The sequence below is a fragment of the Schistocerca serialis genome, chromosome 1 (assembly GCF_023864345.2).
Source record: "Schistocerca serialis cubense isolate TAMUIC-IGC-003099 chromosome 1, iqSchSeri2.2, whole genome shotgun sequence".
In the NCBI taxonomy this organism is placed as follows: Eukaryota; Metazoa; Arthropoda; class Insecta; order Orthoptera; family Acrididae; genus Schistocerca; species Schistocerca serialis.
This window is the reverse complement of record NC_064638.1, coordinates 846199407-846321302: the sequence shown is the minus strand read 5'-3', so window position 1 is coordinate 846321302 and position 121896 is coordinate 846199407. Positions and strand designations below refer to the sequence as shown.

Below are 121896 nucleotides of genomic sequence, written 5' to 3'. Positions count from 1 at the left end.
CCTTCATGTGTGATTATTCTTATAGATGGTTTGACAATTTCCAAGCTGCAGGGCGAAATTTATTGAGTTAGGAGCATGTATATAATTGAATTAAGAAAAATACAAACAAGTGTAAGTCTAGCTGTGGCAATGCTCTCGTCTACAAGACTAAAATCCCATCGTTCGAGTTGACCAACTCTTTGTTAAGGAATATTGTTGACAGGAGGGAAGGCTATACAAATTCCAGAAGCTGCAGTCTTTATTCAATATTCATCTATTTAAAATGTTGTTGCAGTGCTTTCCATTCACATGTGTTGGAATTTTGAAATAATGCCAGTGTTCAGATCTATCATCAATAGAGTAGTGTGCAAACCATTCTCTTCTTAGTGCAGCCTGCTTCGAATAATTATTGCTGTTAATGTTAATAATAATTATTGGTATTAATGAGAAATCATCACCACCTAAAACCGCATCTTGTAGCATGCCGAGTGTTCTCGATTGTAATGCACACAATATGATATGTAATTTCAGTTCTGGCGACAGTGGTTCATGCGTTGCAGTACCTTTACTCCTTATCGCATAATTAACTCTATTTAGAAGAAACATGAACAGTTCTGGTGAGATTATGAGATAATTAGAAGAACTTCTTGGGTCTTCCGTTATAAATTTCAGGAAGGATGATGAGCAATCGAGCTGACGTCTTTTCTTTATCCAGTCGCGAATCGAAACACGTTTCTTATTTTTTTCCTTATGCAGCGATTCCACGTACAAGCTTTAACTCTATCACAACTCGTGCGACGTGCAACTGCCAAAGTTTTCATTTCAGACACGACTCATGGGCTCCCAAAACGACGAGACTGAAGTGTATACTGGTTTTGCCGTGTCTGCAGTCATATATGAAACCACTTTCGTGCAACTCATTCCACGCAACGAGTGGCACAACCCAATGTCGTCGTGTAAACTAGGCTTAACCTTTATTTCACAGTTTCCCTTTTAGTATAATGAGGATGGACGTAGAAAGCATCCAAAATACCAAGATAATGTAAATCAGATTAATGACACAGGAGAAGTATGTGCTATACACCATGACCGTGTCACAATTAAATCAACAAAGACAGGGATTTTAAAGTTTGTAAAAGCTATGCTTTTAATATTGAAATTTTATTTTCTGTTACCTAGGTATCTGTGTATGCTTATCAATTTAGAATCAGTATATAGCTGTTACCTTATCACCCAATCAATCTCATGTTCCTACAAAGAGCAAAAGCGAGTTCTCTGAAAGTTTTTCTGCGATTTACTTAGTAGATCTGCAAAACACGTTTAACAAAGTTTACAGTATCTGGTTTGTTATTAATGTTGCTGTTTGTTGTCATCTGCATTTACAGATATATCAGATAATTTAAATATTTTATAACAAACTGCAAGTAAAACTAATGACAAATGTAATTACGAAGAAAGGCGTATTACGTGGCTCTTGAAATGTCGCCCTTTTTAACTGTCTCTTTGCCTAAGGTGTTGTGGGAATAAAATTCAAATGTGTCTCTGGATACAGCCAAACATTGTTAAAGCATGGCGAGTGTAGATATGAGTCTTGACGATATTATTCAAAAGAAAATAGTGAAAACCCCTTATGGGCGCGCAAGGCAAGTGTTTTCAGCGAAACCGTATGTGACGTGTATTTAATTTAATGAAGTTCATTAAAAAAGTTCGATTTTTAATGTTTCATATTATACTAAAACTCTTCAGTGCATTGTAAGTAGTGGTTATAAGGTGAAGTGTTTATGAGGTTTTTATTTTATAGGCTGAAAAGAAACCAGCAGAAAAATGAATCTTCGCGAAACGTTAAAAGAAATAATGCGCCTCGTAAGAGAGGGGGCATAACAAAAATCAGCGATGCTCGGTTGAAAATCATACAAAATAAACGACAGAAGTTGACAGATGCCCGAGATAAGTTGGCGGAAATTGCGAAGAAGAGTGATGCTAGAGAGAAACTGGAGAAACTTCGACTAAAACGGATGAAAGTGAGTTTAATATTGGTAGTTTCAAAATATAGTCATAGATTCGTCACTCTTTTGTTGTGACATTTGAAACCAAGTTTTGCTTCAGTTACGTCTAACAGACCGTCATTAATCCGTTGAATTAAAGATGTGTTCATAAACATTTTTGAGTAACTGTTGTCGGCTTCTGTGAGTCCCATGGTTTCGATGTCATTTTGAAATTATTACGTGATTCAGTTGCTTTGTTCACTCCCAGGACCGAAAATAATGTTAGTGACAGCTTATCTACCTATGAAATTATACCAATTACGTGTTTATTAAATAGAATTTTTTAGCTTGTAAATGCAGAAATTGGTGTGCTCTTTTTCACGAGAACAAATTTCGTCTCTTTAGACAAATTCTTATCCAATAATCCCGTGTTTGCTTGTTGTCGTTCCGTGTCTCGGCTTTGACTAGTCAAATAATTTATACCGGCAGTGGATAATAAACCAGTTACGTAGGTATGTAATTCATCATGGGCCATTTGCCAACAGTTGCAATATTTGTGAATGGGGTATAAATAATAGCGTAAGGGAGAGTAATAGATTTATGTAGGCCTAGGAAGAAGTAAGCTGTTAAGAACAGTATATTGATACACTTGTATTATTGCAACCCTGCTGCTTTAATAATTCAGTATGTTCCCCAAGTTAGTCTTCTCATCACTATACCTAACAGGGTACTACATTTATGCACAGGCAAACCTTAAGTTGGGCCAATTGAAGAACAGGATACAACTCTTAGGCATTGACCAGTGATTTCTTATTTTAATCATAGGTATTAGTTTATTCTTGAGGTGTAGATAGCAAATCGGTTATCTTCTGTGGCAAAGCATCATAATTGTAAATAAAAATAAATGTTTTACGAAAAGGTAGATATTGTTTGCTTTTTGTTGCTTGTGGTAACCTCAAATCACTTGTGTACACATGTTGAATTATAACTTTTTCTCATAATGAGTTGTTTCAGTTGCTGTTTCCTCTGCAGTTGATTCATATTCTGTATTATGTAGGTCAACTTACGAATGAGATACTAGTGACAGCGAAAGCAAAAACAGTGACACACAAAACACTGGCATCTTGTATCCCAGTTGAACTACAAAGGTCTCCTATTCGTCAGTTGACTTATGACCTGTATAGGTCAGCGGAAGTACAGGACATAAATTTTACATTTGTTGCTTTTCTGTCTTTGCCAGTATTGGTATCCTGTCCATCAAATGATCTATACACACCAACTGAAGAATAGGATACAAGGCCTATCTACTGCAAAAAAAAAAAAAAAAAAAAAAAAAGTGAAGGGGGGGGGGGGGGGGACTACATATGTAAAATTTGATTCGAAATATAGGCATATAAATTGTTTGTCAACAATGTTTTTTATCTGTACTACATTCCTTAACATTAGTCTGTCTTTGCAATGTATTGTGTGTGGTAACTTGTAACGTCATTTTCCAAAGCCTGTGTGTTGTATCCCATTCTACAGTATTCTCCTAATGTTATGTTTGGGAGTTGTGATCCAGGTTTTTGTTGGTTTCACTTTAGCTGAATGTCAGGTCTTCTTGGTGAAAACCATGTACAATGTTTCACTTCGTTTTTTACTATTTTAGAGTTGACTACTGTAGTATGTTGCAATTTACTGTTGTACTTTAACCCTTCACTCCCTTTCAGTTGGGTTGACCTATATCTTTTTCTAATTTTCCTAGGTGTTAATTTTGCTTCATTCAGTAATTATTTTTTACTTTACATTGTTGATGTATAATTTGTCTCTTGCTTCAAAATAATGTCTTCCTCCTTTCTTTCTCAGTCAGATCATATTGCAGAGAACAACATGGAACAATTCTAGAAATTCAACGGTAAAATGAAGCAGCATAAATACTACCTGCTCACATATGTTTGCACTTTTAATATGCACATGCTTATACATTATTAGTAAGAATCTTTAGTAACTGTACCACGAATTAACTGGGCATGCCCATAGGTATAACAGAACATTGTCAGTTCACTTGCTGTGCTCAAAAGTCAAAGTTTTAGATATTTTGTGATGAGGATCAGAAGTTTAGGTAAACTAAGAGGTTACATCTTTCATTAAATAGGTAAGCTGTAGTCCTGAGAATTGGTAAACTAATTGGATAGTTCAGATAGGTGAAAGAGTGCCATTATAGTTTGATAGAGTTCACTGCATGAGTGATTAAGAAATTTTATTGTATTGACAAAAAATTTGAGGCTTTTTCTGTACTAACTTTTTTGTGAGTTACAAATTTAGCTTACTAAAGTGGATGGTTTATTGAGATACTTGGAGGTGAAATTTGACCCAAAAAGTTTTCTTGATATTTAGGTAACTCTTGTGCTGGTATACATCAGAAATGCTACCACATATAGCTTTTGTTATCTGGGGCCCGCAGTGCAAAATATGTCTTCTAAGGACATAATTATTATTATGAATATAAGCCAGTTGCACTGCTCTTTAAATGGTTTTTATTTTATATATCATTCATAGTGAGCCCATTTTGGCATATTGCCATCATCTGGCGCTATGTAATATTGTTGCTGCCATGTACTGTCTGTTTTTGAAGTGTTAGTTTCTCCTTAGATGTACACTGGAGATATGTATTTGACTTTGTTTGTTTTCATGTAAGCTATTTTTCTCTTGACATCTTAATTTTGTTTTAGTATGTTTACAGGCATTCCAAAAGTATCAAAGACCTGTTTCTTAACTGTATGCTGATCTGTACTACTGCTAGGTTTTACTTCATTTCAGCAACAGATAAGTCTGACATTATGTTCTGGTATGTCATAAGTTCTTTTAACAGAAGTGTGTGAAATCAAATTTCAATTTCAAATTGTACTAATTGGCACACTAAGTGCTTATTCCAATTTCTTTTTTGTATTTCACTGAAATTAAACCTCAGGATTGTAATGGCAGATGGGGAAGGGCTTGTTCCTGGTGTGAAGACAATACTCTGTTAATTTATAAAACAGACAACACATGTGGCACTTGAGAATGTCCTTAGATTTTCTGCTGGCTGACTCCAACCACAACATCAATGACAGTTATTTTAATCAAAGTGTAAGTTCTATTGTTTTTGCTTTGTAAGAGCACCCTGAAATATATTTGAAGACTGAAGAAGTCTTTCATATTAAGAACTGTAGGGGTCCCTATTTGCTATTCGGAGAATGTGAGTGGCCTGCCTGGTCATCGGAACAGGCCAAATGAATAATGAGGTTTATTACAAAATTCTAGTCACATTAAAAAAAAAAAAACCTTGGCATCCAACAGTTGGTACTTCAGAAAGACAGTTGCAGATTTTGGAGTTTGAGAGAATGTGGAAAACAAAAATTGCAAAATTAGGTTTGAGTTCTGGCTGTGCCAGCTAGACATAAAAAAAGTGTGTTTCTATCTGATTCTGTAATGTATTTAGGAAATACAGAAGCGTCCGATTCCACCCGTCTTCTTTGACCCATAGCATCACAAATATGGCGGAAACGACCATACACTAGGACTCCAATATGGCGCCTATGACGTCATTACGTAAACATGACCACAAACATGAAAATACATTGAAAAACCCACACACACACACACACACACACACACACACGTCCCACAAGAAACCTAATGAAACTAATGGGACAAGTGTGGGAAATTGGGGGGTTTTGCATGGGGACAAAGTAAATATAAACAGGAAATTGGGGGGTTTTGCATGGGGACAAAGTAAATATAAACAAATTTAGGCACACACCACCATACAAAAAAAAAAAAAAAAAAAAAAAACCACGAAACTCCCCAAATTCCACTAAACATAATATCCTCTGGAATCGGCCACTTCCCTTGACCTATATAGCTCAACAGCAGCTCCCGATCCCACAAATTGGAATCAAACACTTCCCTTGACCTGCATAGGTCAACAGAAACTACCTATACCAAATCATAAAATCCAGAACTTTAATAAGCCTCATATCTTCACGACATACTGAACACTTAATGACTTCACCCAAAAATCCGAACAGTTGAAGTAATTTTATTAGAGACAGCGCACTGTCCCCCATCATCGCCGACAACCAAAAACTGTTGATCTTGTCAGTTGTATCCATACCTATGTAAGACATAAAAAGAAGCAATTTACCAAAATTCACACATGACAAACAGAAAAAAAATCTACAATAACGTCGAAATAACAGAACTAAAATCATCAACTCACTGAAAAATATTCCACTGAAAGCATAGTCCCAATACCACACACGTGCAATGCTATCACGTAAATGAGCCCCATACACCACATAACACGCTACCCATAAACACACCACCAGAGAGCACCACCGATCACATCAAAACGACACCTACAAACACGCCACTCTCACAAACTAAATTCTGCACCGTCGTGACGTCACACCACAAAGCCGACGGGTGGGATCGGACGCTTTGGTCAACCCATATTTTATTATTCTCTCCTCCAGAATGGAAGTTAACAGTCAGAAGCTTAAGAAACTTCTCCATATTTTATTATTCTCTCCTCCAGAATGGAAGTTAACAGTCAGAAGCTTAAGAAACTTCTACTAAGTATTTTGTATGATATGCTAGTTGCCTATTGTGTTGGGCCCCAAAAATATCATTTTCAGATTCTGTGTTCACAGATGAAAGTGAGTGTTACTTGTCACATAACCCAAACATACAAATTTATTTAGCAACCCAGTGTTAAGGATTTTTGTCTAATTTTGCAGGTATGTTCTTTTACTCTTCATATACAGCAGTTATCAGCCATCTTTCTAGTCAGTTGGGACTTTGAACTGGGGAGAGATTTGTGAAGAAGGCAAGCCAAGTGGGGAGCCAGGGTTAAAGAGGACTTATTGTAAATCCGAACTGGGGTTCCATCTGGAACTAATGACTGACTTGTTTTCAACTCCTTCACATGCTTCTGACTGCCAGAATTTCTATTTCAATGCCCAACTTATGGAATCCTTGCTACAGTCAAATGATGATACATGAGTGATTATGAAAGTGACAGATTCCACCCTTCTGCTTTGATCCATGACACCATCAATATGGTGGAAATGGCTATTCTAAGCATCTCCAATATGGCACCTATGATGTCACTACATACACACGGCAACAAAAACGAAAATACATATAAATAAGATAATAACATCTCCCTCAAAAAATACAATCAAACTAACGGGGCAGCCGTGGGAAATTGGGGGTTTTAGGGAGGGGACAAGTTGAATATAACAGTAAAAAAAAAAAAAAGACACCACGATCCACGCAAAATGACGAAAAGAAAGTTACGAAGATCTACAGAAATCGGACACTTCCTTTGACCTACATAGGTCAACCGCAGCTGACAATATCTAAACACCAATGCCTACAGCAAAAACTACAATAATTGAAATAGGTCATTTACCTTGACCTTTATAGTTAAACCATAACTATTGATATGAAAAACCCACCACCTACAACTATACGAAAAACAACCAAAACGTCAACACCTCAAAAATTAAAAAGTCAAACATCTCTACGTTAATTAAAACACATTCAGTACACGAAACGTTACAACTCGAGAAAAATACACACACAAAAAAAATTACTTACCGCCATCAAACACAAGAAGACGACACATACAAACACAACCAACTTGTAAACTCTGCACCAGAATGAAGTCACACACAACACCCTTATGTCATGGGTTAAAGCAGATGGGGTGGAATCAGATGCTTCCATTGACCCAAATTGTCCTGTGTCAACAATTCTTTTAAATGTGAATCTTAAAACTTCAGCTTTTCTTTTGCTGCCTTCTGTTGCAATATCAGTCCAGTTGACAAGTGATGAGATAGAAGTGTTCGATCCCCTTACTGATTTTTATGTAGGAGAATAATTTTCTTGGGTTCTCGGCAAGATCTTTTGTTGAGATGCGAGTGTGAATGTTGCGTACTTCACATATATGAATGTCTACTAACTTTTTCCTGGCAACATTTCCGCATTCTTTTTTGAACAAGAGTGCGACACTTGGCTTCCTCAGCATTTTCCAAATTCTGTTACTAAACCAAGGTGAATTTCCATAATATTGTCCTCAAGTGCATCGCCCTTGTATAGACCCTCTATATACTCCTTCCACCTTTCTGCTTTCCCTTCTTTGCTTAGAACTGGGTTTCCATCTGAGCTCTTGATGTTCATACAAGTGGTTCTCTTTTCTCCAAAGGTCTCTTTAATTTTCCTGTAGGCAGTATCTATCTTACCCCTAGTGAGATAAGCCTCTACATCCTTACATTTGTCCTCTAGCCATCCCTGCTTAGCCGTTTTGCACTTCCTGTTGATCTCATTTTTGAGACGTTTGTACTCCTTTTTGCCTGCTTCATTTACTGCATTTTTATATTTTCTCCTTTCATCAATTAAATTCAATATTTCTTATGTTACCCAAGGATTTCTACTAGCCCTCGTCTTTTTACCTACTTGATCGTCTGCTGCCTTCTCTACTTCATCCCTCAAAGCTACCCATTCTTCTTCTACTGTATTTCTTTCCCCCATTCCTGTCAATTGTTCCCTTATGCTCTCCCTGAAACTCTCTACAACCTCTGGTTTTTTCAGTTTATCCAGGTCCCATCTCCTTAAATTCCCACCTTTTTGCAGTTTCTTCAGTTTTAATCTACAGGTCATAACCAATAGATTGTGGTCAGAGTCCACATCTGCCCCTGGAAATGTCTTACAATTTAAAACCTGGTTCCTAAATCTCTGTCTTACCATTATATAATCTATCTGATATCTTTTAGTATCTCCAGGGTTCTTCCATGTATACAACCTTCTATCATGATTCTTAAACCAAGTGTTAGCTATGATTAAGTTGTGCTCTGTGCAACATTCTACCAGGTGGCTTCCTCTTTCATTTCTTAGCCCCAATCCATATTCACCTACTACGTTTCCTTCTCTCCCTTTTCCTACACTCGAATTCCAGTCACCCATGACTATTAAATTTTCGTCTCCCTTCACTATCTGAATAATTTCTTTTATTTCATCATACATTTCTTCAATTTCTTCATCTGCAGAGCTAGTTGGCATATAAACTTGTACTACTGTAGTAGGCATGGGCTTCGTGTCTATCTTGGCCACAATAATGCGTTCACTATGCTGTTTGTAGTAGCTTACCCGCATTCCTATTTTCCTATTCATTATTAAACCTACTCCTGCATTACCCCTATTTGACTTTGTGTTTATAACCCTGTAGTCACCTGACCAAAAGTCTTGTTCCTCCTGCCACCGAACTTCACTAATTCCCACTATATCTAACTTTAACCTATCCATTTCCCTTTTTAAATTTTCTAACCTACCTGCCCGATTAAGGGATCTGACATTCCACGCTCCGATCCGTAGAATGCCAGTTTTCTTTCTCCTGATAATGACGTTCTCTTGAGTAGTCCCCGCCCGGAGATCCGAATGGGGGACTATTTTACCTCCAGAATATTTTACCCAAGAGGGCACCATCCTCATTTAATCATACAGTAAAGCTGCATGTCCTCGGGAAAAATTACGGCTGTAGTTTCCCCTTGCTTTCAGCCGTTCGCAGTACCAGCACAGCAAGGCCGTTTTGGTTAATGTTAAAAGGCCAGATCAGTCAATCATCCAGACTGTTGCCCCTGCAACTACTGAAAAGGCTGCTGCTCCTCTTCAGGAACCACACGTTTGTCTGGCCTCTCAACAGATACCCCTCCGTTGTGGTTGTACCTACGGTACAGCTATCTGTATCGCTGAGGCACACAAGCCTCCCCACCAACGGCAAGGTCCATGGTTCATGGGGGGAGGTGTTTGTAACTAAAATGTCTAAAATAGTTACATAGCATATGGGTTGTCTAATAATTATTTGCTTGAGATAAGTTTGTAGAAAATGTGTCCCTGCCATCTGCTGTGAATCCGTTGATGTCCCAGTCTGTACTTGGCACATTAAAGTTGCCTCCAAATAATATAGCTTGATAGGGTTACTTGTGCAGTACTTGCCTTCAATGATTGAACTACCGCTAAGTCGAATCATCCAATGAATGTAGTTCCCTTAGCCTGGTTGTCTGGGTAATTTCACGGTCAGGCTCACTTTAGACCTCTAAAGACACAATATTTTTTGCATAATGCAGTGAACACCCTCATTCCCTTTTTGTGTCAGCTAACCTGTTTTTTCAATATACTTTCCATCCATTACTAAATAATCCAGACCTTTCTACTTCAGCTTCATCAGCATCTTCGTTCCAAGTATAATTTGAGTGCAACAGCATTCCAGAAGGATTAAGTCAAGAACTTCAGTGTATGCTTCGGCAGTTTACTGCTAAAATTCTGACTGTTGGTCAAACTATTGTCTAGCCTAAGAAACCCTTGTGTGTACTCCCCAAGTACTCAGCTACACGAGTAGCTGCTTCCTCTGTTTATTGCACCTGTGACATACCTGTTTACCAATACCTCTTCTTTTAGTTATAGTTTTGTTTGTCCCAGCTTCTTGAGATCTCCTGGTGAAGAGATACGATATAATACGCTCCGTAGTGATACAATGAAGTTACGTAACAGTTAGTGGTTTAACTTTTAAAAACTGCAAGTTTATTGGCATTTATAGAAAGAAAAAGATTCTTATGCAGTCATGTGTAACATGATGGGTGTGTAATGGGACTTACTGCATCACAAATCGTTCAGATAAATTAAGCTGCATTAAAGTATTGCTAGGCAACGCAATCAACGTTGTGATATGTGTCTCAATTAAAACTGGACCTCGATATTTTAAATAAACTTTCGGTTCATTTTGTCAAAATCGGTACTAGTCTCAAAATTAACTTCCAACTTAATGCATTAAGTCCAAGCGCATTTGTAACTATTGTACGTGATTTACATGGCAGCTCACTTATGCGCTGGTGTGTAATGTATTTTAAATCGAGCTCGCAAGTTTGTTTTCCCTAATGGGCTAAACAACTCTTTTGTAATAACTTGGTCTCGCGTAAAGTCTAACTGGAACTGGATTTGTGTCCATCTGAGTCAAAATCATAAAAAATAAAATTCACCGCACAGGTCAACGAACTGTACACGCACACTTTTGCACTCTAAGTGATAACTTGTCTTGGAGTAAAAGCCACACACAAATTCACACCTTGTTTTGCGTACAAAATCAAAACACCTTTATATTAAACAGATAAATTATGACATGCAATTATTAATTAAAAATTTCCGGTTTCTGAATAAACTTAAAAGATCTTGTGTTTCGTAATGGATAAATTTTATCACCTGAGAGGAGAAACTATTAGTTTGCTAAAATGGATTCAGATTACAGTCAACTCGTGTCTGGACAATGTAACGAATGGACACTTGCTTGGAATGAATGAAATACCTGTACTGAAAAATACTGTCCTTTGAGTGATTTACTGATCAAATTTGGTTACCCCTTGCATCGCTACGCTGCCCCCCAATCTGTAATGTCGCAATAAGACCGAAGACGTTACAGCATTCACTGGAGCGTGGTAGGATTGTGTACTGTGCTGTTATACCTTAGTCCAGGCATTCCAAGATTGATAACACAAGTTGTAACGTACACTTCACTTCAAATTTTACATGAGTAATTATAAATGGGGGCCTAACATAAATTGCCTGTTTAAATGAATCTCCAAAAGTCAATGAATTTGTTTGAATTTCACTTCCTGGCGCGATGCACTACACACACACACACACACACACACACACACACACACACAAAACACTTCACTATTTGGTGAGAAGCCCTTTCAACTGGCTGCACAAGGCAGGGATTGCAGCCAGTTCCGATAGAAAACGGATAGAACTGTGACCTCCACAGAGTCATATACGTAGCTATAGTCTGCTCGGTCATTTTCTTCTTTTTTGCTTTTCAAACGAGCTGCGTACAGTGTCGGGTTGAGTGACATATCAGCTGGTAACCTCATCGCTGCTTCTCCACTGTGCATCTTGCGCTTCTGTCTGGAGCAAGTGTTGTGTCTTCGTCTGATATTGTTTTGTCAACAGAAAAATGAAGTGAATGCACAATTCTTCCAGTTCTTCGACGAATGTGTTTCGTAATTTGTTTAATAAAGATTATTTCTCTGTAATTTGGGTTACAACATTTGTCGGTTTCACGGCTGAAGTTACTTATTGCAGGTTGGCAATATTCTAGTCGATGTGTGCATCGTGATGTACTACTGTGTTCAAAAGGTTTCACTAGTCAACCGTCAGGTGCTGATTTATTGTTATAAAAGCGCACTACAGAATTGATTGTGCATTTTTCCCTTATTGTGCAGATTTGCCTATTCGTCATAAATACTGTGAGTATTGTTTGCCAGTATTTGTTTTGGTGATATGTATGATGCGACTTACCGAACGAAAGCGCTGGCAGGTCGATACACACAAACATACACACAAAATTCAAGCTTTCGCAACAAACTGTTGCCTCATCAGGGAAGAGGGAAAGACGAAAGGATGGGGGTTTTAAGGGAGAGGGTAAGGAGTCATTCCAATCCTGGGAGCGGAAAGATTTACCTTGGGGGGGGGGGGGGGGGGGGGGGAAGGATGGGTATACACTCGTGCGCGCGCACACACTCGCGCACGCGCACACACACACACACACACACACACACACACACACACACACACACACACACACACACACAGACATTTGCAAAGGCAAAGAGTTTGGGCAGAGATGTCAAAGATGTTGTGGAATGACAGGTGAGGTATGAGTGGCGGCAACTTGAAATTAGTGGAGATTGAGACCTGGTGGGTAACGGGAAGAGAGGATATATTGAAGAGCAAGTTCCCATCTCCGGAGTTCGGATAGGTTGGTGTTGGTGGGAAGTATCCAGATAACCCGGACGGTGTAACACTGTGCCAAGATGTGCTGGCCGTGCACCAAGGCATGTTTAGCCACAGGGTGATCCTCATTACCAACAAACACTGTCTGCCTGTGTCCATTCATGCGAATGGACAGTTTGTTGCTGGTCATTCCCACATAGAATGCATCGCAGTGTAGGCAAGTCAGTTGGTAAATCACGTGGGTGCTTTCACACGTGGCTCTGCTTTTGATCGTGTACACCTTCCAGGTTACAGGACTGGAGTAGGTGGTGGTGGGAGGGTGCATGGGACAGGTTTTACACCGGGGACGGATACAAGGATAGGAGCCAGAGGGTAGGGAAGGTGGTTTGGGGATTTCATAGGGATGAACTAACAGGTTACGAAGGTTAGGTGGACGGCGGAAAGACACTCTTGGTGGAGTGGGGAGGATTTCATGAAGGATGGATCTCATTTCAGGGCAGGATTTGAGGAAGTCGTATCCCTGCTGGAGAGCCACATTCAGAGTCTGGTCCAGTCCTGGAAAGTATCCTGTCACAAGTGGGGCACTTTTGTGGTTCTTCTGTGGGGGATTCTGGGTTTGAGGGGATGAGGAAGTGGCTCTGGTTATTTGCTGCTGTACCAGGTCGGGAGGGTAGTTACGGGATGCGAAAGCTGTTGTCGGGTTGTTGGTGTAATGGTTCATTGCAGGAGCTGGTGAGGTACCCCTCTGGATTCGGTGATTTATCCTTTTGGCCCGACAGGCGCTGAAAATCGCAGTGTCACCTCAGTCATTGGCATTTAGTTCAGTGATGCAACTCATTTTCGAATGACTATTCAGGAATCGGCCCCAAGTGACCCAGCCATTTGGTACATGTGCTACAGACTGTCTCAGGGATCTGGATCTCTCCGGCATGAAAATACACACCCAGGGATGGAACGCACTGTCCAAAGTGATTTTAAGCTTAACACAGTACACAAAAAGTTGTACTCCAGATGTAGTTTTTACAACTTTGTTTTCGTTTATTTTAAGTATGTACCATAGTTTTATCATCATTTATACAGATGGGTCCCAGCAGGAGCATGCTCTTGGTTGTTTTGTGGTTCTCCCTGATATGGTTTTTAAAGTGCGTCTTCTAGAACAATGTACACATTATGATGCGGAATTATGTCATTCTGATGGCACTGGAGAAGGTTACCAGACATCACCGTACTAGTTCTCTTGTCTGTTCAAACTCTTAGTGCACTGTAAGCACTTCACCAAATGTATCCAGTAGACCCGCTGATTTAGCCCATCCATGACTACTTACAGCAGCTCCAATGCCCTGGCAAGGAGGTGATCTTTTGCTGGGTCCCTGGCCACGTTGGGATATAGGGTAATGACATGGCTGACAAAGCTGCCGAGGAAGCATGTTGGGATGGTGCTCGCCATCAGTGTCCCATCCCATTGCACGCCATTATCTCATTTTCTGACAGATGCATCATGCGTCAGTGGGAGACTGAATGGTTGCAGGTGTCAGACAACAAACTGTGGTTGCTCAAATCGACCACAAAGACTTGGCGGCTTCATGTCAGCCTCACCACTGGCAGGAGGTTTTGCTTACCCGACTGCGCATCGGTCCTTTCACACATGGCTTCCTACTCCGGTGGGAGGATCCACCAATCTGTGAAGTTTGTGGCGTGCCACTTTCAGTTCAGCGCATTGTGGCTGTGTGTGTCCTGTATACTGATATTAGGGCAGCCTTCGGTCTTGCTGGAGATCTGCCCACCATCCTTGCAGATACCAATACCAGTGTTAACAGAGTGGTGAAAATTTGTGAACTGTCAGGCCTCATCCCTAAACTAGTAGGGAAGGGCGGCAGACTTTAGTATGTTATAAACTGCTCCGCATGTGGCGACAGCCTTCGTCCCCACCCATGAGATTTCATGTTGACTTTTCGTCAGGGCGCTGATGACCATGATGTCTAGCGCCCCCTCAACCCAAATCTGTCATCATTCCTTATCCTTTCCAATAGGCCGAAGCTCGTGCCTTGCACCTGAAGTTAGTATATCCTTTTCGGGCCCCATGCTGTGGCGCCATATATTTTTACTGATGCTTCTTCTTTTAGTCATCTTCTTGTTTGTCCCGGATTCCTGAGATCTCTTGATGAAGAGAGACAATATAATAAGTTCCGTAGTGATACAGTGAAGTTACGCAACAGTTGGTGATTTAACTTTTAGAAACTGCAAGTTTATTAGCATTTATGGAAAGAAAAACTCTCATGCAGTCATGTGTAACATTGTGTGTGTAATTGGACTTGCTGCGTTGCGAATAGTTCAGATAAATTAATTAAGCTGCATTAAAGTGTTGCTAGGCAACATAATCAACATGGTAATGTGTGTCTCAATTAAAACTGGACCTCGATATTTTAAATAAACTTTCGGTCATTTTTGTCAAAATCGATACTTGTCCCTTGTCTCAAAATTAACTTTCAACTTAGTGCATTAAGTCCAAGTGCATTTGTAACTGTTGTATGTGTAGGACAGTTAGATTACGCACTGGCGTGTAACATATTTTAAATCGAGCCCGCAAGTTTATTTTCCCTAATGGGCCAAACGACTTTTCTGTAATAACTTGGTCTCACGTAAAGTCTAACTGGAACTGGATTTGTGTCCATCTGAGTCAAAATCATAAAAAATAAAATTCACCGCACAGGTCAACGAACTGTACACGCACACTTTTGCACTCTAAGTGATAACTCGTCTCGGAGTAAAAGCCACACACAAATTCACACTTTCACACTTTGTTTTGCATACAAAATCAAAACACCTTTATATTAAACAGATAAATTATGACATGCAATTACTAATTAAATATTTCCGGTTTCTGAATAAACTTAAAGATCTTGTGTTTCATAACGATAAATTTTATCACCTGAGAGAAACTATTAGTTTGCTAAAATGCATTCAGATTAGTCAACTCGTGTCTGGACAATGTCACGAATGGACACTTGCTTGGAATGAACGAAATACCTGTACTGAAAAATACCGTCCTTTGAGTGATTTACTGAGTTTTGCATTGCTACGCCTATTCTCCACCCCATAACGGAGTTCCAGAAGTCTGTAGCCAAGACAGTCACAGAATTGACAGAGGCTTTGGTTGACACTCTCCACTCAGGTTGAAAACCCGAGTACCTCCGTCAATTCTGGATTTGATACTACAAATTCTGAGCTCTGTTTGTACCTCACGAGTGAGGCCAACAGTATTTTAACACTTTTAGTGGCTGCCTGTATGAACTGAGGATGGTCTCAGATTTCAAGTGATAGGTGTTATTGGTGCCGACACGATAGGTGTCATTGATGCTGACATCAGGCTCAACTTGAAGATGACTACACTCTTCAATGTTCATAGCCGCAGGCTGCTGCACATCTCAGATGAATGCCTCCTTAATGCCTCTACCTCCTTTCAGACATGGCTTCCCTCCTCCTCCTCCCCCCCTCCCCCCCTCCCCTTGCTTCTCCCTCCCCCCCCCCCCCTCCTTTCCCTCCATGTACATATGCTGAGCATACATTGAACTCCGTTCAAACCTTGGATACTATTTCCCTAAAGGGTTCCAAGATCTGCCTAACACTAGAGCTCCTGATAAGTAGCAGATCCCTTCCCCAATGTGCCTTCTTGGACCTTGCTGAAGGAGCAGCCATGTGTCCGCTCACAGGGTGAATGAGTGAGGACAAATGACCAATCTCCATATTGACTCTCCATTTTGAGCAACGCAAATGCCTGACAACTTGCTGGTTTCCTCTGTGGTGAGTGTGGCTGCTCCAAGTTGGGTATGCTGGAAGGTGTCTAGGCAGTACATTGCGTGGAAAAAATAAATGACACACGAGTTTTCCCATCGAGTGTGTCAGTTTCCCTGCTGCCACAACACCCTGAGGTAGCAGTCTGCAGAAAGCTAATTGCAGATAACAACATCCTTGGCTGTTCCTGAACTGTGACCAACTCTTAAGTCTGCACGTGGAATGCACAGTCCCTGTCCGTCCTATTATTAAAATTAGCATGAAACCAATAGGTAAATAAAAATGACGAAAACTAACCTTGTCTGTTGCACAGGGATTTGCATTACCACACTTTATAAGAACACACAAGAAAGGTGGTACAAAAACACTGAGTCTGTCACTGACACCATTTCACTCCATGCTTTCAGACACAAACAACCGATATACTCTTCCTTTGGTTCTCGAATAGGGGATGGAACCTGACAGAGCTTTCCACAGTGATTGTTGGCTTTTCGAGCCAAACAAATGATAGCAGCGATACAGGCATCAAAACTCTACACTAGTTACTAAATGTGAGACTATGCCTCTTAAACACACAAATAGACAGGGACCCTGTTACTTCAAAAAATCATAAATTTTAAAATTTTGCAGAAAAATATTTTCTTTGTTCTGGATCTGCGCAAGATTTTCTTTGAAAAAACATTAAGGAAACTGTACGTACCTAGGGTAATATCGCAAATTATACAGGTCATGTCAACTCATGGTTATGAACTTCTCTGGAATAAATGTGTATTAGACATTTATATCAAAGTGGTAAGAAATAAAGTATTTTTGTTTTATTTTAATTTTTGTAAATGGTATGGCTATTTGACAAATGTATATTTTGTAAATAACTCTTAAAACAGTAGAAGGCAAAAACTGTAACTAATAAACTAAGAGTACTGGAGACCTGGCAGATGTTTCGCATTAAAGCTCCCTTGCAATGTGTTGAAATTTAGTTGACACCTGCACACTTACGGGCTTTGTTTAATTTACAATTTAAGATTAAAACACGGAATTAAAGTTATTTTTTTTTTCCTAATTTGGAAAGTCACAGAACGCTATGTTTTCTGTCATATTACCAGTTTCTACTGATATAATTATAAATAATATAAACAATATATTCTCTGCTCCAGCAGTTTGTATTACGGAAATATTTATTACTAAAAAATGTTATAAGTTCCATGTTTGAGTTTTTACAAATTATTTACTCAAAAAGCCCCATCTGAGTACTTACGAGAATTAAACAAAAAACGTTAGGTTAATATGTTCGTAGTCAGTGCAGAAACAGTGAACAATATTTTTCTGTGTAAAGTGTTAAAAAATTTTCAACATTCTGCATGTTTCGCATCACTGAATTTCTTGTGTAAAATATGCATGTTGACAACACTTCCCAGTGATCTGTTTATACCAGAAGAATGAGAACTTGCACATAAAACATTCTGCATTGAGTTTTGTAGTCGGCTTGAACTTTTTGTAAGAAAAGATGTCAGCGAGGAAATACAGTAGTGAAAGAGTGAAATATGTGAACTGTGAAAAAACAACAAGAAAGTGGTATTTCAGAAAAGTGAAAAATACTTCATAGTTGTTGGAAGTTTGTCAGAGGAATTGCAGTGATATTATGGTCCTCCAGTAATGGTATTGGCGTCACATCCATTGTGCAGGGATTACTACACTCACTACAAGAAAAAATTTAGTGACAACCCATGCGAACTACCACCAGCACCCGAATGTGAAACTGAAGAAGACAGTGCAGGTGTTTATATTTCTGGGAGTGATGCGTTGAAAGTTTGCATTTCTGCTGTAGCCCCTACTATATCTCCCCTTAAATGTCCAGGAAAAGTAAGAAGCACAAGAAGAGAACAGTTTGCGAAAAGAAAAGTGGTAGAAATTGAAACAACTTTTACACAAGCATCATCTTCAAAACTTTGTGAAGTGTGTAATATACACTGTTGGCCATTAAAATTGCTACACCAAGAAGAAATGCAGATGATAAACGGGTATTCATTGAACAAATATATTATACTGGAACTGACATGTGATTACATTTTCGCGCAATTTGGGTGCATAGAACCTGAGAAATCAGTACCCAGAACAACCACCTCTGGCCGTAATAACGGCCTTGATATGCCTGGGCATTGAGTCAAACAGAGCTTGGATGGCGTGTACAGGTACAGCTGCCCCTGCAGCTTCAACACGATACCACAGTTCATCAAGCCAGTTGCTCGGCTACCATTGACCAGATGTTTTCAATTGGTGAGAGATCTGGAGAATGTGGTGGCCAGGGCAGCAGTCGAACATTTTCTGTATCCAGGAAGGCCCGTACAGGACCTGCAACATGTGTTCGTGCATTATACTGCTGAAATGTAGGGTTTCACAGGGATCGAATGAAGGGTAGAGCCACGGGTCGTAACACATCTGAAATGTAACGTCCACTGTTCAAAGTACCATCAATGTGAACAAAAGGTGGCCGAGATGTGTAACCAATGGCACCCCATACCATAACCCCAGGCGATACGCCAGTACGGCAAAGACGAATACACACTTCAAACTGCGTTCACCGCGATGTCGCCGCTAACAGTCTTTGGACCTCGACCAACACAAGCAGCAATGTTGCGATACGATAAACCGCAATCATGATAGGCTACAATCCGACCTTTATCAAAGTCGGAAACGTGATAGTACGCGTTTCTCCTCCTTACACGAGGCATCACTACAACGTTTCACCAGGCAACGCCGGTCAACTGCTGTTTGTGTATGAGAAATCAGGTGGAAACTTTCCTCATGTCAGGACGTTGTAGGTGTCGCCACCGGCGCCAATGAAATTCAGTAGGAATTCAGTCAAGTCACAAATAAGTTGATCCCAGAGTGGTACATACATTGTGAGAATGCTTCTCTGCAAAATGCAGCCTGTTACTGTGCATGAAATGAAATGCAGAGACTACAGTTTGCAATCAAAGACTTTCTAGTAAGCCACTTCATTTCTGGTGTGTAAAACAATAAGTGGTGAGTGGGACAGATAATAAGTGTGTGTCTTGAGCTGCAAGATACAACCATCTCCTTTGACACCTCATGGTCTTGTTAATGATTTCAAATGACCATCATCAAAAGGTCAGTGTGCAGTTCCCATTTTTCAGATACTACTCTTGTTGGATCATCCTTGTATATGTGCAAATTCAGCTTGCTATAAAAGTTCAATGAGAAGCAGATGAAAAAACCAAACGAACTGTTTTCAAGAGTGCAGTGTTGATTGTTATATTGGAAGCTGTTTTTATTAATGGAAAGTCATGAAGTAAAATCATGACAGAAGAAAATAATAATATGTTAATAATTATCATGAAAACAAAAATGGTTGTATATATTCTATATCTCCTTATTGTTATAAAATGCTTTCAAACAAAATTATGAATTGTTTTCCAGCTCACTTATAGTGTTGTAAAGTAATTATTCATTTAGGAGAGGTCTGTAGAGTTTCAACAAATCACCAGAAAAGCAAAATATTGTAGTTTTGGAGAGGTATCATTAGGGATTTTTTTTCCAGCAAACTTTGAAATAGTGATGACATATTCACTCTGGACATTCATGATTTGAAATGAAATAGCACCATAGTGATTTGTTATGTTGATTTTCAACAAATATCAGGCATGAACATATGCATGGTGGCAAGTCAGTGGTTCAACACAGAAGCTGTTGATGGTTTTGTGACAGAACTGCTGTGAAATAGAGGACAATTGAATTGCAGAAAATTGTGTAACTAGGTGATCACAAAAATTTCAAGAACACTCGTAAATTGTGGCAACATTATTGAGATTTTGGTATATAGTTAAATTTTAAATTTGCATGTGATGGTGCTAGAGGACCTGTCAAGTCAAGGGATGCAAACACCCAAAAGGAAACAGAATTCTAACACTGATTTGTGCTCATTTGCCACCAAAACATGACAAACATTCATTATGGTGCAAAATATTGACTGTATAAACAGTAAAGTGGTATTCACTGGTCAATCTGTGCATTTACAGTAAAAGGTCATGGGTTGGTAACATTTTTGAAATATCATGTGATGCTCTGATTAACCTTTTTTTAGTAATAATGCTTTTTCCACAGGCCATTTAGGAGGTACACTCACTATTCACAATCAGCCTGTTCTCTATAAGCAGCCTGTTCTCTGAATCATGTTTTTGGATCAACAGTAAAATTTCTTGATTGTGCTTTTTTGATAATTTTATGCCCAATTTAAATTGTAGCAACATTGACAAATAATTTTTTTCACAGAATGCTAGCATATGATTCATTTGGTAACCAATTTGCAATTTGGGAATGTTACTTTAGCCACCTGCTTTGATAGTTGGACATCCGTTTTAAGCACCACAAAAACATAAATAGAAACAGAAACTGCATTGCCTGGCTACGCTTTCATGGTAATGGGAATATCATTTCCTTCAGAGTGAGTGTGGCAGTGCTAAAAGCCACTTTTGACCTGTGTAGAGTGTTCTGGGATCAGCATCAGACACTCTTAAAATGGTTTTGGCTGAATTTAACATGTTCGCTCAAAAGATCTGATCATTGTTTTAAGATACTCTATGTAATAGGATTTCTTTTCAATTAAACTATGTTTTACAATTATGAAATAGCAATTTGCTGAACTCAGAAAGCAATAGTTTCTTTTAGGAATATCTTCAATCATTTTGGGCTTGCTTTAAATATGCCAGAATGAAATCACAGTGTCTACTGGAGGAAAAACATGCTGTTTGTACTAGGCCTTCAGTGAACAGCCTTTTTGGGATAAGAGTTTAAAATTGCCTAAATATTGAGGAAAACCTTCAGGCACAATATTTGTCCACTCTTGAGAACGATCCAGTTCTGAGAACTAAATTTAACATCATCCACAAAGACTCTAATAGAGAAAAAATTTCCAAAAACGAATCTTTTGCAGTAATTACTTTGGGAGACAATTTTTCTTGAACTTACAGTGTTTTTCTAACAGATATGTTTATTAATTGGAGTACACCTACTGCAATCAATACTTAGCATTCTTCTATAGATCAAAAAGATTCTATAATCTTCTTGACTGAATAGTTCAGTGTCAACATTTTGCTTCCATACAAGACAAATAGCTTCAGAAAAGACTTCCTAACATTTAAATTGGTGACATTTAATACATTCATTTTTATAATTTTTTTATTTATTTTTTTCCTCTCCAGAAATGTGTTTGGATTACTGATCTACATTTTACATAATCTCTGCTTTGGCCAACATCAGGTAGTTCCCTGTCCAAATAACAAAACCTACCTGCTACTGTTAATGTGTATATCTTGATACTAATTCCCACAGCATCTCATTTAATTTGATTACTACCCATGATGTATATTTTTGTGTTGCTGTTCATAGTATAACCTGTTCTCAACATAATGCATTTCATTAAACTTATCTCCCACAAACCATGAACCTTGCCGTTGTGGGGACACTTGCGTGCTTCAGTGATACCGATAGCCGTACCGTAGGTGCAATCATAACGGAGGGTATAAGTTGAGAGGCCAGACAAATGTGTGGTTTCTGAAGGGGGGCAGCAGCCTTTTCAGTTGTTGCAGGGGCAGTTGTCTGGGTGATTGATGGAACTGGCCTTGTAACATCAACCAGAACAGAATCGCTGTGCTGATGCTGCGAATGGCTTAAAGTGAGGACAAGCTACAGCCGTAATTTTCCCAAGGGCATCCAGCTTTACTGTATGGTTAAATGATTATGACGTCCTTACGGGGAAAATGTTTCGGAGGTAAAATAGCCCCCCATTTGGATCTCCGGATGGGGACTACTCAGGAGGATGTCATTATCAGGACATTTTGCAGATCAGTGTGTGGATGGAATGTCAGATTCCTTAATGGGGCAGGTAGGTTAGAAAAATTAAAAAGGGAAATGGATAGATTGCAATCAGATATAGTGGAAATTAGTGAAGTTTGGTGGCAGGAGGCACAGGAATTCTGCTCAGGTGAATACAGGGTTATAAATACAAAATCAAATGAGGATAATGCAGTAGTAGGTTTAATAATGAATTAAAGAAAAAAAGGAATGCAGATAACTTATGATGAACTGCATTGTGAATGCATTATTGCAGCCAAGGTAGACACGAAACCCACACCTACCACAGCAGTACAAGTTTATATGCCAGCTAGCTCCACAGATTAAGAGATTGAAGACATGTATGATAAAAGAAATCATTCAAATAATTTAGGAAGACGAAAATTTAATTTGTGGGGAACTGGAACTCGATATAGGAAAAGGAATAGAAGGAAAAGTAGTTGGTGAATATGGACTGAGGGTAAGGAATGAAAGAGGAAGCTGCCTGGTGGAATTTTGCACAGAACATAACTTTATCATAGCTAACACTTTGTTTAAGAACATGAAAGGTGGTTTTATATGTGGAAGATGCCAGGAGACACTGGAAGGTTTCATATAGATTGTATAATGGTAACACAGAGATTTAGGAACCATGTTTCAAATTTTAAGAAATTTTCAGGGCCAGATGTGGAGTCAGACCACAATTTATTGGTGGTGATCTGTAGAGTAAAACTGAAGAAACTGCAAAAGAGAGAGAGAGAGGGGGGGGGGGGGGGGGGGGGGGGTGAGGAATCTGAGGAGATGGGACCTGGATAAACGGAAAGAACCAGAGGTTGTAGAGAGTTTCAGAGAGAGCATTAGGGATCCATTGACAAGAATGGGTGAAAGAAATATAGTAAAAGAAGAATGGGTAGACATCAAATAGTGAAGGCAGCAGTAGGTAAGATGAGGGCTAGTAGAAATCCATGGGTAACAAGAGAGAGATTGACTTTGATTGATGAAAGAAGAAAATATAAAAATGCAGTGAATGGAGTAGGCAAAAAATACAAACGTCTCAAGAATGGTATCAACAGGAAGTGCAAAATGGCTAAGCAAGGATGGTTACAGAACAAACGTAAGGATGTAGAAGCATATATTACCAGGGTAAAGATGGGATTCAGCCTACAGGAAAATTAAGGAGGCATTTGGAGAAAAGAGAACCACCTGTATGAATATCAAGAGCTCCAGTGGAAAACCAGGCCAAAGCAAAGAAGGGAAAGCAGAAAGGTGGAAGAGTATATATAGGGTCTATACAAGGGCGATGTACTTCAGGACAATATTATGGAAATGGAAGAGGATGTAGATGAAGATGAAATGGGAAATACGATACTGTATGCAGAATTTTGCAGAGCACTGAAAGACCTACACCGAAACAAGGCCCCGGGAGTAGACAAGGCTCCATTAGAACTAGTGACAACCTTAGGAGAGCCAGCCATGACAAAACTCTTCCATCGGGTGAGCAAAATGTAGGAGACAGGTGAAAAACACTCAGATTTCAAAAAGAATATAATAATTCTGAAGAAAGCGGGTGCTGATAGATGTGAAAATTACCAGACTATCAGCTTAATAAGTCACAGTTGCAAAATACTTACACAAATTCTTTATAGACGAATGGAGAAACTGGTAGAAGTCAACCTCCGTGAAGATCAGTTTTGATTCCACAGAAATTTTGGAACATGCAAGGCATTACTGGCTACGACTTGCCTTGGAAGATAGGTTAAGGAAAGGCAAACCTAGGTTCCTAGTGTTTCTAGACTAGAGAAAGCTATTGGTGATGTTGACTGGCATACTCTCCCAAATTCTGAAGGTGACAGGGGTAAAATCCAGGGAGTGAAAGACTATTTACAGAAACCAGATTGTGGACGTCCATCCCATCCCAGTACTCCATGTGCCCCCTTACTCAACAGGCTGCAGGATTTTACAGCGAGAAAGGAAAATCATGGAATACAAGACCCTGGACCGACTTACCTACTCTCAGGGCAAGAGGAAATTTGAGTGCCTACATCCTGTGACTGACCCTCTCTTATGCTGCCGCTATGAGAACAGTTGTAGCCCCATCAGTTCCGCGAGTTCCAGTCAGTTCTCAGAGCCAGAAGGCTACACCTGCCGCCATGATGGTGGAGGCACTTTCCCCCTCCTCCCCCCCCCCCCCCCCCCCCCATCTCCCTCATTGCTCCCACACCACCTACTTCAGGAGCACTGTCCCCAAACCATCAGGGACATCAGTCTCTCACTTCTCAGCCAGAGAATCGTAAGTCTCGTTCAGTTTCTCTGGCTAGGGAGGGGTCCCTAGGTTTCTCATAGTGGGAAAGATGACTCCCACTAATGGCTGATGTGCCCAAAAGTAGCTGGTCTTAGGGCTTCACGATCATCCTCAGTCCCAGAGACTGAATCAGTGAAGCCCTCCCAGCCAGAGAAACCCAAGGATCAGCAAGAGAAATCCAGAAAGAAGACCCCCAAGACCAAGGAAATTGTGGTGGCACCCACGCCACTGCTGCGTACAAGCTCTGCGTCGAAGAGGACGTGGTGAAGATTTTGGCATCCGCTGAGGACCTAGATCTCGCCAGACACTTGGACACAATGGTTATAGCCTGTTCAGGAAATAAGTCGGTGGTAGCAGGTGATCCTGAGCTGTAGACTGCCTCATTGAGTGTTTCATGCCTTCACAGTCTCACGATCACATCATCCTCCAGTGGAATTCTGGCAGTTTTTTCCACCACCTGGCAGAGCTCCTGCAACTGTTAAGCTTTACACTTGCTTTCTCCATTGCCCTCCAGGAAACCTGGTTCCCGGCAATGCGGACCCCTGCCCTTCGCAGCTACAGGGGATATTACAAGAATCATAGTGAATATAATAGTGTGTCAGGTGAAGTTTGCGTTTGTGACCTGAACTCTGTATGTAGTGAACCTATGCTCCTTCAAACTCCTCTTGAAGCTGTGGCTGTCAGGATACAGATGACACAGGAAATAACTGTCTGCAATGTGTATCTCCCCCCAGATAGTGCGGTTCCCCTGAACATATTGGCTGCACTGATTGATCAACTCCCTAAACCTTTCTTACTTCTGGGAGATTTTAACACCCATAGCCCCTTGTGGGGTAGCACCATGTTTACTGGGCATGGCAGAGATGTCGAAAATTTGTCCCAACTCGACCTCGGCCTCTGCTTCGTAAATACTGGGGCTGCCACACATTTCAGTGTGGCTCTTGGTAGTTGCTTGGCCATTGCTTTATCAATTTGCAGCCCAGGACTTCTCCCATCTGTCCACTGGAGAGCACATGACAACCTGTGTGGTAGTGACCACTTACCCATCTACCTGTCACTCCCTCGGTGTCACTTCCACGGATGCCTACCCACATGGGCTTTAAACAAGGCAGACTGGATAGCCTTCACTTCTGTTGTCACAGTTGAATCTCCTCCACATGGTGCCATCAATGTTGTGATTGAGCAGGTCACTACAACGATAATTTCTGTGGGGAAAATGCAATCCCTCATTTTTCAGGGTGCTCCCAGGGAAAGACAATCCCTTGGTGGTTGCTGGAAGTCACTGAGGCAATTAAAGAATGTCAGCGAGCTATTCAGCAACATAAGTGGCACCCTTCCCTAGAGCACCTAATACCCTTTAAGCGGCTCCGTGCCTGCGTTCACCAGCTTATAAAATGAAGAAAATAAGTGTTGGGAGAGGTACATGTTGACCATTAGGTGCCATACATCACTTTCCCAAGTCTGGATGAAGATCAGACATCTTTTTGGGTACTGGACCCCCAACAGATGTCCCCGGCATTAACATCAGTGGTGTACTGTCTACAGACGCAAACGCGATTGCTGAGCACTAAGCTCCAGCCTCTGCTTCGGAGAATCAGCGTCCTTGCACATTGCCCCGGCACAGCTCCTGGGCCGGATCAGGTCCACGGTCAGATGATTAAACATCTCTTGTCTGACTACAAGCGGTATTTCCTCATCATCTTCAACTGGATCTGGTGCGAAGGTGTCCTTTTCCATCGCAATGGCGGGAGAGCACCATCATTCTGATGCTAAAACCTGGTAAAAATTTACTTCCTGTGGACAGCTATAGGCCCATCAGCCTCACCAACGTTCTCTGTAAGCTGGAACGTATGATGTGTCAGTGGTTGGGTTGGGTCCTGGAGTCAGGTGGTGACTTCCACTAGGGTCGCTCTACCACATACAATCTTGCGTCCCTTGAGTCTGCCATCTGAACAGCCTTTTCTAGACGCCTACACCTGGGTTCCGTCTTTTTTGATTTATGAAAAGCATATGACATGACCTGGTGACGTCATATCCTTGCCACATTGTACGAGTGGCGTCTCCGGGGCCTGCTCTTGATTTTTATCCAGAACTTCCTGTCGTTCCATACTTTCCGTGTCCAAGTTGGTGCCTCCCATAGTTCTCCCCCGTTTTCAGGAGAATGGCATTATGCAGGGTTCTGTATTGAATGTATCTCTATTTTTGGTGACCATCAACGGCCTAGCAGCAGCTGTAGGGCCGTTGGTCTCCCCTTCTCTGTATATGAATGACTTCTGCATTTTGTATTGCTCCTCCAGTACGGAGTTGCTGAGCAGCACCTACAGGGAGCCATTTGCAAGGCGCAGTCATGGGCTCTAGCCCACGGCTTCCAGTTTTCAGCCGCAAAGTCGTGTGTCATGCACTTCTCTCAGCATTGTACCACCGTTCATCCGGAACCTGAACTATATCTTAATGACGATTCACTCACTGTAGTGGAGACGTATTGACTCTTAGGACTGGTTTTAGATGCCCAATTGACTTTGCCACCTCACTTTCGTCAGCTTAAGCGGGAGTGCTGGCAGCACCTCAGTGCTCTCCGCTGCCTGAGTAACACCAACTGGGGTGCAGATCGCTTTATGCTGCTGCAGCTCTACAGACCCCTTGTTCAATCCCGCCTTCACTATGGGAGTCTGGTTTACGGTTCGGTTGCGCCCTCAGTGTTGCGTTTACTCTATCCAGTGCACCACTGGGTTGTTCGCCTAGTGACAGGAGATTTTAGAACTAGTCTGGTGACCAGTGCTCTGGTGGAGGCTGGAGTCCCTCCATTGCGGATCCGACATGTGCAACTGCTTGCTAGGTATGTTGCACACATTTGTAATTCTCCTGAGCATCCAAATTACCGTCTCCTTTTCCCACATGCGTCAGTTCATCTCCCGCATCGGCGGCGCAGGTCAGGGCTCAAGATTGCGGTTTGCGTGCAATCCCTTCTCTCTGAACTGGAGTCCTTCCCTTTACCACCTCTACTTGAGGTTCATTCATGTACACCTCCGTGGTGTACACCTCGGCTGAAGCTTCACCTGGACCTTTTGCATGGCCCTAAGGACTGCGTTAACCCTGCCGTTCTCCGCTGTCACTTCCTCTCGGTTCTTGACATGTTCTGGTGCTCTGAAGTTGTTTACACCGACAGCTCGATGGCTGATAGTAACGTTGGCTTCGCCTATGTCCACAGAGGCCATATTGAACAGCATTCCTTGCCTGCTGGTTGCAGTATATTCACTACAGAGCCTGTGGCCATACCTCGTGCACTTCAGTACATCTGTTCCTGTTATGGTGTGTCATTTCTTCTCTGTTCCGACTCCCTGAACAGCTTACAAGCTATAGACCAGTGCTAACCTCGCCATCCTGTGGTAGCAAACATCCAGGAGTCCTTATCTGCCCTGGAACGGTCCAGTCGTTCAGTGGTGTTTGTGTGGACCCCAGGACAAGTTGGAATCCCAGCCAACAAACATGCTGACAGGCTGGCCAAACAGGCTGTGCGGAAACCGCTCCTGGAGATAGGCATCTCTGAAACTTACCTGCACTCTTGTCTTACACCGCAAGGTTTTTCAGCTTTGGGAGACAGCAAACTGCGTGTCATTAAAGAGACTGCGAATGTGTGGAAGTCTTCCGTGTGGGCTTCTCACTTTGTCGGCTCTGAATTAGCCATACGTGGCTCAAACATGGTTACCTCCTCAGTCGTGAGGACCCACCTCGGTGTCGCTGTGGCTCCCAAGTGACAGTTGTCCACCTCTTGCTGGACTGCCCACTTTTAGGCGCTCTGCGGCGGACTTTTAACTTTTCCAGCACCCTACCTTCGATGTTAGGTGACAATGCCTCTACAGCTGCTTTAGTTTTACATTTTATTCATGGGTTTTATCATTTGATCTGAGTTTTAGCGCATGTCCTTTGTCCCTCTCTGTCCTCTACCCTAGGGCTCTTAGGGTGGAGGTCTTAATGTGTTGCAGGGTGGCAGGCTTCTCCTTTTATTCTCAAGGTCAGCCAGCCATGGTAGTCTTTCTTGTTTCGTTTTTAATCTCTTCTCTCTGTTTCTTGTGTATCTCTGTGGTTTTCTTGTCGTGTTTTGTCCATTGTAGTGTTTGTTGTCCTCCTGTCATTCTTCTGGTTCTTCCTTTCTCCTGTTATTGTGCCATACGTCTTTTTCTTCTCTCCCTTGGGTAATTGTTTCACTGGGAACAAGAGACCGATGACTCGCAGTTTGTCCCCCCCCCCCCAGACACACACACACACACACACACACACACACACACACACACACACACACACAACCTTTTAAACCAACCAACCGTTACTGTAGTTTGTGCTAGCTGAAGAAGTTTGACGGAGTGGAATACATATTACTGTTATTGTTGGAATAGCAATAAACACAGCAAATGAGATCATTGTGCTGTCTTTCAAATTTTATCATTATTCACATACTTCCCAAGTCTATAAGACTACGTAATGTATCGGTGGATAAGTCATGTAGCCAATTCGCTTTTTGTAGTGGCAGATGGATATTATATCAATGAAATGGTCTTGAAGTGGCCATTAAGATCTTTTGGCATTGCTCCCCGCATGTTGACCCTTCATGGCTTCTTCATTTGGCATTTTGATGCCAGCAATTTGATATTTTACCCCTTTGTTGTGCCAGTGTGGTGCACTTGTCTAAGCCAAATTCCTTGTTGGTGTCATTGCTGAAGATTATGACTGTGTTTCAACTTAAGATTTTTCATTAAGCTGCTTCGGGTCATCTGTGTGCAGCAGATATATGGAACAGTAATAGTGATCTGTTGTTATTTCAGAGTGATATATGTACAGTACTTTCAAGGCAGAAACACAAATTAAATTCAAGATGAGAGTGGTCTTTTGTTTGCTTTTGGTAAAATTACTATGTGCATTATGTTTCACCAACTCTAAATTCTTTGAACATTGACAGATTTGGGTGTTGTGTTATGTTTCCTTGTTATAACTATCAAATGAGATTTTTAGGGGAAGTGTTTTAAAAGTAAACACTGGTGTGTATAGGAGGCACAGTCTTATTCTTTCAGTGGACAGCATGTTTTAGTAGATCATGCCAATATTCCAAGCAAGAAACATTTGTCTTTATAGTATTAATGCGTATAGCTCATAATGTTTTTGCTGTTAATGTGGTTGAGTTACATTTACTGTGTTATTTCATTTCACAAGCATTTTATACTTCCAGAAAAGTAAAAGAGAAACAGTGTGATAAACTGAAGCTAACAAAGAGTGTCGAATATTTGCCGGTAGGGCAAGTTTTGGTTTGGATTATACTTTATTACGCCATTGTAGTTCAGTGATTTTTGAAGAAAAAAAAATGAGGAACTGGGTCTGAAATGTTGTTGTTGCGGTGGTCTTCAGTCCTGAGACTGGTTTGATGCAGCTCTCCATGCTACTCTATCCTGTGCAAGCTTCTTCATCTCCCAGTACCTACTGCAACCACATCCTTCTGAATCTGCTTTGTGTATTCATCTCTTGGTCTCCCTCTATGATTTTTACCCTCCACGGTGCCCTCCAATGCTAAATTTGTGATCCCTCGATGCCTCAAAACATGTCCTACCAACCGATCCCTTCTTCTAGTCAAGTTGTGCCACAAACTTCTCTTCTCCCCCATCCTATTCAATACCTCCTCATTAGTTACGTGATCTACCCACCTTATCTTCAGCATTCTTCTGTAGCACCACATTTCGAAAGCTTCTATTCTCTTCTTGTCCAAACTAGTTATCGTTCATGTTTCACTTCCATACATGGCTACACTCCATACAAATAGTTTCAGAAACGACTTCCTGACACTTAAATCTATACTCAATGTTAACAAATTTCTCTTCTTGAGAAACGCTTTCCTTGCCATTGCCAGTCTACATTTTATATCCTCTCTACTTCGACCATCATCGGTTATTTTACTCCCTAAATAGCAAAACTCTTTTACTACTTTAAGAGTCTCATTTCCTAATCTAATTCCCTCAGCATCACCCGACTTAATTCGACTACATTCCATTATCCTCGTTTTGCTTTTGTTGATGTTCATCTTATATCCTCCTTTCAAGACACTGTCCATTCCATTCAACTGCTCTTCAAAGTCCTTTGCTGTCTCTGACAGAATTACAATGTCATCAGCGAACCTCAAAGTTTTTACTTCTTCTCCATGAATTTTAATACCTACTCCGAATTTTTCTTTTGTTTCCTTTACTGCGTGCTCAATATACAGATTGAATAACATCGGGGAAAGGCTACAACCCTGTCTCACTCCTTTCCCAACCACTGCTTCCCTTTCATGCCCCTCTACTCTTGTAACTGCCATCTGGTTTCTGTGCAAATTGTAAATAGCCTTTCGCTCCCTGTATTTTACCCCTGCCACCTTCAGAATTTGAAAGAGAGTATTCCAGTTAACATTGTCAAAAGCTTTCTCTAAGTCTACAAATGCTAGAAACGTAGGTTTGCCTTTCCTTAATCTTTCTTCTGAGATAAGTCATAGGGTCAGTATTGCCTCACGTGTTCCAACATTTCTGCGGAATCCAAACTGATCTTCCCCGAGGTCGGCTTCTACCAGTTTTTCCATTTGTCTGTAAAGAATTCGCGTTAGTATTTTGCAGCTGTGACTTATTAAACTGATAGTTCGGTAATTTTCACATCTGTCAACACCTGCTTTCTTTGGGATTGGAATTATTATATTCTTCTTGAAGTCTGAGGGTATTTCGCCTGTCTCATACATCGTGCTCACCAGATGGTAGAGTTTTGTCATGACTGGCCCTCCCGAGGCCATCAGTAGTTCTAATGGAATGTTGTCTACTCCCGGGGCCTTGTTTCGACTCAGGTCTTTCAGTGCACTGTCAAACTCTTCACGCAGAATCTTATCTCCCATTTCGTCTTCATCTACATCCTGTTTCATTTCCATAATATTGTCCTCAAGTACATCGCCCTTGTATAAACCCTCTATATACTCCTTCCACCTTTCTGCCTTCCCTTCTTTGCTTAGAACTGGGTTTCCATCTGAGCTCTTGATATTCATACAAGTGGTTCTCTTTTCACCAAAGGTCTCCTTAATTTTCCTGTAGGCAGTATCTATCTTACCCCTAGTGAGATAAGCCTCTGCATCCTTACATTTGTCCTCTAGCCATCCCTCCTTAGCCATTTTGCACTTCCTGTCTACCTCATTTTTGAGACGTTTGTATTCCTTTTTGCCTGCTTCATTTACTGCATTTTTATATTTTCTCCTTTCATCAATTAAATTCAATATTTCTTCTGTTACCCAAGGATTTCTACTAGCCCTCGTCATTTTACCTACTTGATCGTCTGCTGCCTTCACTACTTCATCCCTCAGAGCTACCCATTCTTCTTCTACTGTATTTCTTTCCCCCATTCCTGTCAATTGTTCCCTTATGCTCTCCCTGAAACTCTGTACAACCTCTGGTTTTGTCAGTTTATCCGGGTCCCATCTCCTTAAATTCCCACCTTTTTGCAGTTTCTTCAGTTTCAATCTGCAGTTCATAACCAATAGATTGTGGTCAGAATCCACATCTGCCCCAGGAAATGTCTTACAATTTAAAACCTGGTTCCTAAATCTCTGTCTTACCATTATATAATCTATCTGATACTTTTTAGTATCTCCAGGATTCTTCCAGGTATACAACCTTCTTTTATGATTCTTGAACCAAGTGTTAGCTATGATTAAGTTATGCTCTGTGCAAAATTCTACAAGGCGGCTTCCTCTCTCATTCCTTCCCCCCAATCCATATTCACCTACTATGTCTCCTTCTCTCCCTTTTCTGACGAATTCCAGTCACCCATGACTATTAAATTTTCGTCTCCCTTCACTACCTGAATAATTTCTTTTATCTTGAGCTAGTTGGCATATAAACTTGTACTACTGTAGTAGGCATGGGCTTCGTGTCTATCTTGGCCACAATAATGCGTTCACTATGCTGTTTGTAGTAGCTTACCCGCATTCCTATTTTCCTATTCATTATTAAACCTACTCCTGCATTACCCCTATTTGACTTTGTGTTTATAACCCTGTAGTCACCTGACCAAAAGTCTTGTTCCTCCTGCCACCGAACTTCACTAATTCCCACTATATCTAACTTTAACCTATCCATTTCCCTTTTTAAATTTTCTAACCTACCTGCCCGATTAAGGGATCTGACATTCCACGCTCCGATCCGTAGAATGCCAGTTTTCTTTCTCCTGATAATGACGTTCTCTTGAGTAGTCCCCGCCCGGAGATCCGAATGGGGGACTATTTTACCTCCAGAATATTTTACCCAAGAGGGCACCATCCTCATTTAATCATACAGTAAAGCTGCATGTCCTCGGGAAAAATTACGGCTGTAGTTTCCCCTTGCTTTCAGCCGTTCGCAGTACCAGCACAGCAAGGCCGTTTTGGTTAATGTTAAAAGGCCAGATCAGTCAATCATCCAGACTGTTGCCCCTGCAACTACTGAAAAGGCTGCTGCTCCTCTTCAGGAACCACACGTTTGTCTGACCTCTCAACAGATACCCCTCCGTTGTGGTTGCACCTACGGTACGGCCATCTGTATTGCTGAGGCACGCAAGCCTCCCCACCAACGGCAAGGTCCATGGTTCATGGGGGGGGGGGTCTGAAATATTCTGTTGTAATTAGAAGGAACATTTCTGTTTCTGGTATATTACTACCCATGTAACCTGTGTTTTTCTACTGCAAGACGATGCAGGCACAAATCCTACTGTTGACCATCCCTGAAGTATTTTTCAGGAGTTTCACATTCAACCTTCAGGTAAATGCTGGTACTCTACCCATGCAACATGTCCACTGCCAGTTACCTGTTCGTATGTTTCCAGGAAAAAAGTGAATGTGAATTCAGAAACAGAGGTACCAGGATCATTATTTTGTGAAAGTGATTCTTTGTGTTTTAAGTGTAATTTTGGAAATAAGTTGTCAGTTTGCAGTGAGTCAAGTGTAAGTAATGCAGTGGGCATTGTAAATTAGTCGAACTGTCGTTTCCACCAAAATCTTATAATTTGGTTGATCCATACACTCAGGTCCACGTTAACATGGATTATTGGGCTCTTGGTGTATTGTGTTAATGTGATAGTGTTTACTGTAGCAGTAAAAATATTTAAATAGTATATTGATCATAATTTTGTGTCTGATTTTTGTATGTGAGCTCTTTCTCCCTGTAGGGCAGACCAGGCTCCCAAGTTAATGCCAACATTACAAGAAGAACAAATCGCAATGGGCAGGTAACGTTGAGCACAAACAAAAATAGAGAAAGCTGGCCAAGAAATAAAGACAACATACTTCCAAATTCCAGAGGTTTTAGAAGTTCTGCACCAGCTCTTATGGATATGGATATAGATTTCAATGATGAACATGGTGAGCATAAGTATCTTTTCAACATAACATTGCACTCTGAGGGGATTTTAGCCAAATTTTCTTGGTTAGTCAGACTTTTAGCTACTTTTAACAATTCTGTGGCTCTGTAGAAAGTAGTGGAACGACCACTGGAACTAGTTGACATTTTATAAAGCAACACACATCATATAGTGGAGATGCTGTGTCATAGATAGGCACAATGAAAACACTTGTCAGAAAGTAAGCTTTCAGCCAACAAGGCCAGACTGGACTCAGAGCCAGAGACTGTGGTCGTGTGTGTGTTGTTTATTTCCAATCAAGGCCCCTTTGGTTGAAAGCTTACTTTCTGACAGTCTTTTTGTTGTACTTGTCTGTGACTCAGCAATTGTTCTTTTCATAATATTGTCATATTCCATCTTGTATTTCCCATTGTTTAACATTTCTCATGAGTGACAAATAATTTACAGTAATTTGATGTGATGCTATATGCGTATCTGCATTTGTGCCAAGTCTGTTGCACCTTTGTCCCATTGGTGGAGTTGTTTTTGTTGAATGTAATTGTGGGCTGCTCTACAGCCTGTAGTAGGAGATGGAAGGAAGGGTGTACATGAAAATTTTGTGTTTCGGTGGCTACTTTGCTCAGTGGAAAGAGGAAAAAACCAGTATGGTGACAAAACTACATTTTAATACTTTCCAGCAGTCTCTCATTAAAAACAAAGTAATGCACATACAGTAATTTGCTGGAAAGTGGCTCAAAATAGAAAGCCTATATGCACACAAGTTTTACAGTTGTGACAATGGAAATTCTAATTTGCACTTCATCATTAGAGCACTCATACTAATACAGTCACTCTGAAGCTGCACAGCTTTACATGTCACCCTCATTTCAGGTACACATTTGAAGAAAGTCTGTTGACAGTTTTGGTTGTAAACTACAGTTCATGAATGTGAATGTGTTAATTTCTAAGATGGTTAAGAGCTAAAAATTCACTAAACATTAAATACTTTCTTCCATTCTTATTATTTTTCTGTCTATAATTCCACTCAAATTTTGCCCTTACAAGGAATTCTTGGAATTGTCTAGACACTTTATTTTTCAAAGGCATATTGAAACACAAAGATAGAGATTCATTGATTTCAGTCTTGGAAAATGGTTTCTGATGTATAATGGTTTTGTACAGAAACAAAACATGTATCTTTTCTATTAATTGATACATATAATTTATTGTGCTGTGAGAAAATACAGTATCAGCATCTAAAAATTTTCAGAGTAAAGTATGTAAAACATAAGAATTGCAGGAACGTGTATAAATGCAGACAGCGTTCAGTGGTTCTTTGTACTGTGGATGCAGTATAAATGTCACTGTTCTAAAGAAGGTAGGCATGTCAGTTAGGCAAAGTGCATTGTTTCCTCTGTACTACTTCTCTTATATCTTTTTTTCATATTAACTTAGATTAATCAGTATCTGAAAACTCCATGACATTAAGCACATCAAACTTTATAGGCAGGTGTGGAAACTCAACAAATCATGTCTTTTGTAGCAAACTTAAGAATATATTGTATTGATTTGGGTTCTTTATTAATTTTGCAGGTTTGTATTTGCATCTTGATGCGGAGGATGAGACATGTAGAATGATTAAATCACTTTTGTTGTTAAAAATACTTCTGACTTAGACAGTTACCACTCATTTCTGTTGCAAAGGCCTCACATTGTATTCTCTGAAAATACAGTTTTGAGTATATTTCATACTAATTGTTTTTGCTTTAGGCTGCTAGAGTTTCAACATTTCATTTTTAGTTAAAGTAAAATTCTGGTTATACACTTTATATTAAACTGTCTCAGATCATTTTTCTTGGTCGACAGATTATGGAATTCTTGCTACGTACAGTAACTGTTATGTATACGAGGGCTGTTCAGAAAGTAAAGTGACTTTTCAAATGGCCTGGGAAATGTATATTAGATTATAGATCTTTTATTTTTATATATATATATATATATATATATACGATCAAAGGCAGAGCCACGTGTGAAAGCACCCACGTGATTTACCAACTGACCTGCCTACACTGTGAAGCGTTCTATGTGGGAATGACCAGCAACAAACTGTCCATTCGCATGAATGGACACAGGCAGACAGTGTTTGTTGGTAATGAGGATCACCCTGTGGCTAAACATGCCTTGGTGCACGGCCAGCACATCTTGGCACAGTGTTACACCGTCCGGGTTATCTGGATACTTCCCACTAACACCAACCTGTCAGAACTCCGGAGATGGGAACTTGCCCTTCAGCATATCCTTTCTTCTCGCTATCCGCCAGGCCTCAATCTCCGCTAATTTCTAATTTCAATTTGCCGCCGCTCATACCCCACCTGTCTTTCAACTTCATCATTGCCTCTGTACATCCGCCCCGACTGACATCTCTGCCCAAACTCTTTGCCTTTACAAATGTCTGCTTGTGTCTGTGTATGTGTGGATGGATATGTGTGTGTGTGCGAGTGTATACCTGTCCTTTTTTCCCCCTAAGGTAAGTCTTTCCGCTCCCGGGATTGGAATGACTCCTTACCCTCTCCCTTAAAACCCATATCCTTTTGTCTTTCCTTCTCCTTCCCTCTTTCCTGACGAGGCAACCATTGGTTGCGAAAGCTAGAATTTTGTGTGTATGTTTGTGTTTGTTTGTGTGTCTATCGACCTGCCAGCGCTTTTGTTTGGTAAGTTTCATCATCTTTCTTTTTTGATATATATATATATATATATATATATATATATATATATATAGGTGCACATGTCCCGAACTTATGTTTACAGTTTAAAATGTACAGCATACTACATTTGTTTTTGACAGATAGAAAGGTTACACCTGTTTCAGTGTGCTCGGTGATTTTAGATTATTATAAAAATGGAGCAAAAAATTTGCATCAAATTTTGTGTGAAAGATGGAATCGAGTGCTCTAAAACACTTGAAAAGTTGAAAGTGGCATATGGTGAGCTGCTCTAAGGAGGAAACAGAGAGAGAGTGAGTGAGTTTACAAGTGGTAAAAGGTCTTCTAAGATGGCAGAGAAGATGCCAATGGCAAACCTGCTCCAGATGCCCCAGCACATCACCAACAGATTATAGTGTCGAAGGTGTGAAGAAAATTGTTTATGAAAAATAGTCAGATTACCATAAAAGAAGTTGCTGAGGATGTTGGCATACCGGTCAGCTTGCGTCATGCAATTTTTTCTGATGTTGTGGGCAAGAGATGTGTCATTGAAGTTCATTCAGAAACTTCTCAATTTTGATCAGAACAACTGTCACATGAGCATCACTCAGGAGCTCTTGAATGATGTCAATGATGGCCCTGATTTGCTCAAAAGGGTCATTACTGGTGACGAAACATGGGTTTACAGTTATGACATCAAAACCAAAGCGCAGTAATCCCAATGGAAGCATCCTGGAAAGAGCCAAGACTGAAGCAAGCCTGTCAAGGTCGATCAAATGTCAGTCTTGCTCAGTTTTTTCCATTTACTGTGGCATCATGAATTTTTGCCTTAAGATCGTACAGCCAATAAGGAGTATTAACTTCACATTATGCGCCGTATACGAGAAGCAATACGCAAAAAAGTCTGGGATTGTGGAAAAGCAAATCGTGGCTTTTGCATCACAACGATGCACCTGCTCATTCATCGTTACTTGTGAGAGATTTTTCAGCCAAAAACAACATGACAATAATGCCTCAGCCACCATATTCACTGTATTTGGCCCCCTGCGACTTTTTTGTGTTTCCAAAACTGAAGAAACCTATGAGAGGATGAAGATTTTCAACGATTGAAGAAATAAAAACTGCATCGCTGGAAGTACTCAAAGCTGTACCAAAAGGTGCTTATGAGAAGTGCTTCAAGTATTGGAAAAAGTGTTGGCACAAGTGTATTGTATCTGAGGGGCATTACTTTGAAGGAGACAACATGAATATTGATGAATAAATAAATATTTTTTCATAAAAGTATAGTCACCTTACTTTTTGAACACACCTCGTAAATCAGAGTTAATACAATGTCTGTGCAAGCTGTACGTGGTGTGTTAAAAAATTTAATTTTTTATTTTGTAAAGAATTTTATTTGTTCTTCTAAATCACTGTTACACCTTAAGAATAGTCGCCATTAAATATTACACACTTAAAACCGTGTGTTCTCTAATCCCTAAAGCAATTACGGAACTCTTTGACATAGTTTGCATCTCTCTGAGATACCTGTTTTTTTAATCTCGTCTGTGCTTGTGGAATGACAGCCCTTTAGCTGGGGCAAGTTTTTCTGCTGGTTTTCTTACTACAGCAAATTATCTTTGAGTGAATTGGTAAAGGAGTTGACTAGATGGGGAAATGTAATCAAACTTAAAGTTACTCTTGCTCTTTGAAATCTGAATGTGGTGTGGTCTTGTTCCACCACTAGAAATGCTTTCTTGAACCATTTTTCACTCTACTTTTGGTACGAATTGTTCTGTATATGGGGAATTATCACTCTGGCTGGACAGTGGAGTAAATATTGCCTTATCAGTCATACTGAAAAATATAAGATATATTACTTGTAAATAGTAATTGTAATTATTATATCCATGGAACAGTGGTCTTTTCTTAATTACATAGATCTGCTGCCACCAGTTATTAGACGCACAGTAAACAATGAAACTTCATTTCGTGGTCATGGAATTCATGACAGCACCTTTTCTTGGGGTCGAGATTGCCCACCGTCGCCAAGTTCTCTTCTGAGTGAACGTCGTCCATTACTTCCCAGTCGTCATACATCTACACCTGACTCTTCGAGTCTCGAAGCGATAGTAAGGAGTAGTGCAGCTCGATCACACAAGGTACTCACTTCACATTACTCTTTAACGTTTTAATAATTTTAAGTGTTCCTTGAAATGCCTTATGTTATTACTAAATTACAGAATCATGGATCGTTACTGCTTTCTGAACGAGAGGAATGGAAACGGGACAACACCTTACTGAGACCAAGTAGCCTAAGATTGCGGTCTGTACCTCTAATAATTTTGCTATCTTCATTATTTCTGTACACTGTACTAAAATTTAGTTTCGAACTAGTGTTGTTCCTGGTGTTTTATGCATATTGCCATTGCAGATCAGGACTTGATGATTCAGAAGAGGAGGGTCCATGGGCGCACAGAATGAGTTCAGAACTGAAAGCACGACTTGATACACCCAGCAGTGTTCACCACACACCATCCTCTTCTCAAGGACATAGAATTGTAGTTTCCAATTTGCAGCCAAGTGTGACCCAGGAAGATATAAGGGTATGTAGTTAAAATATGATTTTATTTTGTGAATCACTAATTGTACACAGTACACACCTTTTGTAGTGCGTGTGTCCTTGCCCCCCCCCCCCCCCTCCCCTCCCCTCTCTCTCTCTCTCTCTCTCTCTCTCTCTCTGTCTGTCTGTCTGTCTGTCTGTCTGTCTGTGTGTGTGTGTGTGTGTGTGTGTGTGTGTGTGGGGGGGGGGGGGGGGGGGGGGGATGTTGGTGTGATTGTTTTTCACAAAGTATCTGTGCAAGCTCTGTAAAACAAAGAAGCATATCAAAGGGCGCTGTGAACGTCAGAAATTGAACTGGGTAATAAATAGAAGCCTGAGACCATCAATAGCTTTATAGTGTGGTTGGAGTCCATGCAGTGTAGAGGTGGCAAAAAATAACGTAACTGATTGAAATAACCGGTTACTGAGAAGTAACGGTTACTGCGATAACCGTTCCTCTGATTCTGGCAGTTATTTCAATAACTGTTTAGTGTCAACAGTGCCTCGCGCCATCTGTTGACCGAAGATCGTACTGCGCATTTGGAAGGCGTTCTATAGACCATGGGAATAACTGTGAGACTGCGCGCCATCTGTTGATAAGAACTGTGTACTATTTCGTGGGCCTTCGTTACTTTTAGCATAAAAAATTAAATAAAGTTAATGTCCGAGCCGTGGCTGATAGGAGCTGCAGTACAGGCATTAACAAGTACGGTCGTTCCCTTAAGCCACCGCCTTACGTGTTAATTTAGCTTGGACGGGTAGTACAAGGAAAGTTACTAAGGAATTCGAGCGACTATGGAAATAACTGTCAGAGCCGGTATTCTCCTCTGGCAGTTATCGTTATTGGCTCGTAGTTCTAGTTCTCTGGTAGTTATCGGCCTACCACCACAGATAACCTGGAAGCTGGTAACGGAATAACTGTGTGTCTAGACGTTCCTGACTCGGTGACTCCAGTTAAAGGTCGTAGTTCCAGGTGATATTTCCAGAGAGGATAGTAACTGGAGCGAACAAATATTTTCGTACTGCTACGGAAATAGCCGCTGGCCATCGCGAATGACAAATAACATGTCAGAAAGTATAACATAATACAGTGGAATATAATAATTATTATCCTCATCATTTGTCAGGAGATTGTCAAAATATGTGAATATATCACAGTAACTGCTAATATTTACAGAATTGGTACACTGACAGAATAAAACACAGTTACGTACTTTTAATAAATTTATCGTACACAGAATACCCGATCTTGACTGTTGCAACCAAGTGCTGTCAAAACTGAAATATAGCAGAATTTTTACCTAAGCTGGTCTATCAGTCTCTGTTACGATATTCATCTACAGAGTAGAAGGAGGGGTCAATGGAAGCGTCTGATTCCACCCGTTTGCTTCGACGTAAAGGTGTTGTGGTGTGTGAATGTCATTACGGCACGGTGTTTATGAGTTGGTTTTTATGTGTCTGTGTGGGGGGGGGGGGGGGGGGGGGGGGGGGGAATTTGCTGGTGGTAATTAATATTTTTTTTTTTTTTTTCTAGCTGTGATGTTTTGTGTATTTATGAAGTATTGAATGTGATTTAATTTACGTAGGGATGATTGATTTGTGGACTTTTGGGATTGTGGTTTTATTTTTCGCAGTTGTAGGTGTTGGTTTTTTGGCATCAGTAGCTGTGGTGGACCTATATAGGTCACCGGAAATGACCGATTCCCATTTTCATAGTTGTGTGTGTTGATGTTTTAGTATCGTCATCTGAGGTTGACCTATGTAGGTCAAGGGAAATGTCTGATTCCAATTTTCGTACTTTTAGTTGTGGATATTGGTGTTTTGGTATGGTCACCTATAGTTGACCTATATTGTTCAAGGGAAGTGTCCGATTCCTGCAGATTTTTGTTGGTGTAGCAGAATGCTGTATTTTTTTTTTCTTTTTGTTCTTCATTTTGTGTTTTGGGATCATGGTGTGTTTTTTTTACTAGCTTGTCCTCGCCCTAAAACCCCCAACTTCCCGCAGTTGTCCCATTGGTTTGATTGTATTTTTGGTGGGAAATGTTATTGTATTATTTATATGTATCTTCGTGTTTGTTGCCATGTGTATGTAGTGACGTCATAGACACACTTAAAATAGCCATTTCCGGCATATTGATGACGGGTGGAATCAGACACTTCTGTATCAAATAGTCTTTCACACACACTGTAAACCGTGCCTTATCTGAAACCAAGTTTTTAATGGTTGCTGACTTGCTGGCAGTTTATTGAAAATGCATGTTCCTGAATATTGGACCCCTTTTGGACCAAGGTAACTAATTTTAGGTCTTAATGTAGATTGCTGTTCCCATTTCTAGTACTGATATTATGTATTAAGCTATTGGTTGGAAATACTTGAAACAAATTTCATAAAGGAATAAATATACTAGGAAGCAGTGGTTAGAATACAAAGTTCCTTGAACAGGTTCCTACATGATGTTCTTGAATTGATACCACAAACGATTTTTATTACACGCTTTTACATGCGAAAAACTTTTGCTACGTTTGATAAGTTACCACAGAATATGCTCCCTTATGAAATAATAGAATGAAAAAATGTGTTATGCCCTTCCCAACTGAATTTATTATCGAGTTGTAGTCCCAGAAATGTAACACTGTCAACCTTTTCGATCTGCATGTCTTCATATGTTATAAACATGCTGTCGCTGGAGAAATCGAGCAGTTTGCAAATCTGACATAAAACTTGGATTAGCGTACTCACACTTTCCCCAATAGGACTAGCTTTTACAGCACAGGAGTAAACGAATCTGTCACATTACGTATATTTTTTGATGTATTATAAGGCTGTACACTTTATTCTATTATGTGAGCAGCACAAGAAATTAAGCTTCGAATTTAACCTACAGTACTCAGTTTACATATTACTTCATACTTAAAAACGCACGTTGTTAACATTTTACTTAAACAGTGCTTTGACGAAGTTCCGCGTACTTTCTGTCGCAGCTGCGAAGATAATATTTCTAATAGCGACCGATAACCTACAAACATGTAATATGAAACACTAATAATCGTTCTAACATCAACTAAAATGTACCCGGAGTTAATAAGCGAAGGTTATGACACAATTCATACGACACTCCTGCTATTTCACACTACTCGCAGTTATACTGATAACTAAACTGATGGATTCCAACTATGTCGTTATTTAACTGTCGGAGTTATCGGTATTCGCTAGCGAAAAATAACTTTGCAGTTATTAATAACCGTTAACGATAACGGTTATCAAAGAATAACTGGAACTGTGATAACGGTTACTCCAGAATAACCGTTTGGCCCACCTCTAATGCAGTGAGTATGCGTAATAGAGCAACTGAAGAAGACAACTGGGTCGGTCGTCAGAATATTGTGCAAAAAATGGGACAACTTGACTGGACACTCAGAAGCTCATTATTAATCAGTCATACAGAGAAAACCTGAGAGATAACAAATATGTACATTAGTGAATTCCATCTTCTGTGGATAACTTGCATGATAAATCACAATAATGTGGAACAAGTCATTTTACATTCAAATAATAAATTAATTTGTAAATATGGTTACATGCTGACTATTTACAAGGGCACATTATTGTTTGTTTATTTTATAAATATGCAGATGTGATGAGTAGGAATTACTAACTCACATTTTACTTATTACAATAATAGAAATTCGTCTTTGGAATAGAAGTTGTTAAGGAGAAACTTTTTCAGTTTGTTTCCAAATTTTACTTTCCTGTCAGACATTCTATATCATTTGATAAGGGATTCAAAATGTTGCTTCCAGCTTTGTCCACCGCTTTGTGTGCTAATGACAACTCTAGTGTGGAGTAAGGAATGTCATTTTTTCGTCTGTTGTTGTAATTATGTACATCTTCCCTCCTTTCGAGCTGTAGAAGATTATTTACAACAAAGTTCGAGAGAATAAGGATACTGGGAACCAGTAGTCAAAATCCTTAGATAGATGTCTTAAAGGTGATTTTGGACGAACGCAGTGTATTATTCTCCCAACATGTTTTTGAGCAATGGAGACTTCCATTCCTAAAGATCAGCTAGCCCAGAACATTATTCCATATGACATTATTGAATGAAAATACGCAAAATGTGTCTACTTAGTGAGTTCTCTCTCCCCAAGATTTGTATTGACTCTTAAGTGCAAATGCGGCTGAAATAAGTTGGTTTAGGAGTTCCAAAAGTACTGTTTTTTGCAGTAATTTAGTAGTAGTAATTCTCATCAGTATGGACAGCAAAGAATTTGTTTCCACTGTATCCATTATTTTCCTACCATATATTACAGTTAATATTGGTGTAGTACCTCAGGATGTACAAAACTGGACATGTTGTCTTTTTAAAATTGAGAATGGAAGAAAGTTGATTCTTTGAAGATCTCTGTTTACCATTTCTTCTGTTTCTGTATTTATGCTTGGATTGATTACACTAATAGTGTCAGCAGCAAAAATAACTAATTGTGCATGTTGTATATTACACAGAAGATCATTTACATATATGAGGAACAATACTGCCCCTAAAATAAAGCCTTCAGGAACCCTGTGTGATTTCTCCCCAATCAGAATTACATCCCTGGACTCTATTGGTTTAATTTTTAAGTACGATTTTCTGCAATCTTTTGGTTACGTATGACATTCCACATTGATTGACTGTATCGTCAGTTACATAAAACCTCATCTTATCCATGAGAGCATTGTGGTTCATAAAGTCAAATACCTCAAATAGGTCATGGAAAATAGCAACTGGTGCAATTTTGTTTTTTAATGCTTGTAAAATCTGGTAAGTGAATGTGTAAATGGTATTTTCCATTAAGCAACTCTCCTGAAATACAAACTGTTAAGATGTTGTTGCTCAGGCGGGATACTATTCTAGAATACATGACATACTCAAAAATTTTGGAGAATAATGTTAGTAGTGAAGAAAAGGGTCATTAGTTACTGACATCTCTCTATTACAGGGTGTATACCACCCGGGAAAACTGGGAAACACCCAGGAATTTTTCGGAATTCCAGGAATTTTTCGGAATTCCAGGAATTTTTCGGAATTCCAGGAATTTTTTGGAATTCCAGGAATTTTTCGGAATTCCAGGAATTTTTCGGAATTCCAGGAATTTTTCGGAATTCCAGGAATTTTTCGGAATTCCAGGAATTTTTCGGAATTCCAGCAATTTTTCGGAATTCCAGGAATTTTTCGGAATTCCAGGAATTTTTCGGAATTCCAGGAATTTTTCATAGTTTTAGTTTTCAGTTAAATTTTTGTTGTTTTGACTGGTAAGAACTGATAATCTAGCAAAGAATGTTACTGTATCCTGTTACTTGAGAATAACACTGCAGCAATAAAACATAAATGAGAAAAAACAAAATAAAACTTTAGGAAATTTACAACAACGAAACACCATGCACGCATAAGGGTCTGCAAAAAAATGTCTCAAAGGCCTTAGGGCAAAGACTGTGCAATACTTCATAACGATAAACTGCTTTCTATGAACGTGACATCGCAACTGTTTGCATTAGGTTTGTTTGAGCAGTTGCCAGCGGGCTCATGTGCATGCGCAGTTAACTCCGTATGAGCAGTAACAGCAAGCGGCACATGCTACGAGAATTTTTTCTTGCACACTGTAGCTGCCAGATTCACACACGTGCAGAGTTGTAGTGGGGATGGGGGTAGTGACCACACAACCTGTGTTTACATTTAGTGATTCCTTGTTTCCACTTCATTGACAGCTCCCATGTCAAATGGAAACAAAACAGATTTATGTGGCTGGAAGTTCAGGTGAATTATAATACATTCACATAATTACGGAAGGCAAAAATATATTATTAATTTCAGTTTATTTTATATCCCCGTTTTTGGCAGTCAAGCATTAATCACCTTGTAGAACAATGAAGTTATTTTTGTTCGTTTGCTAAAGAAATTTGGCTTCATTAATCTTTTCCGCTGAGACCCTCAGTTTATTTGAAACAAAGTGTTTCATTCCACAGTATTGGCTAATTTCACTTCTTCACTGAATTTCAGGTGCATGTTTTTATCTTCTCCCACATATGCCATAATGCCATACAATAAAGAACCAATTGTACAGTACTGGTACTCTAAGAAAATTTACATCCTGAAAACAGCACTAAAGAGCTTAATATCAGGTGGGGTCTACTTTATTGTGAATCAGGACAAACCAATGTGTGCTTCAAGCCAAATTATACATTTTAGTAAGGTTTAAGAAATTCCAATGCTCTTAGAGCATCCTCTTATGTCCTGTTTCTCTTATGGTGTAATGTAAGACCTCTTTATGATTTACACATATGAATATCAGGGCTTCCTACATTACCGCAGCTGCGTACGCATAATAATGCTTGTTTTCTGTCAACATCTAAAATGGACCTGTTTCTAACAGCCTCGGAAAACTATTGCCAATGGTGGTTTGAAAAGCGTTACTTTCAGGGTAAATTTCCTTTTACGCAAGATGAATTATGTTATGTGGGATGACTTCCTTAAATCACAGAGCGTTTGACTCCCTTTTAAACTTAACACATTGCGGACCAGCCACTAGAAGAATTTTGAGCTCAGAAGACCAGACACTTATGTCATTATTTTAAATTTACAGGCACATTTGTGTGATGTATCTTAAAGTATAACACGCGCAAAATGAAGACGAATATTACATGTGGAAGCTTAGCTTCTCATGTAGCTTATTAATCTTAGAGACCAATATTATATGTGAAAGCTTATCTTTTCTTGTAGCTACACTAAGTTTATTAATATAAACTATTAACTTTTCCTGTGTGTTTTCATGCCACTTAACAGTAATCTTGCTATTGGCTGACTACAACATGTGTCCTATGCTCTGAACATCTGCTGTCATCAGCTGGAGAGATCACAAGGCATGAGATACGATAGGCTGACAAAAGGGCATTGCAATCACGATTTCAACGCCCCAGAAACTGACGTGCTGTGTTTGGTGGAATTTGAATTTGTACATTCGTAATACGAAAATATGCAGCGTATAAGTTGCTGTTCATCAAAGGTCTTTCCAAAACGTCTCTCTTTTTTCCCTGAAGTGAAGTGCCGGTGCCAGGAAGTTCTACGCCAGTGTATAAAACTTAAATTATTCAAAAGATTGATAAAATTTACACTTCTGAGGGAAATCTACGGAAAACCCACTGTCACTTAGCACGGAAAAAGTGTATTTTCTCTCGCGAAAAAGTTTTTTTTTTAATCAAGATATCTTGGTAAAATCTGTGAATTTTTTTTTCCTTATCCGCGTATACACCGTCTGTTACCTTTCTTATAGAGGACTCGGTGAATCATTCACGCAGTGCCGCATAGTGGAATTACCTGGAGTTCACAGACACCAATTATAAGCATCTAAAGCCTGGTTTACGATGAAATGAATGGAAGCGAATACGTGCGAATGAGCATTTGCAGAAATTTACTACCATTCGCTTGTATATGGGTAGAATCGTTGGTACTAGAAGGATCGAAAGAGAACACGAGGTAGCGAACATTGCCTATGAACGCTGTGTCGTTATTTTCAGTTTTTGGAGCTAATATTCAGCATTCAGGATAAAACTCTATCTTGTTTGAGCCACAGTGCGAAACTTTGCTACTCCGTGACAGTTATTTTTAAGGAAGAATTTAAGTGTCGCAGTTTGTATGGAAGACCTGCGTGGAGATCGTGCACTTTACGCGGAATTGCATATCTATCTCTCTCTCTCTCTCTCTCTCTCTCTCTCTCTCTCTCTCTCTCTCTCTCTACTTAGCACTGGTCCAAAATTTTCCTTGTATGTCGGCGTCCATTTTCCCCTGGCTTGTCATTACCATTGAGGGTAAATTTATAAACAGAACACTAATTACTAATGTCAAGCATCATCTCAAGAGGTGAAACAGCTAGTGTTTCTGCTACGCCTGCAAGGTCTAATGGTCATAAAAAAAAATAATGGTCTAGTAGCAAAGCGCACGCTTTGTGATCCAAAGAGCGCGGGGTCAAATCCCATTCAGACCACAACTTCTTCACTAAGATTTTTAACCGAGCAGTCACTTCTGACAGATGTTGGAGTAGCCACGAAAGACGTGTGGTTCGGATATCATGTTAAACTGTAGGTCTCCATTTTCCAAGTAGGTAACAGGAGGAGGTTAGGGACATGTAAGTAGGTGCTGTGGCGTCTAGTTGAAAGACCTGCAAGAGGCCTACTGTGTGCACCAGACAGAATTCTATTTTGCTCTTGCTTGTGAGTTTGTTTGCTTCGGCACGTGTAATTCTGATAAGTTTCTAGCAGAGAAAATAAAACCATGGCAGTATTTGACGTCGCAGACGACTTCCATCATTGAGGACTTGTTATTTGTTGAAATGAAATGTTTTGCAGCACTACATTTTATAACAATTCCTGTAGGCCATTCCTTAGAATAATAATGTTTGAATGTTGTACATTTGTCTATCAGTGAAACAATTTCCACATTATATCTACAGATTTTTCGTCGTACTCCACAAGAACAGAGGCGTCGTTATGTCCAGACCATGAATCAAGCAATAACAGTGAATTATTCTTGCGGGGGAATGGGATTTAGGATGGCCGCCCGCCCTCCAGAGCTTAGTTCGTCAGCGCACCTGACGATGGTGACATTACTGGTCGCCGAAATATTGTGCCCGTTGGACACTATAGACCGGCAGTACACCCGTGGACTGTTCGAGCAACAGTGAATTAGTTTCTGCAGCTGGTAGGAATACGTTTCGAACGAAATGTTGAAAATTATTCTTTCCCATTTTTCCAGATTTTGACGTGTTAATAACAAGATATTTGCAACTAAACAGGCCATTTTTCATTTTTGGTCCTAATTTCTTGCTGTTCTTGAAGACAGATATACCTGAAGAAACAGTAAACCACTCATCATTGGCATTATCATATATGTGTGTGTCATTGCATTAATTGATTGGGCAACAGACTACATCTTTGTATCACCCCGAAATGGTAAAGTGCAGTGTGCACGCAGTTCTTGCACAAAACCTGAATGCTCAGCATTATAAACAGTAGTTGTGAGGATAACTGCAAATTTCGCCTTTGTTAGCCATGAATTTCTCTATAGCGTTGTCTATCACTGGCAGCTGCTCTGCACACTTACGTAAACTTGGTAATTTTGTGACTTCCTATTCTGTAAGATTTCTTGAACCTGTGTAGCCGGGTCGATGAAGCTTGGAAATTAGAAATGTATTTGTCAGATGTAATTTGGAGGGCACAGTGTCATAGATATCCATCAGTAACGGTGCATAGCCTCTCGTGAGCAATTGTAAAACTTTTAAAGAGTTTTTCATTCAGATGGTTTAAAGTTTCCGTTTGGTGCATATTTCTTATTTCGTGTAATTCATTCTTCCATTTGTTCAGTTCACGGTCCGATTTTACGTAACGAAAACGCCTTTGCAGACTGCGTAACTTCAAGTATTTCTTCCCTCCTTTGTTTATCCAATATTTAACTGCATTTTCTTTGTCACTGAAAGCTGTTGCAGTACGTATTTTTTAGGCTTGGAAGGTATTTTGCTTCGGAACTGTTACTGGCACAACTGACGTCGTCCAAACCACAATTCATGGAATCAGTAGAGTTATTTCCTAGTTTTTCTAACATATCCACAATTTCAAATGAAATGTCATCATTCAAATTAATGTCAAGGAAATCGGCTAACAAATTACACATATGTACGTTCTGAGGAGGAGTAAGTTATTTCGGCTGGAAACCACATTCTTCATATATCATCATTGCTAAATTGAGAATGTTAATTGGATTCCACATTATTGTGAAACTGGAAGAACAAACAAGGTACTATTAGCAGGTGTGCCTTACGAAAGCACAATAAATATTAATTCAGCTTTACCTGTATTGTCAATACTTACCAATACTGCGAAACCCAGCTGATGATTCGTAATAGATGTTACTTGAGTGGCTAATTCAAGAGAATAATGACTGTGTACTGTAGTGTCAGAGAAACTATCAATGAACAGTAACTGAAACGTTCTTTACAAGTCAAGATCAGATTGTGTCATGTTTCCTGTTTACAAATAGACCGCCGACCTTAATACTTGCAGTGCCTCTTAGCAGCTAAAATTTTGACAGTGTTTTTCTTCCATTGTGTTCTTCCTGTATAAAAGAAAATTCAGGGTAGGTTTCAACATGTCTTATTGGATCATTCCCTTGTGAGTGGGAAAAGTGCCGCATTAAAGGGAAATGCGGTTGTTACACAAACATGGAACAATAGTGTTTTCTGCAAATTAGTTTCATATTTCTCAACAACAGAGATCATGAAAAGAAATTTTCAGTATTCACTAATTATTTTTGGCTCACCAAAGACACAATATAATTTGTCTTGCACGAACTATTGGCATACTGATAAATTTGGACGTCTTGTAGATTTTCATCACTCCGGTTACCATTTAATTGAAAATACGTTTTAATGCTTTTTTGTCAGAACATGGATATCACTTTTGCAACCTCATTATTGAGGTGTGAAACTCTACGAGGAAGTCTTCATAGAACTCGTAGACAATTTTAACATAAATGAATTGCTTTTAAGCAGGAATTTGATTGCAGATGGATCAGTTCCATCTGTACATTCAGAGAGACTTTAACTGAAATGATCTTGAAAACAGCTTAAAAACAGATGTGAGACTGACAGTGTCTTGAAAAAATTAGAAACCATTCCTGTAATTCTTTCAATGCCGCAATGAATTCTTCAAAATTCATGTTTTCTCTGATGCCAGTGAGCTTAGGGAAGTGGACAGTGTTCTTTGTCAGATGTTGTCTGCTCCACAAATTGAGTTTCTTTTTAAATGCATTCACTTCCACCATCAAGTCGGTGATCAGTTGATTCTCTCCTTGCAAAACATCTTACTGAGGGCGGTACACACTCCAGTCTGCTTAAAATCTGGTATCTAAAACTCATCCCATATCTTATACGTTTGGTTCCGGCTTTCCTTTTTCCTTCAGAAATTCAAATGTCCCCTTAAGTCGTACTTTGCACTAATATATAATCTCCCCATAGTCTTCTTTCAGTTCCATCAAAAACTGTTGAAACTTATTGTTGCAATGTGAGAACATTTATTATTCGTACCACCAATTTCATTAGATGCAAATTTAGCCTGAAGTATGCAGAACAGTAAATCTCGTACAAATCCTATATTGATTGTGTAATTACTGCTCTGTGCCTCAGTGTGTTATTATGGGACTCTTATAGAATAGTTTTGTTTTCAGACTGTCCAACTGTTAAAAACTCTTTTTCTCAGGAGCCAAGGAGACATATCATTCTAAGTTACGTCTGTCACATATTAAGGTCTATAGCCTCTAGCCAGCATAAAAAATTTTAGCTTGTAAGTCAATTGAGTCAAAAGATATGGCCATCTATATTTTGATGTTGTTGTTGTTGTTGTGGTCTTCAGTCCTGAGACTGGTTTGATGCAGCTCTCCATGCTACTCTATCCTGTGCAAGCTTTTTCATCTCCCAGTATATTTTGATACTTGAAAACAAATCAAGAAATACAGGGTATTTCCCATTGATGGAGAATTGTGAAATTTGGCAAGAAGCAAAGTTTCATTGTACAAGTAAAGTAAAAACATCTGAAAACTGCAAATCGTAATTACATCATGAAAAAAAATGTTTTTGCCATTAGAACATACATTGCATTCAACATAGACAAACATTACTGCATGTAAACTTGAAATACAAGTTGTAGTCATGTTTTCGTAAGTAAGTAAAAAATATTTTATTAAACCTTCTATGTCTACATACAGGGTGACAATTATTGAAGTACTGGGTAATCAAAAAGTCAGTATAAATTTGAAAACTAAATAAATCACGGAATAATGTAGATAAAGAGGTACAAATGGATACATATGCTTGGAATGACATGGGGTTTTATTAGAACCAAAAAATACAAACGTTCAAAAAATGTCCGACAGATGGCGCTTCATCTGATCAGAATAGCAATAATTAGCATAACAAAGTAAGGCAAAGCAAAGATGATGATCTTTACAGGAAATGCTCAATATGTCCACCATGATTCCTCAACAATAGCTGTAGTCAAGGAATAATGTTGTGAACAGCACTGTAAAGCATGTCCAGAGTTATGGTGAGGCATTGGTGTCGGATGTTGTCTTTCAGCATCCCTAGAGATGTCGGTTGATCAAGATACACTTGCGACTTCAGGTAACCCCAAAGCCAATAATCGCACGAACTGAGATCTGGGGACCAGGGAGGCCAACCATGACGAAAGTGGCGGCTGAGCACATGATCATCACCAAATGACGCGTGCAAGAGATCTTTCACGCGTCTAGCAATATTGGATGTTTTTGTTTTTGGTTCTTATAAAATCCCATGTCATTCCAACCATGTGTGTCAATTTTTACCTCTCTATCCACATTATTCTGTGGTTTATTAAGTTTTCAGATTTATACTGACATTTTGATCACCCGGTATATGAAACAAAATCATCATAACTTCTGAATGGTTTGAGTTAGGACATTCAAACTGCGTGGTTGACTGTGGGACATGATGGGAATTAGTATGTATATGCACACGCGTCATGTTGTTTTCGGCCATTTGTAAGTGAAGAGGTCATGGTACAGCATGCTTGTGTCTATAGCCCACGTGGGGCTCAGAGGAAGTTTGCGACCGAGTTCAAGCTTAAGTCAGCGAGTCCAGTTGTGCTAACAATCAAGAATTTGATTTGCAAACTTTGAGAGAACGGTCAGTGTTTGTGATGACAGTGTTGGCAGCGTCGGTCATCCAAAAAAGGTGAAAATGCATGAAAACATAGAGAAGACACATGCTGTTTTTCAAATCGTCCCCAGGAAATCTATCAAATAAGCTGCCTGCACAAAAGGTGGAAATCAGCCAGGAGACACTGCAACAAAATGTTGCTGAAGACCTGCATGTCTTCCCATACAAAATTGGAATACATTGGCCATTAAGCTCCAGGGCCATGGAACAGCGGTTATGTTTTACCAACACTGTTGTTCACAGAATTGGCGAGTATGACTAATGGGAATATGGTTTGGTTTAGCAATGAAGCCCACTTTCATTTGGATGGGTTCATCAGTAAGCAAAATTGGCTTGTTTGGAGGACTGAGAATCAGCATTTCACAATTGAGAAGTCTCTTAACCCTCAATGAGTGACTGTGTGGTGTGCAGTGTCCGAACCTAAATCAGAATATCTGTAGTGACGTTTACATGTTGAATAAAGTGTGTGTGCGATGTAGTTTGTAACTAATTTACCTTTTTTTCATGTTGTTCAATAATTATCAACCTGTATAAAAACTGAACTCCTCTGCTCGCTTCTGTTCGTATGTCTGGGCTAGTCTAAGGAACTACCGTAGAGATTTTGATAAGATCTTGGAATTCCCGGGACCAATACCCTTACAGTATCTACTCAGAATATGGGCATAAATCGTTGAGATCCTAGATTCCCAAGATGGATAGAAAAAATATGTATATAAAATTGTTTTAATTATTTGTGCATGATGGTGTAATGGCATTCAGTATTAAATTTGCAATTTTCTTTGATTATATTACGTCTCTTCGAAAAAGAATTGTGATTCCTATTCATTTTTAAAGGTTGTAATAATAGATCACGAGATTGCCTCTTTTTTTATGTGAATAGCCATGGGACCTGCGAACTACCTTTATACCACAAGCGACTAGCAAAGAATAAACACCACTGATATTAGGACTCGCTGAACTGCAGAGTGTCGTTCCGGCAGAAAAATGCTGCAACAGATGCTCAAAGAAAGTGTTGCATCAACCTGCTAGGTGAAATATTTTGCTGCACAGAGCAATTTAGAGGACAGCTGAGAAAAAACCTAGCTGTACAGAGTATTGTTGAGACTGGCCGAGCCCTGGGTGGCACTTCGTGCACGTGTGAAGTTTTGCACACCCACCAAGCTCAACACTGGCCTCTTGTATTACCCTGTGATAAAATTTGTAGCTGCGGTGATTGCATACACTTACTACAAGGAAGAGAAACTGTGAAATACTGAAGTACAATACAGCAGACAACAGTGGCTACCTCAGAAATTACTGTCTACTAGGGATAGCAGTTATTGCTGAGTTAACTAGTTCTGAGATACATTTGTTCTTTCCATCTCCAGTTTAATGTGAACGGTACATTGTTGAGTACTGCTAGAGTATTGGGACCTGCACCATGTCGGGTTAAAGGCAGGCATCAAAGCAATTTAGAGACAGGCTGTTAGATTTGCAACTGGTATGATCGATCAAAACACAAGTATTACACAGCTGCTTTGTGTGCCCAGATTGGAATCCCTGCACGGAAGACGATGTTCTTTCTGTGGAACATGATTGAGGAAATTTAGAAAACTGGCAAATTATGCCGACTGCAGAATAATTCTACTACAACCAACGCAAGGGCACCAAAGATAAAGAAATTATTTTTAGTATGGAGATGTATAGGCAGTTAGTTTTCCTCATTCTGTTTGCAAGTGGAACAGAAATGGAAGTAATTAGTAGTGGTACGTCATACTATATGGTGAATTACGGAATATTTGGCTTCACCAGATGATATATAATGCCAGTAACTGCTTGAATTTTCGATATTGTATGCAGAAAATAAAGCAATTTCAAACATCTCTGCTAAGTAGCTCATCTAGATACAATTTGTTATGAAACAGTGCCTATTAAGTAATTTTGCATTTTGAGGCAGAATTTGCATCTTTTTCACATTTATCACAAAATGAAAATTTTTCTGGTCCCTACGGATATTTATGCAGATGTAGATCAGTTGGGGCCAAGTATTACACAGTGCACGTACACACATAGCGTCCGGTATGCCGTGCCACACAGCAACAATTAAATTATTGTGTGTCTACTGATTCTTATGCCATGTGTTTGTACTCCGTCTGAACAGGCCCTGGAAGGCCCAACAGTACCGACAGGCCACTGTGTTGTCCTCAGCCCACAGGTGTCACTGGAAGTGTATATGGAGGGGCGTGTGGTCAGCACACCTCTCTCCTGGCCGAATGTCAGTTTACATGACCAGAGTCACTGCTTCACAATCAAGTAGCTCCTCAGTTTGCCTCACAAGGGCTGAGTGCACCCCACTTGCCAACAATGCTCGGCAGACCGGATGGTCAACCATCCAGCTGCTAGCCCAGCCTGACAGCGCTTAACTTCTGTGATATGACGAGCTGGTGTTACTACTGCGGCAAATGCCAAATGTTTGTAGGCATTGTTATTAAGATAGTGTTGATCAGTTTCTGAATGTTGTTATTCATATAGTGTTTCAAAGCAATGGAAAATTTGTGAATAGGCTAAACTACTCAACTTTGGATATTAGTAAAATATGAAATACACCTGCTATAACCAGGATCAAATAAATACTGAAAAATGCATTATTCAGAATTAAAATACCGGTATTGGTTTAACCAGTGGGTTTTTCCCATCCCTACTATCAGCTAGATAATGTTGGCTGCAGCCAACATTAACTACTAATAGAAGCCCTCTGACGTGTGCTGATTCAGAATTTGGAAACTGATAGGCAGACTTGCATGTAACATAATATATTTAGACTGCAAATTGAATTTGTATGCTTGGATTTACAGGTGCTAACTGTACTCTTCAGTTAGGTTGCTAACTTCAATCTGTCAAAAAAAGTGCCCCTCTATGCCCGCACTGGCATGATGGCCAACACAGTAGGTCTACTGCCATCTGCATAGTGGTTACTTTTCACTAAGTGAGTTCTTCACAGGATGTACATACTTTGATGTTTGCATTTGTCTGGTTATGATAAATCACTATTAAGCTCCTCTGGAGATATATTAGGTTGAGTGTTGAATGAAGCATAGCAGTTTGAGGGGCAGAGGGGAATAAGAAGCACTAAGTGGGGAAAAAACATCTCTCGTAGTTGTGTCGGGTAGTGAGAGCAGTAGTGGTTTGCTTGCTATCTGTGACAGATCATGCAAGAGTTAGGTAAGTTAGTGGTGGGTATCATGCAGGTGGGTGCCTGTGACTTTGAGGCGTTGTTACTGGGCTGTCACAGCTGGGTACCGATGTTGACTTCTCGACCAACATCAGCATATCTGTAACGGTTGGGTTCATAGGTTAGTGGCCAATAGGTCACACACTGGATTCACAGTGTAGGGTAGTATTGGTGGTTTGTTTGTGCATTAGTATGCAAGTTTGTCGGCTTCTCTGCTGTTGCCTGTTGGTCAGCTGTATAAGGATAAAAGGATCGTTAGTGTCTCTAAGAGTTTCTGTGTAGTGGTGTGATGAACTTTTTGAGTACTTTCTTGAGGGTTTCATGGTAGTATTCATTGTGAAGGTCCACAGTGTGAATGCAGTGTGAAGTGTTGCTAATGATGCATAGCACTTTGTTCTATATGAATTGCAGGCGTGTAGGAGCTGCATATCCCCAGACACAAGCTGTGTACATCAGAGGTCTGGTCACTGTCATGTACATGGATTGTGATACCTTCCTGTTTAGTATGCTCTCCCTGTTCAACATTTTGTTTGAGCCTCACATGCGCTCTGTTGGGAACATATTCCATGTGGTTCCGCCACACAAGTTTCCAGTCCAGCCAGACACTGAGGTATCTGATTTTCTCTCGGAAACACGTTGGGCATGCATGTATTATTACATGCCTACAGTGTTGGTGTTTGCGCAGTAGTTTTGGTCTGCGTATGAACAGAACTTCTTCACAGTTTTTGACGTTCCGTTTAACAAAGGCTCGGAAGTTCTGACTGCTGTCTGTAATCGTGATTTAATGTTTGACGGTTTTCAGTCTGTGCAAGGATGGCTGCGTTGTCCGCATGGACAGCCAACATTGTGTTTTGTGTTGCTGGGAGATCATTAATGTAGAGGTTGGACAAGATGACCCCCATTATGCTTCCCCGAGGTACTCCAGCCTGAATACCATGTTGTCAATTGTTTGCCCTGCACATCAATGTTGAAACATCTGTTTGTGAGATATATGAGACATACAAGCCCATCGGGGAAACCAACATCACTTAGGTTGCATATGAGGCGGTTGTGCCAGAGACGATTGAAAGGAGCCATGTGTTGCAGGTTCAAATATGCAGAGGAGTTGTGCTGTTGAGTGGCAATTCCTAAAGCCAAATTGCTCAGATCTTAAGGTGTCACTGACGATGCAGTGCCTAGTGGTGTGTTTTAGTATTACCTTCTCAACAATCTTGCTGAGTGACCACAGCAGACTGATGAGTCGATAGTTTTGTGGGAGGGAGTGGTCTTTCCCTGGCTTTCTGAACATCAGGACCTTGGCTGCCTTCCAAAAGTCAGCGACATATTGGTGTTGCAAGGTGGCATTTGTTAAGTATGTAAGGTATTCTGCAGCTCTGTCTGTGAGCTACTGGAGGACATGGTTTTGAATGCCTTCAGGACCAGGGGATTTCCTAGCATTGAAATACTTGATAGCTCTAGTGATTTCGTTCATGCTAGTATGTCAGATCTCGTTACACGTGGGCTGGGCTAGAAGTCTTGTAACCTCCTGGTCCGTTTAAAGTGTGAATACTGGGTCTGAAGGAGCCAGATTTGGCATGAAAGACACTGCAGGTGTTGTTGCCATCAGCTTTGCCTTCTCCTTTGCAAAGTATGCAGGGCAGTCTGGGCCTTGTAGAGTAGGAATGTAATGTTTATCCCTGGTGAAGTGTCTGGCGAACTTCCACATGCCAAGACATATGGCATCTAGCCCTGAGGGTTTCTGCCCCTATTGATCGTTTCTAAATGTTTGTACTTTCTCCCTATTAGTACCTGGTACGCTGCCAGTATCTCGTAAGGCAGTTCCTCATAAAGATAAGACCCAGGATTACCTGGGCAAGGCTGACAAGTGTTCTTGGAGCTTTGTATGTAGAACTACATCAGACGTTGCATCTTGGACACTGGCAGTATGAAACTCCATCGTCTCATCAGTTTGTTATGTGTTGTTAATTTCAGGAGTGTCTGGGATATGACTATCAAGTGTTTCCGTGAACAGAGTCCAATTTGCGCTCTTGCAGTTTAGTATCCTGTGTGGTTCTGTGTCACGCGAAGTATTATAGACGTGTGGTCTGAGTCCAGATCAGTTTCCAACTGTAAGACTGTGTGTGCATGTGATGCCCTTGATAAAGTCTGAGTTTAACACGTCTGGCCTGTGTGGGCATGTTTATATAGTTTCTTGCCATTGGAGGTACATATTTGTGAATTCCACTCAAGGTGTTTTGCATTTAGATCTCCAGCAGTGATTACCCACAGTGCTTGTTGAGAACTGTACTGGTATCATGTGTTCCTATGTTTTTAGGTGGGTTATATAGTGGTACCAGAGTGGGGTTTAGTTCCGTTGTACTTGACCCTGACGGCCACAGACTCTAGTCTCTCAAGTACAGGGAGCTCAATGTTTGTGTGTTCTGTGTCTTTGTACATGATGATGGCTGTGTCGCACCCATTCCTGCCGTCTGCTTGGTTGGTATGATAGATGCAGTAACCTGGAATGTTTAATTGTTTGTGAGGCGTAGGCAGCGTTTCATTCACGAGCGATTCGGTTACCCTTTTGCTCCATGAACGCAACCATTTCAGTTCCCTTTGTTTACAACACCGTTGGCATTCCAAAACAGTACCTGAGAGATTGTGTTGATGTTTGCTTTACAGGCTTGGTGTGGCGTGTTACCCAGTAGTGTGATAATAGTTTGTATGAGGTCACTCCAAAAGAAATGCACAATGTTTTTGTAAAAATACAGTTTCCATTCTGCATGTGTGAAAGTTCTACAGTGTGGATACATCCTTCCCACTTGTTTTTATACTTAGTTCAACCTATTCCCGTGAGTGGTGCCATCACAGCATGTCTTCAAGATGGCTGCTACACTTGACGTTCGTCAGAAGCAACGTGCTGTCATAGAATCCCTGTGCTGTGAAAACGAGACAGTGGGAAACATCGACAAGAGGTTGAAAAAGGTGTATGGAAATGCTGCTGTTGATCGCAGTACAGTTAGTCGGTGGGCAAGCAGGTTACGTGATGAAAGCGGGCATGACAATATTGAGAATTGTCCTCGCAGCGGCAGGCCTCGTACTGCATACACTCCAGACAATGTGCAGAGAGTTAACGAATTGGTGACTGCTGACAGACGCATCACAGTGAATGAATTGTCACGCTACGTTGGGATAGGGGAAGGAAGTGTTTGCAGAATTCTGAAAGTGTTGGTGTTAAAGGTTTGTGCCAGGTGGGTTCCCAGGATGTTGACAGTGGCTCACAAAGAAACAAGAAAAACGGTATGCAGCGAACTTTTATAACAGTACAAGAATGGAGATGAATTTCTTGACAGGTGATGAAACATGGCTCCATCATTTTTCACCAGAAATGAAGAGGCAATCAATGGAGTGGCATCATGCAAATTCAACCAAGAAAAAAAAGGAAAAAAAAAAAAAAAAATTCGAAACCACACCTTCTGCTGGAAAAGTTATGGCTATGGTGTTTTTCGATTCCGAATGACTCTTGCTTGTGGACATCATGCCAAGTGGAATCACCACAAATTCTGATACATATGTGACGTCACTGAAGAAACTTCAAGTTTGACTGAGTCGTGTTCGGCCACATCGGCAAAATCAGGATGTTTTGCTGTTGCACGACAATGCACGGCCACATGTCAGTCAAAAAAACCATGGAAGCGATCACAAATCTTGGATGGACAACACTGAAAAACCCGCCGTACAGTCCTGACCTGGCTCCATGTGACTATCATCTCTTTGGGAAACTGAAAGACTCTCTTCGTGGATCAAGGTTTGAAGATGATGACTCCCTTGTGCACGTTGCCAAACAGTGGCTCCAACAGGTTGGTCCAGAATTTTACTGTGCAGGTATACAGGCGCTGATTCCAAGGTGGCGTAAGGCAGGTGAGAGGGATGGAAATTAGGTGGAGAAATGAAAATATTGTTCCTAAAGGATTTATCTACACACTGTAAAACTTTCAAGCATATAGAATAAAAGATGGATTAAAAAAATAGTGTGCATTTCTTCTGGAGTGACCATCGTATGTTAGTCCAGTTGAGTGGGTGTGACATGGACTGCGTGAAGAGTACACCCTTTAATCTTCTTGACTATTTTGGTGGTCACGAGTCCAGGGCTGTCCTGTGCACACTTCGCTGCTGCAGTGGAGTAAAACTGAAGTGCAATTCCTGAACATCTGTACAGATTGAAACTGTGTAACAACAAAACTCGGACAGTATTTAGTCCATCTGTCCATCCCTTCTGTGAAATACTTGCTATGTCATTTCTAATAGTCTTCCCAGTTGTCTTCATATTGCTCAGTTTCAGTTTTTCATTTTTGGCTGTTTCTGTGTTTACTTGTGTGTTATGCCTGAGTGAAAAATCTGGGAGGGAATAACAATATAAAGTAGGATAAATTATTACCACAGTTGAGACATTGATCAGCAGACGGGAACACCTCTAGGCACTGAGGCCCAATTATTTTTAAATGTGCCTGTCTGCCAGTCAACACCTATGTGTGAGGCCTATTTTTTAAGTAAGTTCCATTTTGAAATAAAAATAAAACCAGTCAACTTCTTTAGCAATTTTATTTTTACATGAGAGCCTGGGCTTTAATCATCTTTTCGCATAATTCCAATCAATTTTAAGGCGCTTATAGTACCATACAACCAGCTTTGAATACCATCCTCATAAAAATGTGCTGCCTGAGCATAACTTTAGATAATTTAAATGGTCTGTAACAATTGCATAGAACACACTTATTGACACTTATTATTTATGGGATGGTACAGAAATGGGTGAGAGCTTTTAAAGATGGCACTACGAATGTGCATAAGGAGAACAAAGTAGGCAACCTTTAGTCATTACTGATAATTTGATGCAGAAAGTTAATGAAAAGATGAGAGAGAACAGACGCTTCATGATTTAATGTTATGTGATGTGTTTCCTCGTGTAAAATGTGCTTTATGCAGTTGTTACAAAATGTTTAAATTATTGAAAGCTATACTCTGGCAGCAGATTCCTACTAGGATGGTATTCAAAGTTGATTGTACAATATGATAAGTGTCTTAATATTAGTGAGACTTATGTAGAAAAGTAAATTAAAGTACAGACTTTCATGTAAAAATAAAATTGCTTAGAGAAATTTACTTGTTATATTCTGATCTCAAAACTGTACTTAGTTAAAATCGTGCATCGTATTATGTCTGTTCTGTTAAAAACATGCCTCGTATTGTCTGTTCTAAATAATGCATGTAACTTCCCACCTGTCTTCCTCTTCCATTTGTGGCCTGTAAGATAATCAGTTTCATGTCCTTCATTTTGTTCTCCACACTCTATTTCACAACCCATTGGCTACTTCTTTTACCCATTCAGCTGCTACAAATTGAGGAGGTGCAGTAGTTAACTGTGGGTTTGTACCCAGACATAGCATGGATCAAAAGTTGACCCATGGTTCGTGAATTTAGTGTTCAGTGATGTCCGTAAATTACTACATAAAAATGCTAGTATTTTTCCTACCTGGAAATCACTCATTCATGTCAAGCCAAACTTATGATAAATTTAACAACCTTACCAGTATACTAATATTAAACTAGAAGCCAATTACCACCGTTTTCTTTTTCTACCATTGTTGTTCTCTCGGCCATGCACCTTTATCTCTCCTTGCATTTTCATCATCCTGTCTCCATCTTGCTACCTCTATTGCCTTTCAGCAACCTTTCAGCTGATGTATCCTTTCTTTCATAAATGGAGACTCCTCGTGCTTTTTATAATTTATAGTTCACATTCAGACCTTCAGTTTGTTGTAGTTAGTGTGTTGGTCTCTTGGCACATTGACTCACAAGAAAGTCTTGGACCATTCGGCAGTTTGAAAATGTGAGCTATTCGTACACCTGTCTTCCTTCACCTTTTAATAGTAGCCAGTTGCCTGATATCCAGTAACAATGTCACCTTATCCTTACACCTCTAGAATAGCAAGGACAAATGAAAATAACTGAACTGTATTATCTACAGATCTTAAAGGATAGCCTCATGGACTCTGATGTTTGCAGATAGGGGTAAAAGGATAGATCAATGAATTGTGAAACATTTTAGAAGGAAGAAAGAAAACTATTAATTGTCAAATATTCTGCGATTGGAACATTTGCCTCTTCACTCTTCCTGACAGAAATGTTGCAGCTCTCTAAATTTGGTCTCGAATGTCAAATGTTTAATTGCAGATAAATGTGGTATTTATTGCCTAAAATTGTGAACTTGCCTTAATTGGCAGCTACCAGTAGTTTTTCCGCTTCATTGTTGACTTCTTGAGTTCTTTTGCTACAATAAACTTACTTCTCATAACATCCTTTCTTGATCTTTTGCAGTGTCTTGTTGTATGAGCTACATTTACTTCATAGCTACTATGAAGTAAAATTTTTACTAACTTTCTGTATTGGTTTGGAGTGGGTGTTAGTTATTTTTAGTTAAATTAAGCAAAACTTAATAGTTTGATTTTTTAAACTCTTGCTTGTTTTGCAGGAATTGTTTGAAGACATTGGAACATTAGTTGTATCACGTTTGGTGCGGCCAGGCACTGCGGAAGTTGTGTATGCTAGACTTGAGGATGCATTACGTGCAGTTGACGTTTATCATAATCGACAACTTGATGGGCAGCCAATGAAGTGCATGTTGGTGAATTCACGACCTCCCGTCTTACAAAGTGGCAGTCGAAGTTCTTCGACGTGAGTAATTTTCACCTGTTTGTGATGCACTTATTTCTGCCAAATCTGTACATTGCTGTTCTCCAAAAATTTGTGTTATTTTATCATTTGTCCTTGAGAGTGGCTCATAAACTTGCATTGAGATGTTAGTCCCATTCTTGCTATATTATTTTGGTTTGCAGTTCACAAGGCCAAAGGTGATTTCATCTACTCTTATATCAGAGCTGTAGTATCAATTTTGTCCTTGGTTAAACTTTCCTTAAAAAATATTTGTACAGCTATAAGTGATTCATAGAATACTACAAAATTAAAAGTTGCACATGGCAGGTGATGGATAACAGTACATAACCAGTAACGAGTCAACCTGTCCACCCAAGGCACTGGCACCGCACCAGGTGGCCTTTGGTCTGGCTGATTGGCTCCCGTGATGAGAGCCCTCGTATGCAGTGGGCGGCAAGATGTTTGGCTTCATGAAATCAAATTTCAGTCACTGTCAATGAGACATTGGTAGTGTCTTCAGACAGATGACAATTCAGTGCAAATCTTTACAGCCCTCCTTCATCACATCAGGGAACGAAAGCAAAATCAAATGACTTGCAGACACTTACACTCCCCTTAGTTCCTGGTTAACACCTGAAAAGATGGACAGTCCTTTTACCCTGTTAGAACAAAGTTCTTTGCAGGTGACATTGAAAAGTATTCAATTGAACTCTTACGTGGCAATTTACTGAACGGTCCCATCTCAAGACGGAAAATCCTACCACATCTCAGGTGCTACTCTCTCTCTCTCTCTCTCTCTCTCTCTCTCTCTCTCTCTCTCTCTCTCTCTCTCTCTCCCCATGACTTTTGGAATTTTCCTCTATGTTCTTCAGGAGTATCAGGGTCTGCAATCATTTTCACTGATGGCTCTAAAACCATTTATAGGAGGGAATGTACTTCGTCATCTACATCTGCCAGGGACAACATGTAGTGTTTTTGCAGCTGATAGCCATTAACAGAGCCCTATCTTTTATTAAACAGGCCCCCCTCAACCACATTTTAATTTTTAATGACTCATTGAGCAACCTCCAAGCCTTTGATCAGTCATAATCTTCTCACTCTGTGATACCTGCTATTTGTGACTTTAGTTGTATTGCCTCTGCACGTGTTTTTCTGTGGATCCCAAGCCGTATGGGTATGTTAGGGAATGAACACTCTTGACAGTTCGGTCAGAGAAGCAATTATTTTATTACTCACACAGCTTTTGGTTTGATGATCTCGGGTGCAGATTTGCAGGTGCAAATAAGATCTCTCATCAGAGATTGAGCATGTTGTGGCTTACTGACCCCTCTAATAAACTCTGCTTGCATGGTGCTGCAGCTTCAGTTCTTCGCAGAAGGAATCTGCCACCCGGTGTCATCTCTGCATTAGTCATGCCAGATTAACCCCTAGTTTTATTTAATGTAATAAGCCTTACAGACAGTAGCTCATGTCCTGAGGGAATGCCCCACTCGTAGCTCTCAATGCTAAGCATGGACATTTGGATACTTTGCTGCTAATATTGGCAGATGACTCAGACAGTTGAACTGGTTGGGCAGTTTTCTCCATGAAAGTGGTTGTTGTTCTTAGAAACAATATTTTAAACTACTTTTGGGATAAGGCCAGGTGGTTAGGATTTGTGCTTCTGGGAAAAATCCCCTTTCTTGGATGGCTGTGGCACAGTTCACTAAGCATTCATGCCTCTAAGTAGAACAGTAAGTAAAGCTTTGTGATAAAAGTATTAACTGTAGATTGTGGGAATATCAAAAGGAAAAAAGCCAGACCTGTTAACCCCACTTCCCCACCTCCCTCCCTTTGCATGACAATGTCAAGAGACAGTGGGCAGTTCTTTGTTGCATCATTCACCTTATCCACCACCTCTGTCACCTACAGACATGTTCTGCTTCCAGAAACAAAAAAATTACTTGAGGGAAGTGTTGAAGATGCAACTTCACTATATAAATCTCTGTAGCTGTGGCTGACAAACTTACATTCCGAAAGACGTCTTGTTTGAGACCGTGAAGATACAGCAACAGGGTGTATACGACCCAGGACATCTGGGAAAACCCCGGGAATTTTTTCATCTGGGAGAAAACTGGGAAAAACATGGGAATTTTTTAGAATTTCAGGAATTTTTCAGTGTTTTAGTTTTCAGTTAAATTTTTGTAATTTTTTGTCTGCTAAGAACTGATAGTCTAACAGAGAATATTACTGTATCCCACTACTGCAGAACAATAGTGCAGCAATAGAACATAAACAAGAGAAAAAAATGAACATAAGTTGCAAATGAAATGGGCCATGTACAGTGAAACACTCTGCCCATGCAAGTGTCTGCCAACAGCGAAATGTGTTAAAGACATTAGGACGAAAGACCATGCAACACTTCATAACAACAAACAGTTTGCAATGAGTGTGACGTCACAAATATTTACATTAGCACCGTTAAAGCAGTTGCCGGCGGGCTCATGCGTTTGCGCAGTTGAGTCGCATGTGAACAGTACATTCTCCCACTTCTGGCTGCTTCAAGTGTGGCTGTTGGTTGTATTGACTGTAGTAAGCAGTCAAATGCTGCCTGCAAAAATTTTTCTGGCATGCAGTGTTTACATTTAGTGATTCTGCTGTTTCCTCTTCGTGTGCAGCTCTCACGTCAAATGAAAACAAAATGGATTTCTGGGGCCGGGAGCCATAAGTTGAATTAAAATACGTCCTCATAATTATAGAAGGCTAAAACAAATTATTAGTTTCAGTTTCTTGTTTTGTTTAATTTCCAGATTTTTGACAGTCAAGCATTAATCATCTTGCGGATGATGAAGTTATTTTCATCAGTTTGTAACAAAGTGTTTCATTCTAGACTATTTGCAAATTTAAACTGTTTCCTACATTTCAAGTGCACGTTAGTATGGTTTACGAAATTCTGATACTATGAATGTGTGTCCTGTTTCTTTTATGACGTAATGTAAGCTCACTTAATGCTTTAAACGTATGAACATACATGGTGCCCACGTCATTGTATCTCCATACACGCAGTAACGACTGTTTTCTGGTGGTCAATGGCAGCTGCTGAAATGAATCTGTTTTTAATAGCTCAAGGGAAAATATTGCGAATCGTAGTTTGAAAAGCGTCGCTTGCAATGTACAAGGTGCATTCAAGTTCTAAGGCCTCCGATTTTTTTTTCTCCGGACTGGAAAGAGATAGAAACATGCGCATTGTTTTAAAATGAGGCCGCGTTCATTGTCAATACGTCCCAGAGATGGCAGCACCATGCGGCAGATGGAATTTTACCGCCAGCGGCAAGAATGAGAACTGTTTTAAATACTTAAAATGGCGACGTTTTCCTTACTTGAACAGCGTGCAATCATTCGTTTTTTGAATTTGCGTGGTGTGAAACCAATTGAAATTCATCGTCAGTTGGAGACGTGGTGATGGAGTTATGGATGTGTCGAAAGTGCGTTTGTGGGTGCGACAGTTTAATGAAGGCAGAACATCGTGTGACAACAAACCGAAACAACCTCGGGCTCGCACAAGCCGGTCTGACGACATGATCGAGAAAGTGGAGAGAATTGTTTTGGGGATTGCCGAATGACTGTTGAACAGATCGCCTCCAGAGTTGGCATTTCTGTGGGTTCTGTGCACACAATCCTGCATGCCGACCTGAAAATGCGAAAAGTGTCATCCAGTTGGGTGCCACGAATGCTGACAGACGACCACATGGCTGCCCGTGTGGCATGTTGCCAAGCAATGTTGATGCGCAACGACAGCATGAATGGGACTTTCTTTTCGTCGGTTGTGACAGTGGACGAGACGTGGATGCCATTTTTCAATCCAGAAACAAAGTGCCAGTCAGCTCAATGGAAGCACACAGATTCACCGCCACCAAAAAAATTTTGGGTAACTGCCAGTGCTGAAAAAATGATGGTGTCCATGTCCTGGGACAGCGAGGGCGTAATCCTTACCCATTGCGTTCCAAAGGGCACTACGGTAACAGGTGCATCCTACGAAAATGTTTTGAAGAACAAATTCCTTCCTGCACTGCAACAAAAACATCCGGGAAGGGCTGCGCGTGTGCTGTTTCACCAAGACAATGCACCCGCACATCGAGCTAACGTTACGCAACAGTTTCTTCGTGATAACTTTGAAGTGATTCCTCATGCTCCCTACTCTCCTGACCTGGCTCCTAGAGACACTTGGCTTTTTCCAACAATGAAAGACACTGTCCGTGGCCGCACATTCACCAGCCGTGCTGCTATTGCCTCAGCGATTTTCCAGTGGTCAAAACAGACTCCTAAAGAAGCCTTTGCCGCTGCCATGGAATCATGGCGTCAGCGTTGTGAAAAATGTGTACGTCTGCAGGGCGATTACGTCGAGAAGTATCGCCAGTTTCATCGATTTCGGGTGAGTAGTTAATAAGAAAAAAAATTGGAGGCCTTAGAACTTGAATTCATTTCGTAAATTTCCTTTTACGCAAGATGAATTATGTTGCGCATGAAAACTTGCAATGAATTTCTTAAATCACAGTGTGTTTGACTCTCATTTAAAACTTAACATTTTGAGGAGCAGACACACAGACCAGACATTTGCCATTATTTAAAATTTTGCTGGCACATTTGTGTGATGTATCTTAAAGTGACACAGACTTAAAAAAAAAGACAAATTTATCCATGAAAGCATAGCTTTTCTGGTGGCTTATTGATCTTAGAGACTGGTATTATATGTGAAAATGAAGCTTTTCTTGTAGCCACACTTTTATATTAATTTAAACCCTTAAATTTTCCTACTTGCGTATTCATGCTACTTAAGTGATGTTGCTGTTGACTGACTATATGACAGAGTTCTGTGCTCTGAATATCTGCTTTTATTGGCTGGTGAGATCACGTGACGTGAGCTATGGTTGGCTTAATAAAGCACATCGCAATCTCGGGTTCATAGTTTCGGAAACTAACATGTAATATGAAAATATGCAGTATACTTGTTACTGCACATCAAATATATTTCCTTTTTTTCCACTTGCGGTCGTTTATTGATGTACTGGGAATTTTAAGCTGATGCATAAAACCTTAACACTTCAAAGGATTGATAAGTTTTACAGTTTCGAGAGAAAGTATACTGTCACTTAACAGGGAAAAAGTGTATTTTTAGCTGGGAAATCGAGGAATTTGTTTTTCCTTGTCTGCATATACACCCTGTGCAACTACACGTTATTTCAAATCATATTTTTAGCAAACAGTCAATATGTAATGTCTCTTTTATTGCCATAGTCTTAAAGCTAATGAACTGCACTGTGTATTAGGTACCATTTGTATGCTATTTTCAAATAAAGTGAAAATGAGTTTGCCCATACCTTGCATTGTGTAGTAGTACAATAATTTGAAAATTTTCTGAACACATTTAAATACTTAAAGGAAAATGTTAGTCACCATTGATACAAAACAGTATATTTTTATGTTTCAGTGGTTTACGGTCAACTTCCGATGCAGCAATAAAATTGCCAACAGGCACGAAGTCATCAGTTGCTCCTGATATTGGAACAATCCACAAGGCCCTGTTCAACAAATCCTAATTTTCTGGCAGTTCTGTCTAATGGCATAAAACCATATGGACAAATTTGTTTAAAGTTGTGTTTTGACCTTAGCAAACAGTGTGTGTAGGCACATTGTACAATATGCATGATTTTGTTGACGTGTATACTTACAAAAAGCAGATGTAAAGGAAGCAGGGACACATCCTGTATGTTCTGGTTAAAATACTGTCATTTATATTGCTGTGGAACTTTTGAAGTGCTGTTGTTTTTTGCCTGCCAAAGAAAGCTCCACTGCTCCTTTATTATTGGTAGCATTTCGTGTTTCACTTGACAAGAGTGAATGTACACGATTTTTAGCAATGTGTCTGTTGAATGCAAACATTAAAAGCTCTTTCACAACAGTACTGTTATAACTTAAAAATTTAAAGCAATATCTATTTTTAATAATGCAGAGCATAGACAGTAGAATCACCCTTGGCAGATGATTGTAGTTGGCAGTTAATGCAAGTATGCAGCATATGTTAAAATATAGAACTTAATCTTTCAGAACAAGAAGCTTGTTCAACAGGAGTAACTGAACAGAGCAGTGAAGTGTGAACACGACGAAGACCTGCTTGGGGTGCATCATATTTATCGATTAAATAAATTTCTTTGTTTCCCTACCTGTCTGTCCTGAACTATTTTTTTAGTGTGAAGTTGTTACATTATTTAACAATACATTGAGTGTTTCCTCTGGGATGATAAAAATAGCGATCAGGGCTATACCTGATTTCTCATGCTGTTACTTTTAAGTTTTTGTTTTGATTTTGTAAGGGTTGCCTTTTCTAAATATGTGTAACACGTGAGACTTGGCCAACTGATATGATACTGAGAAGACAAGTGATTTCTGCTGTCTGTGAGGATATCACACTGGGAAACAAATGTATATTCATTGCTATTAAAATGCCTTTGTCACATTATTTTCTTCTGCATGTTTCTGAAGTCCTTAAAAATTATTCTATCCAGTCGTGTGTCATTTTCAAGTAGCAACTGCTTAAAAGTGATATTACATTTGGAATATTGAACAACATAATGTGAAATGAGTGCACAAGACCAAATATCAGAAACTACAGTAGAGTTTGAATTTTCAGTGTGTGTGTGTGTGTGTGTGTGTGTGTGTGTGTGTGTGTGTGTGTTGGGGGGGCACGCTCTCCCCCCACCCCCTCCTTCCAGAAAGGGTGATGGTGGGATTGCTTGTCATTGTGCTCTCCAAGGTTAGGTGGGTAGGAAGGTCAGAGTCCAGTATGCTTGTTAGAGAGGTCACATCTGAGATATGGAGGAGGCTCTGCAAATTGTGACTCCTGTCAGTATGAATGATTGGGTTGAGAGGGTAGGTGGACGCTGTGAAGAAGACAGCTAGCATTACCTGTGAGGTGGAAGCAGAGCTAGCATTTCACAGCATGGTTCCCAGAGCCAATTGCAGTCCCCTGGTTTGGAGTTGAGTGAAAGACTTAAACCTAAGGTCCAGATGATTCCTTAACAATGTTGGATATAGGTTTCTCAACCTCCACATTCGGCTGGAGAATTGGAGGACCCCCTCCTCCCCTTAATAGGTCAGGCATGCTTTACGCGCAGGAAGTTGGTAAAAGGATAGTGTAGTACATTTCACTGGTTTATGTCAGTAAGTCCAGGAGCATCAATGGAAAGGTCCCAAAACAAGTCTGATAGCAGACGTTAATAGCAATTAAAGTCTGAATTCCAATCAGAATACACTATATCACAAACATAGGTTGAACACCAGTGATGGAGCCATGTTTATAGCAGTCAAAATGTACGTAATGAATTTAGTATAGATTCCAAATGTGTAATAATTTGGGTGAAGATATGTGTAAAAGTTGTATCAGACATGGTCATTGGATGCTTTTATAGACCCCAAGCCTCAAGGTCAGTAGTGGTGAAACATTTGAGGTGAATGTTTGAGGATAGTGTCACATAAATTCTCTGGTCATGTTACAGTGTTAGGTGGGGATTTTAGCTCGCCAATTGCAGACTGGGAGACTCAAGTAATCAGGTCTGGTAGTAGGATCAGGGAATACTGTGATATTGTTCTAAGTGCCTTGTCCAAAAATTGCCTTGACCAGTTAACTGTTGAACTGAGTTATAAAAAAAATGATATATTGAATTTCCTGGTCATCGACAGACATGAACTTTTCGACTCAGCAATTGCCAGGAAACTATGATCATAAGGCCATTATAGCATCCCAGAATAAGGCAGTAAATAGTAATATAAAGAAAGGTAGGAAGATATTTTGGCTTAGCAAAAGCAACAGAAAACAGTTTATCTGAATGGTCAACATCAAACATCATCACTGACAATGCATTGCATCAATGGACAAATAAGAGTGTGTTGTATAATATGCATTAGTCAGCGAAGTGCCAAGGAATGTGGAGGGATGTGTGAAAGACCAACCATGGTTCGACAGCCATGTTTGAAAGTTGCTACGAAAGCAAAGAGGGCAGATTTAAACATAGCCAAAGCCTTGCAAACAAAAACTGAAGAAAACCAAAATTAATGATTCAAAAGTAAAATTCTACCAACTCAGCTGAAAATCCTAAGAAGTTTTGATGTTAAGGTTAAATCAGTAAATGTATTGAAGCCATCTGTCCAGTCTTTGTGACCACAACGGCATCAAAATAGAGGTTAATACAGAGAAGGCCACAATACTAAGCACCTTTTCCTAAAACTGTTTCACTGTGGAAGACCATGCTGGTTTCTCCTTTAAATCGTTATAAATATGTCAAAATGAGGGTGGTTGGAATAAGTCGCCATGGATAGAAAAGCAACTGATGTTGCTCAAAAGAGGAAAGGCCACTGATCCTTACAGGATACCTGTATGACTCTACATAATGATGCAAACGAACTCTCTCCTCTTCTAGCAGCTGTGTAATGTAGTTTTCTGAAGGAGGGAAATGTTCCTAGTGATTGGAAGAAAGCACAGGTCATTTAGATTTTTTTCTAAAAGGTTCATTGAATAGGTGCACAAAATGATAGGCCTCTATATTTGATGTTGGTCTGTTTTAAAATTTTGGAACATGTGTATTACAGTGGCTCTGGAGACAAGTTCTCCTGTAAAGGAATAAATATGGGTGAAATCCAGTTCACTCTGTTTGTTAATGAGACCCATAAAGCAGTAGATAGCGTCACTTAGGTTGATGCTGTGGTCCTTGACTTCCGGAAGCTACTAGATACAGTTAGACACTGTCACCTAATAAACAAAATAAAAGTCTGTGGAATATTGGACCAGCTGTGTGATTGGAATGACGAGAGTCTATTAAAAGATCACAACATGTCAATGGAAAATCCAAGATGGAATGAGTGTGGCCTCTGATGGAATGTGTGTGTGTGTGTGTGTGTGTGTGTGTGTGTGTGTGTGTGTGTTTGCTGTCTAATTCTGACGAAGGCTTTGAAAGCTATTATTTGTGACAGTCTTTTTGTTGTGCCTGTCTGCGACTCAGCATCTCCGCTATAGAGTAGCAACTTTCATTTTCACAATATTGTTACAGATCACAACATGTTATTCTCAACAAAGAGAAATCTTAGACATCGGATGTACCCCAAGGGAGTGTTTTCACAACATGTATAAATCACCTAGTGGTGAAAGTTCCATGAGCTTTCTGCAGATGATGCTGTTGTGTCCAGCATGTCACAATGCTAGAAAATTGTAGCAAAATGCAAGAAGACCTGCAGACAATTGTTTGATGCAGGGATTGGCAGTTGACTCCCAACATAAATGAATGTAATGTGTTGCACACAATTAGGCAGAAAGAGCCAATATTGTAGGGTTACACGATTGCAGAACAGTCACTGGAAGCAGATGCACCTGTAGCTGCATGTACACTAAATTTAAAAACATATTTCGGTTTACATCATTGTTTGCAACACTATTTCATTGAAATCAGCAACATATTGGCAGTAAGGTTCATTGTTCGTGTCTCCATCTACACTAGTGCCAACCTTTTTACATAACTATTCACATAGTCAGCTATGCTCAACTGGCAGCGAACCTTTCACATTGTGTTGTCACAGCAAGAGCCACCATATGACAGTAAAAAGGAAGAACTAATGATAGATATGTGGTGATGTATTAATAATACTTGACGAAATAAGGAAATAAAACATAGTTGCTGTTGGTGGATGAAAGCATTTAGTGGCTTCCAACACACTGCACGTAATTCCAAACCTTTTTCTTGTTGACACCCCTCGCCCCCCCACAGAATGAAGAAAGGAAAGTTTATGGCTTACTACATCTTTTCTGTTCATGCAGTAAAACATCAGCATCAGACATGACAATTTCTCACTTTTTTACTACAGACCCGATTCACAACACAGGTTTGCTAATAGCATCTACATATACCATTGAATGTGTGAGTAAAATTATCAGTGTGTGACACACAGTGCAGGAGATATGACATAATATACAGATGTGCAAAAAAAAATTGTTTTTGCTTAAAATGTAGTTCAAATTACCCAAACTATGTTCACCTAGCATTTCATAGTGAGAAAAAGATGTAATTAGTGTTGGTAGAAGAGAGCATGTAGTGACTTCCAAGAAACTATAAGCATAATTTAAAAAAAAAAAATTTACTTACAAGCTTTATGTCAAGTATTTAACACATCAACGTATTTGCAAAGTAATCAGAGGTTATTTACTGGTACTATAGAAGACGTGTTGGAATGACATGCTGTGTGAGCTGAATTGCAAGATAGTTCTAGTGTTCGTATCTTTGGATTTTGAAATTCCAATAAATATTATGGAGCCAGTTGTTTCAAAGAAAGACACACATTTCAGAAAAGAAATTCCTGTGAAGGAATTACTTCAGTTTTAGCCCATCTCAGACAGTTTCTGCAGTTTGTGAACTGTGGTAGTCCACGAGCCACGAACACTGTTGCAGAACATGTTTTGAACTCGGTGTAAATCCACCTTAAGAGTACATGTACGGAGTGATTTAAAGTGGAACAACCACATAAACCTAATTGCAGGTAAGACATTCCAGACAGATTCACTGAAAGAATTGTCACAAAGTGTAATTGACCCACAAAAGAGGTATCTTACAAAACCTTTGTTCATCTTATTCTTGAATATTGCACATCATTATGTTGTACCAGATAGGATTGACAAAAGAAATAGAGAATATCCAAAGAAGAGCAGTGTGTTTTGTTCATCTCGTAATCACAAAAATGTCATGTAAATGCTCAGCCAGCTTCAGTGGCAGATGTTGCAACGGAGGCATTGTTCATCAGTGTGGTTTACTGTTAAAATTCTGAGAGTGTATATTTTTTAGAAGAGTCAACCAATATAGCGCTTCCTCCTACAGATATCTTGCAAAAAGGTCATGACTGTAAAATCAGAGAAATTAAAAGTCACATTCGTTCTTCCTGTGAACCATTCACAACTGGAACTGGAAAGGGAGAAATGACAGTAGTACATAAAGTATCTTCTATAACACACCATAAGGTGATGTGGGGAACTTAGATGCAGATGTAGACAGAAGAGAAAAATATGGTTACTGAAAGATGATCAACTTTATTTAAGAGGAGGTATAAGTGCAGATAAGTCTGATCTTAAGCTTAACATCAGGAGGAAAATTTGAACAGTAGCTAGGACAGATCTGAGGCTCTTTTGGCTAAAAAAATAACTAAAGTTGGAGAATGACAAACATAATTCTGAGAACACAAATGTACAAAAATTACAGGAAAGATGGGATGATAAAAAATAAATCTTGTTTGATAGGATGGAAAGAATGGATATGATGAGGAAGGTTAAAAACGAGAGGTCACCCACAGCACTAGATGGAGGTACCCACTCGTTGTGAGTACTAGGGAGATAAAAATGAAGAAGGTATGAGAGAGAGAGAGAGAGGTCAAAAGTAGTACATTAATAAGCATTGTTCAAGTTTCAGTCCAAAGATGATATACTGAGAAGTTCTGAAGGCAAGTCGCACACGAGCTAACAGAGACTCACCATGGTTTACGTATAACAAGGTACTTTATGCCAAAACATTATGACCACTGGCCAGCACAGTGTTGGGTGCCACCTGGTGGTGTTCTGGGTGACTGCAGACGGGGAAGTCCATTGAGATAAGCGACTTCGACAAAGGGCCAGAGCCTATGGATGAGTATCTAAAAAACGGTGAAGCTGATTGAATGTTTAAGTGCTGCTGTTGTGAGCATCTATGGCAAGAGGTAGGACAATGAAACTACCACTAGGAGGTAAATGGTTGGACATCCACGACTGTTCACAGAATGGGGTGTTCAGAGGCTTGTCTGCTCTGTGAAGTAGGATAGATGGTGACCTATGGCCTCTCTACCAAAACAATACAATGCTGGCACATGCACAATTGTTTCGGAAATGTTGAACATGGAGTTCCGCAGCAGACCACCCCTACATGTTCACATGTTGACCCATCGACATTGTCAATTAGGGTTGCAGTGGAGATGAGACCATGGGGGTTCGATTGTTGATCAGTGGAAATGTGTCAACTCTTCGGGTAATCACATTTTTGCTACACTAAGTCATTGGTTGTCCTCGATGTAATTGGTCGTCTCCACAAACAGTCTCTGTGGTGAATGACGGCTCAAAACATTCAGCGCCACAGATGCAGGCTGATGGGAGCAGTATTATACAATGGGAGACATTCTCTTGCACTTGCTTGGGACCTGTGGTAGTAATCAAAAACACACTGACAGCACAACTCACCTACATCACTTCATGCTTGATGTCTTCTCTGATGGTGATTTCATCTTTCAGCAGTAGAAGTGTGTATGTGTCAGAGCCAGAACCATTCTACAGTGGTTTGAGGAGCATTATAGTGCACTCGTGTTGATGTCTCAGTGACCAAGTTTGCCTGGTGTAAATCTTGTGGAACCCCCACATGGTTTGTTATTGGGTGCCATCACTGTGTACGGAAATCAGTGACTCATTATTGAGAGAGAGAGAGAGAGAGAGAGAGAGAGAGAGAGTGTCCAAAGTATTAGCTCCAACACACCAAACCAGCAGCACGCTCGTTGCTCAGTCCACAGATCGCATGACAATTGACTTATGCCAAATTATTTAGGAATAAAAGTGACAACTCACTGAAAGGCAGAAGCACTGGGTCGTCAATAGATACACAAACAAAAGCCATAGAGCTTTGCCAGCTTTCAGAATGTACTTGCTTTTTCAAACTTGTAGGGGAAAGGTGTGCACGCACCCAAACTTGCGAGTGTCCACACACACACACACACTACTGGGTGGTGGTCCGAGTTACCTTAGGATTAGGCCAGTAAGGTTATGATAGTGAAGGATGTGCTTAAGGATAGCTCCCATCTGCACAGCTCAGAAATGCTGGTAGTGGTGTGGAGCATCCAGATGGCACGGGCTATGCAGCAGACTCTCATGTGCTCTGCAGAATGTTGTGCCACTGGGTGGTCCACCTTGCTTTTGGCAACAGTTTGATGTGGCCATTCAGTCTAGTTGACTGTTGGTTGTCATACCAATGTAAAATGCTGTGCAGTGGTTGCAGCAGAGCTGGTATGTAACATGGCTGCTTACACAGATGGCCCTGTCCTGATAGGGTAACATAAGCCTGTGACAGGACTGGAGTAAGTGGTGCTGAGCGGGTGGATTGGCACATCTTGCATCTGGGTTTTCTATAGGGTATGATCCCTGTGGCAGGGGATTGGGGGTGGGAGTGGCATAAGGATGGAATACAATGTTGGGGTAGTTGGGTGAGTGGCAGAACACCACTTTAAGAGGGGTTGGAAGTATCTTGGGGTAGGATGTCACTTAAGACATGATGATAGGTAATCGAAGCCCTGACGAAGGATGTGGTTGAGTCGTTCCAGTCTGGGGTGGTATTTCGTGACAAGGGGGTCGCTTCTTTGTGGTCGGTTCTTGGGATGGCTGTGAGATGCAGATGTGTCTACCACAGGTGGCCAGGCTGTGATGAGAACTCCCTCATCCAGTATGCTGGAGGCCTCACAAAGGCCTTCGCAGACAGGCAATAGCCTTCAGACTTAATTCACGAACAGATTTCCCGTGCATATTCTCACACACACCTGATCCTCACAGCCATCCCAAGAACAAACCACAAAGAAGTGTCTCTCTGGTCACCCAATACCACCCTGGACTGGAACGACTCATCCATGTCCATCGTTAGGGCTTTGATTACCTATCAGGGCCTGTGTGTGTATGTGTTTTCCTTACAAGTTTGAAAAAGGAAGCGTATTCCAAAAGCTAGCAAAGCTCTGTACCTTTTGTTTGTGTGCCTATTGACAACGCAGTGCGACTGCCTTTTTGTGAGTCATCTCCTCTATTTGTAAATAATTCATAATTCTCGAACAGAATTTTCTGTTCTTTAATATTACAAGCCAAATTGTGTGATCTCTTCAGGGGTATTCCAGATAACCAGTGCCCTCTGGGTAGTGAGGCCACCGTGGTCGTTAATAATCTTTTGGTTTCCACCGTGACATCAGGTGGTGCCACTACATCCCCTTACCCTCAGCAGCAACAAACGGCAGAGAAGAATTTAGGTGGTGCACAGTCCAGAGGAAAGGCGACAAATTGATACCTTTAGGTGTTGCTGCGGAAGTGCAGAGGAGGACTAGGTGCCACAGAAGCTGAACAAGTTCCACAGGGATGGAGAAACCAGCTGTTCCTGATCGGGCTGGCAAAAGCGAAGTGGATTTTGGCAGCATTGGTGAGTAGGGGGGGATGCCACTGTAAACAAAATGGACTCATGATGGGCGAAGTTCACTTACGGATCCAGATTTGGTGATATCTGAATTTCTGGTCCTATGCTATGGGGGAAGGGCGTGGCCTTAGCAACGACATGCACTGACAGTGGGTGCAGCATGTGATTGCCAGCCGAGACAGTGCTCTGCTGGGCTGTTTCATTCAGTTGGAATGGCACTAAGTTCATTATAACACCACAGAGGATGTTAGGAGTGAGATTAGACATCATTTCCCTATGGGTGATGGCTGTGACATAGTCTTTCTGTGGTGGAATAGCACCTGGGAAGAAAATATCATCACGATTTGCTGCACTGTTGTGAATATCTTGTAAGAAGTGATCCACAACATGCTGAAACGTGGCAGGGACTAAAGAAATTCCAAAAGGTAACTTATTATAATGGTAAAGATCCTGTGGCACATTTAGCATGAAATAAACCTGAGATGCTGCATCTGAGGGATTAGAAAATATACCAGTGGGAGGCAAATTTTACTGAATGAAGTGTCATTGTTTAATTTCCCAGTGAGTTCATGTGGAGTTGGTACGGGATAATTTCTATTTCTGCCTGTACGTTGATTGTTACTTTGAAATCACTTCAAATTCTCTGGGTGCTACTGAGTTTTCAAGCTGTTACCAGGAGAGCGACGCGGTGACAATGGGGAATAGGCATGAACACGCCTTTATGAGTGTCAAGCTGTGTTTGGAGAGCAAATTTTAGAGCCAAGGGCATAAGACCAGCTTTGAAAAAAAAAAAAAAAAATGTGGTACAGACATAGCTTGAAGAGTGGTGTGAGCTTCAAAATCAATTGTCTTCCTAATCTAGATGAGAAGTTTGAGCACATCTGACAAAGTGAGTCTTTATGATGACACAAGGCCTTTTGGAATATACAGGGTGGTCCATTGATAGTGACGGCCAAATATCCCAGGAAATAAGCATCAAACGAAAAAACTACAAAGAACGAAACTCGTCTAGCTTGAAAGGGGAAACCAGATGGCGCTATGGTTGGCCCGCTAGATGGTGCCGCCATAGGTCAAACTGATATCAACTGCGTTTTTTAAATAGGAACCCCCATTTTTTATTACATATTCGTGTAGTACGTAAAGAAATATGATGTTTTAAATGGGCTACTTTTTTCGCTTTGTGATAGATGGCGCTGTAATAGTCACAAACATATAAGTACGTGGTATCACGTAACATAACGCCAGTGTGGACGGTATATGCTTCGTGATACGTTACCGACGTTAAAATGGACCGTTTACCAATTGCGGAAAAGGTCGATATCATGTTGATGTATGGCTATTGTGATCAAAATGCCCAACGGACAAGTGCTATGTATGCTGCTAGGTATCCTGGATGACTATCCAAATGTCCGGACTGTTCGCCAGATAGTTACTTTATTTAAAGAAACAGGAAGTATTCAGCCACATGTGAGATGTCAACCACAACCTGCAACTAATGATGATGGCCAAGTAGGTGTTTTAACTGCTGTCGTGGCTAATCCGCACATCAATAGCAGACAAATTGCGCGAGAATCAGGAATCTTAAAAACGTCAAGTGTTGAGAATGCTACATCAACATCGATTGCAACCGTACCATATTTCTATGCACCAGGATTTGCGTGGCGACGACTTTGAACGTCGTGTACAGTTCTGCCACTGGGCACAAGAGAAGTTACGGGACAATGACAGATTTTTTGCATGCATTCTATTTAGTGACGAAGCGTCATTAACCAGCAGCAGTAATGTAAAGTGGCATAATATGCACTATGGGGCAATGGAAAATCCACGATGGCTGTGACAAGTGGAACATCAGCGACCTAGGCGTGTTAATGTATGGTGCAGCATTATGGGAGGAAGGATAATTAGCCCCCATTTTATCGATGGCAATCTAAATGGTGCAATGTATGCTGATTTCGTATGTAATGTTCTACCAAAGTTACTACAAGATGTTTCACTGCATGACAGAATGGCGATGTACTTCCAACAAGATGGATGTCCAGCAAATAGCTTGCGTGTGGTTGAAGTGGTATTGAATAGCATATTTCATGACAGGTGGATTGGTCGTCGAAGCACCATACCATGGCCCGCATGTTCACCGAATCTGATGTCCCCTGGATTTCTTTCTGTGGGGAAAGTTGAAGGATATTTGCTATCGTGATCCACCAACAACGCCTGACAATGTGTGTCAATGCATTGTCAATGTATGTGCGAACATTACGGAAGGCGAACTACTCGCTGTTGAAAGGAATGTTTTTATACGTACTGCCAAATGCATTGAGGTTGACGGACATCATTTTGAGCATTTATTGCATTAATGTGGTATTTACAGGTAATCACGCTGTAACAGCATGCGTTCTCAGCTGTAACAGCGTGCGTTCTCAGAAATGATAAGTTCACAAAGGCACATGTATCACATTGGAACAACCGAAATAAAATGTCCAAACGTAGCTACATTCTGTATTTTAATTTTAAAAACCTACCTGTTAGCAACTGTTCATCTAAAATTGTGAGACATATGTTCGTGACTATTACAGCGCCATCTATAAAAAAGTGAAAAAAGTGGTCCAACTAAAACATTCATATTTCTTTACGTATTACAAGAGTATGTAATAAAAAGTTGTGGTTCCTATTTAAAAAACGCAGTTGATATCTGTTTGACCTGTCTGGCCTTCTAGCGGGCCAACCATAGTGCCATCTGGTTTCCCCCTTCAAGCTAGACAAGTTTCATTCTTTGTAGTTTTTTCATTTGATGCTTATTTCGTGAGATATTTGGCCCGGTCACGATCAATGGACCACCCTGCCTAGGGTGCACTGTTTCACGAGTTGTAAATTCAAAAGTGTGGAAAGAATCTGTCCCAAAAACATACCCACTTGGGGGTGAGATACCACTAGGAAATTTATTTTGCAAGTAACGTGTCTGTAAGTGAATAAAACTGAAAGATTCCCTACCAAGGAGAACTGATGATGTCCATAGGCCCAAATATTTGTGCCGGCTGCCTGTAAGGGTGCAACCATCAAGTTACATACGTAAACCGATTTAGCAAGGACACAGAAGCACCAATGTTCAGAAGTAATTTCACAGGGTGTTAGCCTATGAATGCATCTTAAGTGCACTTTGCTGGACTGTGTCCTGCAAAGTCTGCTCTTCCATAGATGTATCACTCACTTGATACACTTCCAAAGGTTGAGACATATGTGTCAGAACAGCTACAACATACCTCTTTCAGGTGCCCCTTTCTGCCACAACTGTGGCATTTTGCATACCAATGGTGGCATGCACTGTGTTGCAAAGAAAACAATGTTTATTGCTGAGGCGCAAGCGGCACTGTTGCTGATGTGGCCCGTTGCCATACGATTGTTTGCGAGGTTGTTTAAGCTGTGGAGCAGGTGGGGGGGCCTGCTGGAGATGGTGCAACACACTGTGTGACCAGTGCTGAAGAGCTGACTTCTGTGACGTCTTCTCCCATCAAAAACAAACTTTGGGCCTCATGGATAGTTTCATAGTCTTGAGCAGTTGACATTATTTCAATCAAAGACGAATCTGATTTCGTCATTGCATGGTTTTTCACTTCCAAGTCTGTGTAAAATGCACGCAATGCCCTAATTAGAGAGTTTGCATAATTTTGCCAGCTCAAACAAATAAAACTACAAATCTGATGTAATTTTTGTAAGTTGTTGGCCCAGTCCACATATTATTGATGGAGGTCTTTTTTCTGCTGCTAAAATTCTAATCTGGCTGCAATACTGTGTTTTCTCACTGAAAAATGTTCTTGCAATGAAGACAGTATTCCAGACAGTTCAAGTTTACAGCTCCAGTTTTTGTTTTAGTTGATACAGTTACAGGTTCATGACAAGAACTTGGTTTTTGGCTTTCTGTATGTAAATGCCACTAACCAAAATACAGTGGAACCTTGCAGTATCTTACTTGTACTGCAAAACAGTCATTAAGCGAAACAATTTACCCCATATAAATTATTGTAAAATATTATAATGTGATCCATGCAGAAAAAGTACTAAAAGTTTTGTTTTAGTCATGCCATTTATTCAAAGAAAATTATGCATACAGTATTATATACTTTATATCTAAAAACAAAGATAATGAGACTTACCAAACGAAAGTGCTGGCAGGTCGATAGACACACAAACAAACATAAACATACACACAAAATTCTAGCTTTCGCAACCAACGGTTGCTTCATCAGGAAAGAGGGAAGGAGAAGGAAAGACGAAAGGATGTGGGTTTTTAGGGAGAGGGTATATACTTTATTATTGATGATACATAACTAATTCTTTTTTACTGGGAAGCTATCTATAGTCATTTGTTTTTGCCAACGTTTCCAACACTTGGTGAAAATGCAACACAGCATTATCTTCAGATAAATTTGTAGCACTCAAAGTCACTGCTTTATTGGGGTGATGATTTTCAATGTATGATGCAACCGATTCCCATGCTTACAGCATTTATCTTATTGCACCACAAGATTACTGCTTTAACATTGCCTCCTCCTCCTCCGCCTCCTCTGAAGAAGAAGAAGAAATTCCTCTCCACAACTTCCTGCTGTGAAACACACTGCAACTCCATAAGCTCTTCAGTGGTCATTTCTTGGCTGTGATCTTCCACAAGCTCATTGATATCATTGGTACAGACTTCTAGTCCTATGCTCTTGGCCAAAGACACAATTTCATTGATTTCCGGCTCCACAGGTACTGACTCAATTACCTCAAAGTCATATTCAACAATGCACTTCGACCAAAGCTTCATCCAAGCAGAAGTGAGAGTTCTGTTGGTAAACCCTTCCGACACCGATCATCTTGATGTAGGCAACGATGTTTGAAATGATTTTTCCAAAGCTCTTCACCTGCTCTTCTGGACTTTACACTTCTTGAAGGTTCATGGAGTTTCTGAATAGTAAACAAGTAGAAGTTTAATTTTCGAATCACTACTTGCATTGGCACAGAATAGCAGTGTGAGATGGTTTTTCATTGGCTAGTGACCGGACAATGAATTCTCCTCAGCTGTTGTAAAGGTACACTTTGGCATTCTTTTCCAGAATAGACCTGTCTCGTTACAATTAAAAACCTGCTGCAGCAGATAACTCTCAGAATCTACAAACATCTTGAAGTAGCTGATGAAGTTCTCTGCTAACTTTGTGTTAGAGCTTGCTGCTCTGCCATGCCTCACAACGTTGTAGATGCTGGTTCTTCTCTCAAACTTCTAAAACCACCCACAGCTTCCCTTAAAAATTAAAAGTGTTATTTATTCTGAAGTCTTGTAATCATACGTGTACAAAAATTTTTAAAAATAACCTTAAAACAACAAAAACTGAAACTAAGGAGTTTTTTTCATTCAGAGTCTGTGATTTATTACACTTAGGTGCCAAAGAAACTGGTATATCTCAAATACAGAGATGTAAACAGGCACAATATAGTGCTGCAGTTGGCAATGCCTGTAAAGACAAGTGTCTTGCAGTTGTTAGATCAGTTACTGCTGCTGCAGTGGCAGGTTATCAAGACGTGAGTGAGTTTGAACGTGCTGTTATAGTTGGCAAACGAGCGATGGGACACAGCATCTCCAAGGTAGCAACGAAGTGGAGATTTGCCTGTACGACCATTTCACGAGTTAACTGTGTATATCAGGAATATGGTAAAACATCAGATCTTCGACATTGCTGTGACCAGAAAATGTCCTGCAAGAACAGGACAGACGATGACTGAAGAGAATCATTCAGCATAACGGAAATGCAATCCTTCAGCAAATTGCTGCACATTTCAGTGCTGGGCCATCAACAAGTGTCAGCGTGTGAACCATTCAACAAAACATCATTGATATGGGCTTTCAGAGCCGAAGGCCCACTCGTGTACCCTTGATGACTGCACGACACAAAGTTTTATGCCTCGCCTGGACCTGTCAGCACCATTGCTGGACTGCTCATGATTGGAAACATGTTGCCTGGTCGGACAAGTCTTGTTTCAAATTGTATCAAGTGGATGGACTTGTACAGGTTTGGAGTATGGAGACAACATCATGAATCTGTGGACCCTGCCTGTCAGCAGGGGATTGTTCAAGCTGGTGGATGCTCTGTAGTGGTGTGGGACGTGTGCAGTTGGAGTGATATGGGACACCTGATGTGTCTAGATATAACTCTGACAGGTGAGACGTATGTAAGTATCCTGTCTGATCACCTGCATCCATTCATGTCCATTGTGCATTCTGACGGACTTGGGTAATTCCAGCAGGACAATGTGACACGCCATACATCCAGAATTGCTGCAGATTGGCTTCAGGAACACTCTTTTGAGTTTAAACACTGCCACTGGCTACCAGACATGAACATTATTGACCATATTGGGGATGCCTTGCAACATGCTGTTCAGAACACATCTCCACCGCCTCATACTGTTATGGATTTATGGGCAGCCCTGCAGGACTTATGGTGTCAGTTCCCTCCAGCACTACTTTGGACATTAGTTGAGCCCATGACACGTCATGTTGCAACACTTATCGTGCTCGCGGAGGTGCTACATGATATTAGGCAGGTGTACCAGTTTCTTTGGTTCTTCAGTCTGTTACTGACAATGTAAGAAAAGACAGATTGCTACTTACTGTAAAGAAGACATGGTAAGTTGCAGACAGGCACAATTAAAAGACACTTACATAAAGCTTTCGGCCACAGCCTTCATCAATAAAAGAGAGATACACACAAGCAACCACACTTCATGCACACTTGACCGCCACCTCCAGTATCTAGGCCCGAGGTGCTGGAGTTGGCAGTCATGTGTGCGTGAGGTGTGCTTGCTTGTGTGTAAGAAAGGTGTGCATCTGTGCATCTCTGATGAAGGCTGTGGCTGGAAGTTTATGTAAGTGTCTTTTAATTGTGCCTGTCTGCAGCTTAACATGTTTTCTTTACGGTAAGTAGCAATCTGTCTTTTCCTACATTATTGATATTATTTTCTAAATTACTTAAACAGACAGGAAGCAGAGATCATGAGGGGCATGTGATTAACTGCCGTATGTGTCAATGTAATGAATTTAAAGAATAAGCTTACAAAGGTAGAAATAATTACAAACTAGGTCACACAGTAGTGTCATCAATGATCACAAAATTTAAATGCAGCCACAACACACTAATATACTTGACAGCAATTGGAGAGGTACAAAACAAAGGTAACACCATGACCATTTTGGTCACATAACTTACTAGACATTACTGAAGGCCCAAGGTAACTTAAGTAATACCACAGGAGAACCTGTAAAATTTTTATTTGGCACTGTGGGTGAACCACACCTCATTTTACATAATAATATGCAGGCTATGCCAGAAAAGTTATTAAAATTAGCAAGTGACACAATTCTGTCTTGGCTGGTTTGAAGGACACATTGGACACAGACACAACAAAAACATGAACAGTTACTGAAGAACAGAATAGTCCGTATAGAAATCTGATAAATTCCTTGAAAACCAAAGACTAGAATTTTTTTCTTAATAGGTGATGTTATGACAACAAATGAACAAGCCATACAGTGTTCAGCCACCTTTTATGAATTAGACCATAGTTGTGAGCAGCTCATCAGTCCCTCAGTTCATGCTCAAAAAGGCAATTCTAGCTCTTCATATTATCAACTTAGTATAGATAGTAAGTTGGCCGCTTGGGATTAGCAAAGCGGTCTAAGGCGCTGCAGTCATGGCCTATGCGGCTGGTCCCAGCGGAGGTTCGAGTCCTCCCTCGGGCATGGCTGTGTGTGTTTGTCCTTAGGATAATTTAGGTTAAGTAGTGGTAAGCTTAGGGACTGGTGACCTTAGCAGTTAAGTCCCATAAGACCTCACATACATTTGAACAAGTAAGTTATTTAGACATTATTCAGGACAAATAATAAAATGTAATGTTCCCCACACCACTACCAGAACCACATGAACATATGCTATTATGAAACATTGATATAAATTTATTTGTAACAGGTTACTTTGTAAACTTTCTATGAAATATTGTCTGTACAAGAGAAAACTGAATACACCGATTTCAAAAACTTTCCTTTATGTAATGTATACTTTAGATAACGTATTCAGTTGCTGAGCGAGACTGACTGTTGGTTGGCTTTGTGTCAAACATGTGAAGAGTGTTGTGAAATAAAACTTTAAATTTCATGAAGCGCAGAATTTGAAGTAAAGAAAACTACTACGATTAAATGCCAAGAAACTAATCGTCTGCACAATGAAAACAATATAACTGAAACTCAATATCAAAGTACATTATTAACAATGCATAATGTGAAGTGCAATGTCAGAATATCAACAAAAATTATTATTGTCTACATAGAAGAAAAAAACTGTTTAAAATTACCAACACTGTCCACTAAAAATTAATGTACTTGCTAGCATGACACATGACACACCATTTGCACAAGAATGCAAGGTAGGATATGTCCTGATGTAAAAGTGACCTACCTGTTACTCAGCAAGCAGTTTTTGTACTGGCGCTATCGAAAGCAAATACAAATCAGCAGATGCTGCAGCTAAAGATAAATAATCTTCTCAGAAATGCTTCTTGAGGTGCAAGGTGCAATGCACACATGATAAAAATTCAAAATTGTGGAGGTAGGTTTTCCTTTAAAGAAAATCATTTTTGAGAAACCACACTCTGATTATGGAGGAAAAGCTGCACAAAACAAGAAGACACAATTACAAAATTCTCTCGTAACAAAAATCACAAACATACCTTTAAATTTCCTCAAAAATCTTCATCAATATAAGAACAAGAAAATATTATACATCAGTCTCTTTATCTGCATAATAAAGTATTCTAGATAGCTTCTCCCAAATACGCAAAGAAACCGATATTCTTTCAAAACATCAACTGCATCCTAGTACACTCAGCGCTGCACAACTGACTAACTAACAATGGTTCAAATGGCTCTGAGCACTATGGGACTTAACATCTGAGGTCATCAGTCCCCTAGAACTTAGAACTACTTAAATCTAACTAACCTAAGGACATCACACACATCCACGCCCGATGCAGGATTCGAACCTGCGACCGTAGCGGTCGCGCGGTTCCAGACTGAAGAGCCTAGAACCGCTCGGCCACAACGGCCGGCACTAACTAACACGTCACCCAAAGGTAAGACTCAACACAGAGTAAAGGATCTTATCCACCACTCCTACAGTGTGCTCAGTCATCTTTGTCCCAGTACAGTAAAGGTAAATTATTTACAATATCAAAAATGTGTGAGAACCTTGCAACATAATAAGTATACCTCTAGAAGAGAACAAGTTATCAATAAGATTAAATAATGGAAACTACAGTTACATACAGCCAGGTAAGCAGTACCACATAACTGTAACAAAGCTGGAGTAAAACAATAGAGAATTTCAGGATGGCCTGATCAACAACATATCAGATGGGTGCTACAGGGACTGCAGATTGGTGGTTCCTGAACAGAGGCAGACATGGCACGGCTGTGAAAAGTGGTAACAATGACAGTGTCCAGTGTCTGCAGTGATGTCATCTGTAGCTGCAGCTCGGCTGACTGGGGTACTAACTTTGAGGACTCAGTCCAGTAAATAACTTCAATATACTTATTGTGACAGTCTTCCCAACAAAATACACTTTACAAAAACGGTGATAAATGTGATGTTAGTAACTTTAGGCCTTTATCAATGTCAGGTTTCTCAAAAATAATAGAAAGGATAATGTATCATAGACTACACAAATTTCTTATTAAGAATAGAATATTGGTTAATGCGCAAAATGGATTCCATAAAAATAAATCAACTGAAACAGCTATCTTCATTTTTTTTGCAACTTGTTCTAAATTCCATAAATAGAAAGGAATTAAATTGTGGATTGTTTTTAGACTTATCAAAGGCCTTTGATGTCATCGGCCATAAGTTACTGCTTAGGAAGTTATATGCCTATGGGATACGTGGAGTTGCCCACAAATGGCTTGAATCATATCTGTCGGACAGGTATCAGAAAGTGGAGACAAGCCATGCAGACAGGACATACTCATCAAGATTCGAGAGAGTTTTGTACAGAGTACCCAGGGATCTGTATTAGGGCCATTACTGTTTTTAATATTTATCAATGGCCTACCAAGTCAACTATCTGAAGCAGAGACAGTACTGTTTGCTGACGATACAAGTTTGTTTGTTAAAGCAAATAGTGAAGAGTGAAGCTGACTTACAGGAAAAAGTCACATTAGCAACAGACGAAGCAGACAGATGGTTTAATGAAAACAGACTCATTGTGAATGCCAAAAAAAACAACGTGGATCAACTTCAGACATATTACAAATAAAATAAAAACTAACCTCACAGTAGAACTGGGTAAGTGTAAGATTGAACAAGCATCATACACTAAATTCTTGGGAGTATGGTTTAATGAACACTTAAGATGGGAAAAGCAAGTAATATCATTGAACAAAAAATTAAGTCAAATATGTTATATACTTAGAATGCTTAAAAGCTCATGTAATATTAAAATAGTGTTATGTGTTTATTTCTCATTCATGCACAGTTTATTAAGATACGGTGTACAGTTTTGGAGGAACAACAGTCTAACAAAACATTCATTTAGACTACAAAAGAAGGCAGTCAGAATAATAAAAGGTATAGGATATAGAGACTCTTACAGGCATGTTTTAAAAGAATTAAAAACCATGACACTACCATCCTTATAAATATATGAAAGCATGTGTTTCTTAAAAGAACACGAGGAATTTTCTACATTAAACAGAGAATTTCACAACTACGAAACAAGCAATAGGAATGATTTCCACAAAGAGATTCATAAAACAGCTATGTATCACATAAGTGTACTATACCAACCCAAAATCCTCTACAGTGCTCTCCCCAAAGAACTAAAAATAATACCAAAACTGCACATATTTAAAAGAGAATTAAAAAGCATGTTATTGAGCAATAGTTTTTACGGTATTGAAGAGTTTATGAATCATTGACAATAAAAGCACAGTTAATATTTCCCTGACATAATAAATATGTGTAATTCCTCACATTTAAATACTTGCTGTTTCTATGAAAGTGTGAAACAGTGTTGATGTACGAATGGAAATAATCTTTGATGTGAGAATCACTAGCTTTTTTTTTACGTTGTTATCCTACTGTTAATGTTCTTATAGTTCTATTAAAATTGTAATGTCTGAGTGACAAGTAAATTCAATTATAAATTTTCATGTACATGTATTTTAAATTGTAATGTCATTTTGATGATGTACTACAAGGACGCTAATAAATTGAATTGAATTCAAATCTACAACAAGTCTAACAGTGTTGGAACTTGTGACACCAAGACTTTGAATCAACATGAGGCAGGTGTTAGTGGCTTCTTTTTATGGGCAGGTTGATAGCCATTTTAATAGGCCACGAATGGAGCCAGTGTTAAGTACTCAGCAACTTGTATGAGTGACCAGTAAAGGCCTAGCAGTGTCAGACTGTTCTGCACTGTTAGTTGGGACTATCAATCACAAAGTGGTGGTTGTTAATATTGTGCCGAGTCCTGACTGCTGAAGCAGTATTCTGGTGACTGTTACAACTTGACAAGATTTTTAAGGCAGTGGTTTTCAGAAGCAAGTGAACATGCCACTACAATCCTCCCCTTTACAGCGAAGAATTTGCACCAGAAGAATATTGTTATTGTTGTCTTCAGTCCAGAGACTGGTTTGATGCAGCTCTCCATGCTACTCTATCGTGTGCAAGCTTCTTCATCTCCCAGTACCTACTGCAACCTACATCCTTCTGAATCTGTTTAGTGTATTCATCTCTTGGTCTCCCTCTATGATTTTTATCCTCCACGCTGCCCTCCAATACTAAATTGGTGATCCCTTGATGCCTCAGAATATGCCCTACCAACCGATCCCTTCTTCTAGTCAAGTTGTGCCACAAATTTCTCTTCTCTCCAATTCTATTCGATACCTCCTCATAAGTTATGTGATCTACCCATCTAATCTTCAGCATTCTTCTGCAGCACCACATTTCGAAAGCTTCTATTCTCTTCTTGTCCAAACTATTTATCATCCATGTTTCACTTCCATACATGGCTACACTCCATACAAATACTTTCAGAAACGACTTCCTGACACTTAAATCTATTCTCAATGTTAACAAATTTCTCTTCTTCAGAAACACTTTCCTTGCCATTGCCAGTCTACATTTTATATCCTCTCTACTTCAACCATCATCAGTTATTTTTCTCCCCAAATTGCAAAACTCATTTACTACTTTAAGCCTCTCATTTCCTAATCTAATTCCCACAGCATCACCTGATTTAATTCAACTACATTCCATTATCCTCGTTTTGCTTCTGTTAATGTTCATCTTATATCCTCCTTTCAAGACAGTGTCCATTCTGTTCAGCTGCTCTTCCAGGTTCCTTGCTGTCTCTGGCAGAATTACAATGTCATCGGTGAACCTCAAAGTTTTTATTTCTTCTCCATGGCTTTTAATTCCTACACCAAATTTTCCTTTTGTTTCCTTTACTGCTTGCTCAATATACAGATTGAATAATATCGGGGATAGGCTACAACCCTCTCTCACTCCCTTCCCAACCACTGCTTCCCTTTCATGTCCCTCGACTCTCATAACTGCCGTCTGGTTTCTGTACAAATTGTAAATAGCCTTTCGCTCTCTGTATTTTACCCCTGCCACCTTCAGAATTTGAAAGAGAGTATTCCAGTCAACATTGTCAAAAGCTTTCTCTAAGTCTACAAATGCTAGAAATGTAGGTTTGCCTTTCCTTAATCTATTTTCTAAGATAAGTCGTAGGGTCAGTATTGCCTCACGTGTTCCAACATTTCTATGGAATCCAAAATGATCTTCCCTGAGGTCGGCTTCTACCAGTTTTTCTATTCGTCTGTAAAGAATTCGTGTTAGTATTTTGCAGCCGTGGCTTATTAAACTGATAGTTCGGTAATTTTCACATCTGTCAACACCTGCTTTCTTTGGGATTGGAATTATTATATTCTTCTTGAAGCCTGAGGGTATTTCCAGAGGAATAATCATGGGAAAAATTATTGTGCTACTGAAAAATTTACACACTTAATGCAGATTTTTAGTGTTCATGACAGAAGTCGTCATTTATTATCCTATACAGAATGGTAAAGGAACAATCACAAAACAAAATAAAGGATAGGTTCAATTAACTTACGAGTAACAGCTGTAGAGGTGTAAATGCTATGAAGAATTACACCATCAAGTGTCCACAATGCATTAATACTTTTTAACATATAGTCAACAATACTACTTACCATAATAAAGACACGTTAAGTTGAGGCAGTGTTGGGCCAGAACACAACTAACATGGATGCAAGTAACAATGTGGAGGAGGTGGGGAAGGGAAAGGAATGGTAGTGTGCACGTGGAGAGAGAGACAAACACTGTCTGGTGGAGTTTGCAGGCACTAGATTGCCAACAGGAGCAGTGTCAGGAGGTTGTGGGACAGGGAGGAGGGAAAAAAAGGAGCAAAACAGGAGAGGAGTGGGGAAAGATGGGCAGGTGTGTTGACAGAGGGCTGCAAACAAACAATGTGGGAGAGGAGAATGGGGAGGAGATGTTAGGACAGAGAGAGTGGAAGCTGCCGTGTGGGGACAGTATATTACCATAGATTGAGGCGGAAATAACTGCAGGAGTGGAGAGTGTGTTGTAAGGATAATTCACATCTGCGGAATTCGGAAAAGCTGGTGGTGGAGGGAAGGATCCAGATGGCTTGGGTAGTGAAGCAGTCATTGAAATCAAGTGTGTTATGTTCAGCTGCATGTTGTGACACAGGATGGTCTACTTTGCTCTTGGTCACAGTCTGGCGGTGGCTGTTCATCTTGGCCGATAGTCATACCAATATAAAAAGCTGTGTAATGATTGCAGCAGGGCTGATAAATGAAATGACTGCCTTCACAGGTGGCCCAGCTCCTTATGGTGTAGGATAAACCAGTGACAGGATTGGATTACGAAGTCCTTAGTGGGTGGATTGGGCAGGTTTCGCACCTGGGTCTTCCACAGGGATATGATCCTTGTGGCAAGGGGTTGCTCACAAGGACCATGGTGCTGAAGATTCACTCGAACTTTCACAACTAGGATCTATAGTTGATTTACTGGCTGCCATGTCTGTACTGGAATGGTGGAGTGGATGACGGGTGTTCACAGGCTGCAGGTCTCACACCAACAGAAGACTGCTAAATGTTAAAGGTTTCAGACAAAACAGTTATTCTTTCAAACTAGAACACAAACCCACAATCTCTCTCTCTCTCTCTCTCTCTCTCTTTCTCTCTCTCTCTCTCTCTCTCTCACACACACACACACACACACACACACACTCACACTCACACTCACACGGCTACTGTCTCAGGCTGCTGGACCTGACTGCAGACTGACCTACATCTGATTTGTGAAGCAATTTGAAGTGGGTGGTGTGGGTAAGAATGAGGCTTGAGTTGGGAAGAGGAAGGGATAGCAGGCTAGGGATGGAGAAAGATGTTGTGCAGCTTGTGGTTGTGGGAGCATTCAGCAATATGGTGGCAACAGTATAGACTGTTAGGTAAAGAATCGGGTGGTTGTGCTGGGGTTGCGGTGGGAGGGAGAGGAGAAATGTAGAGAAGGGGAAGGTGCATTGGTGGAATGGAAGGCATGTATTGTGCTGCAATGGGAGCTGGGGAGAGGCTAGTTAGATGGAGGACAGGCACTAGTAAAGGTTGAGGCCAGTTGAGTCGTGGGAAAATAGGATATGTTGTAGCGAGAGTTCCCACCTGTGCATTTCTGAAAAGTTGGTGCTGTCAGGAATGAACCAGATGACACATCCTGTGAATCAGTCATTGATGTGAAGCACATTGTATTGAGCAGCATGTTCAGGAACTGGGTGGTCCATATGTCTCTTGGCCACAGTTTGGTGGTGGCCATTCATGTAGTCAGACAACTTGTTAGTTGTCAAGCTCTCATAGAAAGCAGCACAGTCGTTGCAGCTTAATTTGTAGACCGCATGACTGCTTTTACAGGTAACCCTGCCTCTGATGGGGTAGTATATGTCTGTAACAGGACTGGAGTAAGTGATAGTAGGAGGATCAACACGACAGATCTTGCATCTAGGTCTATAGCCTGTATAGAGCAATAAGGCAAGGAGTTGGGAACACAGATGGAGTAGTGACAGACAATGATATTGCATAGATTGATGGGCAGCAGGATACCACTGTGAGAGTGGTAACTCCTTATTTCAGAGTATGGTGACAGGTGGTTGGTACCCAGATGGAGAAAGTGAATCAGTTGCTCCAGTCCTGGGTGGTACTGAATCACAAGGAGTGCTCTTTTTGTAGTCAGACTGTGGTTTGTGGGAGATGGCAGGTGACTAGAGGGCCAAGGCATAAGAGATCCATTTCTGGACAAGAATTGGTGGGTAATGACCGTCTGTGAAGGCCTCAATGAGACTCTTGACATACTTGGAGAGGGACTGCTCACCACTGTAGATACTACGACCACATGTGGCTAATCTGTATGAAAGTGAATTCTTTGTTTGAAATGTGTGGCAGTTGTTGAAGTGGAGGTATCGTTGATGGTTGGTAGGTCTGATGTGGACAGATGTACTGATGTAGCCATCCACGAGATGTAGGTCAACATCAAGGAAGTCAGCTTGTTGGGTTGAGGAGGACAAGGTGAAGGGAACAGGGGGAAAGGTGTTGAGGCTCTGGAGGAATGTGGATTGTGTGTACTCACCCTCACTTCAGATCACAAAGGTGTCATCAATGAATCTGAACCAGGTGAAGGATTTGAAATTCTGGTTGTTCAGGAAGAATTCCTCTAGATGGCCCATGAATAGGTTGGAATAGGATTGTGTCATATGGATGCCCATTGTTGTACCAAGGATTTGTTAGTAGGTGATGCCTTCAAATGAGAGGTAATTTTGCAAGGACGTAACTAATGATGGTGACCAGGAAGGTTTGGCATCAGTTGGACATTGAGAAATGTAGTGATCAATTGAGAAATGTAGTGATCAATAGTGGCAAGGTGACGGGCACTGGGGATATCAGTGTTAACGGGAGCTGTCATTTACAGTGATGAGCTGGGGGTTAAGGAACAGGAACTGTGGAGAGTCGTTACAGGGAACTGTTGATGTCTTTTATTTAGAAGGGTAGGTTATGGATAATAGTCTGAAGGTATTGGTCCATGGGAACAGAGATATTCTCAGCGGAGGCACAGAAATGGACCACAGTGGGGCACCCTGGTTGGTTGGATATAAGGAATTTAGAAAGCTTGCAGGAGGGAGAAGTGCAGAGAATGGTGGTTGGGAGGGGGGGGGGGGGGTGAGGAGAAAGTTTCTGGGATGGACCTAAGGATTTGAGGAGGGCTGTGCATCCTACTGGACCTCTGAAATGGGGTTATTGTGGCAAGATTTGTAGGATGGCATATCTGGCAGCTTACAGATGCCCTCCATGTGGTATTCCCTGGTGTTCATAACTACAGTGGTGGAGCCTTTGTCAGTAGCATATATGGGCAACATTAATCCATTACTAAACAGTTAATTTTGTGAAATGTTAAAGCATTACTTTATAGGAGATTTATGAGAAGTTAAAGTTAGTCTTTAATTGTTAAGTCATAGTTGTAAACTTTATGCTGTGGATGTAGTGCAATGAGCAACTGAATGAAACTTATTGTTGCTTAAATAAAAACGTTTAGGTTGGGGAAGTCTAGGTAGGACATCAAAGATAAATGAAAAACAGCTTACTCATTTAAAACAATAGAAGTTCCAGGTTGGAATAACAACAGTATTAGGAACATGATAGATTCCTACTCACCATAAAGATGACCCATTGAGTTAGAGTCAGGCACAACAAAAAGGCTGTTACACATGTAGCTATCAGCCAAAGCCTTCCTCATCAAAGAAAACATACACATTCACGCGGGCAAAGCACGTCATGCACACTTAGCCGCCATCACCGTCAGATTCGACCAGAATGTGACTGTCATTTGAATAGCAATTGGGAGTGGGAGGAGGAAGGGGGAGGGATAGTTGGGTATTATTGGGGGCAGAGAAGAGCACTGTTTGGCAGGGCGTGCAGGACTAGAGACTGCCAAGTGCAGTGTCAGGAGGTGGGGTGGGGGTGGGAGGGAATAAAAAGGACTGAAAAAGGAAAAGAGTGGAAAAGGAGAGGGAAAAAAAGGAGGAGAGTGGTAAAGGAGAGGTGTGGAAAGGGAGAGGAGCGGAAAAGGAGGGAAGTGGAAAAGGAGGGGAGCAGAGAAGGGAAAAGGATGGACAGGTGCATAGACAGAGCACGGAACACAAAAGGGTGAGGGAATATGAGAGGGGAGGAGACAATAGGATGAGGGGGCAGAAACTGTTGGGTGGGAGATAGGGGGCGGTAGGGGTTACCGAACATTGAGACCATGATAATTTCGGGAACGGAGAATGTGTTCTAAGGATACCCCCCATCTGTGCAGTTCACAAAAGCTGGTGGTGAAGGAGGCGAGAATCCAGATGGACCAGGTTGTGAAGCAGTCATTGAAATCAAGAATATTATGCCACAGGGTGGTCTACTTTGCTTTTGGCTTACATTTGGCAGTGGGCATTCATCCTGATGAACGGCTGGTTGGCAGGCATACCAATATAAAAAGCTCTGCAATGATAGCAGCACAGGTGGTAGACAATATGGTTGCTTTCACAGGTGGCTCAGCCTTTGAAGGGGTAAGATAAGCCTGTGATAGGACCAGAATAGGAAGTACTGGGGGGAGGGGGGGGGGGGAGGGGAGGATAGGATAGGTCTTCCACCTGGGACTTTTATAGGGACTGCCCCTGAGGCAAAGGACTGGTATTGGGAGTGGTGTAGGATGCTGTGGAGGTAGGTTGGGTGATGGAACACCACTTTAGGAGGGGTGGAAAGGATCTTGCGTAGCTCGTCCCTCATTTCAGGTGATGGTGATAGATAATCAAATTCCTGACGATGGATGTGGTTCAGTTGTCCAGTCCAGGGCAGTACTGGGTGATGAACAGGGCACTCTTTTGTAGGTGTTTCTTGGGGGTAATGGAAGGCTTGAGGGTGTGTGGGGAAACACACAGGAAATCTGTTTGTAGCTTAGGTCCGAGGGGTAGTGCCCATCTTTGAAGGCCTTGGAGAGACCTTCAGCATACAGGGAAAGGCAGTTCTTGTCACTGTAAATCCGTGGCTGGCAAGGCTGTGTGGCATGGGTTTCTTAGTGTGAAAGGGATGACAGCTGTTAAAATGCAGGTACTGTTGGTCGTTAGTGGGTTTAATGTGGACAGAGGTGTGGATGGAGCCATCAGAGAGGAGGTCAATGTTCAGGAAGCTCCACACTGGGCTGTCAGGACCAGGTAAAGTAGATGGGAGATGAGGTATTGAGGTTATGCAGGAATGAAGACAGGGTGTCTTGGCCATGAGTCCAGATCATGAAGATATCATCAACAAGCCTGAACCAGACCAGATGTCTGGGGTTTGGGAGGCTTTCCTGCAGATGGCCCATAAACAGATTGGCATAAGTGGGTGCCATGTAGGTGCCCACAGCTGTTCTGCAGATTTGGTTGTATACAGGGTGGTCCATGGATTGTGACCGGGCCAAATATCTCACGAAATAAGCATCAAATGAAAAAAACTACAAAGAACGAAACTTGTCAGGGGAAACCAGATGGCGCTATGGTTGGCCCGCTAGATGGCGCTGCCATAGGTCAAACGGATATCAACTGCGTTTTTTTAAATAGGAACCCCCATTTTTTATTACATATTCATGTAGTATGTATAGAAATATGAATTTTTTAGTTGGACCACTTTTTTCACTTTGTGATAGACGGCACTGTAATAGTCACAAACATATGGCTCACAAATTTAGACAAACAGTTGGTAACAGGTAGGTTTTTCAAATTAAAATATGGAATGTAGGTATGTTTGAACATTTTATTTTCATTGTTCCAATGTGATACATCTACCTTTGTGAACTTATCATTTCTGAGAACGCATGCTGTTACAGCATGATTACCTATAAATACCACATTAATGCAATAAATGCTCAAAATGATGTCCATCAACCCCAATGCATTTGGCCATACATTTAACGACATTCCTCTCAACAGCGAGTAGTTCGCCTTCCGTAATATTCGCACATGCATTGATAATGCGCTGACACATGTTGTCAGGCGTTGTCGGTGGATCACGATAGCAAATATCCTTCAACTTTCCCCACCGAAAGAAATACGGGGACATCAGATACAGTGAATGTGTGGGCCATGGTATGGTGCTTCGACGACCAATCCACCTGTCATGAAATATGCTATTCAATACCACTTCAACCACACGCGAGCTATGTGCCGGACATCCATTATGTTGGAAGTACATCGCCATTCTGCCATGCAGTGAAACATCTTGTAGTAACATCGGTAGAACATTACGTAGGAAATCAGCATACATTGCACCATTTAAATTGCCATAGATAAAATGGGGCCCAATTATCCTTCCTCCCATAATGCTGCACCATACATTAACCCGCCAAGGTCACTGATGTTCCACTTGTCGCAGCCATCGTGGATTTTCCATTGCCCAATAGTGCATATTATGCCAGTTTACATTACTGCTGGTGGTGAATGATGCTTCGTCACTAAATAGAATGCATGCAGAAAATCTGTCATTGTCCCGTAATTTCTCTTGTGCCCAGTGGCAGAACTGTACACGACGTTCAAAGTCATCGCCATGCAATTCCTGGTGCACAGAAATATGGTACGGGTGCAATCAATGTTGATGTAGCATTCTCAACACCGACGTTTTTGAGAATCCCAATTCTCGAACAATTTGTCTGCTACTGATGTGCGGATTAGCCGCGACAGCAGCTAAAACACCTACTTGGGCATCATCATTTGTTGCAGGTCGTGGTTGATGTTTCACATGTGGCTGGTTACTTCCTGTTTCCTTAAATAACATAACTATCCGGTGAACAGTCCGGACACTTGGATAATGTCATCCAGGATACCGAGCAGCGTACATAGCACATGCCCGTTGGGCATTTTGATCACAATAGCCATACATCAACACACTATTGACCTTTTCTGCAATTGGTAAACGGTCCATTTTAATGCAGGTAATGTATCATGAAGCAAATACCGTCCGCACTGGCAGAATGTTATGTGATACCATGTACTTATATGTTTGTGACTGTTACAGCACCAATCTACCACAAAGTGAAAAAAATGGTTCATCTAAAACATTCATATTTCTTTACGTACTACACGAATATGTAATAAAAAATGGGGGCTCCTATTTAAAAAATGCAGTTTATATCCGTTTGAGCTATGGCAGCGCCATCTAGCGGGCCAACCATAGTGCCATCTGGTTTTCCCCTTAAAGCTAGATGAGTTCCGTTCTTTGTAGTTTTTTCATTTGATGCTTATTTTGTGAGATATTTGGCCCAGTCACTATCTATGGACCACTCTATATATTCTCTTCAAAGGAGAAGTAGTTTTGGGTTACGATAAAGTTAGTAAGGTGTGTGAGATATTGGGTTTGGAGTCTGAAGGATGTTGGGAGAGGTAGTGTTCAATTGCAGCAACATCATGAGCTTGAGGAATGTTGGTGTATAAGGAGGTGGTGTCACTAGTGACCAATAGGGGACCAGGAGGTAAAAGGGTGGAGATGGTGGATAGTTGGTGAAGGAAGTGGTTGGTATCTTTGATTCAGGAGACTAGATTATGGGCAATCGGTTGGAGGTGTTAGTCAATGACGACTGAATTCCTTTCCTTAGGGACACTATAACTAATGGCAATGGGGTGTCCAGTGTTGTTGGGTTTGTGAATTTTGGGGAACTTGCTGATGGTTGGTGGGGGGGTATCAGAGGGGTGACGAGTAAGGGCCTAAGACTTTAAGCAGGGATTGGTGGTTGTGTTGGATTTCTGTGGTGGGATCACTCTGGCAGAGTTTATAGATAGACAAGTCAGAAAACTAGTAGAAGCCTTCTGTCAAGTAGTCACTGCGACTCATCAGTACAGTGGTGGAGCCTTTGTCAGCAGGAAGGACGATTAGGTCAGGACCTGTTTTGAGACTGCATTTGGCTGTCGTTTCCTCTGCTGAAAGGTTGGCGTTCTTAGGAAGGGACCTGGGGAAGGATGGTGAGGTCAAGTTGGAGGTAAGGAATTCCTGGAAGGTGACCAGGGGGTGGTTATTTGGGAGGAGGGAGGATAACAGCTGGATGGTGATATGAACTGGGAGAGGCAAAGCTAAGTGTTGGAACTAGATTGGCTTTGGCTGGATGGTTTGGTGGCAAAGAAGTGTTTCCATTGCAGGGGCTGGGAGAAGGAGAGCAAGTTCTGACAAGTCCAACATGGCTAAATTTGGGTGTAGGGCTAAAAGTGAAGCCTTTGGGTAGCACTGAAACTTCTGTGGGACTGAGGATTTTGCTGGAAAGGTTAGCAACAGTGTTCCAGGATTGTTTGGGCTCTGGGTTTGGAGTGTTGATAAGGAGGTCTGGGAATGTGGCAGGTTGAAAAGGTCTGCTAGACAGGATCTGGACACTTCGAAGGGTTGACGAAGAGGAGCAATGTGGGTAGGTTAGAGGTTGAATACTGGTGCACCAAGCCGACAGTAGGATGTCAGCTGGTTGGATAACTTCTGGAGGCGGTGTCTGGATTGCTCTTACAGGTACTGGAGAGCAAGGGATTCAGTTTCAGAAATGTGATGTTTGTAGAAAGGTTTGCTCAGTAGCAGTATCTTGAGGAGGGAGCAGAGGTTGTTCTTGGATGCCTGTGCCATGGAAATGTGTTTTTGTAGCACCTGGTTTGTAAGGGATAGGGACTGGCAGAATCTGAAAAGGTGGAGATCATTGTGAAAGGAGGGGTAAGATCTAGAGTAAGGAATTTTTATGGTAAGATCACTGGGGCCAATTCCATGCTTTAGGCAGTATTCAAGGAACAGGATGCAGGACTGGGTTTTTGCCAAGAAAAGGGATACTTTTCCTAACTGGTGCAGAAAGATAGAGAAGGGTCCATTGTGGCAGGGGTAGTGTTAGGGAAATGGGAAAGACATAGGAAATGGGTGAATGAGGGTGATGGGCGGTTGGAGGGAGCTGGATAACAGAAAAAAACACATAAAAATACAAACAGGTACGCATAGACGCCCACAGATACGCAAAAACACACATAGATAAGTGAAAATGCGCACAAATAACGTGAAAATATTTAAAGATACGCACAAATACATGAAAAAAGCACAAAAACATGGGGAGAAAGGAATGGATGAGGTATAAGAGTTCGTGTGCACCGATAAATTGGCAAAATAAAAGCCGAAAGCATGCAGGGATGAGGCAGGAAATACGATGGGAAGAGCTCGGGGCATAACTTGCTTGCAACAACAATCTGTGCGGTCATGTAGCCATGTGTTGCGCACAGACAAGATTGTTGATACAGTGGGGCTCAGAAGGTGATGAAAACACACACGAAGGAGGAGAAAGAATGGACACAGAAGCATAATGCTTTAGAGATAGTAACAAAGGAAGTTAACACAGAGTTATGAGATGGAAGAAAAGCCGTTAGGCAATATCAAACAATGGAAACTCGAGGTTGAAATAACAACAAGATTAGGAATAGGATAGATTGATATTCACACCTAAAGATGACCCATTGAGTTACAGACAGGCATAACGTAAAGTCTGTTACACATGCAGCTATTGGCCAAAGCCTTCGTAAGTAAAGAAAACATACACACAGGCAAGTGCACCTCACATACACTTGAATAGCACTCTGGAGTGAAGCAAGGCAGGCGGAGGGGCAGAAAGGTACAGGTAGGAGGAGAGAAGAGCACTGTCTGGCAGGGTATGCATGGACTAGAGACTGTCAGGTGCAGTGTCAGGAGGTGGGTTGTGGGGGGACATCACTTTATCATTTAGTTTTATAGTTTGTTAGTTAACAGTGTTAAATCACATCAGAACCAAAATACAGGAGAATTAAAATGTGTCTGAAATAAGGTGAGCATTTCCCTTCATGTACACCAACATGTTATTTAAGTGTTCATCAGAGAGCCAGGATCATTTAAGAACAAAAGTCTCTGTCCAAAGAAAATCTGATTCCGTGATTCAATTTCCACAGTAAGTCCAGCAACAAAAAGTAGTACTTAATGCAAGCTCCGTAAATAGCAATAGTATGCAAATACCTATTTATTCTCACTTGCAATTGATTGTTTGTATCAGTCACATGCACCCTGTTGTAGTGACACACGTACATGACCCAACTTGTCGGAACATGATTTCTGTGGGTGGCATGGCATCATTTTCATCATAAATAGTAGGTACCTAGTTAACAGTTAATGGATTCAAAGAAAACTAACAGAAGTTAAAGTGTCTATTAAAGTTTTTTTTTTTTAAATTAACTGAAAAGCTAATCTATCACTCAAAAAGTTAAATTCATCAATTAACGATTAATGGATTAACAGTCTTGCACCCAACTATGGCCAGCAGGTAGGAATATAAGGTCAGGATCAATTTCTAGGTGGGCAAGTTCAGTTCTTTTGTGGATGTAGTGTTGGTTTCTATTCTGACGGATTTGGGGGAATGATGGTGAGGCAAGGTTTGAGGTTAGGAAATTCTGGAAAGTTAACATGGAGTGATTTTGGGGCAGTAAGGGTGGGTGACAGTTGAATGGAGGAGTCAACTGAGGGCGAAATGCCTGAATATTGGTTTTGGATTGAGTCTGGCTTTTAGGTTTGGTGGCAAAAAGTGATCCACTGTAGGGACCAAGAAAAGAAGAGAGGGTCTTGAAAAAGTCAAGCATGATTGACTTTGGGAGTGAGACAAAAGGTAAGGCCTGTGGAAAGGACTGATACATGTATGGGACTGTGCCTTTTGGGGGTCCGGCCGCAGTGGCCATGCGGTTCTGGCGCTGCAGTCCGGAACCGCGGGACTGCTACGGTCGCAGGTTCGAATCCTGCCTCGGGCATGGGTGTGTGTGATGTCCTTAGTTTAGTTAGGTTTAAGTAGTTCTAAGTTCTAGGGGACTTATGACCTAAGATGTTGAGTCCCATAGTGCTCAGAGCCTTTTTTTTTTTTTTTTTTTGGAGCACAAGTTCACGACTGTATTTCAGATTTGTTTAGATTCTGGAGTCTGTATGGTGTTGGGAGAGAGTTTCTGAGGGTTTGGTGAATGTAACAGGTCTGTGAGACAGGATTTTCAGCAGTGAGGGGATGGGGTGGAGGTTTTATGGAGGCCTGTGTAGAACTAGTGGTTATTGATAGGTGAACAGGTTGGAAAGTTTTTTGAGATGGCATTGTGCATGATTCTCTGTGCATGCTGCTCTATTTACTGGAGTGCAAGAGTTTCAGTATGGAGACAAAGAAATTTGGGATTGCAGAGGAGGAGGAATTTTCAGATGGAGAGGAGGTACTGCAAAGAGCTTTGGGTCTGATTTACATGGTTTTGCGAGACTGTGTTGGTGAGTGCTACGGACTAATGGAATTTGAACAGATAGATGTCATTATGGAATGACGGGTTGCAGCTGGAGATGGGTAATTTAATGGCCAGGCCATTTGCAGGGATTTCGTGAGCCAGGCAACAACACGTGAACAGAATATGGGACTGTGTTCTAACTAGGGACAGGGGGACTTTTCTGTATTGACAGAGATGTAAGAAGCAATGATCCATAATGGAGGATAAATTCATGTGAAAAATTCATGAAAGGACAAAATGTATGAAGTAAGGAGGCAAAACAGGTGAAACCTGAGGGTGTAGGGCCAACAGTGAAAAATGAACCAAAATCGACATGAAAACACAATGATATTAAAGAGAAAAATAAATAAAAAGATAGTGGGATGCAGGTCGATGGAAGAGGGAGTGGGGGTGGGGGTGGGGAGTGGGAGGGAGGGAGGGAGGGAGGGAGGGGGAGAGAGAGAGAGAGAGAGAGAGAGAGAGAATTTGAAGGTCTGGATTAATTATATGTGCAGGCATATGTGGGACATGAAATGCTGCACCAACATTGCATGTAGTCACCTTTGATACAAAGCAGTAAATTAGGCATTACAAATTAGGAAAAAAAAGGAAAATGTCAGTGGTTTGCGGGGCAGAAGGAGAGCCATTAGGCAAAATCAAACAGTGGAAAATCCAGGATGGAGTAAACACAATATGAAAAAGGTAAAGTGCTACTTACCACATAGATGAGACACTGAGATGCAGACAGGCACAATGAAAAAGACTGCTAAACATTTAAGCTTTCGAACAAAAAAGTCGTTCTTCCAAAATAGAACACACACATTCACACAAGCACAACTCATACACACATGGCCTCTGTCTCTTAATGCTGGGGCCTTACTGTGAACTGTGCCTGTGCCACATGTACTTTATTCAACCACACACCTACATCATCCCCTCACCCTCTGTCTTGTTTCTGTTCCAGCCTGAACATACTGACATCACCTAAATCAGTTGTACCTGTTGCTTCCTTTCTTCATACATACCACCCGCTGACATGCATCACACTATTATTCTCTGTTTAATTATTTTTCTCTTTGATCTCATTGTATTTTCATGTGATTTTAACTCATTTTGCCTTTCACTACTGGACCTACTCCCTCATATTTCATCTTTTTGCCCCCCATACTTAATTCATTTCATCTTTTTGCGATTTTTCTCCACGTATTTTTATGTGTTTGTTGTCCTCCACTAAAGACTGCTTCCAATACAGGAAAGTTCCCTATCCCTAGCTATAATACAATCCCACATACTGTTCCTGCATTGTTGCTTAGCTCCTGGTATCCTTCCAAATGGCCTTACCATCAAATTACCCGTCTCTGTTGCAACTCCTTCCATAATGACCTTTATCTCTTCAAATTCTGTTAGTCCATAGCTCTCAGCAACCTAGTCCTACAAAACCATATAAATCAGGCCCATCTATAAAGCTCTGCAGTCCCAAATTCTTGAATCCAATCTCTCATACTGAATCTCTTGCCCTACAGGAACTAAAGTGGCATGTCAATGCCATCTCATAAAACTATCCAACCTGTTTGTGCCATTGTAATATGTCACATAGCTGCAGTTATTTCAAATCCATGCTACTGGAGTGGCTGTGATGACTAACTTAACTCCTTGGCGGCACTGTGGCATAGGCGATGCAACATAGATGCCACCATAAGGACAGAGGGATGAGTAAGCTGATGTTGGTGAGCAAACAGGCAACAAGCAGCAGTGAGACACCAATGGAGACAACAGCCGTTGGAGTTGAATGCGTGTCATGGCTGCAGTGCAGGGACAGCTGCAACAAGGAGGAACAAGTTGGCTGAGTGCTTGCTATATGGCAAGGCTGGGCGCAGTTTGCTTTAGGGCTAGCTTCCTGGTCCTTTCCGTAAACAGAACCTGGAGACAAGGAATTTGCCTGTGTGAGTGGGTTTTAAGATGGGGCTGCAGTCTACTTGCCGAGTGTCTACTGATGTTGTAATTAGTCAGTTGTCAGCAGCTGCATGTACTGAGTGTAATTCAACCTGATGAGTGCACATTATATTACCAGTATTTGTGTCCATGTGTTTTGCTTGTAGAGAAAGATTCAGTTGTTGCTCTTGTACTGTCTTTTAGAAATTATTTTGTCAAGCTTCAAATGAATTACTGAATAACTGTTTACCATGTGCTTAATTTTAATTTATGTTAATGGCTAAGCACCATTGGTACTTCATGTATTGCCTGTTGTAAAGGTTTAAAACTATTTCCCTGGTATCTGGCTGTTTTGGTAGATAGTTGTATTAATCTGGTACAGATTGACTTGTTATTTAATGATGAACTAGTTCTCTTTCTGGTAAGTGTAACTTCCTCAAAATTTACTTAAATTTACTATATGTTGTGCAAATAAATGTTTAAAGTTTGTTTACATGAAATAAAAATTATTTTATCAAGGATCAAAGACCAGTCACAGCTGAATCCAGTCCTACCACTCCTTCTAGAGGCATATTTTGATAGCAGAGTGTGGGTAGTGTGGTGAGCTGCAAGTGGTAAATGGCTGGTGTTTTTGTGTGGATTCCTTGCTGTGGCAAGTATTGCTTGTTTACTGATCTGTTTCAGAATGGCTGCAACAGAGGTGACCAGAGTGATGGGTTTGCACAAGGCCAAATGACAGTATGAATTGCAAACCAGAGATGCAGAGACTGGTGGAAGTGCACCTGATATGGTGCAGCATCTTTGTGATGTGCTCTACTGAACTGTGACACCATTGCACATGCGGTTGGCAGAGGTGAGTGAAGTCATCTTCAAGATTCAGGCTGCTACTGATGAACTATCTTTGGTGATCGACATATCTGAAGTGAGTGAACACTCACCCTCACAGATTAGTAGAGTTCAGTTACAAGTGTTACATTATATGAACAGGACTGAGGCTTTATGTAGCATCGAGGTATTATGTTGAATCTTCCTTTTTTGTTTTCATTCTTTTCTTTTTATACATGTAAGCTATATGTAAAATGAATGACATAGACCTCAACAAACACAAATTATTGAGTTGTTTTGTGATAAGGATAATGTTTTGATACACCTGCATGAAAAAAAGGAAGAAGAAATGTGCTTTTCAATTTATTAATTCCTGTATCTTCACCTGTGCTAGTACATGTTCTATTTATAGTATTATAGCAATAAATATCACTTCTCAATACAAATTTTGAAACATTGTTTCTAATTAAGAACATTATATTGCAATTTAATGAACAGAGGTTTACAGTTTTCTGATTTCCTGGAATCGGTAATTAGTCTTAATACTTTCTTCTGTAAAAGTAGAATGTCATTTATGAGACAACTACTACCCCGCAATAAAATTCCATGTGATATAATGCTTTGGAAGAAAGCAAAATATGATGGTATTACACAGTTATTATGGAACATGTCTTTTTTTAATTTCTAATTACATAAATAACTCTTGAAAGGCTAATCGATATATTTTTGATGTGTGGTTCCGAGGTCAATTTGTTGTCAATAGTAACACCTAAAAGTTCAATGGTTTCTAATTCATGGCGGTTATGGATCTCCTTCAAGCTAAAGTAAAGTCCCTGGGTTTTACTTTCATTTAGCAATAAACCGTTCGCTCTGAACCATAATGAAGACTGAGCAAGGGTATTTTCGGTCAATGTTTTCAGTGTTGCTACATCTGAGCTTTTATTTAAAAAGTTGTGTCATCAGCATACAATATTGTGTGGGAATTTATGAACAAAGGCAAATCATTAATCATTAACAGAAACAATATAAAGGTCCAAGAACCCACCTTGTGGCACTCCAGACCTAACATAAATCAAATTTGATTTCTCTCTACCAATGCACACAAATTGTTGGCGGTTCTCTAGGAAAGATTGGAACATATTTACACTGTTGCCATCAAAACTATAATAGAGTAGCTTATTCAACAAAGTAATATGCTCTATACATCAAAAGCTCTGCTCAGGCCGCAAAACGTAGCCTGGGTGCAGTCGCTGGCCTGAAACACATCTAGGACAAATTTTACTAAGGAATCCACTGTGTCAGTTGTGGATTTACCTTTCCTAAATCTAAATTTATCAGGAACTTACTTTCAGCAAACACAATAAGTTAAAGGATATTATACACTCAATAACGACTTTCAATGAATTACATGACAAATCATAGCAATCAACACTAGCTGAAGGTCTTAAATTTTTCACTATTTTCAAAATATACATCTGTGCAAGTGAAAGTGCTTGAGAAAGGGTTTTCTAAACAGTTTTCCATGATACTAAGTGCAGTTTCAAAAGGTTTGTTTATTGAACTACTAATTTCTTCAGTGGATTGGATATAAAATTTATTACAATCTTCTGGGGTTATAGCAATATCATCTTTTTGTATAGTGTGAGCAATAGAATTAATTACACTCCAGGCTTTTTTGAATTTGTTTTTGGATCTTCCAATGTTTACTATATTATGTAGTTTCTTTGCTTCACTGATTGTCTGCCTATACATATGCTTATCTCTAGCATATAATCCTTTACACACTTCTGATTCACCATTTTCATGCAGGCCAGAATATAATGTAATAGTATTTTTCAGTTGCCCCAACTGTGGAATGCACCATTCCTTGTTTTTCCTTTTTTGTAATTACTACTAATATTAACTGCACATTTTTTCAGAAGGATGTTGTTTTTGAACATATTTAAAAATACTGAGAAAATTCGGTGAAAACAATATACGAGAAACAATGTTGAAAACCTACTAAAACGGGAGTCCCAACAGAAAAAAGTGAGGGCATGTCTAAACCTACCCATCTTTTCTCTACTCATTGGTCTATCAGTCACAGATTTGGCTATTTGGTTGGTACAGTCTGAAGTTTCATTACTAATAATAATAAATACTGCATCATGATCTGAGAAAGGGAAACTTATTACATCAGTATACATACAAGTTCTCTTCATATTTGTAAATATATTGTCTAGACAGGCAGAGCCCCTCGTAGGTTTACAGTTAACACAGTATAGTTTGAATCGTCAAAGCAAATTTATGAACTTTGTCACAGTTTATTTGTCCTGTAGAACATCAAAGCTTGAATTGATATCCTCTCCAATGGCAGTATTATATTTCTCCCATTTTGGCATACTGAAGTACATTAAGAGGTCCTTAAATTACTCAAGGAAGACATGCAGGTCACCACTGGGTCGCCTGTACACTACTACTACCACTAGCTTAATACTCTCAAATACTAGTCCTGATATTTCAAAATGCAGTTCAGCACAAATGGTGTTGAGATCTACCCTACCACAGTTCAGTGCAAGAGTTGTTTTTGCATATATTGCTACATGTCCATGTAAGTGATGTTCTCTACTGTAGCAACTAAGTAATGTGTAATCATTCAATACTTTGTACTCAAGCTCATCCTCTTTTCACCAACGTTCACTTAAGCACAAAATATCCATGTTTTCATTGGAAAATTCATTAACTATCAAATTTTTATCTGCCATACCCTGAATTTTGAAGAAGACTGTTTTAAACTCTACTTTTGGCATTGCTTTATTTGCATCTTTACTTAGCTGATGTAGCCTAATGTTACTACATAAAAGTTGACCAGGTAATGACCTGTATTACTGAAACATTCACCCTGGTCTATGCCTATAAGTTTCTTGTCATTTCAGTTGAGACATAATCTAAACAGAGCACAGGTCTTTCTTCCTTCACAAGCTTATCTGATACTACAAAACGTTATTAGGAAAGCAAAGTTTATTCGTACATTCGTGACGACCACACCTGTCTGTTCACCATTTCGTCCGCCGCCGAGATCCTGCATCAGGAGGTTCGGACAAGAGGAAGTTATGCGAACAGCATAGGAACGATCCTGCATCGGCATTGTTATTACCACGACTACGCACAATGGAATTGATGTAAGCAGTACGTAACTCAAATTATGAATATTGCTCTTAAATGTTCACCCAGGATATTTGAACAAATTTATAAATTACCTTCCCGTTTCTTTCAACTATTCTTTAATCAGTTTCCATTATTTGTCCGCCCATATATGCCACTATTCAATACCGACCTTTTAAATGATGGCGCCGACCGAAATATGCACAGACCTTTCAGATGTTCAGATAAAAAAAATTTTTTTGACATAAATGTTTCATTTTATTGTTACAAGAAACTAATTAAACTTGCGTTGTATTTGTTACATGTCCGTGAGATTGGAAATAAGGAAAACACTGAAGGAGCAAATTAAAATTAAATTCTGACTACAAACGAGCGGCAAAGGTAGGAAGTTGCTACGCTATAAGCTTATATGGCTGTGCTTGGCGCTGTCTCCATGGCTAAATAATCCCTTTTCCTTCCAATTAATATCCTTTACGGAAGGTGCATTCTACAGAAAATACAAAAATTTGTACAAAGTTATCATTAAAGTGCAAGACAAGTCATTCAAATTCTATGACTGTGTCAGATAATAAGCAGGTTCATTAGTGAATACGCAGCTAAGTCTACTTTAATTGAAAAGTAACGATACAAACAAAATTTCATTTTTGAAAAAATATTATTCATAATTTTGTTAAAAACTATTCACAATGGAATCAAACGAATTGGCCATTGTTGAAAATTCATGACAAAATGCAATATGCGAAGATGTCGGAAATCCGAGTTTGGCAACAGTTGAAGGTAACGCGCCAACTTGTAAAGTGGCCGATGGCAACGAAAACTACTATCAAAAAATGATGACACTGGTAATATAACTAATCATGATGTCACTTTTATGACGCTCAGTGAGACAGTTTCTCAGTTCTCACTGGGAAACATTTTTTCAAATAGTGAAACTGAAGGGCGCGACAGCGGAAAGTCGTTTGATTACTTGCTCTCATGACTCGCAAACGCAAGAACAGGAAACAGATCGTAAAAACAATGTAAATACGTGTGAGACACACAATTTAATGCAACTCATGCAACAAATAACACAACAGTTTTCAAAACAACAGGAATGTCAGGAAAGTGTAGCACAACAACATAAGCGTATGACACAGTAGTTCACAAAACACCAGGAAAATATTTGACAACAGTTTACATAGCAAAATCAGGCATTTAACGATTTCAAGAATAATATTAGTTAACAGTTCAGTGAGGTGAGCAAAACTATATGCACTAAATTAACTGATGAACTATCTGGAAAGTTGACAGAGCTAGGTAAACAACTAAAACAAGTAATTACCGACATATCCCGCAATATAAATACATTAACGGAAAAAGTATCCTCTATAGACGAAAAACAGGAACAACTTGCAGGTGAGTTACAAAACCTTAGTGAAACATGTTCTCAAATTCAGGAGACACAATCTCAGGTCGATGTGTTGGTAAAAATTGTGACGGATGGAGTCAGCGAGCTGCAAAAAGTGTACAAAAACATACCTACAGAAGAACAGAAGTTAAGTGTAAGAGTAGACCAGTTATGTTTAAAGTCAAAATTTTCCAAAAACAGATAGATAAGATATGTGCAGATGTAAAGGAAATAACTTAAAAAGCCGGATACAGGATGCTGGATAAGGGCAGCACCCTTGGTGAAAAGGTAGTGTCAGAGATCAAAATTTATGAAGCTCTAAAAGAGAAACAAAGTCAATTTCTAGCTAAAATAGATTCAGGTTTAAAGGAAACAGAAGAAAAGTTCCGAGGCAGTATTGCTAAAACTAATGACATTCCAAAGCAACATTTGACAGAAAACGAACCCACGCTTTTAGGGAAGTTAGATAGTTTCACTGGTTACCCACAATTATTGGATTCCCCATCGAAGGAAAATAGCGACGAAGATTGCAGAATGGAGTAACACTAGCCAGCAGCTGTACCTGTAGAGCAAGTGCAATTGCCATGCGCTCCACCACAAATGAACACAAATATGCCTGTCACTGACAGTGCAGCGTGAGTATTGGGGCTATGTGTGTTCTACCCCAAACTACAGTTATCCAAGATGGTGGCCGTGACGTCAGCTGATCACGCAAGTGCCATACCCCCTGCCATATCCCCCTGACGGGAAGTTTGAATTTTGGTGGTATAGAAAGGTCAATTGGGCTATCTCTACTAACCTAAGAAAATGGCGCGAAAGATATGTCACTTGGGCCACCTCCACTAACCTCAGTCACCTGACTACCACTTCCTCCTAAGGATTCGTGGGAAAAGGACTCAACTAGTGCTGGACATAAGTCTTTATTTAAACAATTTCATGCAGTACAGCCATCCAGTGTGCTCATCACGAGGTCCGGACTCCGACTGACTTAGTACACAGTACCACTTCCAGAGGGAGCTCTCATCTGTGATGTAATCCACGATGATGGCAGGAAACAGTGTGTTCACCACGAGGTCTGGACTTAGTACACAGCACCACCACAAGAGGGCGCTACCATAATGTCAGCTGATGACGCAAGTACCGTTACTCAACATGGCGGCAATTTTTTTTTCTCCACTCACATGACTGGAATTGATGGTGCACATTCAGTCTTTGCTGAGCTGTCGTTGTGAAACCATTGTCATGTGTTCGATCACCGAGATGAATGTTAAGGATAGAGCAGCTTTCAATAGCTGCATTACATTTACACATTTGAAGGAGGACTGTAACTACAGTTTGCTACATGGGATATGGAAGAGTATGGTAATGGAGGAGTGTAGGAGGAATAAGCACAAAATTCAGTTCAGCAGATTGTGACAAAGCAGAGGGATAGAGCCAGGATGCATCTAGTAACCAGCACATGCTCATGCGCATGCACAAACTGCCGAGATATTCATCATGAAGCATTCACTCTCCCAAAATGGAAGAGATGTGCAGCTGATGTCAATTCACTTTCGTGTAAGCATATTCATATACGCGATATATACCGTTGAAGAGCAGCTGCTTACCCCCATCCTTGTGGTCCTGCAAATAAATGCTTTGCATCGAGATGCTTTAAAGTTGTATTACCCAACTCATGGAAACATCTGCTACTCTTGGATCTGTCTACCTTATCTAAAGCCACCATATAAGCTTCCAGCCCACAAGAGACAACTGCCTCCGATCCAGCAGACCAAAGAACTGAGCTAGTTCATGGGCTCCCTGCTAGGGGGCACTTCAATAGATAATGTGATCATGTGATTCAGCCAATAGGAACACAGCATCATGATGACTTAGGTGGATGGTATATAAGGAAGCCTCAGCAGCTGCTTGATCTCTGTTCCAGTCAGTCAGTCGAGACGAAGCGTCAGTCACCTTAGCAGCAGCAGCAGAATAGGAGGAGGAAGCAGCAGGAAAGTAAGTATCTATTTCACAATGTTATTATTACTATTTCTGTAGCAGCAGCATATGATGCTTATGAATATTCTTCTTTGTCTAGTAGCTGCACTCGTGACATCAGCAGTGGGGTCCAGCATGTCAGGACCTGCACCCATGACATCAACATCAGCAGGCTCCAACCTGCCGGGTCCACACACGCGGCGGCCTCAGACTCTTCAGTGCAGAATCCTGTAGTGCAGCTTCTCAACATGCTGGAGCAGGATAGTGAGGTACTAATATCAGTGCCAGAGACTGCGCTTGAGGGGGCTTCACAGTACTGGACTCCTTCGTACGAGCTGTCCATTGATCATCACACAAGAGACTTACAACCATCAGTGCAAGAACATGTGGTTAACTGCGCTGGTGTGAATGTTGTGAATGAGAAGAGACTGACCCCCAGTGCACCGCAACCTTTACTATTCGCCTCATGCTATGTGTTAACAGTTAGTGGTTCAAAACGTCTTCATGTAGGACTTGAAGTTTACAAGACAGTAGACTGTGAAATGTGTTAGTGCTCGAAAATGTGCCGAAAAATATTAAAGTGCGGTTTTCAGACTACGAGTGGAATGAACTCTGTCGTGTACAAACATACATCAAGAAGCATATGATTACCGAATATGCTCCATCCCACTCCTACCAGGACATGTACTGCGGCAGTCTAACTGTGAGTACTCTATCAATGTATGACGATGGTACACTAAGAGTTAAAAGTGATGACGGTCAGAGTATTTTCATGCAACACTCGACTGTTGATAAATTGTTCAATCTAGACATGGTGGTAACTAGTACGATAGAGAGACTAAGTATACAGTGACATCATTAACTGGCTTCGCACATGTAGGATTCACACAGAAGATATAGATCGTTGTTTTAGTGCCTGTATAAGTGCAGTGCTGAAGTCTTGTGCTATTCCTCGAATAGGTGTTGAAAATGTTGAACTCAAATTTACTGATGGAATACCATACAATTGCAATTTGTTGATAACATTACAAGAATCAGCTACTTTCCAAATACTATACTGCTGCTGCACCAATTAAAAAAGAATCAAGTGATTTTTTGTCATTGATGATAATTGTAAAGGGTGAATAAATAAATATATGTACAATCTTAAATTTGTGTTTTTGTTTCTCTAGACAAAATGGCATATACGTTAATTCACGTTAGTACACGTTTATGTACGTTAATGTATGTGACACTCTTCCCTTTAAATATACCACTTGGAGTTCATTCTATCGTGTAGCCGTTGTAGCTCATCTGGTAAGATGACTGCACTATAGAGGCTACACACATATTGTTTATCATATAAAAGCCTATTGCACGCCAGTACCTAACACAGTAGGAATCATGGCAGGCTGGGTAAAGCACCCTCGCCACAAGGACTTTCTTGTAGGTGGCTGGTCCTGTGAAGATGCAAATGAAGACCTGAAGAAGGAGAATGGAAATCTCCTTCCTGATAATATATGAGCAATTATTGTAGGTCCTTCCAATTGTGGGAAGACTAATGTCCTCATGACTCTGCTAACACATATAGATGGGGTCCAATTTGAACATGTTTGTGTATTCTCAAAAACACTGTTTCAACCCAAGTATCAGCTATTGCAGGAGATACTGTGTGGTGTAGATGGTGTTACATACACGACATTCAGTGAAAGTTGTGATATCCCTCCACCTGAAAAAGCAAAGCCAAACACTGTCTTCATATTTGACGACGTTGCTGTGGAAAACCAAGACCAAATTCGAAAATACTTCTGTTTCGGCCATCATATGGGTGATGATGTATTTTATCCAAGTCAAACATATTCCAGAATATGGTTAGGGATAACGTAAAACTCATTATAGCCTTGAAACAAGACAACCTGAATTTAAAACACATTGACCAGGCTCATGTCGGAATGGACAAGTCATTCAATGATTTTGGAAAGATATGTGCAGATTACTGGAATCATGCGTTTCTCGTTACTGATAAAACAAGGAAACTGTGTGGTGCTAGGTACAGGCGAAACTTTCAGGAGTTTTTGCATATATAACATGGGAAGAGAGGTTAGTACATCAGACTACGCTACACCATGGACAAATTCGCGCTTATGTCTGCCTCTCAACCCGAGAGAATGGGTGTACACAGACAGAATATTCGCCTGTACGTGGATGCGAAAATTCAGGCTATGGCGCACAAAGTTGCAGGTATGCACAGGGAACTAGAGATGTGTTACCAGACTCTTCTGAGAATGCTGAATGCTTTAAATGAGCTAGTTAATCAAGTCAGTAAGAGAGTAACTGAAAAGGTCGATGCTATTCAAGGAAAATAGATGTGAACTTCCTTGTTGTTGAGAAGGGCAATCAGGATCATAGTAAGAGGAGGAAGAAAATGACCAGATATGTAAAGCCTCACACTGCGGAGATGTCTGATCAGTAAACAGTGAGATGATGACGAAGTAGAAAGTGATTCAGGCGCATAAAGCAGTTCGTGTGAATTTGCGGCTGCTGAGGTTAGGGCATATGAATCGACAGCAAACACTAAGAGAGACCTTTAAGCCAGTTGCCGAATCTCTCCGACAGCTCTCAGCAAAAACAAAAACATACAATAACGGGGGTGTTGCCATTGATGAATTCATTATTCGTCACACCCCCAGTCAGATAGATAGAACATTTTGCGTTAGCAAGGGAAGACCGTACCTGTTGGGTATGCGTCCTATAACTGTAACTGATGACACAATACAGATTGGTGATAGATGGTTTGAGAGAACACCTGGCTTAATGATTCTTATTTTCCTGAAACCTACCAAAAAAACCTATAAATCATTGAGTTAATGACAGGGAAACGTACAGTGAAATACTGCACTGGACTAGTGTGCACAAGATCACGAAAAGCCTGAGCAACAAGAAATATAAATCCATTATAAAACCAATATTTGAAGGTGAAAACAACAACAGTAGCAGCGGTGATGGTATTGACATTGAGCATAAAGCAATGAACAATCGAATCCCTCAGTATATATATTATGACTACCCCAACGAACTAATAGATCGACTACGGCTGCTCATGGCATCAGCTGCTGCAGGTAATACAGCTCATTTAAATGAATAATCTCGGAGCATAGAGAGAGAGGTTTGATCGAATAAGTATGGAGACAGTAGTTGAAGAACTGCATAAAGCAGCATGCAAAACGTATCCTCACAGGCATGTTATGATTAAAGGGTTGGATGACCTGTGGCAGGCTGATCTTCCAGATATGAGGGAATATTCACATGAGAATAATGGATTCAAATATATTTTAATGGTTATGGATACATAATCCAAATTCGCCTGGGCATTACCCGTCAAAACAAAAACGGGTAGAAATGCCGCAGATGTTTTTGAATATTTGCTACAGACAGGAACGAATCAACACCCAGACAGCCCCCAAACCGATCACAGTGGGGATTTCTACAATAGGTATTTCAAGATCGTGATGCAGCGGTATGGAATGCATCACTGCTCGACATTCACTCACCTGAAGGCAAGTATTGTGGAGCATCAGAAGAGAACAATAAAAGGTCGAATGTGGATGAGTTTTAACCTATACGGCTCACACAAATGGACAGTGTCTCCACCATGAGATCGAGACTCCAACTGACCTAGTAGACAGTACAGTAGAGTCTCGATAGTTCGACTCGTGATAGCTCGAGTCTCGATAGTTAGAGTTTCAAATAATCCGAGCCTCTTTTTTTTTTTTTAAAAAAAAAATTGCAACCAACGGTCTACTTTCTTTTTTTTTACTGACATGATAAATAATGAAAACATCATTGCAAAAGATAGATAGGGAGAGTACAGCTCAGTGACAAAGCAGACACCAATGCAATCAACACCAACAATTATCTCGCTGCCCTGTTGCACGAACATCTGTTGTCAGTATGGCACAAAATACCCCGACTGCTGCCGACTGCTACCGATCAAAACTGGGGAGTTCATACGCTGCTGTAGTTCCCAGTACTTGTACTGTACAGTGTTGTGTGTCGTTTTGTTTGTCGACTGTGTGTTCCGTTGTACACCTTACAAAGATGAGTGCTGTAACAAAAAGAGGAAATTTATGCCTTTGCATCTAAAATTAGAAGCACTGAGACGACTTGACAAAGGAGAAACAATAAAAAAACTTGCTCTCGAATATGGTGTCGGTGAAGTTACTGTTGGTGACTGGGAAGAAACCGACTTAAATTGGAACAGTTTTCTTCACAGAAACACTCACACGAATCTCAGTCGAAGAAGTTGGACTTCGAAAAAACAAGTGAGGCATTGTTCATGTGGTTTACCCAACAGAGACAGAAGGGTGCTCCGATTTCTGGCCCAATCTTGCAAGAAAAAGCTTTGTTTTTCAGAAACTAGCTGCAGGAAGGAGATTACAATTTCGCCACTACCATGGGCTGGCTTGCAAGTGGAAGAAGAGGTATGGACTGCGTCAACTAGACGTATGTGGAGAAAAACTCTCTGGTGACGCTCAGGCCGTTTCAAAATTTATCGTCGATTTTAAAAAAATCATAAATGACGAAAATTTGTCTAATGAACAAATATATAACTGTGACGAAACTGGGCTAAATTCTAAATTTTAAAATGTTACCAGCGAGAACACTTGTTTCTTGTGAAGAAAAAAGTGCTCCTGGGCACAAAAACAGCAAAGAGCGGCTCACAGTTATGGCAGCTTCAAATGCAACTGGAAACCACAAACTAAAACTAGTTGTGATTGGGAAGTCTGTCAAGCCAAGAGCATTCAAGAATGTATCCATCTCAGCTCTTTCGGTTGTCTATACACATCAGAATAATACCTGGATGAATCAGGAAATCTTCAAGAACTGGTTTTTTAACTCATTTGTAACTGACTGCAAGAATTTTTTAAAAGAAAGGGGACTGCCATGTAAAGCAATTTTGCTCATGGATAATGCGTCCTCACATCCAAGTGCAGGAGAACTGCCGTGCGACGGTATCCACGCCTTGTTTTTCCCACCAAACGTTACCTGTCTCATTCAGCCCATGGATCAGGGCGTACTGGAACATCTAAAAAAAAGTATCGACGACGATTGCTACAGTCAATCCTGCATTCGAAAGAAAACGAAAGCATTATACGAGCTTTGAAGAAAGTGACTCTGAAGGATGTCGTGTACTGGATTAGCGAATCTTGGAGCGAAATAAAGTCAGACACAATTTTTAAGTCATGGAGGAAAATTCTACAGGAAAGTGTGCCAGACACAGAAACTGAAGATTTAGCACATGAGGACGATCAACCATTGTGTAATTTAATCAGAAGATTGCCAGGGTTTGAAGAGGCAGAAGTGGTGGAAGTAGGCGAGTGGTTAAATTCGGGCGAACAGTTGGAAGTGACAGAACCTTCTATAATTGACATGGTTAACATTCCACAGCAGTGTGAGAGTGATGAGGATGACGAGGCAGAGGCTGCACCGATGATGAGTCACACCAATGGCTACTCTGCTCTCAAGGCTGCCATATGCTACATGGAACAACAGCCTGAGGCGACACCAACTGACCTACTGTGCCTGAGATGGTGGTGTGACAATGCCGTGAGGAAACGTTGCAGCTTCGTCAAACAAAAGACACTTCACTATCACTTGTCTAAATAAATAATTATTGTTTTTCTGCCAATACAAATACATGTGTAAATACTTTTATTTTAATAAAGTTCATATTTTGACCTGTATTACTTACAATATCGTAATATTTCTTTTTCCCATTTAAATTTCGATAGTCCAAGTTTTCGATACTCCGACTTGGTTTTGGTCCCGTTCACCTTGAACTATCGAGACTACTGTCCTGCCACCAGATGGTGATGTCATCTCTCCTGTGACATGGTTCTAGATGGTGGGGGGGAAATGGCAGGAAAACGAGTCTGCCTGTGCTGGACATGTGTCTTTCTTTTGCAGGCAGTGTCTCCACCATGAGATCTAGACTCCAACTGACCTAGTACACAGTACTGCCACCAGAGGGTGCTCGCATTCATCCTGTGACGTAATCCAAGATGGTGATCTGGAGGGGGAAAATGGCGCGAAAATGTCCCAGCCTGCGCTGAGCTGCTGGGGAGAGTGAGGAAGGAGTGTACTCTATTTATTTTGGAACATTTTATTTAGAGATGGAGTATATTTATCAGACTGACACAAAACACTCGCCCTGATGTGCTTGGGTCACAATACACAGTCTGCAGACCTGCAAACTACTTCCAAATAATGCTCTCCAGACACGCAAACAACTCCTAAATAATGCAGTACACTGATGTGCAGACACGAAATCGTAAACTGTTCAAATAATGCATAGCACAGCCTAAAGATCTGCTCACAAAATAATGAAATAGGCATGCAATCAATGCATGCAAGACCCTCCGCCACCCCCTGTCCACTAGACCGCACAGGAGGTTAACGGAAGCCCCCACGAAGTGACGCGGCCGTCAGCTGTCAAACGACACACAGACGCCCGTTAAGGATCTGCACACATGAGATGGTGGCGCCCCTTTCATACTTGACACCTGAGAAATTCCTCACGAATTACGCGATCACCTAGGTGCCATTGATGACAACCGGACACACGCGCCGTCACAGCCAGGAGCCGCCGCCAGTTGCAGGTGAAAGTTGCCTCTATTTTCGAGTATACAGTCACTGTTACACTGACGTCACAGAACTCCAAGGCAAACTCACACAGCCCCCATATGCAAGACACCTCCGGGCAGCAGTGTCTTTACCGTTGATAACAGAGTAGCTACAAACCTGCGCAAACACATTGAAAGGTGGCTGCACTGAGTCACAGCGCCAGAGACTGCGCCAAAGATTATTATTCCGCCGCCTCCAGTGAAGCAGTGGTAGTTTAGAGGATGTCGAATGCAGTTGTTGTGCTGTTGGGCGAGAGAGTAGGTGCTGTTCGGTTGGTGTAATGTATAGATGGAAGATGCTGCAATGATCACAGTGCATTTTTCGTCAATATATATTGAGGTAAAAAAAAGTGTTACAGATTTCTTTAATGACAATGTCTCTTGGTCACAGGTTCAGTCAACAAAGCATCTGGCTTGCGTTCATGTATTAGACTTGTAATTCTGGTTTTTATGTGCAATTATAGTATTTCTGGTTTTTCAATTAGTTCATTGTAAATGGTGTTTAAAATATCTTGTCGTATTGAGGTAGAACCAAGCCAGATACACGTACGTTGAGTCACACTACCAACCACAGAACAGTTACACTTGTGCTTTGTTGTTTCGTAGCTTTTATAATTGCAGGGGACTTAATTAATCAATTGTGTTAATGAAAATCCTTGTCATTCTTTATTTTTATTTTATGCAGTCAGATTGTGTACTAATACTACTCAGGGCCAACTGGTTACGAGACTTAGTAACCAGTCACACAGCTACTAAAATTATTGCATTAATTTCTTTTTAATTAAGGCCCCATGCACGTGGTGACCGCTGCTTCGGATCGTCCCTTGGAATTCTTTTGATAGTAAAAACAGCAGACAGTTGCATTGTTGTAGTAGTTTGTAGTTTAGTAATTGTAGTCATATTGCACGTATAGATCTTGTAATTGAACATTTGTAGTTGTCTTGTCATTATTCTGATGGTATTTTTGTAGAATTTAATTTTTGATGAGTCATATACGGCTTTGACAATTTTTTGCAATTGTGAAGGTTTTAATTGTTCGTTAATCGTGTTTGTCGGGAAGCATTTCATGTTGATGGTATTGTTGGTGATAAAGTGTTATATTGCGTGTAATTTTCGTCTAGTGACGAGTTTTGTATGTTTTGTAAATGATTACGCGATCGATGAAGAAGGTAAAAATGATGGTTAGTCAGAATGACGAAATTGTTAACATGGCAAACTCGCCAACACAGGAGAACAGTATGATGAGTAATGAAGTAGAAAACAATTTAATAAGCCGGAAAAATAGTCCGGAACCAGTTCAAAATTATTCACAATCAAAAAATTTTCAGAATACGAGATTAACGACAGAAGATTCTGGAATAGTATCAAACACAGATAGCTTTACAGCTATGACGAAGGAAGTTAGTTTTACGGGAAATGTTAGGGGCGAAAAGAATTTTGAACCAGTTAATATGGAGCAGTTGATGAGTGCAATATTAAATTTGGGATCACAATTAGGATCCGAATTAAAAACAGAGATGGGAACATTGACAACACGATTAGAAACTGATATGGGAACAATGAAAACATGGTTAGACTCACGAATAGGGACATGTTTAAAAACATGAAAGATGAATTAAAGAAAGAAATTAGAGAAGAGGTACAACAGATTTGGAATGCTCACAATAATAGATTAATTTCAATAGAAATTAGACAAAAGGAACAGGATATAGAAGAGGAAGAAAGAGATTGTGTGATAGTACAAAAATTTTCAGAGTTAAATTTACAACGTGCACACGATAAGGAAGAAATATTTGCAAGACTCGAGGAATCCATTCCAAATGACAGAATAAATAACCTAACACAAAATATGAACAGTTAACTACTAAATGTGTCAATACTGAAACCCGAGTCGCGACACTTACGGAAGATATAAATAAACAGAAAGAACAAATAGGTGACTTATCAGAAAGAGTTGAGAAAATTTCAGATAAATTGACAAGTCTTAGTTTAAATGGGGACAGAGATTCAGATGATACAGCTCCATTGCCATTTACAAAAACAGAAGAGTACCAGAACATAAATAAACATGTTGAAAATCAAGGAAAATTTAATGAACGAGTTAAAAGGGAATTTGAGGTGTCACGGAAGCAAGTTAAACAAATTGAAAGCGAAATCGTCGGAAAAGACAGTAGAAGAAATTTAGAACCACCGATAGCAGCGGGTTTTGAAGAAAATAATTTATTTCGTTTACGAGATGCAACAAGAGAGCGCCAGGCGCGCGAATTTAACAATAATCGACATTCGGACTGGGACAGATACGGTAGGTCTTTGACTATAAATACTTTTTAATTGTTAGGAAATTTAAGATCTTTCGCAATTCTAATAATGACATTCATCCATTTTCATGGTTAGATCAATTTATGTACGCACTTCCGCCAAATTGGCCACTAAGTTACAAACTGGAATTTATGTGTGGCTATTTAGGTCCTCAGGAGATTCACTACACTAAGTGAATATGTGCCGTAGCGTGCACAGGGCCCCGAGCTGTAGTGGTGCTATTTCCCTTTTAGTTTTCTGCACTGCTGCCTACTATTTTACTATTCTTTGTATCTATCAAAACAACTCTTCAACTATCAATCTATCTAGAAAAGGAGTCAGTAAAGAATAACCAGATATGACTATTTTACCCAAAAGTGACAGTTTTCAGGATACTGATGAAAAACGAACCGGCGACGCAGCATGCGCGCACTTATTAGAGATTGTAATAATTTAAATGATTTTTATCGTGCATTTCTATCGGCATATTGGTCCGAAAACACGCAAGACAGAGTAAAAATAGTCTTATTATGCAGCGTAATTTTAAACAGTCTGAGTTCCGCAAGCCGGCAGAATACTTTGAAGACATGATTCGAAAGAATCAATTCCTTTCCAACCCTTATAGCCCGACTGAATTAATTCGCATTTGTTTAACTAAGCTGCCACAATCGATAAGACACATTGCTTTAGCCGTAAAATGTAAAGACGACATTGAAACTTTTAAGACTTTGCTTCAAGAACTTGAGTATGACAACGACGACGGAACTTCTTGTAATTTTTTTCAGTAACGGTAATCACAATAGATTTTCAGAGAAAAGGGATAATGATCGGAATGGACGTTATAGCGATAATTTTGAAAATGACAGACGAAACAGACAGGACAATAGATACCAGCCTTATGACAATAACAGACGTTCTAACAGAAATTACACAGACAAGTATAGTAACAGAAATTCTTACCGGAATGATCAATCATACAGAAACAGTAATCGGTATCATCAAGACACAAATTATTCATACAATAATAGAAATTCTTACTACAGAAATAACCAGGGTAGTAGACCTAACAATAATTTCAGAAGTGACAGTCGAAATTACACAAGAAGTAGTCATGCAGACAGCCAGGAAAATAGAAATTTTAATAACAGACACAACCATGAATTTACATGTAACAGACAGGAGAGACCTAATTGGCATCCCCCGCGTGACAGAAATTCAGAGAGACAAGTACAAATCGTAGAAATTGATTCGCGAAATGACGCAAATAATCAATGACGTGACGCAAACAATCGACAATGACTTGTAGCTTCGGCTTCTGGCAGCAATATAGACGGTTCAGAAAGTAATGACACTACGACTTTACACTACGTACGCTTGGAAGACATGAGAGATATTTTGCCAGACGAAAAGGAAAATAATGTAGACGCATTTTTACATCCTGTTATTGAAGTATGCGTGAGTAAGAATAAGTTCACTGCGGTTTTAGATTCTGGGAGCCCATTGAATGTTATTAGTGAATCAGTTTTTCGTATATGTGTAAGAACTATTGCTTGTCCTGTGTTACCTGTTTCTAAAACTAAAATTCAAGGAGCTATTTCTGGAAAAAGTGTGGAAGTCAAACAACAGACTAACTTAAATTTCATTTGTCAAGGATATGAATTTCTGCTAATTTTATTATTGTTCCATTACTCAGTACTCAAATTATATTAGGTATGGAGTTTCTTAACACGTATAATTAGTTCGCAATGATATTCTTTTTAAACGAAAATAGGCTAACAACTCTGTTTGGTTAGTTTACATTCCTGATGAGTGGGTCAACAAATTGATTTGGTATACACATTTCAGTTATGCACACTTTGGTCCCAGAAAATGCTTTCATAAATTGCGAGAAAATTGCTACTTCAGTAATATGGAAAAACGTATTCGATTTGTTCTTGCCAAATGCAAATTATGTCAAAAGGCTAAGCCGCCAACTATTTCTCACAGGACACCGTTGTTTCCTGTCATTCCAGCGAAATTAAAGGAGATGGCTGCAGTCGATTTGTTCGGTCCAGTGGTTCTTTCTACTAATGGTTTTACGTACATTTTGGTAGTAGTGGAATGGACATCAAAATATGTGTGTTTTACATCTTTACGCAAAGCAACAGTTCGTTCAGTATCTAATGCTTTCATCAAACATTTTCTTAAAGAAGTGGGTCATGTTGATAAAGTTATATCAGATAATGGATCACAGTTTCGCTCTAAAATTTGGCTTCGTACTCTACGGCGTCGTAAGATTAAACCAATTTTCATTTCACTTTTTCACGCTCAATCTAACGCTTCAGAGAGATGGATGAAGGAAATCAGTAAATTGTGTCGTCTTTATTGTCATCGTAATCACTGAACATGGGATAAGTAGATTAGATTAGATTAGTACTTGTTCCATAGATCATGAATACGACACTTCGTAATGATGTTGAACGTGTCAGGTTAATAAAAGATGTCTGTACAAGATATTACATTACACAAAATATTGCGTGACACTAATGTTTAAGTTGGTTTTTTTTTCCTTCATTTATATCTAAAAATTCAGCCAATGAGTAGAAGGAGTTGTTATCTAGAAATTCTTTTAATTTATTTTTAAATGTTAGTTGGCTATCTGTCAGGCTTTTGATACTGTTCGGTAGGTGACCAACGACTTTTGTGGCAGCATAATTTACCCCTTTCTGTGCCAAAGTCAGATTTAACCCTGCATAGTGAAGATCATACATTCTCTTGGTGTTATAGCTATGCACACTGCTATTACTTTTGAACTGGGTTGGATTGTTGACAACAAATTTCGTAAGTGAATATATATACTGTGAGGTTACTGTGAGGATCCCCAGATCCTTAAATAGACGTCTGCAGGATGACCGTGGGTGGACTCCAGCAATTATTCTGATTACACGTTTATGA

The 121896-nt window shown here is 40.3% G+C and overlaps 1 protein-coding gene across 1 annotated transcript; it reads left to right on the top strand.

Annotated features, from left to right (window-relative positions):
* The first annotated feature begins 1273 nt into the window (after nucleotides 1-1273).
* LOC126485086 (uncharacterized) lies at nucleotides 1274-68546 on the top strand. The gene is made up of 8 exons (XM_050108695.1): nucleotides 1274-1622; nucleotides 1781-2000; nucleotides 33916-34108; nucleotides 38709-38929; nucleotides 39011-39093; nucleotides 39202-39373; nucleotides 61869-62071; nucleotides 67518-68546. Exons 1-8 carry the CDS (start codon nucleotides 1549-1551, stop codon nucleotides 67624-67626), a joined length of 1275 nt encoding a protein of 424 aa, XP_049964652.1. The 5' UTR covers nucleotides 1274-1548; the 3' UTR covers nucleotides 67627-68546.
* Nucleotides 68547-121896: the final 53350 nt, after the last annotated feature.

Excerpts from the sequence above, each read along its gene's own strand:
- LOC126485086 (XM_050108695.1), top strand. The coding sequence starts at position 1,549 with ATGGCGAGTGTAGATATGAGTCTTGACGATATTATTCAAAAGAAAATA. Across the intron at positions 1,623-1,780 it reads ACCCCTTATGGGCGCGCAAG|GCTGAAAAGAAACCAGCAGA; the intron begins GCAAGTGTTTTC and ends TTTATTTTATAG. Across the intron at positions 62,072-67,517 it reads GGCAGTCGAAGTTCTTCGAC|TGGTTTACGGTCAACTTCCG; the intron begins GTGAGTAATTTT and ends TTTATGTTTCAG.